Genomic DNA, 123,613 nt, shown 5'->3' with positions numbered 1-123,613 from the left:
GATTTAGGAGAAAAATAATAGCTCATAGAGTATAAGAGCTGAAATAATATATTTGACAAGTACAAGGACTAAAAACACAGAGTTAAGCTATAATATCGCTGTATTCGACGTTAACAAGGAAACGAAAAGGGACGAGAAATTGAAACCTATGAAAAGACAGTTGATATATTATTTTGCATTGCGGTTTAAACAAGATTGACTAAAGTTTAATATTTTTATTTAAAATTATTAGTTTTATATATATATATATATTTTTTATTTTGATATATTCTTAAATATAAAACACTTTAAAATATAAATGTTACCGCACTAGAGACCATCATCCATTCATCAGTTCTCTTAAAGTACTTTGGTTTCTGCTAACTTTTTTGGGTCTCAAAAGTCTTTGAATATCGCTGCAACACGGAGAAAACACAGTAGCTAGAAACAAATACCGAAAAGGATGAGGGAAACTCCAAAATGTAAAAAAAACAAAAACAAAAGCAACCCTTCTTGTTAAATCTTGCTTTTTTTTTTCCTTGAAGGCAGAGAGAGAGAGAGAGAGAGAGAGAGAGAGAGAGAGAGAGAGAGAGAAGAGAGGGAGAATAGAGAGAGAAAGTAGTGAGAATGGGGATATTGCACGAGGATGTTGTTGTGATAAGTCAAGCGGAGAAGCCTGGAGAGCCGGCTGTGATTACTGTGAATTGTCCTGATAAAACTGGACTTGGTTGTGATTTGTGCAGGGTTATCTTGCTTTTTGGATTAAGCATTTGTAGAGAAGGTAAGTTTTTTATTTTTAATGTTTTTGAAATCATTACTTTTGAGTTACTTTAGTTGGGGACTGTGATTTGTAGGAAAAAGATTATTGACTGTTTTTTTTTTTTCTAGATTTTATTGGTAGGATTTATTTTACTGTCGGGATCTAATATTATCAATGAGAAAATAAATAACGATGGTTCTTATGTTTTTGTAAATTTGCTGTAGCTGAATGATCAATTTGGTGTTTTGATCGAATATCTGAAGGAGAACTAAATAAAAGGGAAATAATATATTTCTTGTTGGCACCCTGCCTTTATCTCTGCTTTGAAGGAGGTAGTTGGGATTTGCAGTTGAAAAAGTAGGTAGTTAATCTTACATTTTCTGTCATACTGAAACATAAATTGTGCATATTTAGGTTGCCGATGTTTTGTCTGATATCAAAGATAAGGTTCATGGTAAATTATACATGCATCTAACTGTTTTTTCCTTACTGTTTTTCCAATTTCATATCATTATTTGAGATAGTTAATGAAACATGAGATTGCTCCTGGAGTTTTATTGTTTGTACACTTTTTCCTTTATTTCTCCTAATCCGTAGTTGATTAGTTTTTTTTGAATTGATTTTGTATGGTGAAGATGCACAAACGGACGGGAAGTGGTGCTATTTAGTGTTTTGGGTGGTGGGGAAGCCTAACACAAGGTGGGATTTGTTGAAGAAGAGGTTATTGGAGGTGTGCCCGTCATATTTTTCAACCTCAGAATTTGACTACTACAAGCCTGAGAACCAACAGCCAAAGCCGCCGGATGTATTTCTGTTGAAGTTCTGGTGCGCTTATGACCGTGAAGGCCTTTTACATGGTAACCCAAAATTTCTTTCTAGAGAAATTGTGCCAACTTTAAAATCGGCTCTGCGTACATGGGAGTTTTGCTTTATGAGTATATTATTTCTAAAAATGTATGCCTGTTGAAATCTTTTGAGAACTTGGGAGAAGGAGTCTTGCTATATGAAGTATATTGTTTCTCTATATGTATGCCTGATTGACACCGGGAAGCATTGAGATTCATAACATAATTACTCTGTTCTGATAGATGACTTTGAAGTGGATGGAAAGGGAATGATTTAATGAATTCCTTCAGCCGGAATTTTTTTGCTATTGGAAATATAGGAAAGTAGTGATCTTTCTCTTAGTTTGCCTTAAAAAGGAAAAATGACCTCCTCGTTGCGCTGTACTGTAATTATGTTTGTTCCTTTTACCCCTATCTTCTATAAATGAGCATTCTTATCCATTATATGTGTTTTAATATAGGATCACAGCATGTAGAACATTCTCCTTTTACCAATCTTTGCTAACTAGGTGTGTTTTTTATTTTTTTTTCTATTTAGATGTAACTGAGGTTCTATGGGAGCTGGAGCTAACAATAAAAAGAGTGAAGGTGTCCACTGCTCCAGATGGGAGAGTGCTGGACCTCTTTTTCATCACAGATAATAGGTTGGTCATTCTCCGAAACTTTACTCAACTATGGTTATTCATTTCTGTTTCTCTGTATTCCATTTCTGCTTTTGAAAGTGTAATATTTGTAATTATATGTTCTTATGGTTGCTTTCCCCAAGGAAAAACAAGGCTAATTGCAATATGAAAACAACACTGCTATAACTTCTGAGTCCAGAAATTGTCTTTGGTAACTGCAAAAATGCTATCCACTCTGAATGTGCACTTATAAGTAATGGATTTGTGTGTTTGGAGAGAGAGAATCTGATGGTTCTCTTTCTTTTCACTTGCTAATCGATGGAATTTGACCATTTGTTATTAGGGAACTTCTTCACACAAAAATGAGACAGGAGGAAACAATTCATTATCTGAAGAATGTGTTAGGGAAGGCCTTGATTAGTTGTGAGATCGAATTAGCTGGGGCAGAAGTTACTGCATGTTCTCAATCATTTCTTCCTCCTGCAATCACAGAAGACATGTTTAGTTTGGAGCTTCCCAATAAACACCGGAGTGGCTTTCTTGCTCCCAATCCTGTCTCTGTTACAGTGGACAACACCTTCAGCCCTTCGCACACTCTCATTCAAATTCTCTGCAAGGATCACAAGGGTCTCAGTTACGATATAATGAGAACACTAAAGGATTATCATATCCAGGTAAGTAATTCGAAGTATGAACTATTTATATGTACTTGATGATTATAGCCTTTATTTAGACTAAAAAATCATCATGGCTTTGCTCATGGAACCTGGTGCAGAACTCTTAGAAAAAGGTTCTGGGTTTCATTGAGCAATGGAAGTTCCCTAATGCTTATCTTTCCTGGTGAGTCTCCCCTTGGTTACCAGTAATATTTATATGTGTAACATGAATTTATCTCAGATTTCTTATGGGCGTTTCTTTGCGAACCGAAAAGGAAACTGTGAGGTGGACTTGTTCTTAATGCAAGCAGATGGCAAGAAGATAGTTGACCCCAACAAACAGAATGCCTTGTGTTCTCGTCTGAGAATGGAGCTTCTGCGCCCTGTAAGACTTGCTGTGGTTAGTCGAGGTCCTGATACTGAGCTGCTTGTTGCAAACCCTGTTGAGCTGTCTGGCAGAGGCCGGCCTCTTGTCTTCCATGACATTACTCTGGCTCTCAAGACTCTAAACACCCGCATCTTCTCGGTACCATTCTTCTTCCTTTCTTTGAGTGCACACATGATTCTATCCAAGATTATCTCACAGTTTATGCAATCTTTTATTTTCTCAGGTAGAGATAGGGAGACACATGATTCACGATCGGGAATGGGAAGTCTACAGAATACTACTCGATGAAGGGGATGGTTTACCTGTGTCCCGGAACAAGATTGAGGAGGGTGTTAGAAAAGTATTGATGGGCTGGGAATAGATTGAGATGTTAACTTCAGTTAGGGCCCCTCACCGTCTCCGTACAGTTTATCCTTTCGAGTCTCTAGTGCAGCTAGGCGCTAACCGCATGCTAAATACAGATCAAGAAATTTCTCAGGAGTAATGACAAGTTCTTTTATCTCTGTTGAAATGTAAAAAAAAAACATGATGCAGGTGCATTATTTTTTCTTTTAAAAAGCTAATATCTTTTTCATGACTTCTTGTTTTTGGTCTTTGTTTTGATAAAGGCCATGCTATCATTGCCGCCATTACCCTACGGACATCACTAGCTCACCATAACCATTACTATCACAAGATTTATGACGAAAATGCTTAATGACATTACACTGCCATTTCTCAGGACACTGATCAATGGTTGATGTTAGGAATCTTGTTGATGACGCTAGTTGGTTGTTGACAAGAATGTGTCCCAGAATAATGATGCCAGCAAGGTTATTGTCTCACAATGCGCCGTAATATTACAGTGATCCGGTCACCAGAAATTACAGGCCGTGGATAAGATATTTTTATATTTTATAACAAATTATATATACAGGTTTTTTTTAATGTACTTCTATAATTTAAAAAATTTAAATTCAAATAAATTTTTTTATGAATGCATGTAATCCATACACAATTATATATATATATATATATATATATATATATATATATATATATATATATATATATATTGTTTTGGAAAATAAGATCATGAGTTAATTAATTGTTTGTGAAATGCAGTAATGATCCAGAATCGTTGGCATCCCATTAAATTGTTTTGAAAAGTGTCACATTTACTTGAAAATTATAAATCCATTTCGAAATATTTTACAGTTGATTCAGAAAAGAAAAACGCAAAACAAAGTGATATTCCAAAAGCACAGTAGAATTTGGAGTAAGCAATATTCTATATTCAGCGCAAATGAGGCCACTGATGCTGTGTTGTGTTATTAATTTTTGTTTGATTTTATTTGATGGGTTAACACGTGATTATTTATTAATACAATCTTTGATTGAGGTTAAGTTTTAAATTAAATTGGATAGAAATTAATTTGATATGATTTGATTAACCTGGAAAATTATCTTGTGGTTACATTAATTCTTTCCAACTCTAATGTGAGCTTTTCAAAATAAGGTTATTTGAAATTTTTAAAAAATAATATTGAAACAAAATTATTTTAAATTATCTTGTATCAACTTGCTCATCCATAATCGGGTTTTAAGTTGGAAAATTATTTCAAAACTTGGTTTGCCATTGAAGAATAAAGAATATTTTTTAAAAAATATGTTTTATTTAAAAATATATTAAAATAATATTTTATTTTATTTTTAAAATATATTTTTAACATTAACAAATCAAAATGATCAAAATATAAAAAAATAATTTAAATTTAAAATTTTCTGACTATCTTATTTGTCCACTGGAAAAATCATAATTAATTGATTTCTGATAGAAATAAAAATAAAAACGAACCTAATTAATAATAGTTTACTCTCTAAATAAACTTTTTTTTTGTTCTTATATATAAGTTGCTTCAATGTTTTTTCACGTGATATATTTAAATTGGATTTTTTTTAACTCTTTTTCTGTGAAGTAATATTTTTTACACGATATGATTAAATACAATTATTTTTATGAATTTAATGACTTGATAGAGTACCAGAATCAATTTAAGAAAAGATATTTACATTTTCTTGTTAATGGATAAACAAGAAAATAAAAATCTCAATATTTTTTAATATTAATCTAATCTAACTCGAGGAATCTAATTAAAATTTACTTTTAACCTTTAAATTTACTATAGTTACTTTAATTAAGATCCTACATGTAGTTACCTTGAAGTCCTTGCAAGTTTCACTTCATTCAATTGTCTTTGCAACTTAAAATTTATTCATAATTGGGATTTTTTTACTAGAAAAAGAATGCATCTTTTGGAAAACAGTAAAATATGGAGGCTAAATCGAAAGGATTAGTACTTCATTTCTCTTATCCTATGGAATAATTAAATTATTTTTACGAACTATAGGTCTAATTTACAATTAACTCTTGAGCTATTGATGGTCAGGTTGGGAAGGCCTAAAACTCTCGAGGCGGCCCAACTTTGTCGGTTGAGGGCTTGAGGCCCAGATACTGAAGAGGGTGGGCATGGGCGTCCATGCTTGTTTGTTTTAATTTTTTTAGCATTTCCTGTGGGCTGGGGCCATCTTCTTCCCTGTCAGTGTCTTTTACTTGCCCTCTTTTGAAAACCGGTCCATGTTCATAACCGGTTCATGTTTTTTAATGATTATTTTTTAAAATATTTTATATTTTAAAATATATTAAAATAATATTTTTATTTTAAAAAAATTATTTTTAACATCAGCACATTAAAATAATCTAAAAATATAAAAAAATATTAATTTAAAACAAAAAAAATTAAAAATTTTCAAATACGCTTTTAAAACGCAAAAAAAAAAAAGACCAATCTTAAATAAAATACAAGAATCATCATGTGATGATAATGAAAATTCGACTCGTGACTTAAAAAACTAACTCAAATTAAATGAAATATAATACATTGTTTTATAAGTAAATGTTTGATTAGTATTTAAAAAAAAAAACATGTCCAAATAAAAAAAACATAATTGGTTAATGAAACATGGATATAAAATAAATTTATTTTTATAATAAATTTATCTCTTTTTAAAACACAAGTACAAAATGGCATGTCCTCTCTAGTTTTATTGTTTCTATATTTTTTTTTTGCCTTGAAATCATAAGAAGATAATATATAATAGATTTTTGCTGGTATATAATTTAAAGTTTTCCCTTTTTTATATTTTTTGATTAACTTAGGTGTTCGAGTTAGGTTGCGTGTATCTTAACTAATCCCACAAACTCTAAAATTAATAACCATATAAATTTAAAGTGGTTATTATATTTGTAAATATAGGGTTAAAAATGTATACAACGGGTGGTATTGCAATCACAGGAAGTTGCTGGAAAGGCTGTGGGAAAAAATTATAAACAACTAAAAAAAGTTATTTTATGTCGCTTTTATGATATTAGTATGGCAGTGAGACTTTCAAACACGAACTCAAGAATTTTCTAACCAGCCAGTCACCACACTCAAGAATTCTCATTGGCTGAAAAGGAATTATGCTTCAAGCAGACGGAAAATTCCTCTTGTCCTTCCTTCCCTCGTGTTTTCCTTTGTCCGCTTTGAAGATTGCCGTTTGAATAAAAAGGAAAGAAAAGTCTTTCAACACTCGCATTTAAATCCTTTTTATTTTTAAACACAACGATTAAAATACTTCATGTAAGGCTTTATATATTCAAATCAAATGCATGTTTGATACTGATTAATATATATTACAGTGAGTGTTTATATATTTGTTAACTTTTATTTTTTTTTTATGTTTTATTTGAAAATAAATCAATTTAATTTTTTTATATTTTAATATGTTAGTATTAAAAATAAAAAAATATTATCTTAATATATTTTTAAACAAAAAATACTTTAAAAAAATATCATAAACTAAAATACCAAACACACTAATGTGAACAAAAACTATTTCAAAAAAATGGATTTGATTTTGAAACAAAGTATGATGACCCTTGCTTGTAAACAAAAAACACATCTACTTTTCCGTAGAGTTTATTATTTCATGAAAATAATAGTTTTTCTTGGTATTCTTTAATCACACAACAAGTATTCTAGTATTTTTATGTAATTATATTTCAATATTTTTATACATTTGATTTTATCACATATATTTCATTCTAATAATTTTTTTTATAGTTTTTTGGATAAAAAAATCACTTTCACAAGGAAAAAGTATATATATCACATGAGTTTAAGAAATAAAAAATTACTTTATATAAATAAGAATATTTTTAATAATATTTTTACTACGAAATAATTATTAATCATTTTATATCTTAAAAGTACAATTAAATAAGCTAATAAAATACTAGTTAATTTAAAATATATATAAGCATAACAAGGTAACCGATTATAAAAAGTAAGATGGCTTGAAGAAGGGCCTCACCTTGAGAGTTCCATTCAACGGAGCCCAGTCTCCAAACACAACACGAAACCAACTTCCTCTCTGCCAGAACATGTGGTCCGCAGCCACCACGTGTCCCCTCATTTCTCTTACACGAGCGGTCGTTAGTTGTTTGTCCTGTAGTGTCTTTCTACTTTTGTTTGTGGACTCCACTCTCTTCTCCAATCCAAGAGGAGATCCCTTCGAATCTTCCTCCATTACAAATCTCCCCCTCTCCATTCTGCTCCGCTTCAAAAAAAGCGAAAATCAGAAAACACAGAACAGAAAAACAAGAGACGACTCATAACAATAACAGAAACCTTGAAAGAAAATGAGATCAATGAATTCGCGTTTTTTACTCATTGATCTACAAAGCTCATGTTATTCAGCTCGGCAAATCCCACTATCAACAACACTCACTTACCTCTCAACAATCACTTCATCATTTCGTCAAACACGTGGTGTGCAGCGTCGAATTGCCTCCTCAAAGTCACCCACGCCGTCGGTTGTACGGGCTCCGGAGATACGGAGACCGGGGGATCGGTACAGGACAGGAAATGGGTCGGTGATAGATTTGGAGAATTCCGCTTCTACTTCGAGTTCAGTGAATAGTAATAGCGAGTTGGATTTGTTTCTTGAATTGTTGCCGTTGAGAATGAAGAGTGAGTTATCTGGGCACAGAGAGATTTGTGAGTTGATTGAAGTGGTAATGGATTTGGGAAGGAAGCCTATTGCCAGATTTCCATCTGGGGATTTTGTCATTTGTGAGCAGCCAGTGAGGCACGAGGATTTAAAGCATGCCATATCAAAGGTGATATTTAAGAAGGAATTTAATCGTTTGTTTTACAAGGTTTTGATTTGATTAAATTTATACGTAAGTTTATTTATTGGTGTCTTTATTAGTTTGTTTGTTTTACATGGAAGATTATCTAAGCAAATGATTTGTTTACTTTTTTTATCGTGACATTGCTTGATTTGCCAGACTTATTTTTTTATTTCTATCCTATGATTGCATTATTTGTGTGAATATATAATTAAACATTACCTGGTTGTGAGGTTTGACACCCTTTTAGCATTTTTATATATGAAGCTTCTCTGTTTGTATTATAGCTAATCAGTGACACTGTGCGCATGTGTATGCACTTTTTGTAGTGCAAATCCAAAACTGTATTTTTTAGTTAAGCTTGTGTAGAATGAAAGTGATCCAACAATGCCTTTCTGTCGAGGAATCTCAATAGTGACATTTGTGTGATTGGATATGCTGGTTATTGATTCATCTACATGAAATATGGTGTTAGCGTTAGGATGTTTGTTGGGAGGAGATTGTAGTAAAACTCTTGTCTGAAGTTAGTTGTTGTTTGTGATTAGGTTGGTGATTTTTCTGATGACAACCGTTCGGGTATTGATAGTTCTTTGCATCGTATAAGTGCCATTCGAAACCGTAAAATGCAAATTATTGGCCTTACTTGTCGGGTTGGTCGTGCTGTATGTGGAAGTGCTGAAATTATCCGTGACTTGGTTGAGGGGGGGAGTTCTATCTTGGTCATAGGTCGTCCAGGAGTGGGTAAAACAACCTTAATCAGGTATTGGTGTTTTCATGTTTGTAGAATTGAGATGCTGAGATGAATTTCATTTTGGAATATTATTTCATGGATGCTAGATTGGTACTATTGAACACATGCATGTGTATAGTTCTTGTATAACGCTTCCATTAAAAACCATGTAATATTGAGAATTCTTTATACTAGTTATGATAATTTATCACGTTTCACTTGTCATTTTTATTTTTGTTTCCTTTAACATTAAATGTTCTATCTATCATGAACTTGGATTCCCATATGTTATGCTAAAAAATCTGTAGTGGGAAAACTGGAAAAAAGAGAATAAATGGAGATAGTCTAGTCATTCAAGTTTATAGAAACTCTTAGGATAAATTTGAGAGATTGAGAATTCAAATATTTTGAGGTGATGAGAATTCAAATATTTTCATATAACCCTGTGTTAATGCCTGCTTTCTTTTGTTCTTTTTTCTGGCGTGCACAGAGAAATAGCCAGAATGTTGGCAGATGACCAGCGGAAACGTGTTGTAATTGTAGATACATCAAATGAAATTGGGGGTGATGGGGATGTTCCTCATGCAGGAATAGGTCGTGCAAGGAGGATGCAAGTTCCAAATGTTAATATGCAGCATAATGTGAGCATCAAAAAGCCTCATTGCTGTGATATTGCACAAATCACTAGAAGCTTCACTTATTTTATACCATCGCTTCATGAACTTCCATGCAGATTATGATTGAAGCAGTTGAAAATCATATGCCTGAGACCATCATAATTGATGAGATTGGAACAGAGCTTGAAGCCTTAGCTGCCAGCACTATTGCTCAACGTGGAGTTCAGCTGGTTGGAACAGCCCATGGAATGACCATAGACAACATAATAAAGAATCCTTCTTTGCAGATTCTTGTTGGAGGCATAGAGGCATGATTAGACCTTTTTTTATTTAATTATACAATCTCATGTTGATGTGCTTATACTTCTACCAAGATTGTGCTGTCTGTTGACTGTGCCATCAACATAATTTTTACTTGGTTCCACTTTGTATGGTGTCACATACATAGGGGATCCCTTTGCATAAAAGTTTCTGATTAATCCGATGTTCTTTCATTTGTGTGCAGAGTGTAACTCTTGGGGATGAGGAAGCAAGGAAAAGGAAAGTGCAGAAGACAATTCTTGAGAGGAAAGGGCCTCCAACATTTACATGTGCTGTTGAGATGATAACTAGAACAGAGTGTCGTGTTCATCACAGATTAGATGCAACGGTAGATGCTATATTGGCTGGTATGTCATATTTTAAATTGGGAAGCTCTTATTACACAATGTTGTACCCGCGCGTAACTTCTTTTCTGTAATAGGAAAATCTCCTCTGTTTGAAATCCGACACGTAGATACTGAGGGTGATGATTCTCTTAAGTTAATTCCAATACTTCAAGAGAACCTTATAGAAGAAAGTGATGATTCTCTCAAGTCCATTTCAATACTTCAAGAGAACTACGTAGAAGAAACTGAGGTGATAATTAGTGATAAAGAAAGATGTGATGAAGTAGAGTCTGATGAGGAAGATGAAGATTATCGTCCAAAACAATCCAAAACATGGAAATCTGGTGGAACTGAGCGCAAGAGGAATTCACCAGTAAGCGTGTACACTTGCAAGGTAAACTAGTCAAAGTTTCCTTCCTGAAGTTTCTTTAGCTTTGTGATTTTTTCGAAGTTGCTTCTAGGGAGTCAAAAAAATTCGGGGCAGGTAGTTTTAATCTTTTATCAGATTCCAAAAGAATATTTCCAAGAGTGACAAACTTCCTGGTAATATCAAAATTGAAAGATGGCATTGACAATCATTCTGTTGTATTTCGTTGTGCTTAGATTGTTGATTCTGATCTACTACAAGTGGCAAAAGTAATGGGGATAGAGAATGAGATAGATGTGACTGATGACATTGGAGCAGCAGATGCAATACTAGCATCCAGTTCAGAAATGAAGCAGAACCCATGGATCCGTGGTGTTGCTAAATACCACCATTTACCTGTATTTGTTATCAAGGTATTGCTCATCGTTTGTTCTCATTCAATTTTGAAGTAGTTATACTTGTCACAACATGATATCTTAACAACTTTCACTGTTTATGTTGGAACTTGGAACGAGCCCCCATTAACGATGATATATTTACTTGCACGCCAGCTTTACTTTAGGATCAGAAATGATCCATAGAAGGTTACGACTTGCGATTAAAATTTTACCCATTGAAAAAATATTGCAAGAATACTGTATTCTTCCTATATTAACGGATGGTGTATATTTAACGTTATCATGGTTTTGCAGTCAAATACCATGGCACAAATGGTGAAGGCACTTCGTATGATTCTTGGAATGGAATCTCTTGGCTCTTCATTACAACAGCCACTCAAAAGTTCTTTTGACATAGAAATTGAAGATGATGCACCGAAAAGGAAACCTACCTTGGAAGAGATTGATGCCTTAGAGGTGCAATTCCTTTGAGCATTTTGCTTTCTGTCTTCTCATTTTGTTTCGTAAAATCCAAGCATTCAGGTGTTGCATTCTTGTATGAACTCCTCTCCTGCTCTCTTACAGGAGGTTCGCCTGGCAATTGAGTATATTGTCATCCCTGGCGGAGAGCCAGTGGAGCTTCTTCCTAGACGCTCTGAAATAATTGCTCGGCAGCTAGAGCTCGTGGAAAGCTATCAGTTGACAGCAGAAAATTCAGGCACTGAAGTTAACCCTAGGTTGCAGATTCTTCCCATGAGGACAAACAAGAAAACAACATGTAGACCTCCAAAATCTAGTTCAACTTCACAGGCAGTGACAAGCTTGGAATCATTAACTGGAAGCGGTGGCACTAGTGTGACCAGGCTGCCCCTTCTTCCTGAATAATCTACACCACCTTCCTAATTCTTACAAATTTCATTGCAACCACTGGTTGATACATGTTCATTTCCTGTACAGTCGTGTAAATTATGTATCTCTTGAGATGCAATTATTTAACGTTGTTAATGTGTAATTCTATTATTCTCACTATTTCATCAAATGGAAAATCATAATCTCTCATTGCAATTCAGACCATGTGCCATGTTGTAATTACAAATCTATTTCACATACCCGAATCAGATGCATCTTATCTCAAGTTGACCTATGTTACAGAAATTTTCTTCGAGGAAAATTATGAACAAAAAATTTAACTGCCTGTTTCATATTAATAGTGTGTTTAGAAACGCTATATAAACCATATTTTTTTTAAATTTAATTTTTTTTTATTTAAAATAAATTTTTTTATATATATTTTCAGATTATTTTGATGTGTTAATATTAAAAATAATTTTAATTTTTTTAAAAAAAATTAATTTTAATATATTTTTAAATAAAAATTATTTTAAACATAAAAAATATAGAAAAGAAAAGGCTTATAAAAAATAATTCTCGTACTAACAAAAAAAACAAGTAGTTCAAGTGTAGGAACACATGAGGGTTTGAACAGACATCAACTTTGTTCCATTCACCATCATCTTTTTTTGTCAGATTCCTGTAAGAAAAAACCGTCAATCATGACATTATTTTTTTTTATAATAGAAAAAAAGGAGAAATATATTTAGATTAACTTATAACAATTTAGATGAAAATACATTTTCTAAACAATAATAATAAAGACAGAGTCCCACAAAAGTAATTTTATACGTTCTAGATAAATAAATTACATGATGAGATGAGATGTTAAGTTTAAATTTCAAATTCGAGAATCAATGGAAAAAATAAACTTATTGAATTTACTTTAGTGATGAATAATTTAAATTAGAACTAAAATAATTTATTATTTTAAATTCAAATTCCATGTACAAAACATGAAAAAGGAGAAATTATCGTGTTTATAAAGATAGTATGAATTTAAATAAAATCTGTTTTTTTTTTAATTTACATCTAATATGCTTTTATTATTATGTGGGCCATGAGTACAGGCCCGCCGTAAATTTAATATAAGCCCACGGTCCAGGGTCCATCTTTAGGAAGATACTTGATAAAGTCTCTCTCAGAAAAAAAATAAAATAAAATCATAGATTTTTTTTAGGGTTTCCACACGGGCTCGGTGAGGCACAAAAAAAGGTAACAAATTTCTTCTCTTTCCTTCTCTTATTTCTTATTTTCTTGTTTCTCTCTTTCGCCTGTTCAATTTCTTGCCAAAAGGGGGATCTTTTTGCGCAGTTTTTATATGATATAGAGAGAGAAATGGCCGGAAAGGAAGAGAACCGGATATTTGTCGGAGGTTTGTCATGGGACATCACTGAACGGCAGCTCGAGAATGCGTTTGATCGCTTTGGAAAAATCGTTGAGAGTCAGGTACGGTACTGTTTTTTCTTTTCTTAAGAGATTCTGTTTGGCTGGTGAGAAAACGAGGGGAAATAAATTGTGAAAATTTGAAATTTTATAGGTCATTTTAATTAAATAAATAAAAAACTTAAGAAAAATAAACTGTGTTTGCCTCTCTGTGTTTTTTTAATTATTTATTCAAGTTTCTGTTTCTGTTCTCGTTGATTCAGAGGATAATAATTATAATTTCTCTGAATTATCTTTATAGTTCTATCTTATTAATTCTTTCCCTTTGTTGTTCTTGGTTTGCTGATTTATGATCTTTTGAGATGCGGTGTGTTTAGAGATTTTTTTCCACCAGAGTGGTTGCTGAAGCACAGCGACGTTTGTTTGATGGATTAGATTAGTTTGGTCGGATCCTTATTTTAGTTTTGCAAGCAAGGATGTAGCAGTGGTTTCTGGATATGTGAAATTTTGAAGTTAATACACCTGGTTTTTTTAAAAAATGGCTATCGGGGTAAAGAGTTGTTTTTTGAGGAAGATATGTTGTTGGAAAAGGTGGGAATGAACATGATTGTGGTCTTTCTGGTTAAGTGATTGATTGGCTTTGACAGTTACAGTATATCTGGATTCATGGATGATGTACTGGGGAGTCTAGCTGAAATTTCATTTACTCAAAGAGCTTTATTTTATCAAGGATCACGTAAATTCTCTTTCAGTTGGTGTTTCCCATGCTAGTTGGACCAGAACATCAAAAAGGTTTTGGGAGAAGATTTTTCAAGCTGGACACTTGTCTATGCGGTTCTTTCTTGGATGTTTGTTAATGGGCTTTTATGTCATGCTTTCATTCTCTGAGATTCTCGATGGTTACCTAGTGCTGTTTGATTATCACTCTATGGTATAGCATTCGGGAAATTTCTGTTAGGACTTCTATGTCATCGTGTCTCTTTGCCGTTCTTGACTTGACTTTTCCTCCACTGATAATCAGAAATGCTGCATCCCTTATGTTTTGACCTCTTTGTTATGGTGCGCATGCACGAATTTTGACTTTGATATGTAATTTGGGTGGGATACATTCATGGTTTTCCCAAGTATAAAAACCTAGTTCTGATGCATCATCATTCTTGATGCTGCAACTCATGTGAAGCAGTTAAAGCTGTCTCTTTCTGCATGGAAATGGATCCTTTTACCATGCTAGTGCTGTTCGAGTTGAGGTTCCAGCTTTTCATCCTTGCATTTACTCCTCATCTTTGAACTGCATTCAGCTTCTTGCTTATTACCGATAACAAGATTGCTGTTGGTGGACTTATCCATTCAGTGTTCAGGATAATTTTACAGACCATGGATATGGCTCGTTAACATTGATTAAATCGCACACTGCATCCTGCATTCCAGCATATGTAGGTCACCCTGTTCGTGGGCTTTGTTTGTTTGTAAATCCCTTGCATTTACTTGTGTCTGTTGGAAGCCTCGGGAGTCCTAAATTGTATTTATTGCTTTGATGTATCGGAACTGCATTCTGCATGGAAGAGGACAGATTCAGTGCCTTCTTGGCAATACAGAATTGGGTGCCTTGTAGCTTGCCAGTGACTGTTTTGTTAATCTAAAATCTGCCTTTAACAGTTAGTAGCAGAGCTGTCTATTCTTGGAAACTGGAAATGCTTATATGTGGATCTTTTCAGACCTGCACATTGAATATATGTAGTTTTTAGCTGCTGGAGTTGTTTCCTCTCTCTCTGTCTCTCTCTCCTCGTTTTCACCGCGCTTTATCCGCTTTGTAACTCCAATGGAAGGAATGGACATAGGCCACCTGCTAGCACAAGCACTGAAAGTTTTCAACATTAAAGCACCTGACAGTAGTCCTAGTTCTCTGGTTTATAAGGTTTCACCAGAGTGGACTTGGACAAATCCACGACTGCATAATTGACTAGTTGAATCAAGTTTAACACGTCCTGCTGTTTGTCCATTCATTGCGTGGCAGATGCATTGACAAAAAAATGTTGTTTCTTGGTTGCATGGTTGAGTTGATTCTTTTGTCAGCTTGCCAACGGAATGATGAGCTACTGAAGAAGGATCCAGAATGATGGAAATGGTCATGTCCATTCTGTATTGGTGAAGGATTGATTAGTTTGAGATGTTTCATGGTGGATAATTTGGTTTTATGAGAGCCATTAGACTGATATGATGTTTAAATTATATTTTGGGATTTTTTTTTAGTGAGATTTGATGACCTAGGCTGGAAAACGATCGTATTCAGTAGAATGCTTGCAGGGATAACCATCTTTAGTGGGATGTTTGATGAAGATTGATCCATTCAAGTTTATGGAAGGTATGCGATGGTTATTATGGAACCCCTATCTTGGATTCTGTGGAACATAGTGGTCAGAGGTCTACTTGCTAGATATCAGTTACTGTTTTGAAGATTCTTCTGTTTTCCTTAAGAACTCTTTGCAAAATCAAACATTTGGGATCCTTTACTATTCCATATAACAAAGTGAAAGTAAGTTATCTACCTGACTATCAATCATCTTCTTCCTGATTATTTTTTCATGCAAATCAATCTTGTGCTGTTTGTTTTTTGATCCCACCTTTCCCTTTTTGTTGAGAGAAGATGATATCACATTTGATAGCACATTCTAAAACCAATCACTCAGTCATGTACTTTAACTTGTGTGCTTTTGCATCAGTACTGCAGGTCTGTTTACTGATGGTGCGCTGAAGTTATTTTTGTGTTCTGTAGTTTTAAGTTGGAGTGATATTTGTCACCCATTATTGTTACTCCCTGACCTGTTTTGTTGGCCCAAATTCACTTCCTTTTGTTGTCGCAAAATTTGTCCATAGTTGATAGTCGAATGTCAAGATTTAAGAATAAAAATGAGTACATATGAAGTGTATTCAATGCTGTTCCTTGATCATTGTTCTGAAAGGAAAATGGACCAACATAGCGAAATAAAGGGAGTAATGTATTGTGTTGGTACAGTCCAATCTAAAAGCTCCCTCGAGTCTGATAATTGTTTTAAGAGAAATAGTATCTCCTAAATAGCATGAGACAGCATATAGCATCTTCTTATTCTCTTCATGTAAAAATCGAATCGCATCAGCTGGTTTTCTCCAGCATGTTTCACCTGAATTGATTGATCTTTCATCATCTCCTGCTTCAAGTATGCACAGCTTCAGGTTTTCCTGACACTGCTAAAATGATAAAGTGAATTCACTGTATAGCGTTATATATACATTCTAGCCCTTCATGTTCAATATGCATCAGATAAAAAGTGTTGCTGCATCATCCTTTGCATAGTATGATTATTGCACTTCAGCTACTGCTGATTTTCTTACATTCATATAATTGCCTGCCGTATCATGTTTTCCTATTTGGTGTTTCTGCAGGTGATGTTGGAAAGAGATACAGGCCGTCCACGTGGATTTGGATTTATTACATTTGCGGATCGTCGAGCCATGGACGATGCTATCAGGGAGATGCATGGACGGGACTTTGGTGACCGTGTAATCTCAGTGAACAAGGCCCAGCCTAAAATAGGAGGAGATGATTCAGACCATGGCTACAGGGGAGGCTACTCAACTGGAAGCAGGGGAGGCTATGGGGGAGGAGACAGACCTGCTGGACAAGATGAGTGCTTCAAGTGTGGGCGTTCAGGGCATTGGGCTAGAGATTGCCCTTCAGCTGGTGGTCGAGGTGGTGGTGGAGGTTTAATCTCTTCGCGTTCTAGGTTTGGAGGGGCTGGAGACCGTGGGGATCGTTTTGGAGGAGATCGTGATCGATACATAGATGACCGCTATGATGGGGGACGCTATGGTGATAAGGATCGTTTTGACAGTAGAGACAACAAGTATGGGGGCCGTGATCGTTATGCTAGCGACAGGTACCTTAAGTTTTGAGATTTGAAAATGCTAGAATGGTATTGCATGCTTCGTGTCTTTATCCTTAGTATTGTAGTAATTGCTTGCTTTTATCATTCTGCCACCCCTAATATTTAATTTTGTCGTTTGCTTCTAAATATGCATGTTGGAATTCGATTGCGAGGCTTTACCCTTTTTGTATTCTAGGGACATCCATGGATGAATTCATTTATCCAGTACCTTATGTAGCATGATGAACTAGTTATGCCTTTTTCTTTTCATAAACAGTGTGGTTCTTAATTCGTAAACCATGCAGGTACCCACCAAATGGAGATCGATTTTCTGGGGATAGGTATGGTGGGTCAGATCGCTATGCACAAAATGGTTATGGCAAAGACAAAGGCTATGATAGGGATGTTGGTCCACGAGGGGGCAATGATAGGTATGGAAGTGGAGGGCCTCAACGCCATGATAGGAGCAGCTACAGAAACAGGCCAGGACCTTATGACCGCCCCAGCAGAGGTGGACACCCGTCATCTTTTGAGCGCTACTAATTGTTTGCTTGTGGTCAGTGTTATCAAACTTGTAGATCCATGCTGTATTTTACGTAATCAGTTTGAACAATCTGTGATGTAGGATGGATGGTCTGTCTTTAATTTTCAATCTGTCAAGTCTTGTGTAGGATGACGCAATTGTTAAAGGTACGGCCGGGTTAATAGTTTCATCCAGATATGATTTTTTGGCTGGCTTCCATTTTTAACTTAATCGAAACCGAATGAGTGCATATGCAAACTATATCATCCTTTTACAGCTGCTTTTTATCTGAAGGGACCAAGTTACCGTGATGCTTGTTTGTTTGGCTAATTACTGTTTGTTTTATAAAGTTTATACTATGTGTGTGTATTAACAATAATAATAATAATAATAATGGTAAAACTACCATTTGGGGTGGTGAGCTCGTCACTGAACTCTATCTTGCCACAACGAGTCGGGTTTACATCTGACTTTATTTGATTTCGATCGGTGGAAGCCTGATCTGATCAATGGATATGTGGTGATGCATTAGTGCTCTCGGTATTGTGGTAGTTAATGTTTTTTCTCAACTGATAAGAATAGATTGGCTAGCTAAATAACATTGGATTTCACGTGTAATTGTGTTTTAGATTTTAATTTTCTGTAACTAGAAGTGTATTTTTAAAATTGTAAAAGCTGTATAAAATCTCTCTACCTTACCATGAGCTAATGATCTGTTTGGCTGTTTAATCCTTCGGAGAATTGAACTAAATTTAACCGGGTTAATGAGTCAACTCAGGCTCTTAATCAACTTAGCCAATTTATTTTTTCTATTAATTTTTTTCTTTAACTTCAATCGGTCTGAGTCTCTGATCAATTGGGTCTGGTTGATATGGGTCTTACAATTATACATGTATGTGTTTTATGTCAATATCAAAATATATGTATATGTTATATTGTACTTAAAAAAAATCTAAATTTTTTATAAATATATCTATATAATATAAAAATATATTTGGAACTAGGTTTAATTAGGTTCCGATAATATTCATACTTTATTTATTATCAATTAAATAATATAAGTATTCACTTATTCGGTTTGAATCTGATCAAGTCGGTATCATCTTCTTATCTTTCTTAAATTGACATCCTTATTGGACAGGGTAATGATAGTTTTAAATTTTGTTGAGGGTATCATTTTCTTATCTTCCTTTTTTTTAATTCAATATTGTTTATTTCTGGATATAAAATTATAACTTTTACGTGTTAATATAAATAAAATAAAAAAATAAATATTTTAATATATTTTCAAATAAAATCAATTTTAAAAAATATTTTACACTATAATAATAAACTTACAATACAAGGAGAATATCCCACCATTCTATCAATCCAAGATATTCAAACTTGTCTTGTTAGAGGATGTTTGTTTACACGGCTGCGGTTGCATTTTAATTAAAATGTAGTTTGCAGCTGTTTGGTAAAAAAAATATTAATTTGCTGTGCATGGGTCCCACATAATTTTTGCGTTCGAAACACTGTTAATAAAAAGTAAGGAAATCCTGCTTTTCATGCACTGTGCAATATTAATTGCACTGTTTAGTGAACAATGCAATTCATATGTACAGTGTATATTTGTACACTGTTCAGTGAACAGTGCAAGAGAATTGCATTGTTCACATAAAAAATAATGAACAATTCATTTGCACTGTTCACATAGGTTTTTTTTAGTGTTAATTTTATTAACATTTAGAAAAAAACTAGTTTAAAGTGAATTTAATTTATTTTGCATTGTGATGTAAACAATATTTTTTTCCTAAAAAACCAGTATAGAATAAATTAAATTCACTCGCACTGTAATATTAATTTTATATCTGATAATATTTTATCTAATTTTATTACACGCTCAAAATTTATGAAAACTATAGTTTTTATCGGATGAATTTTGTACATAATGGAATTATAAATAGTTTAATGAAATAATAAAAAATATTTTATATAAAGTATTATTTATTTCATGATATAATAAGAGTAATTAATTCTACAATATTTAAATTTAAAACCATCAATATTAATATATATTTTTAAAAATTATTTTATAACCTTATTTTCAAAAGCATTTTTAACCAAACATATTAAACTATTTTTTCTTCAATTTCAATTTCAACCATAGTTTTAACCAAACACCTATTTTTTCAAACCAACCTCAACTAAAAGTACTTTTTATAAAATAATTTTTTTCAAACCACAACCACAATAGCTACCACAATATTAAATACACTCTCAATCAAAATGGATTTTTAATACTCGTTTTTTTTTTCTTATTATTTTTTTGTGCACAGATTGATCAAGAGCACAACAACTAATAGCAATAATAAAAAAAATTAAAATGGGCAAACGAATGAGTTATGCTTGCTGCATTTACAGGCCCAAAAGTTCTCTTAAAGGTGAGAAATCCACTTTCCTTGTGTTCCATCGAGTACCGAAACAAACGATTTTTTCCAGATGTGCAAGAAGGAGAGCTGGCAATTGACATAAATTGCAGTGCCGAGGTTAACTCGTGTCGTTCATTTTTTTATATATTTTAAAAATGTTTTTAATTTGTTTTTTAAAAAATAATATTTTTTTTAGTATTTTCATATTATTTTAATGTATTAATATCAAAAATAATTTTTTAAAAATAAAAATATTATTTTAATATATTTTTAAATAAAAAAATTTCAAAAAATAATCATAACTACACTCTAAAATATCTCCATAAAAAAAATACCCACGAAAGACTTAGAAATTCGTTCATCTATCTATCCATCAAGACTTAGAAATGATATCAAAATTTCTGTTATTATAGTTTTAAAATGCAGACAAACTTAATGTGTTGATTGGTTGCTTCAATTGATTTATTTTTTAAAAAAAATTAATTAATTAATTAATTTAATTGACCGGTTAAAAATTTAAGTTAACTTACAATTCAATTCTTCCAAGTGAAAAACATTAACAACTGATTTTTTTTATAAAATAACATTATTTTTTAAAAAATTAATCTATTAAATTTATAACTTGAACCAACCATGTATCAAATTTTAAGATTATAGATTTTATGATTGTTTAAACTATATATTAATTTTTTTATTTTTTAAATTAATTTTTAATTTTAGTATATCAAAATAATTTAAAATTATAAAAAAATTAATTAAAAAAATTCATAAACTTTTAAAATCACTCTTTCTACACAAAAACAAACTCTTGTGATGAAGCCCATCAGCCATGAAGAGACCTGTTTCAAATTTTAAGACATCGAGGCTTCTAGCTAAACGGTCACTCATTTTTATTCCTATTTTGCCCATGCAAAAAGGTTAAAAAAAAGAATACCATCCCTGAAAGCAAGGTCACTAGTGTAAATCAATAAATATTCCCTCCAACAATTATAACTGCCAGAGCTCAGTGACTCTCACACACCAAACGCGCTTGTACGTTGTACACAGAACCCAAACAGTCTCTGTTTTTCTTTCTTCTATGCAAATCTTTTTCTCTGTATTTGTTTTTCTTAAAACAAAAAAATAAAGACAAAACCTTGACTCCTTGACATTGTCACGGCAAAATGTCGTCGAATGGGAAGGGTAAGGCCGTCGCCTCCGGCGGAGGAGAACGGAAACGTGGCAGTGGTGGTGATGACGATAAGACTGGTGGTGGAAATAAGAAGAATCGCGCGGTTCTTCGGTTCTTCGAAGATGCAGCTGATTTTAGTGATCAAGATAGTGATCACGACAGCGATGATAGTGATCTTAATTTCGACATTGAAGGTTTTAAAAAAAAATTCTCATTTCGGATTATTTTTATGTTCGACTCTCCTGGGGTCTTGAGCTGGTAAAGCGGTGGTGTTTTTAAGGTTTTTGAATTTTGATTTGTAAAGTTTGACATTTTAGGGTTTTGACTGAAAATGAGACTGGCACTTGGTGGCTTAATGTGTTTTTTTTGGCGGTGCATGTTGAATTTTTGGTAATCTTTGTTTGAGTATTGATTTTTCAGGTAAGGTTTAGGGTTTTGAGTGGAAACGCGTGTTGTTGTTACGATTCTGAGATGGTGTAATGGGGTGTTTTACCTTTATTCTTTGTTACTGGTCTTGTTTTTGTGCTGCACGATGGTTCATTAGGGTTTGGTTTAGGGTCTTCTGTAATGTTTTTTTAGTCTAGGAATTTCTAAAGAAATTTTGGGGTATTTGTTATCCCTGTGAAGTGGTTTTTTTTTCAGTCAAGGTTTTTGCTTTGGGGCCTTTTGGTCTAATATGAAAATGATGTTGCTTTAAGGTTAAAATAGAGTGTTTATGTAAAATATGAAATGTATGGATGCTTTTTACCTGCTCACAGAAAATGGAAAGTGCCTGTGTTTTTTAAAAGTTACTTGTCTGTGCAAATTGGTCCGTGTAGTTGTTTTTGAGCTTGTTGTGCAGTAAAAATGTTCATTGAGGATACCGGAGTATTTACTTGTTGGAACTTAAACGGATTTGCTTGATTTTGCCACAGATCCACTGGAAAATTTAAAGAGATAGGATTTAGGAATCAATATTACAGAAAATTCAATGGAAAGATGGAAGCAGTTAGGATTTGTTTTGCATTGCGGAGGTTCATTTTGAGATTTGTGTGCACAAAATGAGTAGTTTCGATATATTGTCCGAGTTTTGAGTTAAATGGAACGCCTTTTGGGGGGTCATACTTGTACCATGTTCCTTTTCCATTTCCAATGATACAATATCATCCAGGTTACCTTGCTTCATTGCTTTGGATCAGGAAAGCATATTTCACTAACTTTAATCTTCTCCTAATTGTGGAGAACAGATTTTATGGACGAAGAATATGATGTAGAGTTGAAAGTCAAGAATGATCCACCAATATCCCAAAATGTTCCAATTGTTCCCAAAGAGGAGGATATGGATGAGCAAGAATTTGATAAGATGATGGAAGAGCGTTACAAGAACAATCCTAGATTTTGCTATGCTGAAGATGCTGATGAGGCTAAAAGATCCATGGAAAGAAATTTTCTCGAGCCTTCTGCAAAGGACCCAACTGTCTGGAAAGTCAAATGCATGGTAGGATGTTCATTATATAGGCAACTAGCTTGGTTCTTGCCGTTGTATTTTGAATTGCATTCCTTAACATTCTCCTGCCATTGCCTTTACATGTTTTATTTGACTGACTTCTTGGTTGTAGGTTGGACACGAGAGGCATTCATCTTTTTGCCTCATGCAGAAGTTTGTTGACTTGAAATCTCTGGGCACCAAACTTCAGATAATATCTGCATTTGCCATTGACCATGTAAAGGGTTTTCTTTATATTGAAGCTGACAAGCAAATTGATATTATTCAGGCAAGGCACATTTTTTTTCATCGAATAAGCAATGAGGAATTTATCCTTTTTAGATTGTTTTTGCCAGTAAACTAATATTGTTCTAATAATTCTGATCTTAGGCATGTAAAGGGCTTTGCAGCATATATTCTAGTAGAGTGGCACCAGTTCCTAAAAATGAAGTGTCTCATCTGATCTCCATCCGGAGAGGTTGTAATCAAGTTACCGAGGGCACATGGGCTCGTGTAAAGAATGGGAACTATAAGGGTGACCTGGCACAGGTGCAGTGCCAATGAGCTAGTTAGCTGATTCCTCGCTTTGTTCTGAAATTGAATCTGTCTTTACTCTGAATTAATTTTGTTTCTGTAGATTGTGGCTGTAAATGATGTGCGGAAAAAAGCAACAGTGAAGCTGATTCCAAGAATTGATTTTCAAGCGTTGGCACAAAAATTTGTAAGGAGACTTTTAAATAGCAGAGCTGATATCCTCTGCCTGTAATAATATAGTTTAGAATTTTGTTTGTTTTGTTTCAGGTCTTCAAGGTTAATGGTGGTTTCTTGCATTATGTTCCAATGGTAAAATAGACATAAATTGATTATATGGTAGTTTGAAAGTGATTCCCCTGCTTCTAATTTGCAAGGATACTATCGACAGTTAACCCATACACATATCTATATTTTCAAACCTGTGTTCTGTTCTGAAGACATTGTTTGCAGAATATAACATGCACATGGTGGCAAGTTTGATGCTATACTTGTGATTTATATGGAAAGCATTTTTTGATCGATTTGCCACCCAGGGAGGTGGACTTGCAAAGAAGAAAGCTGCCATACCAGCTTCAAGATTGATCAGCTCAAGTGAACTTGAGTAATTTCCATGTCCCAGATATCTTAGTTTATTTAACTTCTAATGTCATGACTTCTGACATGCAATTATATTTGACTTGTACAGGGAGTTCCGGCCTCTTATTCAATATAAGCGTGACACTCAAGGATGTTCATTTCTATTTAACTGGCAAGATGTTTGAGGTTCTTGATGGCTTGATGCTCAAGGATGGATATTTATATAAAAGAGTATCTATAGATTCTTTAAGCTGCTTGGGTTTTATACCTTCAGAAGAGGAGTTGTTGAAGTTCAAGCCTTCCGAGAATAATGAATCAGAGAATTTGCAATGGCTTGCGCAGATTTATGTTGGACAGAAGAAAAAACAGGTAATTGGAAATGAGAAAGGTGGTGATAAAGGAGAAAGCTCGTTATCATCTGGGCAGAAATTTGAACTGTACAATCTTGTGTGTTTTGGGTAAGTTCTACACCAATTAGTGTATTTTTGTGATCTGATTATATGTATTTATTTACAATGAATTTGTATTATTGGCTTGCAGCCGCAAAGATTTTGGTCTTCTTGTTGGTATGGAGAAAGATGATTCTTACAAGGTATGGAATCTAGTTTACTTGCCTTGCGGCATTGCTGTTGGCATTTAACTCTCTTTAATGTTCTATGTGAGGATTAGTATTCTTTATAATATAACTTGTCCATTTCTCCAGATTCTAAAACATGGACTGGAAAAACCTGACGTGGTGACTGTTGCATTCCGTGATCTAAAGAATGGGCTCACTGATATGAAGTTTACTGCTTTAGATCATCACAAGAAAACCATATCAGTTAATGATACTGTCGAGGTTTTGGAAGGTCCATTGAAGGTTTGGCACCAATTTCACATTTTTCTTCTGTTTTTTTTTCTTTCTTAAAAAAATGTTAATCTGAAGCGAGTATGCCATGCTAGGCTAGAGGCTATCATGCAGTTGCTCTTTGCAGGATAGACAAGGAATTGTTAAGCAAATCTACCGAGGCATCATATTTGTATATGATCAGAATGAAACAGAAGACGGTGGTTATTTCTGTTCAAAAGCTCAAATGTGTGAGAAAATCAAGCTTTCTTTTGATGCATGCTGTGGAAAGGTTGTACATTTTGAAAAGAGTAATCACATCATTTTGTCTACGCCATCCTCTTCCCTTGAATTGTTTCTGGTGCTTTGAATGATGTTCTCTTTGCTTTCATTTCAGGATGGAGAATCAGGCTCTTTAGATTTTGAAGATTTCCCATCTCCCAAATCCCCCTTATCGCCTAAAAGACCATGGCAAGCGAGAGAAAATAACCGTAACTATATGTATTACAACTGTGCTATTTATAGTTTTGTAATTCTATTTTCAGTTTTGACACCATTGCTAATTTTCTCTTACTGGCTTTGTTTATTTCTTTGCAGTCAACGAAGGGGACAAGGATGGATTGTTCTTCATTGGTCAAACCTTGAGAATTCGAGTAGGACCTTTGAAGGGGTATCTATGTCAGGTCTTGGCCATACGCTATTCTGATGTTACTGTGAAGCTTGGTTCTCAGCAGAAAGTTCTTACAGGTTTATAACAAAAAAGCTACTTTTGGTTCTGTTTGATTTTGAGTTTACCAACTTTCTAATGTTTTTTGGTTAATGTTCCTGAAATTAAAAGTGAGCATCTTTCTGAGGTTCGTGCAAAGAGCTCTGCCGTGTCTGTAAGGTGCATATTTTATAGCTAATCCCATTTGTCTCAGCTTGTTTCATAAGTATGATTTGGATAGCCTTTTGAAGTTGCTCTGAAGTGGTACTTTTATATCTATGATAGTGATGAGCCTGGATCCAGTTCTTTCAAACCGCTTGATCTAAGCGGAACTGAAGGTGGTTCTGGAGGTGGGAATTTGATTACTCTCGTAACATAAACAATTTCTGATGATATTTTTGTTAAAGTGTCATCAATTTATACGTAGCACGGTATTTATGTGGTGCACAATCTTAATAAGTTTGTTCTTTTAGTATCCTCACATTTATCTCTCTCTCTCTCTCTCTCTCTTTTTGACATGATATCTGAGATGAGTACTGTTGTTTTTAACTTTGTATGTTTTGAAGGTTGGACAGGTTGTGCTGGGGCATCGACAGGGGGTGATGGCTGGAACACTGGTGGCCTCTCCACTGAAAGGTTTTGCTTTTCTTTTTAATATTGAAGTTCTGTTCATGCACTTGCTGGTGATGTATACTTTAAAGTATTAATTGGTTCTGCCATCATAATTCTTAGTGGGCTTAATCTATAAATGAGATATGACTGTTGAATTTAGTGCTAGTTATGCTGCTTATAATTGTCATAGTTGCAATTAATTATTTCAGGTTTGCATGTAGTTTGTAGTCTTTAGTTGGCTTTTGTTTTGTTCTTGCTTGATGCCTGGTTGCAGAAGTTTGCTCTGCATTGTCATTCAATAGATCATGGCATGGTGTTCAGTGAAGTAATGCCAAGATGCACTTGTTTTTGGTAAGAAAACGGAGTTCATCTCGAAAGAAGTTCCTGGTTACCATGCTATGTAGCACCTGATAAAGGAGTGCTCGCTGAAGGGGGTCATTAAAACACTGTCATGTGCTGAGCTTGTGCTGGGATTTAAGTTCGCTCTACAATGTGCATGTACTGTAATGTAGATGGAAAACTGTTATTCTGTTGAAATTTGTGAAAAAGAGATTCTGTATGCTTGGGTGATGGGAATGGGAAAATCAGTGGTGAATCCAGCTGTTTTGATTATGGGCTGGTCAGTTTGCGAGTATGAGTAGTACGCTTGTTATTGCTATGCAAAATGGAAATATGAAGCTAAGCCTATGACTCTGAGGACAGGATTGGAAGATCTGAATTGTGTTAATTTATGGAATTCATGTTTGAACTAAATTTATTGAATTAAATTATCAAACAAAGCAATGGTTCAGGACCACATGCTGCTCAATTTGGAAAGCAATCGATATCTCTCTGACTTTCACATTTCCGTACATGAACTTATTTATGTGGTGTTCTTTTTTCTACTTGTTACTTTTCTTGTTTATTTGTACTTTTTTCTATAATCTGATGTTGTAAGCATATGCTTGCAGGACTTCTTGGCCTAGCTTGGGCCTCACAGTTAGCGAACTCTCTCTCTACCTCCACCCCAAACAACAGCTTACTTATTTCCCAATAATTTCTGGTGTGAAGTATATAATGAAGTTATAAACTCCTGAGCTTTCTGTTTACTGCAGGATCAACCCAAAACCAGTCCTTTAAATCCATCAAGTTCTGCAGATAATGAACTAAGCAAAGGTACGGAATTATTCCTCATGTTGGCGGTCAAGCCATGCCATTTTAGTGTTTCATAAGCACCAACTACTTTTGCAATAAACATATACACAAAGCAATATATTTTTGTGATGAATGTATCACCAGTGCCAAAGTGGCTAATCTGCATGTTTTGGAATGTGTAGATGGTGCTTGGGGAAGTCAAGCGACCGGAAATCAGACTTCATCTTGGGGTGCAGCTGCAGGTGATTCTTGGAACAAAGCTGCTTCTAACATTGGTTCTACCAGTGGTGCATCTGTCGGATGGGGTAAAGCAACTTTACCCAATGAAGATCTGGCAGGCTCTTCAAGAGGTACTGGAGACAACTGGGGTCAAGGAAACCTCAGAGCTGAAAATTCTTTGATCGATTCTGCAGTAGCTTGGGACAGGAAAGACCGTTACTGGAAACCAAACCAGCAGTTGGGGTGATGCAGCTACAGGGAAGAATCAAATGGATTCTTGGGGAAAATGTAATGATGCGATTGGAGCAGGATCCTGGGAGAAGAAAAGAAGGTCTGGAACTGGAGAAGACTGCTGGAGTAACAAGAGAGATGGAAACCAGGAATCTAGCTGGGGTAATAAAAGCGGTTGGAACTCTGGATCAAGTGATGCAGGAAGAAATTCCGACTCTGCTTGGGGCAAGAAGAGCATTTTGGAACTCTGAATCCAGTAATGCTGATGGAAATCAAGATTCTGGTTGGGCCACCAAAAGCAACTGGAACTCTGGGTCGAAAGATGCAAACCAAGGTTCTAGTTGGGCCAAGAAAAGTAATTGGAAGTCTGGATCTAGTGATGTAAACCAAGAATCTGGTTGGGGCAAGAAAAGCAGTTGGAGCTCTGGATATGGTGATGGTAACCAGGATTCATCTGTAGCCTGTGATGGTGAAGGCCAAACAGAGACTTATGGTAATAGGGCAGGTGTTGGGGGCTGGAGAAGGTGGCGTTGGTGGCAGGGTTGATCCAGACAGGGGGGGCTTTAGAGGTAGAGGCGATAGAGGAGGCTTTGGAGGTAGAAATGGTTCGGACAGAGGAGGTTATGGAGGTAGAGGCAAATCTGACGGGGGTGGATTTGGAGGTAGAGGTGGTTCAGACCGAGGGGGCTCTAGAGGTAGAGGGGACAGAGGCGGCTTTGGTGGTAGAGGCAGAGGAAGGAGAGATCAAAATGGTGGTTGGAGTGACAACGATTCTGCTGAAGATAGTACCTTTGACTGGAAGAATGGGGCAAACAATAGCAGTGGAGGATGGAAAAATAATGGTGGTGGAAGCAGTTGGAACCAAGGAGGTGACAATAAGGGCCAGCATAATAGCTGGAATTCTGGTGGTGGTGGAACAAGCAATCGAGCTGGTGGTTGGAGCAGCCAAGATTCAGACTGGAACCAGTCAAGAATGGCCAAAGATAGTTGTAGTAATGACCTTGCTGGTGGTTGGAACAAGGGAACTGGTGCAAATATTGATGCTGCCTGGGGTCAAGGAAACAGCTGGAAGTCATCAAATTCTTCTGGTGGGGACTGGAATTCTAACAAAGAAATTAAAGTTTCTGATGATCTAGGAAGTGGCTGGAACAAAGGATCTGGTTCTTGTGTTCCAGGTGATGGCTGGGGGAACAAAGGAGCTGGTTCAGGAGATGCAGGGACAACTGGAGGTGATGCGAAGCCCTGGAATCAATCTAGTGCTTCTGGCGGAGGCCAATCATCTGGCTGGAGTCAATCAATGGAGGTAAAGGAAGGAACTAATGCTGGTGGAGAACCAACCGGTCCATGGGGTAAAGCATCGACAAATTCTTGGAAACAATCAAGCAAGGACATAAAAGGTTCTGATGATCAAGGGAGTGGCTGGGGGAACAAAGGAGCAGGTTTGGAAAGTGCAGGGGCAACTGGAGGTGATGCCAAGACCTGGAATCTATCCAGTGCTTCTGTTGGAGGTCAATCATCTAGTTGGAGTCAATCAACAGGAGGCAAAAGGAGCTAATGCAAGTGGGGAACAAACTGATCCATGGGGTAAAGCATCAGCAAGTTCTTGGGGAAACAAAGGGAATGATGGAAGTTCCAAAGGAGGGTGGTAATTGCTTTGCAAACTAGCAACGTTACTTATTTTTTGAAGTTTAACGGTTCTGTATATAGTAACTAATTGTGTTATTCACTACTAGGGAAGGATCCAACAGCAGTATCTCCTCTTGAAACTCTGCACCAGTGTCCAATAATTTATGTATGTTTCCTTGAGGCATTTTGAATTATGGTGCTCCCCAAAAGAAGCTGCTCTTGGAGCATTGATCATGGAGACGGTTTCTAGTTTATGACAGTATGTAAATAGTTATGTTATCCTGTACACGTGCATTATTCTATTTTTTATGCTTGCAATATCAATCTTGATTATGGTGAAATGAAAGATATGGGCCTCATGATGCTAATTCTAGTGCCAGAAAATGCCTTGTAGGTGAAATTGCATGGGTATCCATGTTTGCATGAAGCGTTCTGCTTTGTCCACTTCAACAGAAAGCAGTGGAATCAATTTTTTGAATGCTTATGTTGAACGGATGATAAAAGAGGTTGTGTGAAGGAAATAAATTAACATGCATGGCGAGCTTCATTCTTAAAGAAACTTGGTGAGCTTAATCTTCATTTATGGAGGAAATAAATTGCATTTGCCTGCTAATTTTCAACGTTGTAGCCCAATGTGGGCTTGTCACCTTTGGTAGCTTTCTCCTGCAAACGATAAACGTTGCTTGCTTGCTTGCTTTATGAACAACCCACGAGGGGTTGATGTTGAGATTTGGCAATTTTGAGCTTTCTCCTGAAAACGATAAACGTTGGGCGGCCCCTTGTGTGATGTGCTTTTCATTTCCCCACGGGCCGAAAAGCATTCGAGGGCCCTACTTTATCGGAGGATCTCGTTATCTTCCCTAGAAAACTGGTCACGGTGTCCGTAGACATGTTATGAAGTAAAGGACCTCGTGAATGATCTTTACTTGATTCGAACAGAAAAGCTTCAAACCAAAGATATTGATATGTAAATACCGTAAATTAAAGATGCCGTCTTAGCTCAGCTGGTAGAGCGCATGGCTTTTAACCATGTGGTCGTGGGTTCGATTCCCACAGACGGCGGTGATATGATTTTTTCTTTTTAATTCAAATTCCGTATTTCTATCACAGTAAAGTCTCTCTCTCTCTCTCTCTAACATAGAGTTCTTAAAGTAATATAAAATCTGCTAGGACGGTTTGGCAAGTTTCTCCGACAAGACAGCCCCTGTTAACTACATTATTAACTCATGGAAATGACAGACCGATGGCAAATAAAAAGACTACAAAAGAAAAGGGAAGCAAAAATATTCTGAAATTGAAACATTAGATCCGAAACGCCACCTCAGCCACCGATATCCTATCTAGTATCTATCCCTGCCAAAAATTTATTTCAGTCACTTCTTTAGTTAGGCGAGAATGGACTCATCCACATGTATCGTTTGTATTCTTCATATTGACCCAACATGACGGGGCTCGTATTAGTGAAAATTTGATGTTGCATCTATACAATTGTAGCAATCAGCAGGGCCTGCAATGGAATCCAACTAGTTGTGATGACATTTTCCCCTTTAAATCTTTAATATTGATGATGAATTTTTCTCTCCTTCAATTTAGACTTCTATAATGATAATAATGGGAAAGATTCCAAGGCAACATGGTTGGTGATGGTGCACAGAATTAAAATAATTAGAAGGGACAAAAAGATTAAGCTGGTAGATGCGGGTGGTGGAGCACCGCTCCCGAATATCATTCCGAAGTAATCGCCATCACCACCGCTGGACCCGGACCCCTGGACGCCGGTGTTGGTTGTGGAGCTAGTCCCACCTCCGCTGAATCCCGGAGTAGAAATGCCCCCACTGTCATCTCTGTGCAAATGATTGAAAACCAACTAGTGAATATATTATTTTGAAGATCAAATGATGACATGATTCAATAGAAAATGATGCTTATTAACGAATCTAACAGTAGGAGCGTTTAAAAAAATGGTTGGCCCTAATGCTTAATGGCCAAAAGGGTTGGTGTAGGGGCGGTCGTATATGTGGAGACTGTTTGGGCCATGGAAGGCCTACATGGGACAACCACAACAGAAGCGACTGCCCATGACAATAGAAAAACAACAGCAGATAATTATTATGGAGTAGACAAATTAGAACTGGAGTGGAGTCTCACGTGAGATTAAGGGGTTGTGGGGCTTAAGCTAGAGCTTCTCTTGACATGTTTGAATTGCAGCTACATTTTCCAGCAACAAAGGGAAAGGAACACAACTCATAAAGAGGATAGCCTATGCATGTTACAAAAAAAGTAATGGAGAACCAGAGAAAGTAAGGAGGAAATTTAGAGAAGCTTAACAAGCAAAAGTCAAGTATCAGGAAAACGCACAGCAACTAGGTCATAAGGAAAGCTCCTTTTCCAATACTGATGATGCACACCTACATGTCCATGTCCAGTTAATACCCCACCAATTAATAAGTGGGAACCACAGTGTGTTGAAAGCCATGGACTTGGCCCCATACATATTTGCTGGAAAGCAGATCAAGAGAATATAACTGCGTCACCTTCCCATACAAAAAACACTGAAACACACCACCACACTAGCATATGTCCTTTACCCTATGTGGGTCTACTAAAATTATCTCTAGAGGAAAAAGCCAGACTTTGCAACTAAGCTCATTTTTCTTCACGCCTCCTGATTTAGACACCTCTGTTTGACAGAGACATATAAACCTACACGGTACATGGCAAACTTAAAACTACCACATTGCAGTGACAAAGGGAAGAATTTCTATCAACAGTTTCATTTTCTGGACAATTAAGAGTTCCCGGAGACAAATTGCAATCGGAGTTAATTCAAGTACATGTTTAATTAAAAATCCCTACCAGAAGCCCCTTTACGTGAGCCCACGCCCAAAGGGCTACAGGCTCCAGTAATGCAAGCATGGGTTCTCTCTTTCAAGAAGAGTTCATAATAATGCTCGAGGGCTAAGAACAGCGACACGGCAGCGGATCACATGCAACAAATCTTGTGCCCGATTCACACATTCGGCTAAGATCCACAAATGCTTAGCAAAGATGTAGTGGAACCAAGTTTTAAGGCCTAAACCCTAAAGCGAGCAAGTCCAAGAGGGTCCACCAACACGAGATACAATGAGATCCAACGGTAACAAAATGAAAAGCACGGAACTTAAATAAAAGAAGACCCTATTTGCCATGCAGTAGCAGTACTGGAAAGGCACAGGAGAGAGTGGAGACCGACAAATGAACTGTAAGGCTGTTTTTGGTGGTACTAGCTAGATTCCCAATGCAAACGCATGATCACGTGCACCGGTGTAAAAAAGGTATTTTATATAGGCAACGATTCTCGCTAATTCGCTATCAAGAGGCGTTTGTTTTTGCGCATAGAGGTTCGCATGAAATAAATAAATAAGTTTTTTTTTTTTTAGTATTTTGATGTGATATTGCCAAAAAAAAACACAATAAATCATTTTGATATATTAAAAAAACCATACTACCAAAAAAACTCCTATCAAATTTTTTGGTTGGATCCAAAAGCCATCTTTGCAGCTAAGCTAACAATAAAAACACAGAAAGCTTTCCCTCAACAAAGATTAGGCATAGATTGCCAAAAAATCAGACTACGAAATGTCTACTTTTATTCACTCCACTCAGAATAAGACTGATCAAACCGAAAGATTTTCACTGAAAAACTTTCAGCGATTGAGTTTCTGGAATAGTGACACTACAGGGAATTATTTCAACACCTAATAAAATGCAATTAATTCGGGGAAGGGTCATTAAGAGTAACAGGTAATTCTTTAAAAAAAAAAAAAAAGAGTAACAGGTAATTCAGTTGATATCAGTAATAAAAAAAATCCTAGACAGACAAAAGGCGCTCTAAAAGTTGAAAAAGAGAGCACAAAGTGGGGTCAAGTTAGTAAGGTTTACCTAGGGTCACCGAAGACACCAGCATTCAAGGTGAGTTGTTGAATTAAACCAGCAGACTTGGGTTCCACACTGGAGGCTTTACTATACTGTGCACTCAGACCGGCTCCTGAGGGCACAAAGAACGCTCCGTTTACCATTATGTCCCCATCTGTTCTCCAATTCCAATCTGCCCAGTCTCCCTCGTTTGTGTCCACCCTCTTTGTTACCTGTAAAGATTTCATGAGGTCACCGTCAGAGATTGCGCTCCACGTTCCGAAAATGAGAGTGGGAGCATGCAGGGGATTTTGTACTGCATTTTAATGGCTGGCAGGCACCAAAGAGATCACTCTCATGCTGACAGTGGTTTCGATTTATTTTTAATGGGGGTAACAGCTTGCTTTTCACGGATGTTGCCATCAACTTTACTTAATCGATCATTAATCAATCATATTCTACCTTCCTTAAATGATGAGAAATAATTCAGAGCAGACTAACCTCTTTGGCATTATCATCAGTTGGTGCGGTATATCGATTCCCTTGACTATTTATGGTAGGATTCGCACTACCACCAATAGCATACATCTCCCAGGCTGTAAAATCATTGTTCACCACATGTATATACCCTCTTCTACACCTTGGCATACGTTGGACAAGCCCTTGGCCAAAGTGATTAAAGGCTATGGTAACTTGCATACCTGTGTCCAATGCATACTTATCATCATGCCCCAATAGCATCACTTCATCATGGTGGGTAAAATGGTTGTTTGATATGGTAATCCCAGTGGACCCCATTATAGCATCAATCAAACCATCAGTGCAATAAGATAAAGAACAGTGATCGATCCAAATCTTCTGGGCCCCAAAAATGGAAATGCCATCACCGTCTGATCTCCCTCTCCATCCAACATGTGTTGGTGATGCTGCTATGTTAGTATTTCCAGAAGGCTTGCAGTGGTGAACGTGGATGTTGTGGATAATAATGTGTGATACGTATTGAAGTGTTATGCACCCATTTCCTGTAATGTGAACATTTGCGCCACGGCCATCAATAGTTTTGTAACTATTGAAAATAAGCTCATGTTTGAGCTTAATGACCATATTTGAAGAGAAGATGATCCACAGGGGTTGGTCTTGGATGACACCGTAACGTAATGTGCCTGGTTTTGGGTTGGCTGGATCATAGTCAGAGGAGTCAGTGACTACATAGATCTGACCACCTCTTCCACCTAACGAGCCTTGACCAAATCCAATGGCGCAGTCAGCTAAACGTTGGCGGTTGTTAGCCCAATTAGAGTTGCATTTCCAGCAATCATCGATGGGGTTTCCAGTTTGGCATTGGTCCTTCTCTTGAATGGACAAAAGGTGCCTTCTTGATAGAGATGCATTGACTCTCCTGCAAGATAAAATATTAAAAAAAATATCAATAGTGTGATAAAAGTATGGAAATAACATTTGGTTGGCTTGAAGAAAATGTAAAATGGGGGAAGATAGAATAAGCCATGTAGCTAAATGACTTGGGGTAAAAAGAAAGGTTAAAAAAACAGGGGAAACAGGGTATGCTCTGTTTCCCGGGAAAATGCAATGACAGCAAGAAAAATGACAGCTTTGTTTTGTTTTGGTGTTGTAGATCGGTAAAGAGTTGAAAATGAGAGGCACCCGTGAGACAGAAGCCTTCAATGAACAGAACCCAGACGGGGTTTTGTTTGACTGTCCCCTGTTTGGTTGCTGAGAAAATATGGCAAATCAAGAAAATGTGGTTTTATTTTCCATTTCCAGCTCAAAATCACTGCAAAAGAGAGATCCTCCTAGCAATGAGAACAACCCAGGTAAGAATTTGTTCAAAATCAGGAAAACAGAAACTACCATAAACACCAGAAGCAAAACCCAAGTTAGCATTTTTCTCTAGCTGATAGGCTGAAAGTTGGAAACTACAAAAAAACCATGATGCAAAACCATAAAATGAGCTAACACAAGATGTGTTTCTAGTGATTTGTAGCAGAAGGCTGTAAAGGCCTCACCGTTTTACATCTTCAGCTACTGCCTCGGGGTCTGGATGCTGGTGTGGAAGGGTGAGATTGAAGGCAGTAGTTTCAATAATGAATCGAGTGAAAGAAGTAAAGAGGCAAATTAAGAGAATGTAGATACTGGGAAGCTTCATCGAAGTAGCAATTAAAATGGCTTAGGTTATTAGGTCTTCGTTGTTTAACCTTGTGCTTCTCTGTAGAAGAAGATTCTTCAAAGAAGGGGTGGATGTGTGTTAAGAAGGGGTGGATGTGTGTTTCTTGAAGAAGAACCAAAAAAAACTTAGGAAGCTTTAAATTTTGGGGAAATGTGATGTGTTTGCAGTAGCTTATATAATGAAACAAGATTATAATAATATGACATGGCATAAAAAAAACTGTCACTTCCTCGGCAGGGCTCTCCGGTTTGTCTTTTCAATTATGCCAACAACGAAGAAAGGAAGAACAGAGAGGAGGGGCGTGGTGGCTGTGACGGAGACAGACATGGAGGATGGTTATAGGGAGGAGGAGAAAATGTTACTCTCCCTTTCTCTTTAGTTCTCTAGTGTAGAGCTCTCAGTCACTCACATTCCTCCCTTGCTTGCTAATTACTTTTGGGGGGGGGGGGGGACGAAAAGAAAATTCATTGCAAGAGGTTAATTTTTTTAGTGTGGGAGAGCTTATCCAGAAAAAATGCTGAGATTTCTTTCTTTTCCTTGTTCTGGTTTGATTTTTTTCTTTTTCTTTTTAGATTCTTGCAGGAACGGCTGCAAGTAATTTATGTTCTGTTATCTACTAGTAAAGCCTACTTCTCAGGTGGAGACAGAACCCCCTTCTCTGCTGGCTTGGCTAGACTAGTAAAAGGGAGATTAGATTAAATTATGCGATCAAGGTTGCAGCTTTTCAGTAATTTCTCTGTGCAAGTTGAAAACTTAAAACTAAGAGCCTTTACTTTTTTATCAACTATCTAGGGTTCTCATTTCCCCAGGAAGCGGAAAAGGTCAAATTACTCCAAAATCTTTAGGATGGTCCCAGTTATTTGCAAGATGATTTGAACTGTCTGGGCCTTGCAGAGATAGCATGTGGGCTCAAGTGTCATCCTATCAAGGAATAGGTTACAGATGCGGAGGGCAATTTTTGCAACGGGAGAAGAGTGGGTATTTATTCTAGCACGGATATAAAAAAAAATAAAAAATAACATAGTAAAAAATATATTTAAAAAATAATATATTTTTGACTTAATTCCTATTAGAGAAGATGGTTTTATTGGTTATAGTGAATGATGTAGCTGTTGTAAACTCTTGTTAGCGGTTATTAACTATAGTTAATAATAATATTGGGCGTTTACAATTATTAATTAATTGATATTGTTAATAGCAGTGGTGTCAATTAGCATAATTTACTCCATAATTTTATATAAAATAAAATTTAAACCGTCACAGTTAAAAGCTAAACAAAATCACAAAATTTACACCACCACAACTAAAAACCAAACAAAATCATAAATTATCAAACCTCAAACCTCAAACATGTAATTAAATAAAAGCTATTATAACATTATTTTTATTTGTTAATTATAATTCCCAGTTAATGTGTGTATTTTTTAAACATTGTTTTTATCCATATATGTTTTTAAAGTTGTTAATAGATGATTTAAAATTTTAAATAATTTGTTCACTTGTTCATTTGTTAATTAACGATGTTAAATAATGAAAATATACAAAAATAACATTACAAACATATTAGTAATAAAGATAATTGTTGACTAGAAAATAACATAATATAATAATACATTTGGATTTATCTATGTCTTTTACAGCGACAAGTGGATGTATTAACTTCATCAATAGTATGACTTACACCTACATGTATAGTCTTCTCCTTCAAGACAACATCATGTAGGTTTAATATCTCTTTTAAAAAGTCAAAAATTGTATGACATATCTCGAATCAATAATATGCATAATAACAAGTAGGTTTATCGTCATCATCAATATTATAAAGACTAACGTAACAATTATCAAACCTAATATGACACAAATAAAAGTCATTAATCAATAAAAAAATACAATATTATTTGTCAAAACCTATAAAAAAATAACAAATACTTATAACATTTTAAATTATATATCCATATGGCTCATACTCTATAAGAGTGGCAGCTGCACGTCATGCAAGTGCAATTATACCCCCAGCTCAACTAACTTGTGTTTCTTTTCAAAACAATACATACATTGAATTACTATTTTTTTCTATGATTTTATATATCTATATTAAAAAATTAAAAATATTTTTTTAATTATAAAAACATTTTTTAAAACAACAAAACAGCTAAACATGCAAATGTCCCGACACTGTATTATGTGATAGCCCTCGAGCACGTTATTAATAACGGCAACAAATTTGCTGATGATAGCGCGGTCAGATATTTCGGCTGGCAAGCTTGATTACTTGGACAAACTCCTAAGATGGAGACACTTCGCCCAATTCAACAATACCCTTCTTATCTTGCTCGAAACACCGAGCGATGATAAATTCCATCACATCCCCAGTGTTTTCGGTGGTAATTTAAAAAATAGGTTTTAAAAGGTATTTTTAATTATAGTTTTGAGAAATTTATAAATAATTTAAATTATTATAAGATGAATTTTTACATATCAAATAAATAAAAAAATATTTTTTTAACTAAAAAACATAAATTTTAAAGCACATTATATGTAAGCCCCGGTGCAAAAGACAACAACCATACTGGGCATTTGGTGGTTCCCCACTGAAATACTATCTGTCTATAATTTAAATTTTTTTATTTAAAATTATTTTTTATATATTTTTATTCATAAACTAAAAATATCATGGAAGACAATCTTTTATCAGTAATCGAATAAAAAGCAGATGCTATCATTATAACAAGCTTCTTAAAATTCAAGGTGATCATGGCTAAACCTTTCAATCATTTCTCGTGATCTGCTCATCCTCCTAGTGATATATAAAATTGTTTAGGAATGTAGTGTAAATTGTATTTTTAAAAAATTTAATTAATTTTTGTTAAAATTTAATATAATTTATATATTTTAAATTGTTTTGATATGCTGCTGTCAAAAATAATTTTTTAAAAATAAAAAATTATTAACATATATTATATATTTCAGTATAAAAAAATTATTTAAAAAATAAACATTATCACACTGTTAAATATTCTCTTATTCAACCAGTCACCAGACCAGGGACGGTTGAGCTTCTTCCATCCTTCGAAACTCCATGGCACCTTTTTTCACGTCATTTTAATTATCAACCTCGGCCAAGGAGCATCAGAAACTTCGGTGGCTTTTCACTCCGAGGTTAACAAAAGTGTGGAGATTAAGGATTAGTTAACTAACACAACTCATGTCTTCACTTTTACAGACAGTGCTTTCAATTTTTCACCTCTTTCCCTGTCATGTTGCGGTCTTCCATTTATTTCGGTGCCCTGCACTGTGGAACCAAACGCAGTGATAATATTGATGGCATTCGACCACTGATTTTACGCTGAAAATTTCTTCGTGAGGTTAAAGCTAGCTGCTCTAGTAACGATAATTATGCTCCTTGCCATTAGCCATCGAGCAAGGGAAGCTAGTTAAGGAGTGTAATGATAAGCATTAAGCACAAGGGTTGTTTTCTCTGCCTTTACACGTCATACATGTTTGAAATTCTATGAATTTAGAAATTTTAATTGAATCTCACGTTAAAATCATATAATTTTAGATGCCGGTAATTTAATTTTAAATATAATTCAATATCTAAAATTAATATAAAAATAAATCAAAATTTAATTATTTGTTTACCACGCCAGATACAGGATGTTAATATTAAAACTGTTTACCTCTGTTTTTTGTCAGAGACATGTAAGTAATTAAAAAGAAGACGGTGAGGGTAATATAAAAATTATATATATTTTTTTAAAATATAAATTCAATTTATTTATTAATTAAATACTATGATTGAATTCAAAAACATGATTGATATTGATGTGATATCAGCAGAAGATTCTTCACAAGATCACCGTTGAGTTTATGATATCTATCAATTGAAAGACACGCTCACACAAAGTTTTTTCTCCCGGGAAAATAGTAAAAATAAAATACACGGACCAGAGTAAATTTTTAAAGAAATATATGGATTAAAATATATTTTTAATAGTACATTTTTTAATTTTTCACTGATTATTTTTTCCCTCAAGACATGGATGATAATCAGCAATTGACAGCCCTCGTGACTAGATAAGACTAGAATAACCTACTTTCTTTTCTAATAAATCACAAAAGAAACCAAACGATGACGAATTTCAATACGTTTCTCATTGGTAGGCTTATAGCGTGTTTGACAGTATAGTTGCGGATGTTTTTTAAATAATTTTTTGTGTCAAAATAGATGTCAATGATATTTTTTTATTTTTAAAAAATTATTTTTGATACCAGCACATTAAAACGATCCAAAACATATAAATTATATTAAATTTTAACAAAAAAAAATTAAATTTTTTAGCAACGCAGCCACAACCACGTTCCCAAACATAGCCTTAGAAGAGGGGAAGAAAACGTATACAGAGCAAAACGGCTGCTTTTCAATTTTCCTGGGTGGAATAAGAAGAAGTAAGCTTTACAATTTATCTTTAGGATGCCTGTAACTTCTTTTTTTAAAAAAAAAAATAAATTTGGATCAATTTACTTACATTTTAATTAATTTTATAAGTTTTAAAATTAATAATTATATATATATTTATTAACCTCTAAAAAACTCAGATTTATAATTATTAAAAAACAAACTCAAAATCTAATACAAGTACGGAGATATAAAGCTAGCTGTGCTATGGATAAAAAGAAGAGAAGACTACAAGAAGGGATCCATTGACCTTTTGGGATGTGCAAAACCAACTTTCACTTGCAAGGTATAAATGCTTTACGTGAGGTTGGCTATGGCTAGAGATGTCCTCACAACTTTTTATATGCCAAAAATAAGTGCTTTAATTTTTTATCTTTTCTGCCAAGTTTATGTTTTAGGATTTGTTTCAGCTCCAGGTATAAAATACATAGCATTCACGTACGGGTTTATTTGGGACTCAGTTAAATTTAAAACCTTAATTAGTTCCAATTAAAAAAAATATGACTGATATGGTATGTCTCGATCAAAAATTCATATTAATTTGTGATTTAATTGACCTTGTCAAAACTTAATTTTTTATTTAATAATTTTTTATTTATTCAAACAACATCATTTTGATTATTAAAAAAAAAACAGTCAAACAAGTTGACACTCCTGTCACATAACTTAAATCTTGTTTTTTTTATATACTTTTATGATTGCAATATACTAGTTTCTTGTGTTGTTATTTGGGATGTGAATTGAAAAAAGATGAACTACGGGAGCAGTATGTAAGCTAGGTGATTTATTTAAAATCTGATTTTGATGCACAAAAATAGTATTATGGTTGAAAAAGAAAAACATTTATCTTTTAAAAGAATCAATCTTATGAGTAAAGTTCTCTTTTCTTCGCCTAGTATTCACGGCCTGCGTTAGGCATGGCCGCTACCTTTGTAGCTCCACAGGCCTCACATGGCGGAACATTTTTTTCTAAACAATTTTCCAACCCAAAACAGTTCTTGTTCAAGTTCTGTAAGCTGAAACACAAAAGGTTCAAATTCACTTTAATTTAGTCCCTACAAAATTAGTGAAAAGTAGGCATAGCCGCAGCCACTACCTCTCTTTTCACGGAAAACAAGTCAAATCTCGACATCAAACCCAGCAGGAAAAATTGAATTGAAACTACAATCATCATGTTGCCATCCTTTCTCTACCCGTGAGCTTTCACTTCAACCTTCTGAATTAGATTCACGCCGCGATTCATATCTTTCACTGGTCTTGTTTTTAACTCCATCTTCTCTTGTGATTCTTTTCCCTCCTCTGTCGTCTGTCGTTTCATGAATTCCATTTTCAAAGAGATGGACGAAGGAGGGAGATCAGAGTTATTATCGATTTGTATGTGTGGATTTCTTGAAGAGTATATTGCAAGTTGCTCTCATGATCCTCTCATCTAGATCCTTTAAATTATTTTTTTGTTGTCGTTACTTTCTACTTCATAATTGAAGAATTAGAGTATATGTTTATCTCAGACAGACAAAGGAGTGTGGATATCCACGTGTATTTTGTCTCCACAGCAAGAAAAGCTGCAACGCATTGCCTCGAGGTGGAGAAGTAGACAAGAAAAACGCCAGCCGAAGTTTATATTCCAAGAATAAATGCTCGTTTTTTAAAAGGGCAACTGACGGAAGAGATAATATACTTTGCATTTGTCAAAAAGTTAAAAACAGAAAAAAAAAAACGAGAATAAAATAAATTTATTTTTTAAATAATTTTGAATCCAACTTTTATAATTTTAAAATATGAAGTATAACTCATGTCTTCGTCTCTGCTATTTAAAAACAGTAACTGAATATCATCTATAAGTTTCATAAGTTTCATGACAATACCATGCAATATAGATCATAGATAAAAATAAATAATTGAGGTGTACAGTAAACCCATTAATTATCAAATAATGACAAATATAATGTGATAATATCTGATAATGTTCTAGTGTCAATACATATGGTAATCGTTCCCTGTAACACGATATTTAAATTAGTGTTTTAAGAATGAATAAATCTCGAATCATTTATCACTTTTTTGGAAAAATATAAGAACTCAAGGGCAAACGCGAAACTTCAAATATTATATACTTTAATGATGATGTAAAAGGCAAAGCAAAATAGAAGGCAATTTAGGGGGTATGAACTAGGAAAAGGCCCTCCCTAGTTCTGTAGCCCTAGCTTTTGATTTCCGGAAAGATTGTGATAATCATCCAATTTAGATTAGGAATTAGGGTATAGGGTAATTCGACGCCGTACGAATCCAGGTCAGTAAAATGCTTTCCAGTTCAGAAAACAAAGTTGGCCCATTTAACACAGAAAGGAAGGCGGTCATGATATGACAGCCCAGTCCAAGAATTGCTTGACCAACATTGTCCAGTGTCCGCTACAGGTGCGTTTCTTGATTTGTTTTTATATTTTTAAAATTAATATTTTATTTTTATATTTTTAAATTATTCTGATACGTTGATATCAAAAATAATTTTTTAAAAATAAAAAATATTATTTTGATGTATTTCTATATGAAAAACACTTTGAAAAACAATCACAACCACATTTCTAAACATGTCTGTTTAGTTTTGAGAGGTTGCGGTGTAAGGTTGGTTCGGATTTGTTTAATATGAAACATAGGATGCATCATAAATATAAACATTATTTATTTTTGTATTTAAAATATATTTTGATATATTTTAAAAAAATATTTATTAAAAAAAAATATCTAATTAGATATTTTTTAATGATTTTAATATATCAATGTAAAAAAAATTATTTTAATATATTTTTAAATAAAAAATACTATATACCACATTACCAAACTTATATACCCAGCAATCACTAATTCAATTTTAATGCACCTAATTGAGTTTGGTTTTCTCATAATAACTAAAAGAAAGAGTGAATTATTTTTCAGTTCTAAGTGACAATAATCTCTTGATATTACAAAGAGATCACATGCTGAATTTCTGGCAAATTAGGTGCATTAAATTTGTTTACACATCATTTTAAAAGAAACAAAGTTAACCACAAACAATAATATTTGTGAGCGTTAGGTATTCGTAGACTAATCTATACACATCAAAATTAAACCCACCTTCTTATTTAATCAACATTCCAAACAATTTTCACCATCAAAATATATATCTTTTTATTTGATTATAAAAAGAACATTTAAGTCAGTTATATATTGATTAAAACTAAGTTTTTAAAATAATAAATATTTCACATGGATCTACAGTATTCAAATAAATAAATCCCAACACCAAAATAGTAGAAAACTTGAAAACTATATATATATATATATATATATATATATATATATATATATATATATAATCCCGAAAACCTAAATCTTGCTGAGAAATTATTGGATCCGTTTGGCACAAATAATAAAACGCCACGTGGCCTACTCAACGCATTCGATTTCACTCAATTAAACGACAGCCAGTCACCTTTACCCCTGGGGCGTGGATGCAGGTTCAGACAGCGAATTCAAAAATAAAACTGGCTCCCTCCCAAATTGCCAAATACATATTTCCATTTCTACCCTTCATTTTCCCTGCTCTCCAGTCTCCTCCATTTTGACCATTTCCCTCTCTCACGAAAAATCGATTTTCTTGGAGAGAGAAACACAGAATTAGGGTTTATAGAGAGAGAAAAATAGAGATAAATTCTAGGGTTTTAGCTTATGGAGGGTGTTCCGGTTCTTGACACAGAAAACATTAATGTTGCAGGTACTCTTTCCTTTCTCTCTGTAATCTTGTTTCATTTTTTTGTGTGTAAAATTTCGCAAAATCTCTAATTTTTTTTATACTATTGATGAATCTTTATGCGATATTTATTCGATAAAATCGATTTGTTGTGTTTAATTCAGGGCTTTTATTGATGTTTGAATTGCGAATGGTTAGAAAAACTTAAAAGGAATTGTGCATCTCTGTTTGATCTCTGAGAAAATTAGTAATGATTCAAATCAGAGTTGGTATTGCTGTGTATAATAGCTTAAATTGCGTGATCGATGAAATTGGGAATGTGTCAGGTGACAAAATAAAGGGAGAGAAACTGGAAAAGGGGTCTTTGGTTGGAATTGCGCAAAGGAAAACGCTTGTTGACATTAACAATTTTCCTGCGCAAAGGAAAATGCTTGCTGATATTAGCAACATGTCACAGCGAAACCAATATGGGAAATCACAATCTGTTTTAGTTAGTAAAGAGCATGTTGAGAAGCTCCAACGGGTATGTTTTGAGTGTTTCAATATCTAGATGTACATGTATTGATGTGTTTTCTTGAGTATTGATTAGAATTTAGCTTATTGGTTTTTTTTTCCTGTTGAATATTGTTGTCACAGGATATCATGGCATTGACAAAGCTTGTTGCAGATAGGAAGTATCCTTTTTGTTTTGATTTTGTTTGTCTTTCTTTCCCCTAATTTTTGTTGTCTCTTGTTGGTGATTTCTTGTTCCATTTTTTCTTAACTTTGGTCAACAGTAAAATCATCGAGTTGAGTGCAATTGAGTTGCAGAAACTGAGAGTCAATTATCAGCAACTACAGCAACAGAATCTGCAACTTGCCCAAACAAACAGCCAGATGTTAGCAGTAATGTCATGCACTAATCAATTTCTTAATCACATTTAAATTGCATCAAATTTTGAGTCCTTGTGAGGCTAAATTATTCCCTTAAAATGCAGGAACTAAATGCAGGTAAAGATAAGGTATTTTTTTATGTATGCAAGCCATTGGATTGTCATGCTCAATTTGCTGTGTTGCAACGTTTATGTGGTAACTATTTGGTTCATCTCTATTCAGCTTAAGGCATATCAACATGAGTTGGGATGCAAGAATGGCCTGCTTAATGCCAAAAAATTGGAGCTGAAGGTATGTTTAACTGCTGTTCCTTTTGCCTCACTGTTGAATACGTTCATCAAGTTGCTGTCACCTGTCAGTAATATTGGCGACGGACTTCTAAAACCCTCTCTGTTTTAGGAGAAAACAAAGAAAGTTAGAAGCCAGAATATGAGAAATGAGGTATTTGAGCAAGTGACCTCAATGGAATTTATGGGAAGTTGGTGTATCCTGCATAATATTTCATCCTGTTTTGTCATTTCTTGTAGGTTGAAACCATCAAAGGTGACAAGGCGGCGCAATTCTCTCAACCAGAGGACAATAAACCTTGCAACACAAAAAGGAAACGCCAATCAAAAGTTCAATGTAACTAGTATGCTATACATGTATTCAAAATTTTAGAAAGTCTTTTATAAAGCCAACTTTTTCTATATTGGTTCCGTGCAGCTTTGGATTCCAGTGCTGTTAAATCAGGTCAAACTGAAGAGAATGTTGAGAAGAAGAGGTTTGTATTGCAATTACTCTATCGCTGCTTGAAATTTGACATGCTGAGTGATCTAGCATTTCTCTAGAGTTCTGAGTTTGCATGGTATTTCTCTTGACAGTGTTTGTTTGAGAAGGCAATCTGCTATGTTTAAATCTGGAGAAGAACCCACTGAAAAGAACATTGTTACAAAGAGGTTTGTTCTGACATGATCCAGAATCCTGTATGGTTTTATTTCACAAATGTCGCAACGAGTTATTTTAGTTTTTCTCTAAAGTTTTAAGTTTGCTTAGTATTTCTCTTGACAGCGTTTGTTTAAGAAGGCAATCTGCTAGGCTTAAGTCTGGAGAAGAACCCAATGAAAAGGATATTGATACAAAGAGGTTTGTTCTGGCATGGTCCAGAATCCTGTAAAGCTTTAGATCACAAATATATTTACGAGTGATTTTAGTTTTTCTCCAAAGTTTTTAGTTTGCTTAGTATTTCTCCTGACAGTGTTTGTTTGAGAAGGCAATCTGCTAGGTTTAAGTCCGGAGAAGAACCCACTGAAAAGGATACTGATACAAAGAGGTTAGTCCTGACATGGTCCGGAATCCTGTATAGTTTTAGTTTGCAAATGTCTTTTGATTTGAGCATTCTAGAAATAATTTAAGAGAAATGAAGGATTTGTACACGCTTTTATGCTTGTTTCAGCAGGATATGTACAGGAAGGCAATCCACTAGGGTTAAATCTGAGGATCAAATACAAGAACCAGCTGAAAATTTGTTTCAGACAGATGATGCTAAATTTCATATTCCTCCATTACATGACGATCCAGTGCATGAAAGTTGTCCTACATCATCAGTTCCATCTGTTAAAATTGAATCTGAAACAGGGAACAGTGTCCCTAGATTTGAAACTCAAGAACTGCAAAGGACATCCTTTCGGCCCACACGTCGAGCAGCCGAGAAAGTTCAGACCTACAAGGAAATTCCACTTAATGTTAAGATGCGAAGAAGTGAGTGAGTTGAAGTTCTACCTTTCATTTTGTTGCGGAGCATGGCAGAGGAGAGGATATGTATGCAAATTTTCTACGTTCTGCTCTTTTTTGGCCCCCTGGATGTTGTGTCTGGAGGAAATCTATTTCACATGCCGACCCTGTAAATGTTCAAGCTACTGTATTTTCTTTTATTATGGTTCGAGGTCAGTTGATGATTAGGAAGTGCACAAAATCAGTCTACGTTTAGTTCATCAAGTATTTGAGGTGGACCTTAACATAAGTAACACATTTATGTGCAATTTTACATTTCTTTCCCTTTCCAGGAAAAAGAGACCATATCAAACTTCCTTCTAAATGACTCTGCTGCATCTGTCATGTATCATTTTATCTTGTTCATATCTTTTAAATCACAGAGTCGAAAGAACATCATTGCCAACAGCTACCCATGTCTAACATTTGTGTCGCTGTGATCCTGATTTTAATCTTATAAAGCAGAATGTTGATGTTGAATACTTAAATGCTGTATTTACTAGAAATAGAAATTGCTGGTGCTAATGTCGGTGTAGCAGTACGTGCTGGTTAATGAAAGTACGACCTGGCCCCAGCATCTCGGTTCCCATTCTCTCCCATAAATTTTGCTTCCTTGTCTATGATATTGCAGACATTAAAACTCGTTTCGTAGTCTTCTTCTTTTTTTTTGATTTACGTGGGGTGTCCGGGCCAGTTTACGCGCACCACGACTATTTCTCACGACCCGCTGGACATCCTGCAAGCCCAGGAGCATGTAAGGCACCGCGGGGGTGACAGGCGTACACATAGAGGATCGAACCCGGGACGGGGGCGGAACAAGTCACACGAATTGACCACAGCAGCTAAATCCTCAAGTGCGGGTACACACGAATACTCGAACCCAGAACCCACAGGCAGGGCAAAGCCTGCCAAGGCCACTGAGCTGCAAGCCTCGTGTGTGTTTCGTAGTCTTCTTATTTGTTAGGGTATAGGCTTATTTTGCAAAGCTGTGAAGCATTTTTTGTAATTAGAATAATTAGTTATACAATGGCATTCATGACATGTTAGTAGTTTATTTCTTCCTTGATGTACATGGATTCGTATGACCCATAAATCCATGTCATTCAATCATTACTGGAGTACAAACTGGCACCATTTGACACTTGCTGAGGCCAGGAATTCAAACGGCTCGGAAATGGTGATATGGGTGTCGAGGAGGAAAAGTAAATTGGAGAAACAAGAGTAAGGATAGGATGGGTCTGTTTTTGCGGTTGAGGGTGAGAGGTTCGTAAACGTTTTTTAGAAAAACAATAAAAAATAGTTTTTTTGATTGAATTTTGTATATAATTATACTGTATTCAACTACAAAAACAAATATACTCTGATTAGAATAACAATTAGTCAATAAGATGGGTTTAGTGTATTGAAGAGACTGTTTGGCGCAAGGATTGAATCATCATTCATTTTGTTATTTTTTGAATTTTTTTACTTTAAATTATTTTTTGTGTGTTTTTGGGTAGTTTTAATACGTTGTAAAAAAAAACAAATTTTAAAAAATAAAAAATATATTATTTCAATATATTTTTAAATAAAAATTATTTTAAAAAATAACCTTTACAACTTTGCCAAACACCACCAAATTAATTTATTTAAATTGATGAACAACCTAGATTTTCTTTTGATCATATCTGATCTTGGAACTTGGATGAAGGATTCTAAATTTCTAACCATTGATTAGCAAAAATTGAGTTTGCTTTATTGCTGTGCTATGCTGGACTGTTGGAAGACAATTTCTAGTAATTTTTTTTCCCCATCCTTACTAATTATCCAATTACTATAGTACTTCGGTGGAGCAAAACATATATAGGTTAAAAATAAGAAATCTGAGCAAAGAAAGGGACCCAAAAAAAGGAAAATCGTGACGTCTGGGTCCGGCAACTATCACACCGTCTCACATGCAAAGAGAAAAAAAAGTAAGGTGACAAAAAGGAGCTGATTTAAACGTCATTTTCCACATCTCCAAACCGCGTTTGTGCACGAAGAGGGAAAAGGAAATAAATAATTAGATTCAAAAAGGTTACTATTATAGATTTTTTATATATATATAGATGGAGGGAACTTTAAATTCATTTCTTTTTCTTGATTTTAGAATTATTTACTAGATATATACGTGTCAAAGATCTTGTGTTTTCTATTGTTGTCCCTGGAGATTAATTTTTCAATGAAATTGTACACTAATACTTCATGAAAAATTACGCATGCCCTAGGAAAAAATAGGAAAGGTTTAACGTTAAATTTGGTCATAATTAATTATTGTTTAAATACAATTTATATATATAGGAACGGCGACCTTAATGTGTTCATATCATACACATGGAACTTCTGAAACCTCCGGTCAATGATGGATATATATATATAATGCCCTTTTACATATCATGATACACACAAACCACAGTGGACTTTACCGCCTCTCTCCTTCCATACAATTCTTTAGGTAACATGCAATTAGTTGTTCTAGTACTTCTACCACGCAAGACCCGATGAACCCTAAAATGACAGTTGACCAATTCTCATCATTTCAAATATGTTGAAGCTGTAGATGGTTTTCTTGCACCGCGCGCTTGAGACCCCACACCACAAACCTAAAGGACAGATACAGTATGCTGAAAATGAAGTTGCATGCATGATGCATGTATACATGTGAGTGAAATGCAACATAACGTGTAGGTGCGACAACAAAGCAAGGCATGGATTAATTAGATTTTTGCTCCTAAATTGTTCGTTCTTTTAGATTGGTCAGATTGGAAGCCGCTTATTCCTTTTCCCTTTCAAGGATAACTTTACTGTCCAAGACGACACGCATGAAAGAATTCGAGACCCTACCGTTAGCTCCTTTGCCACAACAATTTTTTCGGTTCAGATTCTTTTGCTGACTGTAATATTTGTGCGTGCGTGCGTGCGTGCGTGTGTGTGTGAGAGAGAGAGAGAGAGAGAGAGAGAGAGATGCATGCAGACATGATTTCAAGCGGGATAAGAAAGAAATAATGGTTTAGACGTTAAGTTCGGATATGATTCCAAGTGGGATAAGAGAGAAAGGATGGTTTAGACGTTAAGCTGTAGTCTCTGGCAAGGCAAATTGTGAAGGGTCGTGTCAAAATATGAACTGGATCAAAATGCTTGCTTATATAGTTAGTTTCCAACTTTCCATGCTCCAGTACTGTAGTTTGATTAGGCTAAAAAATGTGGTTGCATTGATTTATCTTGATCGTTGCTGATGGGAATGAAATCATTCCCACGATCTTTTTGCCGAGCTCTTTTGATAGACCCTATGATCTAAAGTAAAGTAGAGTTGAGCGAACATTGTTAGAAAAGTATATATTTACATATACTAATTATTGAGGAGGGGAATTCACTTTTCCCTCCTCACACAGTTTTCTTCAAAACAGGGTTTTTTTTTTTAATTTATTTTTTAATAAAAGTTTATTTATTCTAGTTTTATGTAAATTACGAGTTTAACTAGTTAACTTGAGTTTTTTTATTTATATTTAATCAATTTAAAATTAAACTTTATAATTTTTTTGGTTTGTATTTTATGAGATTATCTTTATCTTATTACTTGGATCATAAATTCGATAGATTAATCCGGATATTTTTTGTGGCTTTTATTTGATTGATTTTTTTTAGTTATGTCCCTCAACATAAGATTTGTTGGGAATTGAGCTTCATTATTTGTTTTAATTTTTTTTATGGAGTTATCACAGTCATATGAACTAGATTGTAAGTTTGATATGTTAACCTGAGTTGACTCAAGTTGTTTGATTTTTTATATTTTTTTAATTGATTGTTTTTCAATTTCATCATTCAACATTGAATTGATTAAAAATTGAGTTTTATAATTTGTTTGAATTTGATTTTTATAGGGTTATTCCTATCCTATGATTCAGGTAGTGAATTTAATAGATTAATCTGAATTGACTAGGTCAATATAATATGTTTCTGTCTCAATATTAAAAAAAAATGTTATATTAAATTTTTTTTAATCAAATTATATTTTTAACAATAATTCAAATTATCTTTAAATTTATCAAATTAACTAAGTCACCTCAAGTTAAACCCAAGACAATTGAATTTTTTTTCTACTAAAAAAACACGTTAAGAAGACTTTAATAACTCCTGTAAGAGTCAAAAAGAGAAATATAAGCGGGTATACACTTTCAAAGAAAAAAAGTTTAAGATCAGATAGCTTTAATCATTCGTCATGGTGGACTTCCCCTTCTAGATATCACAAAATCTGATTTGAAGATATACCTTGTACATCTCAAGTCTCAGAATAAACTCAATCAGTACCAAATCAATTCGGTGGCAGAGAATTTTTTCATTCGAGGTAAAATGAGGAGAATGATGCTGGCCCTTTTAGCTTAATTAAGAATTACAAAGAGGCTAAAGGGGAGGACATATTTTTCTTAATTGGTTGTAAAATAGTCTGCAAATTGTTTATTGCTCTCATGAACTGTATTTTGATGATTGTTCTATTTAAGGGGACAGATCAAGCACTTATTTCAGCAACATCTTAAATTTTACTTTCACTTCCACACGTGAGTTCACTGTGCTTACCCTCTGCAGCTCTTTTGTAGTAAAAAAGAGGGGCTATATCAGCCACTTTTACTGCTGTTTACATTCCCTCCTCAAGTAGCAGCAGCGGTCCTTTGTGTATATAAAATCTGATGGCACAGAGATTTTACCTGCCTTTTCTTGAGGCAATTTCCATGGTTTTGGCCTTTAGTGTGTATTTTGTCCAACCGCATGTCCCATGATAGAAAATAAAGCAAAAGAGAGAATAAAAGGAAAGTAAACAGAACTCAACTATCTTGTTTACCTAGTAAAATATTCAGGTCCTATAAGAAGTTGCCTTCTCTCCCATTCTCTACTTCTCTCAAGACATACATCCCTTCAACTGATATAGACAATAAATAAAGAAAAATGGAAGATCACTGCAGTCTTCTTAACTGGTCATGCTTCTACCAGGATGAGGTAAGGCTATCAGCATGTATTCTTGTCTATTTCTTGTTACTGACCTTGTTCAATTCTGTTTCTTGTACTTGTTTTCAGACTAATGTAGGTGTTTTTAACTTCTTTTTTACTGACTGCAGGGGATTGAAGACATAAGGCATCATCTCCTGTATACTACAGAACTTGAAACAGCAATTGTATCGGCAAAGGAGGAGATAGCAAGAAGAGAAATTGAGATATTCCACCTCAAAAATCTTTTGAGCAGGACAGTTAAGGAAAGAAATGACGCCCAGATACAATGCCGGAAACTAGTTTTGGACAAATTATCCTTCGAGCAACAACTGCTGCAAAATCAGCAGCAGCAGCAGGAAATGCAGCAATTGAAGCAAGAATCTGCTTCACTCGCTATAACTTACAGCAGTGAAGATGAATCCAAGGCTACTGATTCCAACAATCACATCAGCTCTCCTGATTCTAGCAAAGTCATTGTTCCCTCGCAGTTTAGTGACCCAATTCCTCAGCAACCATCGCAATCATCACTTCCAGATGTGATACTTAAGTTAGCAGCAGACAAAGCACTTCCAGAGAAAGGGAAACTCTTGCAGGCAGTGAAGGAAGCCGGTCCGCTCCTCCAGACCCTTCTCCTGGCTGGACCACTCCCTCAATGGCAGCACCCACCTCCCCAATTAGACTCCATCGAGATCCCACCAGTAACCATTTGTTCCCCAACATCTCGGCTAATACACGAAGACTCTTTCAACAGTTTCACTTCTTGTTTGAGCAAGAAGAGGGATCGAGACTTCGGCGAACGTCCTGATTCTTCTTCACCTGCCACCAAGTATCAGAAAGTTGTCCTCCATTAACCAAAACCTTAGTTCTTACACATAGTTCTCTAGTACTGTGGTGCATCCATCCTTTTCATTACTGTTAATCATGACAAGGAAAGCAACTGGAAACGGATGGCCTAGCTATTATGCATCAGTTTGGAATTTGTAAACTACTTTTGTCTTAGATATTAATGATTCTAACTTCTATGGAAAGTCAGATGGAGACTAGAGTACTACTGTATAATGTGAAAATGGGTACTGAATTCTCCATGTTAGCTGGAAAATTTTGTATCAATATATTGCTTTTCTTTCACACAAATTTTGCAGCAATCTTTGCTCCATGTAGCCAAATTTTGAGTGGTGCTCATGCTATTTCCTCATGCTTTTGCTTTTCGGGTTAAATGTTACAAGTAAAGAAATGATGTTAAGTATGACAATGACTAGTAATCATATAAATAATTTTTTCCCCTTAGATTTTTTCCCTTTCCATGAAGCACACCAACCATTCATGGTGAGTACTGTCCGCCATTATAAGTGCATCTAATTAGACCCACTATCATGCATGACCAACTCTTTGAGCTGGACCAGTTAAAGAGCAACAACGATATCAACAAGACCCATCATCATCATAAACTTTACATTAGCTAAGAAATTATTTACCTAACTAAGCTAAAGTTCCCGAGGAGACTTTTTTCTCTGGCATCAAAGGCGGGGAACAAACTAGAAATTAACGTTTCTTCGTCGGAGCAAAGCAATATTCCCAACCATATTATAAGGTTTCTAGCAGATGGTGTCTCTTGACTCAACACCGTATCCTTGAATTCACACAACCATTTTCTTCTCGACATGTATGCCTCGTACCAACCTCCCATTGGCGAGACGAAAGCCTGGTCAGTTAATGTTAAAACTGGGCATGAATTCTTCAAAGCTGCTACAGCCTGCTTTCACATGCAAAGAGAGGTCATGGTCACAGGTCATTGTTTTGCTTTAGACCACTAATGCATCGAGCCAATGAAAAATCTAGGAACCAAATAGATTTCATGGATGTTAATTTTCTGTGACCCTTTATCACCATCATGATGGATTGCACATGCATGGAATTGTATGTTTCTCAAATCTGGTCCCACGCGTTTTGCTAGATCAACTTAAGTTGTAAATTACTGGATAAGACTAGACAAATCCATGGTCTTTACAGCTAATTGAAAGGAATATACACCTGGTCTCTTAACAACTAGACCAAAGCTAGTCTTGAACCATACTTTGGATTTCTGACATTACCGTAACATACAAGCATCCAGGCTAGCTACCAGACATTCCTTTCACCAGGAAAATAAAATTAAAATTAAAAATTTACCAGACATTCTAGATTTATCATCTCGGGCTTGTCATGTAAACTCTCTCAGCAAATTGCCTTGGGCTCTGGCCTGGTTTCTCTAGATCTTTTGTCCAGCAACGCAGGGCATGCAGTCGATTGTACCGCAGCAGAAATATACGGTTTGGTATTTTGTTAATCAACTGCATTGACAAACAGCACTGATAGTATATTTGAGATTGTATTGTAACATGTTTTTTAAAATAATTTTTATTTAAAAATAAATTAAAATATTTTTTTTATTGATACGGGAACATAAAATCTATAAAAACACTAAAAAAAATATTGATTTAATATTTTTATAAACCAAGGTATTTTTTTTAAAAAAACGGTGCTCAATTTGTCCCAGGGCACATGATATTATGCCACGAAGCCGCATGCACTTCCTTTAAATGATGAACCAATGTATATGACACAATTTCTCCTGAAAACGTGCACGATAGGCAATTCATCTTTTGGTCATTTCCCCGTGTATATTCTTGTCGTGAAAAACGAATTAATGTGCCCTGTTATTTATTTTTGGAATCATGTGTGTGAGAGCTGAACCGTGCTAGAAGGGCTTGCTTATTTTTTGAGTCATGTAGACGAACCCATGTGTTTTGTTTTTGAATAATGTTACTTTTATCGAAAAAATGTTTTTTCTCACTGGCAACGACTCGACCAGAGGACTTCCCTCCTAAAGTGACGTCCTTTCGATGCTAAAAAAGAAGACATTTTTTTCCTGTTTTTTCTCATTTTTTTTTTCTTTTAAGAAGTAATTCTATCCAATTTATGGGATTCATTCACAAGAGCATTTAATATATGAAATTCCATAAAAAATAATTTCGGTAAAATTACATCTATTCTTTAAATCTTTAATTTTTTTCTTGTTATTTATCATTTTTAATTAAAAAAAACTAACCCTATCCAGTTTATTGGATTTTTTCACCAGACCATTTAATACGTGGGATTAGATAAAACATAATTCTGGTTAAATTACTACTATTCTTCAATTTTTCTGCCTCAATCACATAGATTATACGATGGAGCCGTGCTAGGAGGGCTTGAAATGAAACTAGACACTAGCAATCAAAGAACTTGGCCCAAATCAAGAAAACAAACTTATTTTATTTGATTTGGTTCATGAGTTTGGATCCTCTGGCCCATTAATAAACATAAGGAAATGTCGATAATACCACTCCACTCAAAACTTGTAAAGACAACATTGGGTGGGTGCTGTGATCAACTGTGAAGTGGCAATCCCATTGGGCTTTCCTTGAACGAGAGGCTGGGTGATTGTATGGGCCGTAAACTGCCTAGAAAAGTATTTTTTGGGTTTTCTCAAGTCCAGCAAATGTTCGCAATATTTGGGTCTCGGCCCAGTTTCCTATATTTTGCCCGGGATGTAAATATCTGACTTGATTTTCTGTTTATAAAAAAAATCTACGTCGGTAAAATAAATATCCCGCCTCCCACGAGGAGAGAGAAAATCACCTGATGGTATAAACATTCCGTCTCGCATAAGGAGAAGAAGAGCCAATCAATGATGGCGCTTACTTCGCTCTCCTCTTCCCTTCTCTCGTCATTATCATCACTGACCGGTCCGCCTCCTTCAAATTCCAGCGTTTATTTTTCTTCTCCACTTCCTTCTCCACGACGCCGTCTCAATCCAAAACCAAACCACCACCACCGCAACCGCCATCTCTCTATTCCTCTCCTCTCAAGAACCTCGCCTACACGCTCCATTCACTGCTCCTCTTCCTTTTCTTCCATGCCTCTAGAAGTTTCAACATCCCCTTCCCAGGTTCTCCTCTTTAATCAATGAGTTAATTCGTTTCTTGTGACTTTAAATCATGATTATGATTAAAAAGGTTGATTCAGTTACAGGACAGTTTGCTATATTCAAGAGCATTTTGGATAACTCAATCTATAATCGCGTGGAATGCGGATGTTGTTAGAGACGGTTCTTGTTATTTATACGCTAGCCAAACCGCTGCATTATCCGTTACTGATGGTGAAGTTGAAGGTCATGACTTTAAAATCAAGCTCGAGGAAGACAGCGGCGGCATTCCACAAAATGTAAGGCTTATTTAATTTATTTTTATTTCGATGATGATGATTTATTTTTGGACATTTTTTAGGTGATTGCGAAATTTCCTCATATTAGAGATTACAAAGCTTTCAGAGTTCCTTCAACTGTGGATGCCAAATCTCTTGTCAAATGCCAGCTAGCCGTCGCAACATTTGGCTGTGAGTTTTTTGTTCATTGCTTGTTTTTTCTAAGATATTTTGTTGGTTGGCCTAAACCTAAAGATTACTGTGAATATGCACATAGACTTAATGATCAAACATGCGGTTAGAAGTTAATCACGTGACATTGCAGTCTGTTGTTTTATTTGGTTATATTATGTAGCGGCATGGGTATTGAGTTGTTTGTTCTAAAGGCATTTAGAGATTGTTTTGTAAGTATATTAACGATGTAATGCTTCATGGTTAGGTAGTTATTTTCATGATACTGTGTTCTCTTCATTTTTGGCAGCTGATGGGAAATGCAGCTATGCTACTGGTTTGCAGTTACCTGGTGTTCTAGATGAATTGTTTGCATATGATGGTCCCCTTGGTGCGCATTATTCAGAAGATGCTGTGTCCCTCTACCTGTGGGCTCCAACTGCTCAAGTATATGACATTTCGCAACAGATTCTTTATGGTCGGTTTGTTTTTTGTCAAGCGGTCTTCTTCTACACTATAAGTCATGTTTTTTTTTTTCCTGCTTCAAAATAGGCAGTGTGTGCCTGTGTTTACAAGAATGCGAACAGCAGGGATCCCGTGGAAGTTGTTCAGTTGAAGGAGGTTAATGGAGTTTGGAGTGTTGAAGGATCAAAAGACTGGGAAGGTTGTTATTATGTGTATGAAGTGTCTGTCTACCATCCTAGCACCTTACACGTTGAAAAATGCTATGCAAATGATCCATATGCTAGAGGGTATGCTGGCTGTCTCAATTTGCCAACAATTCTCTGAAATAGTGAAGTTGTTTGCAAACTCTGATTGTAGTAGCATTGCTAATCATAATATAGTATTGCCAATCATCATATTATGTTTGCATTTGTATTTTGTGTATACAGATGTGAAATTCCTCTGATTTTATGCTGTTTTTTTGTTGGAACAGGCTCTCACCAGATAGCCAGAGGACATTATTTGTGAATCTTGATTCAGAAACTTTAAAACCTGAAGGATGGGAGAAATTAGCTGATGAAAAACCCATTATACTTTCTTTTTCAGACATAAGTATCTATGAATTGCATGTAAGGGATTTCAGGTAAAAAAACTAACTCCCTTGAATCCTGGCTCTATAATCTGGCTCATCTTCAATGTTAGATTTCTGGAAAGAAAAAAAAAATCCAGTTTCAGGCTTATGTGCTAGTAAAAAGGCCGAAGTTTAATTGCTCTGATGACATGCTGAAGTTTGTAGGTTCTTATTCATTCTAAAATCCTATGTGCCTATTGTAGTGCCAATGATCATACTGTGCATCCTGACTTTCAGGGTGGTTATCTGGCCTTCACGCTGGAGGTAGTTCTGCTCTTTTGATGCCTTATATTAGAATCTACTGCTCAAAACTCAAAAGTGTGTTGGATTGTTTTGCATGTATTAGAAGTAACTGATATGATAGTGGCTTAACACCGGTAAGCACATTCTTCTTGAAGGATTCAGCAGGTGTACTTCATCTAAAGAAATTATCAAATGCTGGTATCACTCATGTACATTTGCTGCCTACCTTTCAATTTGCTGGTGTTGACGATGTCAAGGAGAACTGGAAGTGTGTGGGCAAGTATTTTATCTTAGCTCATATTCTAGTGATTGTGTGCCTTCACATGTAATGCAGTTTATGGATTGCCACAACCTTAGTTCAGCAAAATGGTTTAAATTTTTTAATGTACCTAAATTGCTTAAACTCATTTTTGAAATTAGATATGCTGTCATGTGTTGGCTATCATTAATTTGTATGACATTTAGGCTTCAACAGATAGCACAGTGCTGGAAAAATTACCGCCGGATTCAACTGAGCAACAAGCTCAGATCACATTAATCCAAGATGATGATGGGTATAACTGGGGGTATGCTCCTAAATCCTGACTTGGACAAATATCACCGAGTTTATTATGTCTTCATGTTAAAACAGTTTTATCGTTTTCTTTTCCTTGTGGAGGTACAATCCTGTTCTATGGGGGGTCCCTAAAGGAAGTTATGCTAGCAACCCAAGTGGTTCATGCCGCACAATTGAGTTCAGAAAGATGGTTCAGGTCTGGCTTTCTTATTCTGTTGCTAATGCCTTTTGTCCTTGTCTTCCTAATGTCAGGGCAGCCATTTTGTTTTTTAACTATCTGTGGCATGGACCACTGGTATACTGCTTTGATGGTGTGGGTAGTCAACTTAGTTAATGCTTAACCATTTTCTTGTAATTGAATCCTTTTGATTTGCAGGCACTTAACCATATCGGCCTTCGTGTTGTGTTGGATGTTGTCTACAATCATTTGCATGGAAATGGTCCCTTTGATGAGAATTCTGTTCTTGACAAGGTTTTTATAGTTATTATTCTTTTAATATCCAGTTGAACTATGCTTTTCTAATAGTACTTGCGGTTGTAGGATTAATTTACTGAGAAAATTACTAACAAGGCCGATATGTTTGGTTATCGTGGAAGGTTAGCCTTGGCTTCTGTCATAACTCTTAAGTTTTCCATGTAGATTGTTCCAGGTTATTATCTGAGAAGAAACACTGATGGGTTTATCGAGCATAGTACATGTGTGAATAACACTGCTAGTGAGCATTATATGGTTGAGCGGATGATCATTGATGATATGTTGAACTGGGCTGGTAATTATAAGGTAGTTATTTGCTCTGCGATGCCATTTTGTTTTTACACTCCCTGACCTGGCTTCTCTTCCTCTTATATGTTGAAATATACTTTCCCTCTGGTTTTACAATAAGTGATAGTGATTTTCCGAGTTCATAAATTGAATTGTTGCTGGCTTAAGGTAGAGCTTATGAAAGTCATTTTTCCACCTGTTGGAATTTCAATATATGTTTTTTATATGTTGACGACAGTTCATTGTATGCCATTTTGTCAGGTTGATGGGTTCCGCTTTGACCTTATGGGTCATATAATGAAAAGCACAATGGTACGTGACTCTTGAATCCGTGTCTTCCCTTTTTACATATATCAATTTACATTAATTATTTGCATGGGAGAATTCTTGTCCTATTAATGCCCTGGTTTCCTCTAACATGTTTAGGAGTAATATCAAGTTGCTAAGTAACATGTTTTCTGTTAGCCTGCCACATAAGTCATTATCAAGAGAAAATGATTTGCTCTGTTGCTGGACCAAGGAGCATAACTAATTATATAGCGTTGTGTCTTTTTGACGCATGGATTCTTTGACATGCTAAACAATTCTAGGAGCTGAAACTTGTATTGGATTTGAGAGGGGTGAGCATTTTTGGTTAGGTTCGGTTTTGAACCAAAAAATAACCAAACCAAATTTATTTTTTTAATTTTTTAAAAAATTGAAACAGGTTCAAACCGACCAGTTTCGGTCCGGTCCGATTTGTTTATATTGTTGAAAAACCAAAAAAAAAAACAAAATAACACAGATCTAATCTTGCGCAAGAAATAATCTTTCCCTTCATTAGATTCAATCTTTGACCTTTAAGACAAGCACAAAAAAAAATGTTATTGCCTCTGATGCTTTCATGAAGATAGAAGACATGCTCTTGTTTTACCCCTGCTTCTGGTGGGTCTGCCCTTGCTACTCTCTTATAGTAATTAGCAGTTATCCCAAGCAAATTGTAAATACTACACTATTGTGGGCAGATCAATGACTACTGGACTCGATGGCCTCCTCGACATTTGACAGAAAAATTATATGCTAATTGCACTTGCAAGATACTTGTTACTAAGGTTATGAAAGAAGATAACTAAATCAACAATAGAATATAACTCGAGATAAATGAATAGCCAACAAAGAGCAGCGCTCAATTACTGGAACTAAACAGCACCCCTACCTTACTTATCAAGAAGGAGAACTGGGACCAATTTTTCAAAGAGAATGAAAGACAGATTAGGAGTAAGAAAGTTGAAGAGAGAGTCTTGATGGTTTGGGGCACGGCGGCTAGGTCTGATTAGGGTGGGAAGAAAAGAAAGTTTAATATTTATACCCTTGTCTTTTTTAACTCGGTTTAGTTCAGTTTGAACTGATCCGGTTTGGTTTGGTTCATTCTGTTTTAGCCTTCTAAAACCGAACCTGAGCCGAACTGATTTTTTTTTAAAATTTTTTCTAATTGGTTCAATCGGTTTTTTTTCACAGTTTGGTTTTCTCGGTTATTTTTTTTTTGGTTTTTTTGCTCACCCCTAGGATTTGATGCTCAAGCAGTTCTTTATTGGATCATGCCAACAAAAATCAAGAGCCATGCCCGCTCAACCTTTGTTATTTGTGTGTAGGTGAAAGCAAAAGATGCAGTCAACAGGCTGACAAAGGAAAGAGATGGAATTGATGGTTCAAGTGTCTATATGTAAGTTTGGAGCATGAAGTGAATTTTTTTCTTTCTGCCATAAACTTTATGAGTTGTACTGTTAGTGCACCATAATTCCTTTGTTTTCTTCTTCTCTCTTGAATGAGGGTCTTGGAAATTGTTTGCTGCTTCCGATGCACATTCCAATGGCATAAATTGCTGATTGCTTCTTCCGTTTATATAGATACGGAGAAGGTTGGGACTTTGGTGAAGTTGCTAACAATGGGCGTGGGATAAATGCTTCACAGTTCAATGTTTGTGGGACTGGAATTGGAAGGTACTATCTGTTATTTTAGATTTTTCAGTATATTGCTCCTTCTGTGCCAAAAAGAAAATTTTCAGACACATGGATATTATACAGGCATTTCCCTTTTGTCAGCATTGCATGGTTGATCTTGTAACAACTGAAAGAATTCTACCAACTTCAACTGCTTCTTGGGACTCATTTTAATTTATTAGAAACCCCTTGTTGTTAGGAAAAAAAGTTTACAATTCTTTTATGTGGAGTTGAAGCCTTGGAACTGGCTTTACCCAGAATCAATTCCTAAAGTTATCTTTTGATTTTTGTAATTTGCACAGGAAAAACACCCATCTTCTCACTTTAGTGATTTAAGTTTGATTAGTTTTCAGAAGCACTTTGGCTTCATGAAATATTGGGAAATCCAATTTCAGTTTTAATGATCGAATTCGGGATGCAATGCTTGGGGGATCTCCATTTGGCCATCCTCTCCAGCAAGGATTTGTGACTGGGCTACTGTTGCAGGTATTCATTATTAACGGAAAGGCAATGAACTTTCATGGATAAGTGACTTGCTGACAATTCTGAAGAAATATTTTTGGGCAGCAAAGAAAAAATTATTTTATAGCTAAAATTTTAATATCTTTTACACAAGGGTTTTCCTAAATTAATATTTTCTTGGTTCGTGTAGAAGTTTCTTCCCCTATTCTATTGTTCATTATCTCTGAAATATTTACTATGCATCTGGAAACATTTTGTTGCGTGTCTGCTGGTTGAATCTTCATGCCACTTTTGGCCTATTAACAACAGCCTTTTTTTCTAGTCAAGGGTTTGATTTTCCAGGTTGCACAAAGGTCTGATATTGACTAATTACAAGAAGGACAACAAAACCAACCCTCAATCCCAAACTAACTGTGGTCAGCTAAATGGATCTTATTACGCCATTCTGCACGATCATATACCAGATCTGCCTCAATATGGAGAGAATTTAAACCCTTCTGATGTTGACTATTCTTAGAAAAGCTGTTGCTTTCTTTTGCAATTTCTGGAGAACATATGGATTCAGTTTCAAAAGTTTGTAAAAGGAGCTCATTATAAATATATTTATACTGAACTCATCTGCCATCACTAGGTGGTCTTTGTTTTTCCTTAAAAGTCATTTTGTTAAGCAAACTATTTTGCAGCATTTTGTCAAGTAGTTTGTCTGTATTACATCTTGCTTTGGCAGCATCTTTGAAATGCTTAATTGGACAATTATGCTTTTAGTTTGAGGGTGTAATACTGTATGATCTTTCAATTCCTGTATATTTGTGGTTACAGCAGCTTTCCTGAATAGTAATTGATTCTTCTGTAGCCTAATGGTCATGATCATGGTGGAAAAGACGTTGAAGAACTCATGCTTTCTGCAGCAAAAGATCACATCCAGGTTAGTTATCTTAATGCTGCCCCATATTTGATGATGGTGTTGAATAGATGAACTTTTAAGTTCAGATGAGTTTGTGCAGCGTGGTGTCCATGACTTCTGTAATGTTCTTACAAGCATGGAAAATTTCAAATGAACTTATATTTAAAACACCCAGTGCTTTACTTGGACTGAAAATGCTATGGATCTATTGGCTGCACGCCATATAAAAGCTTAAGTATAAAGGTTCAGTTATGTGCTTTTTTTGCTCGGCATTGGAAATACGTGACTGATTTATATAGGAAATGTTTCTAGGCTAGAAATCGAAGCAAATATAAATAATTTTTTTTCCACATTTTCTATCCACGTAAGCCTTTTAAAATGCTGATCACAGAATGGCCCATTTCATGGAAAGATTAGATTTGTTGGGAAGATGAGGACCAGGAAGCCTCTTTGGGCCTGTGTACATTTATCTTTCTGTCACCCTCAGTATTAAACCTTTTGTTTACTCATTTTTTGATAACCAATAAGTCATTTGGGTCATTTAATTATCCCAAGTCATGATTTTATCCTTAATTACTTGATTTCATGTTGTCCAGGTTGGGATGGCTGCAAATTTGAGGGATTATGTACTGACCAATAGTGATGGGAAAGAGGTATACATCACCCTGTAGTGCAGAGATCTGATTTACTGTCGAATATTTTGTACTGTACATCTAGACTTATTGGTTCAACCGCATGGTTAATATGAATAATTAAGCTATCCTCAATTGGCTTCTCCAAATGTTGAAAGTACATATAATATTTAATCCACACAGTAAGATACACATTCTCTCAAGCCTACAATAGATCAGGCATGCCATATATTTATGGTAAAAAAAATTTAATGTCTCTTTTGGGTAATTCCTTGCCTATAAATATTTGGAGATTGGCTAACCTTAAAATTTTTGTTATATTGCTTTTCTCAGGTAAAAGGGATGGAAGTTTTAACTTATGGTGGGGCACCTGTTGCATACGCTCTACACCCTGCAGAAACAGTAAGGACCTTAGCATCTGTGATTATGTTTATTATGGCTTTAAAGGAACTTTTCATCTTGTTCTGAGATGATGCAATAGGAACACACATGAAACATCACTCAAGACACATTTTATGGTTTGCTATAATGCTTTTACTAAATAAATTCCCTACGTATGCTCTCTGGCAAGCATTATTTCCCTTCACTGGCCAGACATGTATCATTTAATACTTGTTTGCAATTATCTAGACTCTGAATCATGCATTAGCACTTCCCTTTGTCAGAGTGTTTGTTTTGCTGCTGAACTCAATAATTTTTTCAATTTTAATTATCATCACTGTTACTAAACATTGTTATCGACTTTTTTGGTTGTTTTTCAGATCAATTATGTTTCTGCTCATGACAATGAAACCCTATTTGATGTTGTGAGCATGAAGGTACGATCAATATGCTTTTAGAGTGTTTGATTTTAGCCATTTCTCACAGACCCAATGTTGTTTTACAATAGTAGTATATATGACACTGTTCTAACTCATCTCCTTACTGTAGACTCCAATGGAAATTTCTGTGGATGAGAGATGCAGATTAAATCATTTGGCAAGTAGTGTAATAGCATTGTCACAGGTAGAGTTCATGTCATTTGTTGTTCAGCGATGTATTTTCATGATTCAAACTAATGATTTTTTTTTTAAAATTTTCATCATGAGTATAATAAATGTCCTTTTTAAATTGTGCTTCTTGAGGATAATGCTAGATAGCTTGTCATCTTCAATGAATGAGGCTCTTTAGTTAGTGCATTAATAATATCTTCAACATGTTAACATGTTTGAAAATGGTGGAAGGTTTTACATAATGAATTGTTAACGTAGCTGGTTAGAATTTGGGTTCCTTTCAACACTTGTATCCTGTTTAGGACATGTTTGTAATCAAGCTGATAACTTAAACTGTACAACCAAATCATGTAACCTGTTTTACAGGACTCCCAAACTTTCCTTCCCAATAATCGTTTATTAGTCAGTTGTCATAAATACTAGAGTTTTTTGTTTTTCCCCATTCTACTCTTCTGTTCCTGAAGAAAATAGAAAAAGGAAGCTAGCGAGCACATCATGCAAACTATATATACTTGACCATTTTAATTTACTATAATTTAATTTTGTCTTGTACTTTGTTTGCTAGGGTTTTGAGGCATAAGAAAGCCATACAACATTATCATGATTAAAGGTCAATTTGCTCTGTACTTGTTATCTTATGATGACTTGACAGTGTTTCCTGCTTGTTTAAGGGAATACCGTTTCTCCCCACTCTACTCTTCTGTTCGTGAAGAAAATAGAAAAACAGAAGCTAGTGAGAAAATCATGCAAACTACATTTACTTGACCATTTTAATTCTCTAAAATTTAATTATGTCTTGTACTTTGTTTGCTAGGGTTTCAAGTCATAAGAAAGCCATGCAACATTATCATGTTTCATGTTCAATTTGCTTGGTACTTGTTATCTTATGGTGACTTGACAGTGTTTTCTGTTTTTGAAGGGAATTCCATTTTTCCACTCTGGTGATGAGATGCTACGCTCAAAATCGCTTGATCGTGACTCTTACAACTCTGGTGATTGGTTCAACAGGTCTTCTGTTATTCTTGTTTTCAAGTTGCTATCTCAATTAATTAAATCTGACTTCAATATTTATCTTCTAATTAATTATAAATTTGTCATTACGATAATATTGCATGTTTTTAACCTTGTGCTAGTAGATTCTATTCATATTTTCTTGTTATGTGGTGATGCCTGTCATGTTCCTTAGTTTACTTGTAACTAATTTCAGGCTAGATTTCACTTACAATTCCAATAACTGGGGTGTCGGTCTTCCTCCAAAGCAGAAAAATGAAAAGCACTGGCCACTGTAAGCAAGAATTTAGTGTTGATCATTATCATGCGATTTGAAGTACCTGGTTGTGTTGATTAATTTCTTTGCTCTACAAAATACTGTTATAATATATATAACTGGTTTTCATGGTACTTGGTATCTTGGAGGAGGAAAAAAAGAACTGCTTTTCATGGTTTGTCCTCTAGAGCATCTAACACAACGTTTCTCTTGAAATTCTGGATGTCTCTTTTCCTCAGAATAAGACCAAGACTGGCTGATCCATCCTTCAAGCCTCAGAAGAATCATATCCTTGCCGCTATCAATAATTTTTTAGATGTGTTGCAAATCCGATATTCGTCTCCACTTTTTCGTTTGACGACAGCTAATGCTATTCAGGTAAAAGGATTTTCAGTTATAACTTGCTGATTTGGGATGGTTTTGAGATTAAACATGTTTAATGGCTTTAATATGAACACTGCCTATGTAACAAAAAGGTCCTTTCTGCTACTGGTCTCTTCTTGCCCTTTATTGAAACCTTAGTTTTAATCCTCCTATACCTTGGAGGAACCTCATGTGACAGAACTTGATAGTTGACTATTCAATTACCTAAAGTGTAAACAGGTTCGGCTTGACCTAGGTTGGCCTTATGCATACCATCTTTTGATTGTATGGACTATGAGAAGGACTATGATCGTGTGATCTCGACTCTTGACCTATGTTGACATGGCAATAAAGCGTGGCAGTAGTTTGCTACATAAGGGTGTTAACTGTCTTATGTTTTTTGTTTAGTTTTTAATTAAGACACAGTAAATTACCTAATCAAGTTAAAAAAGCTATTTTAATTTTCAGAATTTAAAATAACTAAATAGTGGGAGCCACCTTTCAATATGTGGCTCATTTTCCATTATCCATGTCATTGAATCGAGAGTTGGGGCCACTCTACCTTTTCCCTTATGGGAAACACTTTTTCCAAGCCAAAATGAACTTCAATTTCCATGCATATGGTCTCCACTAGATTTATTCTCTCTAATTTTCTTGGAAAGTTACATGGAGAAAAGTGTACGTTTTGGGCTCTAAATAGTTGATGTTCTCCATTTCCATCTTAATTTTCAGAGTAGCTGTGATCAAATAACTATGGCCTGCATGATCTTGAAAACTTTGTGAACTAGAACTAGATTGATGTCATTCCTTGATTATTCAACAATTCAGTGCATTCTTTAAAAAAATCACTCATATTTGATTGTTATTTTTCATGATATTTTCTTCTTTCTTTTCTTACATTTTCAGTGCTTAATTATAACTTTGGTTTGTTCTCAAAATAAAAGCAATTTCTAAAATTGCAGTGGCGTCTTCACCTAAACTCTCACAATGCTCTCTTCCGGGTTTCTCCCTTGTCCTGTCTTTTTATATGCATCAGATTAGTAGAGTGAGCATATCATTATTATGACACTAATTGGCATCCAGGAACGGGTACGATTCCACAACACCGGCCCTTCATGGGTCCCTGGTGTTATAGTGATGAGTTTTGAAGATGGCCATAGAGGTGTTCCAGGATTAACTCAACTGGATCCCATGTGGGTGAATATATATCACTGCTTCTACTATGATTCTGAATTGTGTAATTACTGATAGTATTATGGCCTGTTCTACAGCTACTCTTTCATTGTGGTGATCTTCAATGCCAGTCCATCTGAGGTATCTTTTGCCAGTCCTGTATTGCAGGCAAGAACTTTTCAGCTGCATCCTATACAGGTAGTTATTTCTTGGTTAAGCTTGGCTTCCGAAATTCTTTTGGGACAGAACACTGCTGACCTAGTTTTCAGTGGAACTCTCGAAATAATACCTCTAATAGAGCATTAAGTTTCCTTCTCTCTCTCTCTCTCTCTCTCTCTCGGTGGACTAGCTGGGATAAGTTTAGGGTAGCTGTTTTTGAGGTTATAGAAAATACTGCGTTTAACTTGCACAAACAGTGACAAATATGAGAGCGATGGTGCCCATAAGCTTTTTGTTCCATGCTATTTTTCTCTTTCATTTGGAAGTTAATTTCTGTTGGAAAATGTTTGTTTTCTATTGAACGTTTTTTTCCTTTATGGGAATTTCGATGCAGGCCATGTCAGCTGATGGAGTTGTGAAGAACTCATCATATGAAACATCCACAGGGTGCTTCACTGTGCCCCCAAGGACAACATCAGTTTTTGTGGAGTATCGGTAAATTGACACCATCCACCACCATACACGGTGGTGAATATGCATCTTTTATTTCATATTTCGTAAGGTTAGCATAATATTCAGCAATTGATCCTGCTGAAATCCCACACCAGAAATAGACATGTACGAATTGAAAACTTGTTGGTACGAAATGAAATATAAATTTAACTGGGTTGAACCATTGAATTTCATTAGAAAAGCTCCTTTTCTTGTCTCAGTCTGCTCTTAATTGATCATTGGGGTGGCTCCATTTTTTCCTCGGGAAGAGTCCTAGGCTGTTGACATCGTTAGACGGTTTTTCGTTAGTGATCAAACATGCTTTACTTTTAACAGAATTAGATGGAGATTTCTGTCCTCATTTATTCTAGTCTGTTTATGGTTCGGTGAACGAGAGTTAGTTAAGAAGTTGCTTCATAAGACAAGTGGGTGCAAGAGGAGCCTAACTATCAAGAGGTGTGAACCAAGCTTGGTAGAGTAGTTTTTATTTTTCAAAATGTTTTCTTGAAAAGAATATATTAATATTTTTTTAATGTCAACACATTAAAACAATTAAAAAAAACTTTCAAAATTTTCAAAAACGTGGAAGGCCCTATCAAATTGTCAATTGGAAGCAAAACAAATATTTTATTTTTTATATAACCCACGTCTGTTTCAAGGAGGAGTACCTCACACTGACAGCCTAGAGAAATAGAGCCAACGCATGATAACACATGATCTGATAACCATGGCTAATTCCATGTTGAAATAATCAGCCTGCCACCCTGTAGATGTTGGTATTTTTCATCACCAAATTCATGCGGTGGTTGATATATATATATATATATATATATATATATTTTTTTTTTGTTTTTTAAAAATTATTTTTAATATCACCTTATTAAAATGATTTAAAATTATAAAAAATAATTTTTGAAAATATTGTTTAAAATGCAAATTCAAACTGCAACTAAATAATAAGAGATTATTTGGGTTGCTATTAAGAGCGTGTTTGGCAGTGTGGTTGCGGGTGCTTTTTAAATAACTTTTCGTGCCAAAATGCATGCCAACGATGTTTTTTTATTTTTTAAAAATCATTTTTGATATCAGCACATCAAAACGATCTAAAAAGTACAAACCATATTAAATTTTAGCAAAAAAAAAAAACAAAAAATTTTCAAATTTTTTGGGAACGCGGCCGCAGCCGCGTTCCCAAACGATGCCTAAGGGAAGAAAGGGGAGAAAGTAGATGTGATTTGCAATATTATAGCAGTCCAATCAGTTATATCTCGCCTCTTTCTAGTGATTTTACTCACAAGTCAACTGAGCTGAGTTGAGCATTAGAGTAGATCTACTTGCAGGCGTGTAGATGTATAGTGTTAAAGAAAAGACTTGGTCTATTGACTTCTTTAACTCCTTGATCCTACGTCGTTGCAAGCAAAGGACACCAATAAAGTTCCAAGAAATATGTTGTTAGAATTGCAGCCGCAGTCCTCACTTAACAGAATGAGTTCAAGATATTTTTTATTTAAAATGAATTGAAGTAATGTTTTCTAATTTTTTTCAAATTTATTTTTAATATTAATATATTAAAATGATTTAAAAACATAAAAAAAATAATATCCAACTAATAAATCAGTATAAAAAACACCAAGCTCCCGTGAGAGAGTGATGTCCAACTAACTCCGAATTATGTTAACAGTGAGATAACATTCCCGATCTCACTAACGATCGTGTAATTCATACAAGGTCTTGGGGATTGTCTTGCACGAGTAATTATATCACTCAATTAGTTTGAAGTTAGTGTTAAGTAGCAGGTTTCGTTAGGGTGGTCAAGAGTTTACAGCTCTTTAGGTGAGGTGAGGGCCTGTACTGTGAATTTGTGATGCTTAACTAGACTACTGTAGTAGCAGTAGCAGTAGTACCACTCCATTAGGAGAGAGAGATGCTATCTTTTTCTGTAATTAGGCATAGCAAACCATTCTAGCCTGTTCTTGCTTCCCCATAGATTAAGTGGGCATTCATTAGATCTACCTTATGATGTGTAGAGTTGTCCAACTCGATCATATTCGTGGCCTCTTCTACTCCACACCATTTTTTATATAAAATAACGATAATAATCTTAGTGGCTTTATTTTTCTTTAGCTAGATATATCACAGTGATTTTAATTTTACTCGATTGTGGTAATTTTATTTGGTGATGATCGATAATCGGTTACTAATGTTACCTGCATTTACTCTGGATATTAAAAGCTTGGTTAGAAACGCGGCTGGCCGCGCGCGTATCGTTAAAAACTTTGATTTTTTTTATATTTTTAGATAATATTAAAAATAATTATTTTTTAAAAATATTTTTAAATAAAAAAATAATTAAAAAAACAACTACTAACCATTACAAACACCCAGTAAACCCACCTCACAGGAGGAGCCGTTGCAACAGTTGACTAGGAAAGTGGGTCGGCTATTCGTTGTATTAATATTTTCCTCACGTATTAATTAATTCCTTTTAATGAGAATAAACTATTTGGGAGTTTTTCGGTTGCTTTAGTGTCAACATAACATATTCCATTGAGTGGCTCAGAAGCTACTATATACCTGCTCTATCTCTTTCATGGATGACTTGTGAAGTACAGATAGTATAGTGCATAGCTAGTATAATAATATAAGAGAATAAACTATATATTATAAAGTCGTTTATACACTCAGTACTGGCATACTTGTTAGCTAGCAATCTCTTCCAAGTTAGCTCTTCGCACACTTTTTGCAGAAGCACAACATGAAAACAAAAAGAAAGTGCGAGCTAGATCATGTGTGGCGTAGAAGATCATGAGGATAAGAGAGGAACCCATGATTAAGAAAATCCTTTGCTTGCCTAAATCATGGTTTCCGAGGGTGGTTTTGGATCCTTACGTGCCTCGCACAACCAATCAATAATGGCTCTTCACGTCAAGAACTTGCCGACCCATTATGCATTGACTCGCTACCTACTTGCTCAAGAATATTATTAATGAAGTGAAAAAAATTCAGTGATCACTACCACTATGCATGAACCATGTATGTCATGGTCAATTGTGTGCGAGATATTGTAGATACTCACCATCTCCTTTGCAGAAAATTTTGTGATCTTAGGAATTAAAAAATGGCCCATTTAGATTTTTGAGATTTCTCAGAAGAAGATTCCACTTAATTTCGCCACGAGGTTGAATCACGCTTTTATCTTCTTTTTTAGAAAACTTCAGAGTGCTTCGTAAATAATTACTTAATAGTAGAGAAATATAAAAAATTAAAGAATTAGAGAAATAATTAAGAGGGAGAGTATATATATATATTAGCCAAGATAAAAATAATATTATTTTCACTTTCATGTATCTCAATGTCATTTTTTCTCTCATTATTTATCCCTTTTTTCTTCAAAATAAATTCATGAAGTTTTGGTAATTTCTCCTCAAATACTCTAAAATCCCCCCTCATCCCTCTATTCAAGTGAAAATCCAAAATACGTTCACCTTTTTGTTTTTTTGGTTAAAACAAAATTATAGGATGGAAATCAAATACATGGCCCGTAATTCCCATTATCAAAAACTATGATTCAATATTAGCAACACTAATTATCAGGTATAAGTATTTGTAGTTCGCACCCAAAATAATTAATAATAAATTAACATGCATTTATGATTAAACGAGTTTTTTTTATCATTAATCAATGAAATTAAGGCACAATCTTCGTTTCTACAACGGTTTCTTTATTCCAAGGCATATATATATATATATATATATATATATATATATATATATATATATATATATATATATTACTAATTAACTCAAAAGATAATTAACTTCTTTGTTTGTAATAAAAAATGTCTAAGTTCATACATATGCAAGCTTTACTTCACTTCGAAACCAGTGTACGTAGCTCTATGTTATCGAATGAAGTGAACTCAATGATTAGATTGTGAAAAAATAAGACAACTTGAGAGAAGGAGGTTTGTCATTGGATAATGGCCCGTACATTGATGGATGCTTCGAATTAAAAGGGAATTACATGAACAAGACATGAGACAGAACTAATTGTGTGATTAGAGAATGGAAGGGCCAGCAGCACATGAATTGAATGATTAGAAACAAATTATGTGTTTAATAATGCATCAGATCATGTAGCCACTCACTAAGATACTTAATCCAAGTTTTTAATCCCCTGTATTGTATTGGGTAATAAATCTATTTCATGAATTTCAATAGAATCGCAAGAACAGAGAGAGAGGGGGGGGGGGGGGATGGAAATCCTCTTCTTTGCTAAGAATATTGTATGGGTTCAAATGCCTTTTTTGTTTTGTTTTTTCACAGAGATCTTCAACACTGGAAATTTCTAAAAGCACTAAAATTGATCTCTTGGTAAAATAATGGCGTTAATTTTGAGGGAAACACCCTGCCCGCCCACCAATGGAATAGTGGAATAATGGAGCAGGAGTAGCTAGGTGCTTACTATGTAAGTAAGCAGTGATGGGAAAGAAAAGGCTCAAGAAAGGTTGGTCATGCAGACATGGAAATTATGAGGAAATAGACAAGAAAGAGGAGCTCCGCAGATTCCGTGGGTTCCAGGCTTGCACTCCAATCATCTCTGAGAGAGAATCTTTGAGGCAAAGTAATGGACTTTGCGTTGCTTTCTTTGCATTGCTTTCTCTCCCTTCTCCTCTCTCTCTCTATTTATATATATACTCCTTTTTCAATCCATATATAGCATATTATACACAAAATCCGATTGCCTGTTATATATACGCAGCAAGTTTATTTCTTCAAAAAGACGTGTGAAAAAACGAAGGCGGAGTTTGGAAGTTCGGTCAAAAAAATTATATGTTTAAAAATTGATTTTTTTATTTAAAATTAATTTTTAAAATATTTTTATGTCATACATTAATATTAAAAATAAATTTTTAAAAAATATTATTTTAATACATTAAAAAAAAACACTTTAAAACAATATTATCTCTTCACACTTCCAAATATATATGCAGCAAGCATAGCACCTGCCACTCGCCCCTTTCTTCATAACATTAGACCCCAGGAACATGTCTCTCATGTACTATTGTGTGCCTCTAGAAGTAATTAACTATATGTATAAACAAACAATATTTTATTTGTTGGAAAATAATTAATTACAATAAAATGAATAAATATATACTTAAATTTGATCATAAATTTTGTACGAATTCTTTAATTATTGATTTGTTTTTAAAATATTATTAATGGATAAATAGTACCCCCACACACATAATTACTTGAACCGGCATCTCAATGAAACTTTAATAAATAAATTTCTTACTTAGTTTTATTATAGATGTTTTGTTTAAGAAGTAACTTGTATTTTATAGTCGAAAACTGACTTGAAAATACCTTGATTATTAAAATAAATAAAAAACGAATAATTATCTGGACCAACATTTATGCAACAAATTAATTAATTAAGCAAACTGAAACAGGGTCTTGTTGACAATTTCTTTCTTGAAAAAATAAATTGTGTTCAAAATTTATATGAATAAATAGTGGGTTTAATACTTTGACAGTAAAGATTAGCACCGAGTCCGCACATACAGATCGGTCTGGTGATGGTATAAACTAAGAATAGTGTGTGTGTGTTCATTACAACTCACTATATACGCATGAGTGGAGGTGCGATTTAGCGGCCAAAGAAGGGGTGGATGAGAGCAGTATTAGCTAATAATACTGTGCTGCCAAGCAATTAAGGGTAATTAATCAGGGTTTTATTTTATTTTTCTTTGGTGTGTTGAAGTGAGTTGGCAAAGTGTGAGAAAGAGAGTTTGAAACGGACTTGACGTCAACGAACACCCTGTCCTTACCAACTGTTTTACTGCCTGTTTGTCTCTAATTTTACCATCTTTTCTGTTCCATCTCTTTGTTTCTGGCTCTTGTCTCCTTGTGTTATCCCTCTCCCCCACTCTTTTGGTCTTATTTTTGCAACTCTTACCCTATTTATAACTCGTTGCTATATAGCTTGCAGACTCAGCAAGGATAATTGGGCTCTATATCTCTGCCTCAGACTAATTCTCACTTGACTGTTCCATTGCGTGTCCTTTTTTACTCCAAAAACTGTCACCTAAAACAAACTCTTTCTCTCTTGCATTGATTCTTTATATACCCTTAACTCTTCTAAACATTAATATCCCATCAATCCTCTTCTCTCTCTCTTTCTCTGATAAGGTGTTGGAGAAAGATGGAAGCTTCAGAGGAAGTCGCAGCCAATGTTGTGAAGGGGAAGAGAACAAAGAGGTTGAGGGTTCAATCACCAATCCCTTATGGTTTGACTGCTAATTCATCAAGCGGAGATGGTGGTACCAGCTGGTCACCAACAAGTTCCATTAATGAATTTCAAGATAGCACTGAAGAAGAAGAGGACATGGCTAATTGCCTTATCCTTCTTGCCAAAGGTCATTCAAGAGATTTCCCAACACAACAACAACATCGTCATCAAGACTACGATTCAAGAGGAGGAGGGGCTGACACCACCAAATTCAATAGTAGAAAGTTCCTAGAAACTGCTAATTCGACAGGTTCTGGCAAGGTCGGTTACTATGTTTATGAGTGCAAGACTTGTAACCGGACATTTCCATCTTTTCAAGCATTAGGTGGACATAGGGCTAGTCATAAGAAGCCTAAGGCAACCCACAATGATGAAAGGAAGAAAAATCTTTCACCATCTTCCGACGAGGAAGATGGACATTACAAGAATGTTTCATCTCTTTGTCTTCAACTTAGTGATAACAACGCTAACAGAGGTACGTTTAGCAATCACAATAAAGGCAAGATTCATGAGTGCTCAGTTTGTGGTGCGGAGTTTACATCTGGACAGGCCTTGGGTGGTCATATGAGGCGGCACCGAGGTCCTCTTCTGTCTAATACCACAACCTTGTCATTAACACCATTGGCTATAGAATCTGAGGAGCCCAAGAAAGCAAGAAACGCACTTTCTTTGGATTTGGATCTCAATCTTCCAGCCCCGGACGATGAGAAATTTGCCTTTGCTTCCAAGCAACAACAACACCAACAGCAGCAGCAGCAGCAGCAACAAAACACACCTCTTGTCTTCTCCAGCCCGGCTTTGGTGGATTGTCATTACTGAAGAAGGTTATACTTCTCTTTTTCCTGACTTCTTCTGAAGTTTTCTTTTCTTCTTCTATTTGATCAGACATGGCCATTAATTTGATATTGATTTACCAGATAATTTGTTTCTAATTTTTTTTTCTTTGTAAACTTAAAAGGATCATAATTAATATAACATTCTTTTAATTCTTTTAACTATCTAGCATGATCAAATATTGTTATGTAGTGGACTTGAATTGTGTGTAAAAGCTAGCAATTTCTGTTCTCAAAAAGACTCTAAGCTAATTCATGAAAAGTGCATGATACGTAGGCATCTTTTCCTTTCTCTTCATCATTGGTTTTTGTTCCTTTTTCGGCAGAGGGAATGTGTTTTTCATGAGAGAGTGTTTGGCCTGTGTTTCTCACCCCCACCAAAGCCAAAAAGTCTGCTGCTTTGGTTAATTTTCTTCATTGTTTCACATGCAAAAATGCCTCTCTGCTAACTTCTCTTTCTTTCTCATGTTCTGATTACAAAAAATAGAATAAAAACGAAGCATCATAATTAACATGAGAAGAGAGTCAGTAAGGAACTGCACTTCCCATATGAACATTCCACCTCTTGCCCTTTTCCTCTATTAAAATAACAATTTCCTCATAGAAAATGCTCTCCCTAGCTACTTGGCTATTTTTTGTTCTTTTCTTTTCTTGGTCCACACCTTCTTGTTAGTTACTAGCCTACTCGATCCACCTAATCAGTCAGTATATGCCACCATTAATTATGAACTGCTTCAAGAACTCAAGTTTAAGATGCTGAAATGGGATTCTAAACCCTTGCATTCTTCTACATTTCAACTTTATGTGCTCTCTCACTACATGGGTGTAAATATATGTATTAGCACTGCATTTACAATAATAATTAGTTGTTTGAAGCTAATAAGCACATGAATTTCATGGATTTTGTTGCCTAAAAGGCTAGCCGGTTTTGGTTGGTGTAGGTACCAAATTACATCTATTAAAAACAGGCCGATCTACCCATTTAAAAACTTATGGCATAAGCATGCATGTATTAAGCACAAAGTTGGCGATGATTTCCATTAAGGGTTAATGAAGACGATGATCCTTGTACCAAAACCTTGTCCATGTATGGCATTTTTTTAAGCATCATTAGCTCTTCTTATGTAAGAGTGGCTGTCCAGAGAGTTGAGTAGCTGTCGGTCTACCTCAGAGAGAGATGTGTGTGATTAATTGTGAGGTTGCCAATGGTGTCTAGTTGTGTAGTTAATTTGTGCTACTTTGGGAGTTGGGTCAATTCTCTGAGGAACTAGTGGTACGTGTGGCCAATTTTCTTGGTGACGGTAGAAATAAGCTTTTCAAATTGTTTTTTTTAATACATTTTATTTTTTATATTAAAACAATTCAAAAATAAAAAATAAATTTTTTTTTCAAAAATACAACTTAACCACACTTTAATGCACATCAAGAGAAATTATTCCAAAAGATATAGATCCTATGGTGAACTAGCTAGGTTTGTTCCTTTTTTTTTTTTTTCCTGTAGAGTATTTTTTAGAGTGTGGTTATAATTATTTTTTAAAATATTTTTTATTCAAAAATATATTAAAATAATATTTTTTGTTATTTTTAAAAATTTATTTTTGATATTAGAGCTTAAAAGGGATTCAAAAACACTAAAAATATATTAAATTTAAACAAAAAAAATTAAAATTTTTAGAAATACAGGTTTGGCCACGTTCCCAAACGATCCCTTAGTTTTTTAAACTCCAAAATATATCTCAGTCTTATTATTTGTTAAATTTTATGTACGGAGAGATAATATGTACAAGAGTAAACTCTTAAAATTATTATTTTTAAATAGAATCAATTTACATTAAAGTTGGTTAGAGAATATCCTATATTATTAAAAAGAAATCAAGAGAAAGTCATAAAGGAATTTCTCATAAATGTATTAATCAAAGTATGAATAACTTGTTTAAATCTTGATTAAGAAAATTAGAATATGTTTCGTGTTATTGTTTGGTACGCTGTAACTGCGAAGTCGTATCAATAAAGTAATAATATATGGTAATTGATTGTTGTGTTTTGCTTTCAAAACAATATATTCATACTTTGATTAAATATTACATTTAAATCAATTATTGAAAGTAATCTTGCTTTTTAAAAAACATAATAACACCAAACATGTGCTAATGCACAATATCAACTACAGTCGATACTCTTATGTTCACATTCTAACCAGATATTGACGCTACAAATTAATAGGCTATAAAATATGTTTTTTCTATTTTATTTTATCTGACACCCAAAAAGTCTCTAAAGAAAATGCCAACTACAGCTGAAATCAGCGCGAAAGGGAAAAGGAAAAGGAAAGGCCAAAAACAGAATCATGGCCCATGCAGGTTTCGAACCTGCGACCTTCGCGTTATTAGCACGACGCTCTAACCAACTGAGCTAATAGGCCACTTTATGTTGGCGAGCTGTGGTTAAAATCATATATTTAAAGATAGGTAACTTCATATCAGGTGACTTTTAGGATAACCGTAAGAATTAAGTCAAATGTGGTGAATTAATAATTTAGATCGCCGTAAAAAAGACAGTTTGGAAACAAAATTAAGAATTATTGTAACAAAAAAACAGCGGATTTGCATTATAACCAAAAAAAAAAAACAATGAATTTGAATAAAAAGGCAATTGTGCCTATGTTAGTCCTTGAATAGTGGTATAATATATATATATATATATCTCCCCTCTGGATTTGGTGAATCTTAAATGGAAAGGCTTATCCTTACATTATTCCTTTCATTTCTCTTAATTTTTTGTGCATCTCGTCTGCCTCACCTTCTTTCACTTGAACGATAATACCCCTCCTTCCCCTACATTCACATATCAAGAACCTGGCCATTTTTTCTTTTTTATATAATAAAAATAATATTTAATTTTGGGAGACGAATGAAAGACCTGATTAATATTTAATACTCCCTCAGTTTTTCAAGAAATGTGTTTACCGCTGTCATATACAAGTAAAAAAGAAAAGAAAGAGCTATGCAAGGCTGTCCAGGGATATTTCACGCAGAATAATGAATTCTCCTACTAAAGTGCCTGCCTCATTTGGCGATAGTGAGAGGGAGACAGGTTAGTCAATTACAAAGAGGTATCTCTTGTACACTTATCAACTAATTAGTCCCCCAACTATCTACTAATTCTCAATGTATTCTCCAAACAATAATAGGAAACTGAAATTCAGTTCCTGAAGTCTCATATATTTCTTAATTCGACCCCCTTTTTTGAAATCAGCACTGTTTTCAACGGAAATGTCAAATTCCTTTGGGACCCCATTTGACTTGATAAAGGAGTGTTTGATGCTTTAGGGATTAGACCAAGATATTAGACAAAACTATAAATTAAAATATTTAAAATATTTTTATTACTAATCTTTTTTATGTATATCTGACAAGTGGGGGGTATTTGACAATTTTTATTTCATACTTGGAATCTTTTATTAAATGGAGTTAATTTTCATTATATAAATCATAATAGATAAAAATATTTTATTTTAAGTAGGTTATGTAAACAAGTAATATGAGGGGAAAAAAAACAAGAAAATAGAAAAAGGAAATACAGCAACAAGAAGAAAGTAAATATACGGGAGTAAGCAAGAACCACATGGAAGGAGTTTATCAGGGGGTGGTCTCTCCTCGGCAGGATTGGGGTCGGCGTCATAGACTCCAGGCCCATATGTCAGCATTAATGGAGTATCCCTTTGCGAGTACGACACTTGTTGATTGTGTAGCAAGGTAAATCGTGAGCTGTTGGTACCGTGGGGATAAATGTTTGTTACAGTGTCACATTCAAGGTTCCTTGAGAATTAGGACTAGCAGCCCCTGTAGTAGTGATAGTCTGGATTCACGTATAAAAAACATGCAAATTCTACGAATTTACTTGATGGGCCTGGCTTGATTGCTGGAGAATTGAATCGAATGGGCCAGGTCCACTTGGAAGAGGCCCAGTAGCCATTGCGCTGGAGTTGAGATAAGGCATCACTCCCATGCCCCCAAGATTGCTAAATGCAGCCGCATCAACCATTGTTGGCGTTGCCACGATGCCATTTGGTCACGCTGTAACAAGAACCGAGTAGGATTGGCCACCATGCACATCAAAGGGAGTCCACCATGATTTGTATGATCCTTCCCTTTCAACCACCACCTCCTCCTCCTCCTCCTCATGATTTTTATCCTTGAAATTGGAACTCCATTGTTTCCTTACGTCGAATATTTTAAATTAATATATCTTTTTCTGCAAAATTTTATTGTGTCCCAATTAATTTATAGTAATTAAGCCAAATGGACCTCCTTAACCTTCTATTTCATTACCTTGAGCTATCCTGAAGGATCCAAATTTTTTTGCAGAAGGGTTCAAACATGGGCCTTTGTCGTTCATTAACATCCAGTGAGGGACTGTGGGTGACATTATTAATTATACATAAGATTAATGATATTTATTCTAAATTATTCCTCACATATTTTTGTGTGTGAATATTATCAATATTGATGTTATTCGAGACAGATATGTCGGGATATATAAAATTACTCTAGCTAAAAGAATTCCAACAAAACGGTGTAGTACCTAATTTATGTGATGGGGTAAATTACCTTATGCATGGCTTTGTGAATTCCAATCACCAATGAGAAGGTCGAATTCATCTTCTGGTTTAGGGAGAGGTACACTAAGAGCTTTACGATTGTTTAACTCTGATGGGACTGGATCCTCCACCAGCTTTCTGGTAATTGATGGATAGGAAAGTAAGAAAAAGTTTCAATTTGGTCCCTGATTTGGAACACGTAAGTTCAATTTGAACCAGGCACAATTGGAGAGTTTGTGCCGTCCACTGCATCTTACCATGAGCTCAGTCTTTGTTGCATCCCATTCCTGCACCATCAAAATCAAAAGAAAGCCTTGATAAACATTGCCAATACCATGTAAATAAAATTGGCACATGAATGATATGGGGTACAGGTAACTTCTCATTGGTGAGGATGTATGAAATATATGATAAATGTGCAGTGTGGTGGAGTGTTGGAGAATTTTCTAGGGATGGATCATGTGATATAGACCCGAGTCACTACCCAATTGCTTTGATTTGAATTTTCTAGAAGCCAAAATAAATGTGACATGTGATGTACTAATATCCCGAATATTTATGTAATAGGATATTTAATTTATGAATAATAATTAATTAAGATATTCAAGTGATTGGTTTTCTTTTGCTTAGGTCAAGAAGCACCGAATCAAAGGTAAAAATTTAAGCACTGCAGAAATAGTCTCCATCGAGGGATTTGAAGACTTTCTGATAATAAAATCAATAATTTTATAGAAAAAATAATAAATGATTTAAAAGAACCTTAAACTCTATGAATAAGTAATGCATGTTCTTGTTTTTTATGATGATTAATGCTTTGAAATATATGCAAACTATTAAGAAATAGAAAATGTTATAAAACTTTACCTTGGTGGTTCAAGGGAGTATTTATATCTCCTAAACCTTGTCGTTTATATAAAAAAAAATTATTGAAAAGTCTCTTGTTTTCGGTAGCATTAATAAGAGACAAATATCTCTTACATATCATTAATAAAAAGATAAGTGTGATATGCTCCTTAAGAGACCTTTTATACATCTATAAGTGTAAGGAGATCATTAACTTTGACATGAATAATTCATGTAATTATTCTAGATGTAGAATTTCTTAGTACTTGATACTCAAGACTCAAGACCTGAGATGTAACAAAAAAAAGACTTGATAGTTTATTCAACCCATAACACTTTTAGTTTAGATGATTGTTTGGGATCTAACATATTGTATTGGATTCGATTAATTGTTGAACTTAAGTATTTTAGGTCTGACATTTTGCTAGGTTCATGTTTTATTGGGTTCAGTTGATGGCTAAACCCAAGTTTATTGAATCTAGCATCCCGTTAGGGCCAAGTTTTCTTGAGTTCAGCATACAACTGAATCCAAGTATGTTGGGTCTAGTGTCTCACTAAACCTATGTTTCCTTGGGTTCAGCAGGTAGCTGAACCCAAATATGTTGGGCCTGGCAAGGTTGAGCGGGTGGCTGAACTCAGGTATGTTGGGCCTGGCAAGGTTGAGTGGGCAGCTGAACCCAGATATGTTGGGCCTGGCGCTTCGCGCAGACCCATGATTTCTTAGGTTCAGCAAATGATTGAACTCAAGTTTATTAGATTTGGCATCCCGCTAGGCCTAAGTTTCCTTGGGTTCGACAAACAGCTAAACTCAAGTATGTTGGATTTGACCCATGTGTTTCTTTTGATTCAGCTAACGACTGAACCTAAGTTTATTACGTCTGTCATATTATTAGACCCAAGTTACATCGAGTTCGGCTAATTGTCGAACCACAGTGTTTTAAGTCTGATATAATGCCAAATCAATGTCATGTTGGATTCAACTGATTGTAGAATTCAAACGTGGTAGGCCTGACATTTCAGTAAGCTTGTATGGTTTTGGGGTTCAACCATCAACTGAATCTAAATATATTGAGTCTGATATATTGTCAAACCTAATTTATATTATATTTGGTTGCTTACTAAAACCAATTATTTAGATCTGACTTATTTTGAGACCCATCTTATTCCAGACTGTTTTAATTCTAAAATATATATACCTAAAACAACTATCTTATCACATTATTTTAAAAAAAGATAAGTTCCAGTTATGAAACATCACCGATTATTCTGCGGATGCTGCATGTTGATATTTGTGTCAATTGAAACATACCATACTAGAAAATTTTCCTCACTTTTGGCTACCTTGACAACGTGCATGAAAATAGCCACCAAAAAAGTTGACCCAGAATTTTTTTTTTTTTAGTTTAATGTGGGTGTCCGGGTCAGTTTTTGCGCACCTCGACTAATCCCATGGGGCCTGAAGTTAACAACCATATAAGCCTTCAGTGGTCATCATATGAGCAACCACAGGGCTCGAACCTGAGACCACAGGGGGAGCAAACCTCTTAATTCCAAGCTCTTACCATTGGATCACCATCTAGATGGTTAAGTTGACCTAGAATTTGATTGCTCAATACGTTGTTGTTTTTTTTTTTTTTTCCCACTGGAGGTTCGTTATAGGAAGAGAAATAATAATTCGGATGAGGCAAATGTCAACGTATTTATATGCATCAGTGGAGACAAACTTTGGAGTAAAACCATGCAGGCCTTGATTTTTTCAGCACAATATTGCTTCCTCTTGTAAGTTATCGAAGCAAATACTAATGTCTTATATGTGAAAAATTGAATTAAGTTACATTGGTTATTGTTTTGGAAATGAAAGAGATAAAAACAATGAAATAAAAAAGATGTGTCTCTTATATTTTTTATTTTAAAATTACAAAAAAAATTATTCAAAAACCATTTCAAACACATATTTATTTTATGGTTTTGTCCCTATTTTTTCTATTAAATATATTTTTATCTCTTCTATATTTATTTATTTTATATTTGTAAATTAACCAAATCCAAATGTAACCTAATAATTTTATTGTTTGAATTGGTGCATCCAACCATAAACGGGCAGGTGGTTATCTTTAATATGTAAAATAGCTTTTAAAAAAGAGTAGGAGTCTAGTCAACATTGTTAAATAGATCAAAATAAATTATTAGTACCAATATGAATAGTAAAGGAACTCTTAATATCTTTATATGCGTGTACATATATATATATATATATATATATATATATATATATATATATATATATATATATATATATATATATATATATATTTTAGCTATAGTAATTTTTTTTAAAACTTTTTTAACTTTCCATTAAGTCATTTTAATGAATTGAGAGGGTGTTTGTTTTTATATTTGAAATTATGTTTAGATGCATTTTAAAAATATATGTATTTTGAAAAAATATTAAATTAATGTTTTTTAATGTTTTTAAATCATTTTAATTTTATGTTTTTAAAATGAAAAATAATTTAAAAAATCACGTGCATCATAGACAAAATCATTAGACACTTTATATACCTGACACAGTTTAGAGAGAGCGAATACCTTTACCTGCTGAACTATCCGACTAGCTAGCAGTCTGGCAAGTTTTTTCCTTTGAGAATCCCAGCTGGAAAGATTCAGCAGAATTTTGAGATTTTTAAATTTCAAATCAGCAATCATTTCCACATTCTTATACTTCAAGTTTTCTCATGTGTAACTTGAGGTGCAAACAGCTGTGGGATGTTAAGAGGGCTGGTCAACCAATCATTCACCAAAATACTCAGCTTCCAAATATTCTGGACTGCTAAAGATTTAAATTATTTCAAGCTCTTTTTCTTTCAGCTAGTGCGAAAGCTGAATTGCTCATAGTTTGGTATGGCCGACAGGACATTCTGCTGGGTGTTATTATTCTGCTCAAAGTGCTTGACACTGAAATGATTGTGGTGTTCCCTCCACTGAGAAAACTTCAGTACTTTTAAAAGAATCAATGAAAACCACTTTCCTTGAAATATACTATACAAGTGCTGCCAATTTTAACAACGTTCTTATTTTCTGCCCTCAACTGTGTGTAAGCATCTACTTTTCTCTGCGTGATGCACCACCGGTTTGGAAACAGCATTCACAAGCAAAAGATGTTACAGCACTCAACTTCCCAAAATTTTAGAGGTTACAGCGGAAGCAGTAAAGATGACCATAAGAATAGATCTCTAAGAAGAGCATGAAATCGTTGACAGAGAGTGAAGGAGATCTGGCCACCCAATTGCCCTTGGCACAGATTTTGCGTCGTAATTTTTCAGGCGGTTTAATTAGGAGCAGCAACCGCCACCACGAGGTGCCTGGTATACTTGTTTCTCTTTCAGAATCTGTTGTCTCACTACTACTGAACCATTTTCCAATAAACTAGGAACTTCCGATATCTGTAAAGCAGTAGAAATGTTCAGAATTTGCACTAGATATTAAACAATGAGAACTACTTTTAGCTCTCAATTCTTTCAATAGATTTACTACCATTAACTTTTAGAACATATTGCAGATTCAGAGCACAGTAAAGAAAAAAGATAAAAGGGCATTTTCTTCGATAGCAATGTACCTTTAATGTGAGTTCTTTGAAACATTGCAGAACATTTTCCCTGGTCTTAGCACTACATTCAAGAAATGAACATTTATGCTCCTGTGCAAGAGCCATCCCTTCTTCTCTACTTACAACTCTTTCACTATCCTGAAAGCATTGCATCATTAAGACAATGTGCCCATTAAAAGCACAAAACTTGAAGACAGAAGGTCTCTAACATGACATGGAGGAATATAATCGACGGGCTCTTAATATTTAATGCGCATGTATGCATGTGCCAAAGTAGGAAAAGATAGGAAGTATTTCAGCTTACCCTATCAACTTTATTTCCAACAAGTATTTTGATACACTTCTGATTAGTGTAGAGCTCCACTTCCTCTGCCCATATATCTGACAAATTTTCGAAGGTTTCCCGTCGCGTCACATCATAAACTAAAACGAAATCAAAGCACAAACTAATCAGGATTTTATACATATGTTTATCGCAAGGGAAAAGGCAAACTGATCTTAACTAATTTAGGTTGTTTCACTTAACCAATAATTATCAAAACTCAGGTAAATGAGGAGAGTTCAACTCAAGGCTTAACAAAATAGGATAACTTTAACTATATAAAATATGTAGTGATGCTTAGACAATTGCCATACCAAGGATTATTCCATGCGCCCCCCTATAGTAAGAGCTTGTTAATGTTCCAAACCTCTCCTGCCCAGCTGCAATACAACAGAACTCATTATTCACACACCGCTTATTCTATACCTCTGCAGGAAAGAAACACCTGCTGAATCCAATTTGACGCTTTATAAAGGGAATAGAGTTTAATTCAAATAAATAGTTGGCACTTGGCAGCTTTGATCTTATCGGAACCATGTCAAACTTTTCTTCAGGTCTGCAAGGAGTGTGGATTGGTACAGTTGATTAGGACAACATCATGCACTGGATTTATGCTATCCAGAAATCTATCTAAAGGGGAAAGGGTTTGTTTGATCTCTTCATGTTAAGTGGCCGTTCGGATCCCGTGAAAGCAAATGTTTCCCCAAGTTCAATCGGGGATGGAGGTTTGGAACGCAGAATTCAGAGCATGAGAGCCATTTTCCTCTAATTACCTGTGTCCCAGATTGTTAACTTCAATCTTTTCCCACCAAGAGTGAGCACCTTGATTTTAAAATCCACACCTGCACATTTTTGAAGCCTTCCCCTTTAAAACACTATACATTTCAGAGCTAGTCAAAATTATTGAAGAATAAAGACACGAGCAAGGCTAGTGATTTAATCCACTTGTATACAATCTGAATTCCTGATCAGATTCTAGATAGAAGCACAAGTATGGCTCTCACAATAAATTCCAGTCACAAAATTTACATGAACAAAACAATCTCACCAAATTCGCCACTGAAAATCTATTGTCAAATCTCCTTACACGCAATTAAAAGATGGCCAGAAGTTGCAGCCAATACCTATCTGCAAATTTGCCGCTAAAAAAAGAAAGAAAGGAGAACATTAAATGACAGTACCGATTGTAGGAGAAAGGTCTCGAACAGAGTTGGAGATGAAACTTAAGAGAAGACTACTCTTGCCAACTCCAGAATCCCCAATCAACAGAATCTTAAATGAATAATCATAACTGTTATTCCATCCTTTAGAAAAAGAGCCCGCCATTTTTTCTTTAATTCTTTGCAACCTAAACTAGATACAGGTAGTTTCTAAAAGAAAACAAGAAAGAACTGTACGAAGAGGTTAGAGATTTGAAGAGCAAGAAAGCATAAAACGAAATGGGAAATTTCCTGAGGTAGAAGGAGACATGAAAGGTGGGGTTGGCAGGTAGTGATTTCTTTTGGTTGATGATGATTTATTATAAAGTAAGATTAAGAGTTTAATCTTCGAGACAAATGTCTTCTTTGTTTGAATTTGAACTTCTTTGATTTTGATAGCTGCACGCGCCATTGCAGGCCTCTTGGACTTACAAATATTATGTATTAGGGATTTTGGCCACTAATTAATCTGTATCCTTGTAATTAACTCTGTTCATTGCTTTTAACTCCTCTTTTTCATTAATTTAATTGATGACGATTAAGTAAAAAGAAAAAGAAAAATTCTCCTATCTATTTTTTGCAGTAGTCGATTCTGACTACTTATGTCGACGTAGTACGTCCAAGGTTTTTTTTTTTTACCATGCACAAGGTTTGGCTTGAGACCATTTCTACATACAGATATATTAATTAGTAATTAAGATAATTCAATAAATTTTTTTGAATTAACACACCGGTTCATTATTGCAAAATCAATTGTATTTTATTTTGGAATTAAATTAGTTCCAGTTTTCTTTTTAATTTTAAACGAATTGATGATTTAGCGGTTAAAACAATACTACTATATCCCTGTAAAGGTGAGAATATAAGTTCGATTCTCATAAAGTGCACTTGTTGGAAAGGACAACTACAAACCTCAAAAGAGACTAGTCTCACCCTTTAAAAGGATGTGAGGATATCCGGGTAAAAAAAAATATATCTTGTCCTCACCAATAAGCACAAAACTTGCCATGAAGAAATTCTTACTTATTGATTTATTATACTAAAATAGTTTTATTTGATTTGTGTTCTATCCAAAAGATTTTTAAGAATTAAAAATATAATCAAATTATTTTAAAATGATTTATTTTAAACAAAGTAATTTGAATATGTTTCGGGTCATATTTGATAATATTAATGCATTATTTATTCCTTGTTAGGTAACATAAATATCCAACAAAATTATTGCTCAGTTGTATCAGGTTAATATCTATAATTTTCATATTAAATTATAATCACTATAGGTTGAACCTTTCTTCTTCACTAAGCCAACCTCTTTTTCACGTAACAAAATAATTAATAAAATGAGAATAGCAAATAGCTATTGGTGGAAAAAGCATAAATATAAATATAAATGTTATATTACTTATATAAATTATAATCACTTGACCATGGAAAAAAAAATGCCACCGACCCTTCCACCAATCAGATCACACACAACGCCACACGCTAATCTGTGGTTTTCTGCTGCTTCTATATTTATTAGCCATTCTCTAGAATTCAGTGTCTGAAATAGGAAAAAAATAAAAATAAAAATAAAACCCACGATAGCATTCGGCATTGCTTAATAGCTATGAAGTGAGGAACACACAATAAAGCCCATGTTCTTGAAATGGCTCAAGAGTTGGTGATGGCCCAAGTTTGCTTTAGCTCTAGTCCTCATTCAAATTCAAAAGGACAACGGTTTGTTTGGTACTTTGACCAAGAAACTGCCAAAATTCACCACACCCACGTAAATATCTTGGCATGCACAGTTACAAGTTACAGTGTCAACTGTCTAGCAGGCAAAAGTTACCCTCTTCAATCATCGGAGCTCGAGCCAGACCAGAAGACATAGCGCTAAAAATCAAACCAAAGTTACTACTTCTATATTAAAATCTTGGACAGAACGCCCTGCCCGTGAGGCCACATCAGTCTTGAAAAAGCGCTTTATTAGTTGAGCCCAGCCGATTTTGCTGCCTCAAAAGCTGAAGCACAGTAGACCACCGGGCATGACCATGAACCCATCTGGTCAAACCTTCAACTCCACGTCGTTAGTTGATGATGGAGGAGCCTGTGCAAGCAAGGGTTAGCTAAGTCATCCTCTGGGTTGATCCTCGATAATACTGTGTATGAGAACTTAGTTAGGTCCCACGAGCCATTACTTGCCTTAGTGGGCAAGTATCTAATCAAGACGTAATTTTTACCCTTGTTAGGGCATTTGTTGTGTCAGAATAGGATGCCCTGTCCAATTAAATTTTTTTCTGTCTATTTTTACTTTTCAAGTAGTAATAAAAAAGGGGTAATTTCTTGGCTGCTTATTCGTTTCATCTTGTGTGTTTTTTTAATCTTAAGTTTTGCCCTCTTCTTCCTCTTTCTTACACCACACTCCAGAGGTTTCCAGCTATATATTCATGGGCAGGTTTCCAAGATACTTGCCGAGCTGGTGATGGCTATTTTTACTGTTTTAAGATAGAGGATTTTACAAGTTATTAAATCATTAGGGTTGTTGGAGTTCATTTGTTTTTGGTAATGATAAATGAAATTCCATAACAGTATAGTGAAATTGGAAACAATGGCAATACTCCCATCACCTCCGAAGCCCCGAGATCCTAACATCACCTCTTGGTGGCAAGATTCAGCCCATGAAAATTTAATCGTGCTGTGTATATTTTTAGTCTTGGCCGATGAATTTAGATTTTGTGTGAAAATCTTGTTGGTAGCCACATTGTTGAAGAAGTTATTAATCTCCCATGAATAATTATATATCTGTCATGAGTAACCATGAAAATATTTTTCATGCTAAGAGAATAATGATAATAATTAGTATATTTTTATATTCGATTGACTTTTTATATAGTTATAATAACTCGGTATGATGTCAGATAACTTTAATTGTTTTAAATTTAATATATTTATTGTTATTTTCACGGTCTAAGTAACATTGTTTGGTTATAATAACTTGATACTATATATATATATATAAAAACTATTAATTTTAAATTCTATGTTTATATAATATAAATACATGGAGATTTTCCAGGACTCGATGCATGCATTGTAAATTAAGAGTTCCTCAAAACAACAACACAACAACGTCATTTTATTTTGAAATTAATTTATTTAGAAGCATTTTTTAAATTTAGATAATTTTTATATAGTTGCATCAACTAGGTGTGATGTTGTCAAATATTCTTATTTATTTCAAAATTGATTTGCTTACGTATATTATTACTGATTAAATATTTTTCATATCATTATAACAACTCGTAAGATAACCTTATTTATTTTAAAACCATATAATTACAATTATTTTTGCAACTTTAAATAATATTTACCAGCCATGACAACTCGATAGGATGCCAAGTAACCTTATTTAGCCATAAACCAAGATTCACTTTATTTACCTACCATATATTTATCCACCCCTGATGTTGCCCCTGATCCAAGCCATATACGTGACCCTCAACAAACAAACATCCCCCAATTGAACCAACCAGAATGTATTCCATTGCAATTGCCATCAAATTGCTAGACAGTTCTTTTTCCTCCTCCTAAGTTCTAACATAACATATGTTACATATGTCTTGTCTACATATTCAACAGTAAACATTAAACCCCTCAAAAAATCAAAGGTCAGAAATTATTGCCCACAAAAAGAACCTAAATTGCTTGCAATCGAAGGCACTACCCTTAACTAGCCAGTTTCTTCCCCATCAATCAAGAAACCTTATCTCCACTCCCAAAAAAACCCTAGCCTCCTTTTCCACCCTTTCCCCTTTCCCAAACAACCATAGCCCATCATGGGTCCTGAAACTTCCTCGCAAGAACAGCAATTACGACTAGCACTGACAACCCCAGCACCACCAGCTTCAGCACCGGCAAAAACGACACCAGTCAGTACTAAAACGACAGCGTTAGCTCCTGGGTTTCGATTCCACCCAACAGATGAAGAACTCGTTATCTATTACTTGAAACGGAAGGTTTCCAATAAACCTTTCCGTTTCAATGCTATTTCCGAGGTCGATATTTACAAAAACGAACCTTGGGACCTTGCAGGTAATTACTTCTTCTTCTTCTTCTTTTTCATGTCTAATTGTTTTCTTGTTTATTTTTGTGATTTTTTGCTGTTTCTTCTGTTTTAAGGCATTATAATTGATTTTTATTTTTATTTTTTTGCCCCATTTTTTAGATTTCGTACTACAGGTAGTTTTTATAGGAATACATATTTACTAGGCTGTTGCTGTTTTTAGTCTGTAATAACCATGGCTGGCTATTATCTCTAATGGATTGCTGGTGAATTGGGGCTTTTTTAAATTGATTTTCTTTTTGGATGATACAGTTCTTTGTTGGGCTGTAAGTGGTTTGTTCTTGTTTTATTTTACGTTTGTTAGATTGGGTTCATTGCTTGGTATTAATCTATTCGCATGGTGTTCTTTCTGGGTTTCAATTATGCTGGTCTGTAGATAAGTCAAGGTTGAAAAGCAGAGACCAAGAATGGTACTTTTTCAGTCCACTGGACAAGAAATATGGGAATGGAGCAAGAATGAATAGGGCGACAGGCAAAGGATACTGGAAAGCTACTGGAAAGGACCGGGAGATTCGGCGAGAGTGTCAACTCCTTGCAATGAAGAAAACTCTTGTGTTTCATAGTGGGCGTGCACCAGGTGGGCTGCGCACCAACTGGGTTATGCACGAGTACCGGCTTATTGATGAAGAATTGGAAAGAACCGGAGCTATGCAGGTCAGGCTGTAATAGAATTGTTGTTCGTGGTCTTAGCAATGTGGATTTCTATATGGTTGCCTTGATAATTTAGGAAACGAAAAGGAAAATAGGTATTTTGGTTTGACAATAAAAGGAGCTCAACCAAAAGTAATTGTGGAGTGGTTGAGGAAGTGGAAGATTTTCCATTGTTATGCTGTTCTGATTTTGTTTGTTTTGTTTTCTGTGAAGATCGACTCATATGTCCTCTGTAGAGTGTTCCACAAGAACAATATAGGACCACCAACTGGGAACCGCTATGCCCCTTTCATCGAGGAGGAGTGGGATGATCGTGGAGCAGCTCTCATTCCAGGAGAAGATGCTGCTGATGAGGTGGTGGTTACTTATGATACTGGTGGTGAAATGCACCGTACCGAGCAGGTCTGTGCTTTTTCTTCCATGTTGAAGCATTACAACTTTTAGAGATGCTTACCGCTGTTGTAGTATGATGCTGGAGTATTGATAACTGTTAGGGGTGCTTAGTTTTGTTGTAGTATGATGTTGGAGTCTCGCTTAGTTTCCTTAACACTGGAGTATTACTTTTGGATATTAAAAAGAGCTATTGGTTATAATAAACTGCGACCTTGCTAATGTTTGAATTAAAGGTCTGAAAGCACTGCAGAACCTCGTTCTTTTTTAGAATACGTGGTTTTAGTCTGACACTTATAGAGTGGAAAGGTAATGGATTCTCTTTTAGTTCCAAGAATGGGAGTGGGAGTTTGACATTGGAAATGCAGTTAAAAGTTGTTAATGAATTTGAGATCAGAACTGTTTTTCATGATTGTTTGTCTATTGGAAGAAGGGTTGGCAGATTGATGCTTTATGACAAAGAGGTACATATCAAACAGATGTTGTTTGGAAGATTAACTGGAAACAAGCATTGAGGGTTGCTTGAAGAAGTTGATTTTTATGGAATGAAGAATGTGCATGATCATGATTGCTCATTACTTCAACTATATAAGAGAGCAGGTCCTTGGGGAGGCTGTAAAAAAACTAACTTGGTCAATGTGACTGCTACATAGATCAGCGACTCACATTATTGACCAGAGTTTCATCTTGCAATGGGTTGTGTTGATGAAATCATGGTTTTGATGCTGTAGCTTTTGTATTAATTTAGCTGCAATATCAAGACTAGCCATGAATGTGGAGTTGCATGACAAAAATTGCATATATGATTTTTGTTTGGTGATGTGGTGCTGGTGCTTTTTGCAAAGTGTGTTTGGGTTGAAAAACATCAATTTTTGATGGTTTTTATAGGGTACTTTTCAATGGTTTTGACATCTTCATATCAAAACCATACACAAGCCACCTAAAAAGCATCAATTTGATGCCTTTTCTGTCCACATGCACTTTGAAAAACACTTTCAAATGCAACTGCTTCACCAAACAGTAAAATATTTTCAAATTGCTAAAGAACGAGGAACAGTGCCAATTAAAGCATTTTCTTTCCTTGAAAGCTAGCCCAAACTATTCCTTACAGTCACCTAAACTATCAAATATAAAACATTTAATGGACTAGATAATAGTGCATCAATTAGATGGATTGATCAAGTGGTAAGAATACAAATGCATATTTTGCTGTCATAATTAAACTTAACATGGAGAAAACAAGGATAAAGAGTAGCGTTCTTCAGTGGGATCAAGTGTAAACAAAAGGGCATTTGCTGTCAGATTGCTGAAATGGGTTTGTGCATGCATGGATCATGATCTTGCAACTCTACTCAAATCTCTTGACATTTCCTTGAAAAGTTTTCAAGCAAACTGATCAAGCTTTACTTTGTATCCTGTCTGGTTATTCTTTTAGTTGACCTCCTTGATATGTCATTTGGAGACCAGAACCAGGTGTCAGGTTTTGTATCAAGTTCTAGCGAACCAATTTGAGCTTGAAAATTTGCTGCATGCCCTACCTTGGTGTTGAGGTTTTGGATTGCAAATAATGAACTGAAAAGTGATTCTACTTGTAGAAATTTAATCGTTTAAGCTTCAAGTGTGTTGGGATGCCTTGTAAAATAGGGATGGCCAATTCAGAATTTCAGTCACCTATTGTAGACATGCTTGTTACTGTAATGATGTAAAAGTACACATCTATAGTAGTCAGCATGGAATTTCTTGAAATTTAATTTTGTATTTCAAGCAGCAACATTTTGCTATAAGTAGTGTTACTTGTTTGTTGCAGGATAGTCATTCCATCAATAAAAGTCCTCTTGGTATTACCGAAGTTCCGGGGGACTCTCAAAATGCCTTACCTGTGTGTAAGACTGAAAGTGTGGAGGATTGTCCTCCACTGTGTGTGCTAAATACAGAAGCACCCTTCCCTCTTCTCCAGTATAAAAGAAGAAAGCACAATAACGAGACTGGGTCTAACCGTTCAAATGGTTCGGAGAACTCAACAAGGACAAGTCAGGATCCTTGCTCATCCACAACAACAACAGCAGCAACAACATCAGCAACAACATCAGCAGAAATGATGATGGCGACAACTTCAGCAACAAGAACGGCAATATCTGCTTTGCTAGAATTTTCTCTGATGGAACCTCTGGAACCCAAAGAAAATCCTCGTGTTCCCCCACCTGCACTAGATGCTGCTAGTCTTGATTCATCAATGTCTCCTAGCTGCAGGAAGTTTATCAATGATTTGCAGAGTGAGATCCACAAGATTTCTGTTGAGAGAGAGACATTGAAGCTTGAAATGATGAGTGCTCACGCCATGATTAACATTCTCCAGTCTCGAGTTGACTTTCTCAACAAGGAAAATGAGGATTTGAAAAGGAGTGTCCACGCCAAGTGAAATCCAGTCAATCCTGAATCAGTTTCCCAAACAAGGGAAACTAGTCTGTGACCGGTGCCAGTGTAATCACACTGTTTGTATGTAATAAGAATCAAAGACACTGCCGCGGCCGCCTCCTCTTCCCTTCTAGTCGGATAAATTGCAATATGTAAAATTAGGATTTTATTGTCGTCTTTCAGTTTAGTCTTTCGTTGTAAGAGAAGTAAGCTGGTGGATTTTGTTTCTTTGTACTTCTGCAGTGGATAAAATGAATTGCATTGTTCGTAGTTGAATATCCTGTCCCATGTCAATTGATCCGAATTCTGAAATTTATGCTGTCCTCAAGAACTCAGTCCTGTCAGGAGGATCAGTTGCCTGCCTGCCAGCCGTTAGTTGCTCATTTCTTTTTTCTACAGGCTAGTTAAAATCAATTTCTAAAATAGAGAATCAGTAAGTGTATTGCAATCTCCCACGCAAAGGGGTCGGATTAGGATTGCTTCATCTAATTTGAGATGGAGCCTTCTTCTCTCTTTAATCTCCATTGATTTGCATATATTGCTATTAGATCTTCTCCAGTGTTTTCAGCAATGCAAATATGCAATGGTAAGTCGCTTATCAGTCTTTTCTGCTGGTTGGTGGAGCTTCTACCTAGAGATTGAAGGGTGCAGCTTAGACAGACATGCCCGGCTGTTTACACGCAGTGAGGGAAACACTGGTCCTGGTTTTCATACCAGCATGGGTTGGTCTTTTGTTTTTCTGGCCTTTGGCCCTCTTAATTACCTAAAAAATTATAAATTAGTCCTATTTAATCAGAGACAATTTAATTTAATCTTGATATTTAAAAGCCCCTTCAAAAACATGTAAAATAAAAAAAAAACGATTATTCTTTACAATGAGATACATTTATTTGTAATATGACTCTATTATATCAAAATGTCTCCAGTGTAAGACACGAAGACAATGCAAATTCTGTTTTTAAAATACAAAATTCATTTTAAAATTGTTTTATAAACATATTTATATTATATTTCTATATTTTTAATAAATATATTTTTGTTCTCATTATATTTATTTTATTCATTTGTTTTATTTCAATAATAAAATAAAACAAGCTGGAAAATGAACTCAACTATCATTTTACCGAAAACAACGGGAAAAAACTCAAATGAAGTCTACGAGAACGACGTCGTCATTGCGCGAAAAGGGTCAAAACTCTGAAGACGCGAATAAACAGCGCATCACTTCACTTTTCAACTGAAACGGCATCGTATTACAGAGAAAGGGCATAAGAAAAATATCTGCGCGGGTCTAAAACCACACAACCCTTCATTTTCTCTCCCTCGCAGACGCCAGTGTTTCCGCCACTGCAAAAACATCAAACAGTAAGCATAAATTTCTTTAATTTCTTATATATATATTCAACCATTTATCATCATAATTTTATTTTCTTTCCTTCGATCTGTTTGGCTATCAAGAAAATGAAGGCAAACAGGAGCAATTTTTTTTCTTTTTTTCATTTCGCTTCAATTTGCTCTCTAGTTAGCGGCTCTGCTTTGTATTGGCAGTGAAATGACTCTAGGTTTATTTTTGTGGTGATTTTGATTTAAATTAAAAGAAAAACGCGTGTTGTTATGGGAGTTTAATTTTGTAACCATTAGGGTTTATGGGCCCTGTTTGGTATCTAAGATAGTTTGGGAAAATTAAAGTTACGAGAAAGTTATTCATATTGGTATTTAGAGGTCATGAAATTTGTTGTGCTCCTCAGTGTTTCTTTCTTAAGAAACTGATGTTTGTGTTTTTCTTACATCAGCTCTTGTTTATCTCTGTGTCCGACTTCGTAATCTTCATGGCGAGCAGTAAGTTTCCTAATTTCCTTGCCGGTTGTTTGTTTCAGTTGTATGATTACTGAATCGTGCGAGTTTCTTTTCTTCTCTTTTGTTAATTTCAAGTTTAATGTAGATGGTGAGTGTTCTATTTATCTGAAGCTTAATGGGTGAATTTGTGCAGGACTTCAGTTTGAGAATAACTGTGAAGTTGGTGTGTTTTCCAAGTTGACCAATGCGTACTGCTTAGTTGCAATCGGTGGATCAGAAAGCTTCTACAGGTGTTCTGAATGTTGAGCTAACAAGTTATCTGATCTGTTTACAAGAGTCGTGTCTGGTATTATTGATTTACATGGATTCTCTAACTGCATGGGTCCCTTGCAGCACTTTTGAGGCAGAGTTAGCTGACGTCATTCCTGTCGTTAAGACCTCAATTGCTGGCACTAGGATAATTGGACGGCTATGTGCTGGTGAGAATTCTGAACTTTTTCCTTTTCCTAGAATCAGGTATCCATTGCTTCTTCCTACTTTAGTGAATGCAAGTGTACTCTTTTGGCAGGAAACAAAAATGGGCTTCTTGTGCCTCACACCACTACTGATCAAGGTGAGTTTGATGAGATACTGGAAGCAGGAAGAAAATATTATAGCTGCTTTTATAGTTTAGCTGTTCCAGCTAGATTATAGCATTGGATTATAATACCATGTTTAATGAATTAGCTTTTTAATATCACTCGTGCAATTATAGCATTGGATGATCACACAGAGAGAGAGAGAGAGAGAGACTGCAATGCAACTCTCTTTGGCATCTTACCATTTAAAATTTCCAATTGTGCATTTTTAACAGTTGGACCTGTAAGCATCTCATGAAAACAAGAAAATATGCTTTCAATCATGTTTAATAATGTTTGTTCTTTTAATCACCTACTTGATTTCTGACTTTGGACTCGGTTATCTGTTGGAGATCTTATGCTCTAATTGTTTATGTTTTTAATTGAAGAACTCCAGCATTTGAGAAACAGCCTACCTGATCAAGTCGTTGTTCAGAGGATCGACGAGAAACTATCTGCTTTGGGTAATTGCATAGCATGCAATGATCATGTTGCCCTTGCACACACTGATCTGGACAGGGTAAAGTTCTATATCCCTGAATGATTTGTTTCATGACCTTACACTAGCCTCTTGTTATAATCACTGGGGACTAATGGAGAGTTCTGAAAATGATAATAGATTTTAGAGTTCATTTAGTTTCTTGGCATGTGCTTAAGTTAGGAATGGGCTCTTACTTAGCTGGAGACCTGAAGTTAAGCTTAAAACCTGTCTGAATGGATTCGTGTATTAACTAGTCAGTAGTAGATAGGCTGTTAGGCTCAGAAAGTGACTCAGAGGTATAACATTACCTCTTATTCATACACGTTGTGGAACTTTTCTTTAATATGCTTTAAAGAAAGATTTTGTTGGAAGTTAAGAGTATTCAAAGCCTCTTGAAGAACATTTTTTGACTGTTGTTGTAGTACTCTCTTTATCTGAACATGTTAAATAGTTGGTGGTGGGGTCATCATGTTCTATGACAACTTTACAAGGATGGTTGATTGAGATGTAAGAAATGAATATCAGAATGGTTCACAAATCACAAAAACAACCTCTAATTACAAGCATCACTTTATATTATTTTTTTGAGTGCCCGCATTTTCTGCCATGTTCAAATTTCACCAGGAAACTGAGGAGATAATTGCTGATGTTCTCGGGGTTGAAGTGTTTAGGCAGACAATTGCTGGCAACATTCTTGTGGGGAGCTACTGTGCCTTCTCCAACAGAGGTGGTTTGGTAAGAGACACTCGCTTCTTCTTGAAGGATTGAACAAACGTTTTAAGTTATTCATTCACAGAACTTGCACTAAAATCTTGTGTTTGGACAGGTCCATCCGCATACATCCATTGAAGACTTGGATGAGCTCTCCACCCTTCTTCAGGTCCCCTTAGTTGCAGGTACTGTAAACCGTGGTAGCGAAGTGATTGCTGCTGGAATAACAGTAAACGACTGGACAGCCTTCTGTGGGTCAGACACCACAGCTACCGAACTATCTGTAATTGAAAGCGTCTTCAAGTTGAGGGAAGCTCGACCTAGTGCCATTGTTGATGAGATGAGGAAATCATTAATTGACAGTTATGTTTGAATTGACGTTACCTCTTCTCCCACCTGTCAACGGGCTCCTTATCCTCCTGTAATGGAAACATTAATATTTTAACCTTCTTAAGTCGGATTTTGTTTTCCAATTAAGAATACATGCTTTTGAAATGGGGTTTTAAGTTCCCTGTATTTTACCGGCTCTCAATGTCTCTACAATTGATTCTCGTTTTGTTCCTCATTGTCCCTGCTAAATTATATTGTTCCCTCTCATCTGTGTTGTTTCATGTAGCTACAAATTTCACATGAATTAGAGAGAGAAAAATATGTTATTTAATGGTAGCTTTTCATGGACTTACTTTTTTTTAAATAAAATTCTTTGATGTTATTCTAATCATTTTTTATTATTAAAAATTTAATCAGGGTAATTGAATTTTAAATTTTATAAGTTAATTTTTTTTCCAATTTAATATAAAACTTAGTGTAAATAAGTTTTCGAATCATAAATTTTCAAGTTAATTGATCTCTTAACACAACCTTTTTTACTAGATTGAAACGTAATTTTTGCATCTTATTTGCGAATTAGTCCACGGAAGGCAATTGCGAAATAATAATAAAAAAAGTTTAATGCTTTAACTCAGCATGAATTTAAGTCAAGTCAGAATAAGTAGATAAATAAATAGAAGAATACAGAAACACGAATTATTAATAAACTCACACCAACCATAAGGACAAAGCCGTCATTTCACCTTGACCTTTTCAGTCCTCTGTTCTTCCCCTTACGGTTGCGATTGCGTCAGTGTCCCTCACAAACCCCATTCGCGTGTGCAGTCTCAATTTCTCCACGCGTCAATTTATTTCCGCGCCACGTAAACAATACCTTTACTTAGACCCCACTTTCTAGCCTGTCAGACACCGCCACATTCTCATCAGGTGATACTTTAGATTGTCCTCTTCATGTCGCTTTAGCTTTGCCTTGCCGAATTTTCCTCGAAAAATCAGCTCGCTTAAAAAGGTAAATAAAATAAAATAAAAGACTCACTTCTCGACCCCAAAATAATGGCTTCTTCTTCAATCTCTCCTCGTCAACAATCGGATTCCTATTGAAACAAATAAACCCTAACCCAACAAATCTCAGTCATTTCTTCAAAATCCTCTACTTAAAACTCTGTAAACTTTACTTTAACCCTAATACGAACTATCGTTTCGATTTCGAATTTGATGGGCAGTAGTGACTCGGCGACTTCACTTGCTCCCGGGTTTCGATTCCACCCGACGGATGAGGAGCTTGTCCGTTACTATCTTAAACGGAAGGTCACTAAGAAACCGTTCCGTTTGGACGCCATCTCCGTCACCGATGTTTATAAATCTGAGCCGTGGGATCTTCCAGGTCTTAAATTTCACAACTTTCTCTCTCTTTAGATCCACGTGTCTAGCTCTTTATTTAATAGAATTGTTTGATTCGTGACGTAACTTTTAAGTAATCGATTTTTTTTTTGGTTTAATCATAGATAAGGTAGTGATTTAACTTGATTAGGTTTTGATTGTGAATTGAAATATAACTTGCTTGACTGTGAGCTATATATGGTAAAGTGATTTAATTTAGTTAAAAGTTGTGAATTTGACGATTATTCAGTCTTTACTTTAATGGGGATTTTGGTTTGTGGGTTTTGTAGTTAAGTCAAAATTGAAGAGCAGGGATTTAGAATGGTATTTCTTTAGTATGCTGGATAAGAAGTATGGGAATGGGGCCAAGACGAACCGGGCCACTGAGAAAGGGTACTGGAAAACGACTGGGAAAGACAGGCCTATTCATTGGAACTCACGAGTTGTGGGGATGAAGAAGACCCTTGTGTATCATCAGGGTCGAGCCCCACGTGGTGAGCGCTCTAATTGGGTAATGCATGAGTATCGGCTTGCTGATGAGGAGCTGGAGAAAGCGGGAATTGCTCAAGTGAGATCGATATCTCAAAAAAGATTCAAGCTCTTTTTTTTTAAATGTAATTTGTTGGGATTTTTTTTTTTGTGTTGATTGTCTTGTGTTTTTGTATTTTGGGTGGGGAAGGATGCATTTGTGCTTTGTAGGATTTTCCAAAAGAGCGGGACAGGGCCGAAGAATGGGGAGCAGTATGGGGCACCGTTTATTGAGGAGGAATGGGAGGATGATGAGGTGCCTCTCTTGCCAAGTGAAGAGATGGTGCCAGCTGGAGAAGCACCAGTTGGTGATGGCTCATACCTGGAACTGAATGAGCTTGACCAGGTTTGTACTTGTATGGTTACTAGTGGTAAATTATTTTGAATCGTTTAATTGTAAATTGAATGGTTGAGTATAAAAATGTAATTTTAATAAAATCTATTAGATCTACATGATGAATTGAGGTGCACACATGAAAGCATTTACATGCAAAGAAGTTAGCAAAAGTAGTTCACAAGAATAGAATGCCATTTAGTTGATTGTTTTAAGTGTTAGTACTAGATCTTGCGTATTCTTTGCATTGCCAATGCAAAGCTGTCCTTTTTTAAACTCCCAAGTATATGTTCAAATTTCAAATTTATATAATACATATTATGTTGGGGTAATAAGGATTCTTGATACAAGTTCTTAATCTAGAAGCGCTTGACCTGCACATTTATTTGATAATTATGTCCTTGATGTGACTGCATTAAAACTTTAACTTGCTTCATTAGTCCTAGTATTCAATACTTTAACATGTTGCATTTTGTTTTTTGCCATCTGATAATTGTCAAGGTTTTTGCGTTGAGGTTTGAAGTTCTTTGCAACCTCCTGAGAAAATGGGATCACTTTCTGTTTTTCCTTGTATTTTGCTTGTGATTAAGTACATACTCAATACAGTTACTTTTGCCATCTGATAATTTTCAAGGTGTTTGCTTTGAGGTTCTTCAGATGTTATGCCTTATTCCTCCAAAGGGCTAGCTTCCTAATAAGACTTGCCATGGTTAGGCTGTTATTTTGGACCACTAAGCTATGTCACTGTATGATATTTTTTATTTCTTGATTGTGTTTATTGCACCAGGCTTGTAATACACTCTCTGGGGTCTACATGTTCTCAGATGGATTGCCTTATTCCTACCAGACTTGCTGCTTATTAAGCATTTACGTGCCGTGGCTGTTAATTTGTATCACTAAGCTTTCATTGTATGCTGCGCTCTTTCTATTTATTGACTTTTGCATATGGTAATATTGGTTTATTGTAAAAGGGATCGAAACGTATTTGGTAAACTTAGTCAAATGTCTTATGTAGTGTATCTGCTGCTTTGGTCTTGTGTCTTTGCCATGGTGATTATTTATAAATTTTCTGGGGGAGTGTTGTCAATGTATGTTTCTTCATCATTACTTGTGATCCATGCTCCTCTGCCCAGCCTTCCTGTTTGTTTGCATTTCATGATTAATGGTCTCACAACCAATTAAAATTTTCATTATTTTTGTCTTTTTTCCGCCAGAATTTTGACAGTGGAATTACATCTGAAAAGACTGCTCTTCCACTAAACTTCTATTATGGGGAAACAAGCAACCATGTGGAACAGCCCAGTAACTTCAGTGACAATGATATAAAGCCTGTGATAAGAGGGGCGGAGAATAGAAATGGTCCAGCTCCACCAGCTGACCAAAACTTGGATTTACCTGGACAATATGAGCTGGATGCAGACAAAAAAGAACACAATGCGGAGCCTATCAATATTGTGAATGCTCTCAATGCAAATTATTTGTTTGATGAATCATACTTGGATGCACTTGGTGATCTTCCACAGAGTGAAGGATTTTTCCTGGAAGCTAATGATCTTTCAAAGCCTGTGGAGCCAGAGACTGGTGGAGATTCCTCAGGTTTTGACATGGTGGATGAGTACCTCAATTTCTTTGATGCTGTTGATGAGAACTTGTCTTTTGATCCTTCTGATATCTTCGGAGGTGAGACTGCTGTTTCTGACCAACAACTTCCACCCCAAGAGGTAAGAATATAATTAAATACTTCATTGCTTTAATTCACTGATTGAGCTGCCCACAGCAATTAATTTGTAACTGTGTAACAGGATGTCAAGGGACAAACTGAAGAACTGTCCACGGCAAGCCAAAACCTATTAGAAACACATGGCACTATTGATCCATCTTCATCAAAGCAAAAGCCAGAGGCCATGAAATTTGATTCTGGTAAATTTACATTTCAATTTGTTTCATCAGTACTCTTTGTGCTTCCCTTTCCTGTATTCATTTAGAGATGTAAGTTTTGCAAGATAGAAATAATTCAGCTGGTCGCATTTTTGCCCACTGGTTTTTACATTTGCTTCTGTTTGTCTGGGCTCATTCTTATGTGTCTTGTTTAGGTGCAGATTTCAAATATCCATTTATCAAGCAGGCTAGTCACAGGTTGGGGAACATTCCTGCACCTCCTGCCCTTGCTTCTGAGTTCCCTTCCAAGGACACTGCTCTTCACCTACATCCAGCATCTTCCAGCTCAATTAACGTTACTGCTGGTATGATAAGAATAGAAAACATGAGCTTAGGTGGCAATGAGATGGAATGGTCATTTGGCAAGAACGGGAATGTCAATATCATCCTTTCTTTTGGTTTGCCACAACTAGGTGGTCCTGCCAGTCTGGTGCCGATGAATAGCTTATTCCCAGGCAAAACAGAGTCGGTGGTGTCGCGAGGTTGGCTGTACTTGATGTTCTTTTGGGTCCTAATTCTCTCTGTGAGTTATAAAATCGGGACCTGTATCTGTGCCAAGTAAACCCACGGTCAATGAAGTTGGCTTAGAGATGCCCAGAATAGGGTTGATTGTTAGTTAATTCCTTATAGATCTATTAGGACAGCCTGACATCAAGATAAATCATTACTTTATGATTGTTATTTATGTTAAACTGCCAAAAATGAGAATCGGTGTGCTTAACTTGCATCATTTCATTGTGATCATACCAAATCGTTCATCATGCCTAACCTTCAAGGTATTTTTGGGGGGTCAGACATCGCACGAGGAGTAATCCTACCACACTTATAAGTTTCTATGTTTGTTCTAAGCTTCAATTACACTGCATTAGCCGTTGCTTAAGCTGATTTACTGTCAAGTGATGTATTCTAAAACAAAAGGATGGCCTACTGAATTTGTCAGAACAGGTTGATTGTTCTCCTACCTCTATGTCGATGATAACTAGCTGTAGTTCTCCTTGAAGTTACATCGGCCTTTTCGATTTGGGAATTGTCTTTTTTGGTCGGCGAATGTAATGTGGCCAGAAACCCTTGCATGATGGATTTAGATATTTGTAAATTTAACCTTCGAAGTCCTTAATTCTTCAATATAACCATGGATAAATATCAGGATAAGTGGTGCCCATTTTCTACACGTAACCTCTTCTTGAAGGTTCCGGTGATCTGCTCAGTCTCCAACTAGAAAGATTTGGAAGTTGTGAGAAAGTAGGCAGTAGCATGCACAAGCACACAATGCATGTGACAAGCAGTTTGGAAGAACACGGAATCGAAGTATCTTTACAAATCCAGGATGGTCTTAATGTTGCTATCGGAAGTTTGAAGCACTTGTTCTCTGACATGCAAGACATTCAGAAATAGAGAGGCAAAGTGCTTGTGTACCTTGTGCACTTGAAACTTCCGGTGACAATATATTCACTTAAGGTAAAGGGTAGAAAGAAATGGCAATGGCCATCTGAGCTAGATGGCTACAAGACCCAGCAATAGCAATGATTTGTAAACTGAAGGTTATCAAATGGACTTCTACTACCAGCTAAGGTTTTTTGGACCATTTTGAATAACGATTAACGATGTGTCTAATTACGTTTCCCCTGGTAAATCTCGGAAAGCAACACCCTGAAAAGAGCAGAGCCGTTAGTAATTGATGCGGCAGAATCAGCACAAGGAAGCAATGATGGGGTAATACATATACCTCTCCTGTGAGGTGGGCTACACATCTCTTCTCAGGTAGCAATTCAGCTTCAGTCCGCTAAATGACAGCTTTGCATAAGAAAAATGGTCTGTGTCTAGATTCTAGGTGACCACGAATGGGTCTGAATATACATTTCTAGAAACAATCAAATCATAGGAAACCATCTTCTTGTCTTCAGAAGTTGATGTCTATAATAGAATCAATAAAATCACAGCAACCATTCTTTCAAATGTTTGTGATGTCTTCACTGGATCCTCAATTTATATTATGAATGTGTACCTTAGCAATTCTCTTGAGAAGGCAGTCATCATATTTTATGTCCTTGACAAGCTCATAATCACCATCTCCCTGGAAAATGCGAGCAACTTTTCAGGCGTGGTCGTTAACATACTATATGAAGGAATAGGAAGTACTAAAGAGAACTTACTTTTGATCTACAAGGCGTGCTAAAAACTTTATCCTGTGCTATACCATAAGGATTCCCATTGGTATAAAGTATAACCTGCATTTTCCGTAAACTGTGAGAACAGAGATGCAACTGAAGCAACTTCAAGCAAATGAAAGATTCCATTGGAATATTGCATTAAGATCTTTGATCACTAAATAAGCGTGGAACCTTTTTGACAGGTGGGAAAAATGAGGAATGAATTTCATTGTAAGAAAATCGCCTATAAACCTATTAGCATGGCATCTGGAATTCTTTTCCTAGCGTTTTCTCGTGTAAAAGTTTGAATCTTAAACTTATCTCGTTTTCATTGACATTAATGACAATCTGTAACTGTACACTGCTTCAGACATAGCAGCCTGGTCCTTAACTTGCATAAAAAAGCAATAGCGTAAAAGTAAATACATATACTCTACGTCAAACCAACATGAACTTACCCCAGAAGAAAACCAATCACCCTCAGGGGTGGGATTTACTAGAGACTATGGCATCAGCAATCGACACGGCAGTTGATGAAGCTGAAGACCTTCCCCATTTCTCAATCAGCACCCCCCTCTCTGCAAACCAAAGTACAAGTTACTACTCGACAGGGTTTGATAATTACCATGCTGATTCATTGTACATTGCAGTTAATGTTATCATGTTTATAGTTATAAAAGTCTCAGGATACTTTTACAAATCTTACCTTCTGGACCTTTTCAGTGAGAACTCTTCCTGTAACCACTTGTGGTCCTTAATAACCTCCCTGACAGGTAAGCCATTGATTCTGGTATTTAGAAAGTCCGGAACCTGTAGAAAAATCTCATAACTGTTCATTTCGGAACAGTCCAGAGAAGTTTAATGTATAGAAACTCCTTCCAATAAATAAAGACACTAAAGTAACCTGAGTAGTTGATTGATTCCCCCATACGGTAATGGTTGACACTAAAGGGAACTGCATAAGCTAGACCAATAGCATCAACATGTCTACTTGGTGTTGTTACAAGGGTTGCCGACTACTATCACCTTGACATCATGAGATGCAACAGCTTTGAGAGCTTTTCCCTATCATGTTTAAAACAAAGACGGTAAACACCGATAATAAACAGCAACAGAGACAAAATGAGATTTCAAGATGTGAATACGAAGAAGGTACCTGCTCATCCAAAATCTGCCCGTTGATATCTAATAAGCCAGCGCGTTCCAACCCAGGCCCTCTAGGCTTTGCTCCAATCAGAAGAGCCCATTCTGCATCTTGGAACACCTCGTAAGGATCTATTCCGATACTGACTTCCTTCAATAAAGGATACAAGAAATCCTCAGGTTCCATGGCAACGCCTGTTTGCATAAAGACAACACTTTGAATAGCATGGAGAAATCTGAGTTGCCATTTTTAAACATTAGAAGTTATATAGCCACATACTACATAAAATGTATTCCATATCCGTCCAATTATGCCTTTCCAGGATTGCTCCATAACTATGCCTGTTGCTTTTATGTGCAATGGTTTGAGGAAATTTTCATCCCTTTTCTTTATGATTAATTTAATTATGTATCTTGAGCTCCATGCATAAAACACCATCAAGAATTTGGTACATGCGCTCGATTACCTACTGCTCGCCAGATAGTAAAACATTCTTATCTTGATCCTCTAAATTTCTTACGAGGATATGAACTCAAGACAATACCTTCCAGAGCTTGGAATGATCTTTCAGATCCCAGTAGTTTCCATGCAACGGGCTGATCAGGCCCAAAAACCTCACCAGATGCAAGCTGGGATAGAAGAACAAGTTGGTGATCTAATCAGATACAAGAATAACAGTTAACATTAATTGAGAACATGTTGCTTTCCACTACAAAAATAATTCCAAAAGTTCGAAAGCAAATGAACGCTACTGTGGCATTAAACAAAATTAAGGTGAGTTATCTGGGCATGATTTGGAGATTTTATGGAAAGAAATTATTCATTCACATTTCTATTAGCATTTGAAAAACTTTTATCAGGCCATAAGAGAAAACAAGAGACACTGCCACCACAAATGATGGACGCATTCACTTGTAAATCTTAAATCCGATATCTAACGAAACAGGATGAACATCCAATCCAAGTATATCTTTCATCAAACCTAAAACGCCTTCCAATCAGTTCCCATTAATCTCGAGTTCTTGAACATTGTTATGTGTGTGATAGTCCCCTTTCAAATGCAGACCTTCTAACTTCATGAAACAACTTTCTAAAACTGCATGCAGTAGTCACTAGCAAGTTTTGAGTATCTATATACCCAGAGAGGAAAAAATCGGTATTATATGATCCTCGGAGAAAAAAGGCAAAAGAATTATGAATGCTTGCGTTAGAGAGTAAGTGATTAGATATCGTCCCGGCACTGCCTGAAAACGCTATATTAATTAATTTCTACCATGTTTTTTGTCTCCTCTTCCTGTATATATCAATCCATTCAACATGAGAAAAATAAATCCAGCAGTAAAGACAACAAAAGAAGGATAGATTATCTCTATGCCCACATGAAAAGACAATAAATTGAAAGCCAACCTATCCACATGTATTTTATGATTGCCTATAAAAATTCCAGTGAACTAACTTTAGTTGTTATACTAAATTCAGTTTGAAATCTGATCAAACAATCTCCAAAAATAATTCTAAAAGTCATCAAGGAAAACTATCCAAATTTTATTACAAAAAAAGAAAAATTAAGAGAAAAGGAAAAATAAAGAAGAAAACCATCATCATAGCTTACAATCACAGAAACATTAATGAACTTGTAATAAGAGTTAATATAAGAACTAGTTGCACCAACTAGACAACTTATTTAACATACTAATCTCTATAATCCATATGATTAAACATGATCAAGATATACAGACATAATTACATTAAACATAAGCATATGCACAAATATTATAAAGGGTAGAAGCATTTACAGCTTCGAGATCGTATGTTTGGCAGAAAACACCGAAGCGTTCAGACTTGTTCTTGGCTTCTTCGGTCTGAACTGCAACCGGGGCTGGAAGTCTGGAACTTGACTGATAAAAAACGAAGCAAAAGGCAATATCAACTAATTATGAGTGCATCAAGGAAGCAGAGAGAGAGAGAGAGAGAGAGAGAGAGAGAGTATTAATTACTTGACAGAGCAAGTGATTTGAAGTTTTGGGCACGAGGGATTGGTCTAAACGAGCGACGAAAGTGAAAAGAGGGACTGGTTGATGAATGTGAGAGCTGTGAGGAGTGTAAACGACTGCTTGTCTTTGTATATTTAGCAGTAGCAGGGGATGTGGTTTGCTCTGCCACAGCCATGGTAGCAGAGAAGAAAAAAGTTATGGAAAAAAAAAACAAAGAGAGTGAAGGGTTCGGAGAGAGAGGAATTGAAGAAGAAATCAAGAAAAAGGTAGGCAAAGAAAGAGAGGGGAGAGAGGTGACGAGTATTTGAGGTGAAGAGTGAGTAGTCAAAGGCCATGCATATGGCACTTGGCTATAACATGTAATCCATGAAATCTACTTCTTGATAATAATCATGGGCTTTGGTAGGGTTATCCTCCATTTGGTGTGTCTGCTGCTTACTTGGATTCTGCCATTTGAGAACCTTCAAACTCGCCAACATATAGCTTGGCGTCAATTATATTCTCATTTTCATCAAAGCATATATTGGTGAGTCATTTTTTTGTTTATAGATACCATCTTTATTTGGGATATTGAATTGGTGAAAGATATGTCATAATTTTGTTCGCATTTCATAAATGCCATGAGTTGCATGAGATGTGTTTTAGAGGTGTATACCTTAATGACAACAGAAATTGGACCGAAAAGAGATAAGAATACAAGCTAATTTTTTTTTCAATAATAGTAAGAATACAAACTAGCACACAAGCTTTCTAAAGCCAAATGATATACAATAATAGCCCAGCTCACAATCTCCCAGCTCTTAATGAAAACAGAGCTGTATATCATTTTGCGACTAACAAGTGATAAAGAAAAAAAATCCCCGCAATGATCATCGTGCGTGATCCCAGCCAAGTTGCAACTGATGAGAACCCAATTTAATTTCTCAGTTTTTAGCAACCTAAACGAACACATTCAAATAAAAATGTAAGAATGAATCCCAGAATTAAAAAATACCCTACAAAGTACAAAGGTAATCACTTGAACAAAACGAAGAAAAATGCAAAATTTTGTTGAGACAGTGGATGTATTTTGAAAATCATATCTTAGAATCCAGTTGCATACCTAAAGGAGTTGGCTGAGAGATGGTATCAGATATGAATACACGATATTCGCACCATTCTGTGAAAGATGTCCAGCGTCGCAAAAGATTGACAATGCAGGATTTTCGCATTTTTTCTGAGCAATTGGGCCACACATGTGACCATCCAAGCAGCATGCCTTGAACAAATTATCAGATCCCACAGTTTCTACAACATGAAAAAGAAATTATCACGATTCTGTGCATTCAAAGTCTGGATATATTGAGGTGAAATATTAGTTCTTCCATGTTTTTCGCAAGTCCAAAGGCATGGAAAAGATGTAGATCAAAACAACATTGAAACATCTCTGATTCGACACTCTATAGTTTCATGTCTTTTCAATAAACTGAAAAAATAAATGAACTTCATGATATCACTCAGTAAACATATTTACTCGTTTAAATTTGTGAAAGCCCCCCCTGTTTAATGGTCAACAAAAGCCAAGCCGGCTCGATGGTTCTCTTGTTTTTTAGTGTATACGCAGCGCAAGTCACTTTGTTGACTCTAAGCCGTACTAAAGGAATCTTCTTACTTTTGAGTTTTTCTATTTTCTCTTTATTACTTTGTTGGACCAAATTCCACTCAAAATGCACTGGTCCAGTTTCTTGGATTAGGTCAATTCACAGACCCAAAATTAAGGCGATTTCATACTAATACAAAACCAGAAGTTTACAAAATGAATTTCATTCCTGAAAAAAATTCTTCATTTTTTCTTGCATTTCACAAATGCATTTACCCATGAGTTGGGTGAGATGTAAGAGTTTATTGCCTGCGCTTTTGTTAGGAAGTAAAAAAATAATATCTAAACTATAAAAACTTTTGAATATTATTATTAAATTTGGTATAATAGTTTCAACCCAACTTTTGAATTAGTTTATATTTTAAATTAAATTGTTTAAAAATTATTTCATTATGTCGACTAAATAAATTTTAAAAAATCAAATAAAAAAAGTTAAATTCATCCTAATCAGTCCGTTAAATTTTACTATTCGAGTTATAAACTCTATTGAATCAAATTATTTTTATTTTATTTTATTATATAATAAAAAATATAAAAATTGATTCATAACCAACTTAATAATAAATAATAAAATTTAATAAAATATCAATATTAAAGCATCACATTAAAAAGAAGAAGAAGAAACTCAAAAAATCACTAAAAAAAATCATGGGCTCAAGCTAGAGACATGCTAGTGTGCTTGAGCTGTGTTTTTTATTTATTTATTTTTGATAAGGAGATAGGTTTTTCATCTTTTTTTAAAAAAAAAAGATATTATTTTTTTAAAAAAATAAAGATAAATGGCAAGTCTTCTATCGCATAAAAAATATATTGTTGTGCTTAACATTCGAACCCATGACGTTCTCCACTCATCACCACCATGCGTCAACCAATTCGGCCACTCCACAAAATTAGTAAGGTGTGATTAAAAATATATATTAATCTAGTTTTATATAAACCGACCCAAGTTTGACCCCAAGTTTTCTAGTTGTATTTAAAATGAAATAGTGACAACAAAAATTGAACCAAAAGGAGACAAGAACACAAACTGGCACACAAGCTTTCTTAAGCCGAATGATATACAGTAATAGCCCAACTCACATTCTACCACTTCCCAGTTCTTCATGAAACAGAGCTTTTATATCAATTTAATAAAAGTAACAAATGACCGAGAAAAAAATTCCCCATGATGAACATTGTGCGTGATCCCATCCAAGTAGAGCACATGATGATGCCATATTGTTTATGAGAACCCAAGTTGATTTCTCGATTTTTAGCAACCTAAAACAACACATTCAAATAAAAATGTAAGAATGATTCCCAAAATAATATCCTGCAGAAGTAATCACCGAAACAAAACGAAGAAAAATGCAAATTTCTTTAATATATTTGAAATTAAAGCGTATCTTAGAATCTAGTTGCATACCTAAAGGAGTTTGTTGAGAGATGGCACTAGATATGAATAAACAATATTCGCACCATTCTGTGAAAGATGTCCAGCATCCCAGAAGATTGACAATGCAGGTTGGTCGCATGTTTTCTGAGCAATTGGGCCACACATGTGAGCATCGAAGCAGCATGCCTTGAACCGATTCTCAGATCCCACAGTTTCTACAACATGAAAAAGAAACTATCATGATTTTGTGCATTAAATGTTTATATATATATAGAGGTAAAACATTAGCTCTTCCATGTTTTTCATAGGTCTAAAGGCATGGAAAGGATGCAGATCAAAACAACATTGAACATCTCTGGTTCGATCAACACTATATTTTCATGTCTTTTCAATATACTTGGAAGCGCCGAAGAACGCATCTTAATTACGTAGAATAATAATGACAAATCACCTTTGTTTTCGTCAAACAATGCTGACTCGATGGCACTATAAAGATCCAAATACACAAATTTGGCTCCATTGCTCTCCTTGTTCAGAATTTGCAGTGACTCTTTCAATAACTTGTTGTGCGTACTCGATGCTTTGTTCCAAGTTTTGTCACACCTTCGAAGCGTTTCACTATACAAGCCTGGAAAGCATCCCCTTGGAGGTGTCCCAAATATAGCTATCTTTTTCACTCCTAAAGCACGAATTTCTCTTAGGTTCTTTGTAAGCAGATCAACAATCGCTTTAGTTTGATCGAACACATCCTGTTACGTAAACAGAAAAATATGCAGCATATTTGAGAAAGGGAAAAAAAAGAAGAAAGTAAACGAGTCGAGGCACTTACGTTCATGGTGCCTTTTTGGCTTCTAGATTTGTATATATAATCATTGCCAGTGTAAGACACCAGAGCAATAGAATTTCCAAGATCAGCTTTGGTGTAGCCTTCTCGGGCAATTTGTTCCTTAAAATTACGCACTTGAAGTGTCATTGAGTAGTTATTAAATGACACGTCGAGAACACCGCTCCCTCCACGCGCAAAGTTCATTCCATCCTGTAGTTCTGATTTTGATGCTTTGTCCCTCTGTGCATAAATCACGGGAGCTCGTATATGGAGAAACGACGCTGCATGTATTAAAAAGTCCAAAAGTAACAAATAGATGGGTAAACATGGAGATCGTTAAAGAATTAGTAAATGTTAAGTGATTGGTTTTTAAAGTGTATACTATAAAACAATCTAAAATCGTTAAAAAAATAATTTTAATTTTTTTAAAAACACTGCTTGAAACCAATTACGAACAATTTCTAAATCCGGTCTAAATTTAATCAGCTTAACACCAAGAAATTTAAAATAAAACGGTATAATTTTGGATAAAAATAATATATTCTGGTTGATATATAGGATAACGTAGTAATTCGTACTTTTTTTAAATCAAACCAATATATGCAAGTGAAAATTAGACAATTAAGTACCTATATAATCCGTCAACATAAGACCATCAGAGGACTTGATACCCATGTTTCCAGTGTCTACGAACGAGTCTCCGATGACAAAAAGCTTTGTTTTTTTGTTCTCTTCATGTCCTGCAATTCGTAGGGTTAATTTCTATGTTCAATAAAGAGTAGCAGAAATACATAAGAAAATTTTGAAAGAAGAAGAAAAACAACTTCAAATATAAATGGTGTGATTAACCTGTGGAAATAGCAACGAGGGAAAATAGAAGCAGAAGAGCAAAAAGTTTCCCCTTCATTTCCATTGAAAAAGAAATAGAGAGAAATCTGTAAATGTGGGTGAAGTTTTGAGAAAGACACGGTCGGGTTTTATAGGCATGGCTTTATGGTTATGCACAGCTCATTGACAGGGTTTCATGTTAGTTGTGAGGTTTCTGGAGACAATCCAGTTAATGTTTCTTGATAGTGTTAGTTTTACCTTCCTATTTTTGGTGTGTTACATGTTAGCATCCAATGTCCCAACAGCTCATGAGTAATTACAGCGTGTTCCACTCAAAATTATGAGTTAATGTATTGGCAAATTAAGTATAAACTGCCAACTAACCATGATAAGTTTGTCTTCTTCTTCTTCTTCTTCTTTTTTCTTTCTGTCTTGTTAGTTTTGATCAACATTCTGTTCGAAAGAAGAAAAAAATGAGAGAAAGGAGAAGAAAGGAAGGAAGGTTGGTCCAACCTTTTTGGGCAGGCAAGTCATATGATTAAGGTGAAACTATGTTGATTTGGTTTATTAGGTAGTTTTTGTTAGAGTGGTACGAGTGCAGGGAGGAACTGGTGTCTTTTTTTTTTTTTTTAAGTGAATCTCAGGATATTATTAATTACTACTAAACACTATAAAATTTTCCATGGATGTAGCATAACTTAAGGAGAAGCTCTTGCTAAGTTTTTGATGTTTCTACAAAACTCCATATCAACTAATAATGGAATTGAAGCCCAGCTTCGAGAAGTATGCAGAGATGACATAGCCTGCTCGCATGGGTTCACGATGTCAGACAAGGTTGAAGAGCCAAAGCCCAAGTCTCTTTATGAGCTTTTCAATAATCTATTGAGGTGCAGAAACCAGGGGTTCATGTGTCCAAACCCCCACTTGGGAAAATAAGAGGACAAGAATGAATTTTTCAAGACCTGGTCAATAGCCATGGGGTTTTGTGATATTGATCAGTGAGTGTTTTCATCGAAGCTAGCTTGTATACTAGGCGGCGGCAATATATGAACCTTTATGGGTAAAACAAAGTTTCATGGTATATGCTAAAGATAGATTATTCCACGTCTCTTTTATCAGCAACGTAAACTCGAATGTTCGAGTTTCAAGATACCATGATACCTGATTGTATCTTCCTTGACAGCTAATACGCCAATCGTCAATGTATTTACCAATATTGATTATCTGAGTTCAGACGCGGTGACATGCATTAGTCCCAATTAGCAATTGCTTATATAGACATCATGCAGCAGATGTTTCAGTCCAGGACATTTTCAATAGCTTTTCAAATTTCATCAAGATGCCTGCTGAAGAATTGTGGACTAGTATCATCACCGAGAAGGAAGCTGACGATGCTCAATCCAAGAGTGGTTTCGATCCAAAAACCGGAATTTATCACTCGTTACATCAACTTGGAGAAAATCTCCAAATCCCCACTAGACACGACCTAGACACGACCAGTTATGTGCTATCCCAGTTCCCCCATCCTGATCATGCTGAGACTAAAGTTGCACTTGTTGATTTGGCCACCAACCAGCAAGTCACCTATGCTCAGCTTCATCGATCTATCCATGCCCTTGCATCAGGCTTGTACAATGGTCTTGGAGTCCGAAAAGGTGATGTGGTGTTTCTTCTGTCACCAAACTCAATCTTGTACCCGACAATATGTCTAGCTGTATTTTCCATTGGTGCAATCCTTAGTCCTGCCAACCCAGCTAACACAAAATCAGAAATTTTGAAACAAATACGGGACTCGGGTGCTAAACTTGTCATTTCAGCATCAGAGGAGTTGCATAAGTTGGTTGAAAATGGAGTGCCTACACTAGTTACTACTCGAGAGTCAAATGACGATTCACTATCTGTCAAAGAACTAATTGAATGTAGTGGTCCGCTTGAGTTGCCACAGGTCAGGATAACTCAATCAGACACTGCATCTATACTATACTCTTCAGGTACTACTGGCACAAGCAAAGGTGTGATATTAACACATTCAAACTTCTTAGCCATCATGACCCTCCTGAAATGGTCAGTCTATGCAAGTTCATCGCAAAATGACATATTCTTGTGCTTCGTCCCAATATTTCACATCTACGGCCTTGCGTTTTTCGGGTTAGGATTATTCTGTGCCGGAATTACTACTGTGTTAATGCAAAGATTTGATTTTCAAGCAATGCTTGATGCTGTTCAAGCTTACAAAATTAATAACATACCTGCAGTGCCTCCAGTGATACTTGGGCTAGTGAAACATGCTAACAAAGTCAAGTGTGACTTGTCATCTTTAAGAAGGGTGGGATCTGGGGCTGCCCCGTTGAGTAAGGAACTGTCTGACGAGTTTAGGCAAAGGTTTCCATGGGTAGAGCTAAGGCAAGGATATGGGCTGACCGAAAGCTGTGGTGCAACAACCTTTTTCATCTCTGATGAGCAGGCTAAGGCACATCCAGCTTCTTGTGGAATGCTCGTGCCAACTTTCAGTGCTAAGATTGTAGATACTGAAACGGGATCAGCTTTGCCACCTGGTAGAAAAGGAGAGCTGTGGTTGAAGAGTCCTACTATAATGAAAGGGTACTTGGGAAATGAGGCCGCTACTGCTGCAACATTTGATCCTGATGGTTGGCTGAAAACTGGTGATATGGGTTATTTTGATGAAGATGGATTTCTTCATATTGTTGATCGGATTAAGGAGCTGATCAAGCACAATGGGTATCAGGTATTTCAGAATACTCTTTCACCAGTTCTGCTCATCATGTTTTTGCGAAAAGCTTAGCTCTTCGAATGATCCAGAACCAAGCTCCTTTCTTTGTCAAGTTTGGGGGTTCTTTTAACCAAAACTGTCTAGTGCTAAATGCAGGTGGCTCCGGCGGAATTGGAAGCTATTCTTCTGGGTCATCCCCAAGTACTTGACGCAGCAGTTATACCGTAAGTTGTCTTTCAGTGTCTCTCTCTTTCCCTCTTTGATCTATCAGTATATATTAACACATATTTTGCAGTGTTGAAGATGAAGAAGCTGGACAGATACCAATGGCATATGTGGTGAGAACAGCTGGTTCTGAACTCACAGAAGAACAAGTCATTCAATTTGTTGCTAATCAGGTTGATCTAATAGCTTCTCCCTCTTACTTCAAGCAGACTCTTAAGATTTATTTCTTCTGATCCTGTTATATGAAAATCTTAGGTAGCCCCATACAAGAAAGTACGAAGAGTGGGTTTCATCAGCGCCATTCCAAAGTCTGCTGCGGGCAAAATCTTGAGGAAGGAGCTTGTTTCCCACAGCCAACAAGTTATCTCAAAATTGTAACTTTCCTCCGTTTTTAACTTGATACCAGGCCAGGAAATGGTGGAGCTGTAGAACTCTCAGGCAGAAAGGACTTGAAAGAGAGAGCATAAACACCTCAGATAAAGATCAATGGAAGAAAATAGTCATTCAAACTTGATTTTTTTTTTCCGGTTCTGTACTGTGAGCTTTGGATAATTGCATATCTATGTATGATAACGTAGAACAGAGTGATGATACCTGATGATGAAATAAAATGCTTTCGAAACCTAGGGTCTCTTACCGTCATCATCTTTTGCTGTTAAAGTAGAACTCGTAATGTAAAGATCATAGCCATTTCCCACCCTGAGGAGGAAAATTGGAAAGGCTACTTGTGATCCTCAATAACTACGTCAGATCTAGAAGAAAAATGGATGCTGCGGGTAAAATTTTACGGATGTTTTATGGGTATGTATATTTTTGCATTTCAAAAACATTTTTAAAAAAATTTAATTTTTTTCTTACTTCAAATAATTTATTTTTGTTTTCAGATCTTGTATTAATGTCAAAAATAAAATAAAAATATTATTTTGATATATTTTTTTTTTAAAAAAAAAAAAAACACTTTGAATGCTCTACCATAATCATCCTGCAGAGAAAAGTCATGCAGTATTACATGGAACTGCTTGCCACCGGAAAGGGAAATCAATTCCCTTCCAAAGAATTATATGATATTGTTCTCCATAAAATAAATAAGTTCATAAAATAAAAAATATTTGTTTATTATATGATATCCAATGAAATTTATAATGTACTAGGAGAGAATAATTCAATTGCACTGAAACAAATAAAATAAGTGTCATGTGTGGGATGGGGAAAAAATCAAACAATTTACCCGTTTCACAGAAAACAACGGTGCGACTGCAGAGACTATTGTACCCGTTTCTAACTTAAACCTCCCAAAAAAACTAACAGTGGCCGAGGATTAGCACGCATTGGCCAAATACACACAGGCTATTTGTATTAGCTTGAGACAGCTATGGCTGCTAAAATTTTGGCACAATTTTGAGGCTTTGGCCTTGAACAGTTCGATGATTTGCTAGTTTAGCCGGCTATCCAGCGCCAGACACCTCCGGAACCTTGTCTTTGAGCTGCGCTACGCTCTATCTCCTGCTCCAGTGCAGATTTCTGTCTTCGAAGTAGTTGTACTTCATTCTCTATGGACTGCAATGATTCCAGTATCTTCTGTAACTCAGCAATTTGAGCCTGGAAAATACAATTAACCAAAGTAGACCAGATTTAGGAAAAGGGAATCAAGGTCCACGCAATAAACCGATCAGATCACCAAGAGATGACATAAAAAGGTTAGCAGAGGGAGAGAAAAAGGGATAGCAGGAACAAGATGAGAGAGAGGGGAGCACCTCAAGTTTAAAGCATCTTGATCTCTCAGCAGCTAGTTGACCTTGAACAGAATGGAGTTCCTTCAAAAAAAGAAAAGAAACAGAAAGAAAGAAAGAGAAACCAAAGAGAAAATGTTATTAAAACTATATATTACCACTTAATGAAAGAATGTGTTCCCTAGTACTAGAAAATAATCATCAAGAACATACCTTGGACAGCTCTGCATGAGTACCATTAACTTCATCAACCTTTTCTGTAAGCCTAGAATTTTCTGCTCTGACTTCGGTGAGGGACAATTCCAGCTCCTTTTTCTCTTCTTTAAGTGCATCAATTTCAAATGCTAAATCTAGTTCAGAAGGATTGTTTCCAACTCCATTAGAGTTCAGATTTAAGCTGGAGAAATCTAACTTTTCAGATTTGGCTAAAGCGTATGCAGCAGTAACAGAAGCTGCAGCTGCTGCTGCTGCTGGTGACTGAAAAATCTTTGGACGTGATGCATCACTTGGTTCAAGTCTCATAACAAAAACCTAGAAAATACAGGTCAATCGAGGAAATCAGGTTATAGTGAGAAAGATGGTGCATATAGGCACCATAACCAGCGCAAATGTTACTGTAGCACATACCTCGTTATTGTATTTCCCATTATAGCCACCAAAGGCAACCAAATGCCTCTCTCCGTTGATTAATGCTGAGCAAACACTAAGTCCCTGCTTTTGAAATTATATTTAGAAATTTTGCAAGCATAGAAGTAACTACTACGTCAATTCAACCACAACTAAGCTAGATCAACACATTAAAATTGACTGAGCTATCTTGGACACATAATTAGCATACAAGTTTCCCCAACAACTATGAATTTTCTACACGACTTAAAATTACCATCAAAATCAACTGTACAAGCATGGAATCCATAAATGGATCATTCTGGAGTCTAAAACCTACAATCAGTGAATTGATGTCTGAAACTGGGGGTTTCTTCATCTTCTTCAAATTGATGATTAGCTTATAGCCATATAATTTAAATGAGATCCAGAATGATACACCCCGTGTCTTTAAACTGATTTGATTGTTTTCAGTCCTTTTCAAATTATTAATCTTTGACCTATGAAATTGCTATCCATTATCCAGCTTTCCTGAAAAATGAAGATGTACTAACAATGTTTTGCTTCTGGTCCAAAAATTTTCCTAAATAAAACAGATGGCTAAAATTAAAAACTTGAGAAAGGCACAAGGTACTGACCTCACTAGCAAGTGGATCTCTTTCCTTTACACTTGTCAATGCTGACCAAGCTAGCTTTGACATATTTAACACAAGGGTTTCTGGGCAACCTGTACATCATCACCAATTGGAGGTACCAATTTTAGAGAATAGTGGTGAGCACATCCAATGGTAGGAATACAATTAAACAAAGAAACATTACAGCATACCATTTTTGTTATCTCCACCACCAACAATATACCAGTTCTCACCAATGGTTACACCAGCATGACCAGCCCTAGGAGTGACCAAATCACCTTGAACTTCAGGCTGGGACCACTCCATCTACGATAAGAGAAGACCTTGTCATTGTTAAAAGGAGTCGTTGTTAAAAGGAGACAGATGTCTGCATCTATGGAATCTAGGGAATGCAAAATCTGTATATATTCCAAATATTGATATACCAGAGCAGTAACTGCTGCTCAGTCAACATAATTTTCTTACTACATAAAATTCCCATGCAATAAAATAAAAAAATAAGCATGTCTTGGTTAGTCTAGAAGCGGCCACTGGAATATTATCACTGAATATGCAAGCCAATGTCAACACCCATAGCATGCTTCTTTTGTTTACAAGTGTCTCATGGACTAATAATTTCATCAAGAAATATTATCATTTATAGAATACACTGGCATGCTATGTATCTTATTCTGATGCCTTAGCAATCCACTTCTTGACACATATTAAACATATGCATTGAGTTTCTAGTAATTCATTTCTCAATAAATAAATTAAACATGGTAACATTTACCTCGCATTATACACATCAATTCAATCAAGCCCACATCCAACACCTACCTCTCATCCCAAAAGATAAATAAACAGCAACACTTACAGTTTGTAAGTCGAGTACATGAAGATCATTGAAGAAGATTGAATGAGAACAGCCACCAAAGATTAGAAGGTAGCGTTCCCTGTTTATTGCAGCTGTGTGATCAAATCTGGGAGCTGGAGGTGTCTGCCTATCAAGACACAAGAAAATGATGCAGAAGACTTCTGAAAAGTTGCAAGCAGCTGGATCTAAAAGTTGAACAGACACTTACCTCGCCACTACCACATCCCAAGTCAATGTTTCCAAGTCAAGGGCATACACATCATTCAGCAATCTCCTGTTCCTATCTTCTCCGCCAAAAATTATCAGTCTAGAACCAACCAGTGTAACAGAATGCCCCCCACGGGCTACCTGAAATACACTCAAGAAATTACCAACCAAATTTCCATAAACAAAAGTGCATTTTGCCTCCTTGTAGAGTACATAACAACTTCAAAACATATCATAGAGGAAAACATGAACTCGATGAACAAGCCCAGGACAGATATATATACAAAAAACAAGCCATTAATAAAGTCAGATACCGGAGCATTTCCTGAAGTCTCAATAAAACCACAGGCATGTGTTTCCAGATCAATGAACCTCACTGCAAGAAATCAATGACAGAGGAAAAGATTCTTCTCAATATACATCTGCGAGCATCGCCAACTAATTTAGAAAAACATCTAAGCCCATCTCTTGAAAAATATTGTAAAGAAACAAACCTATCATACTATCGGAAGTTGTCTTCGAATGCCCCCCAAGGAGAAGAAGTTTGTTCCCCCACTTAACCTGACACAAAGATCAATAAACTGTCTGAATGCACAACACAAATCATGTCAAAACACTGCATTAATGCATACAAAGTCTTACCATACTATGATCTGAAGTGGCCGGAAGAACTTCCTGTGCGCCATTCTCTTCACTTTTTCCACCATCCGCCTCACTTTTAAGTTTCAAACTAGACCACACCAAACCTCTAAAATCAAAAACCTGCAAAAACATCCAATCCAAGATCAAGTAAACACACAACCCACGTCGATACACAACAAGCCCACAACCGGCAATATCGTATACCTGAACATCAGGTAGATACCGACCAGTACGACTCCCGCCCGCAATATACAATTTCTCGTCAGCAACTCCTGCAGCATGCTAAAAATTGACAACAACACGTCACATTGCCAATAAGAAAATTATACATTCATTAATCGAAACAACTATAATAACAATAATTGATTACTAGGTTTTTGTAATTGTAACAAACATCACCTTGTACCGAGCTGAAGGTCGTGTGCCGGATACAGGGATTGGGACCCACTGTTCATAAGGCAATTGCGAAAACCAATTGGCCACGTCCATTTCCTTCTTAAACTCCTCTGTTCCCATTGAAAACTGTTCAAGGTTACTGAAATTCATCACTTGTGAAACCTTAAACATTTAAATCCATCAGCTTAATTAATTGACTATTTAACGTTAACAAGACAGACATCTTATCAGATTGAGATACAAGGCAACAGATCCAGGATAATGAAGGGAAATGTACCTGAATTGGATTGAAATTGACGAGGAAATCAGGGGCGTTGGTGGATCAGGTTGAGAAATATTGTGGATCTGATCAGAGATTGGGCGGTGTTGATTCTTCGAGTGATCAAATGAAGAATCGAACAGACAAGCGGAGAGATCGCTTGCTGTGATTGGGAGAGTGTGTGAAAATAGCAGACTATAAAAATCTGAAAGTTGTCTCTGGTGGGTTTTTATAGTCTACTGCAGTACTTGCTGTCCGTATGTGTAAGGAAAATAAGAAAGAAGAATCAAATTTATCCCCACGCTATAATTTAAATATACATTAAGCCCTTAATAAATTATTTATTTCACTTAGGTCCTTTTCATTTTCAAGTGACTATTCGGTTATTCGAGATAGGGACGAAATGGAACATTGTTTTACATGAACAGGTTATTTGAACGAATTCATAATTCATTAACAAATATGAACAAATAATTTAATTCAAAAAAAAATAAGAATTTATACTCTTAAATCATTCGTATCAAGAATTTTAAAAACCTTTTTTTTAATTGTGGATAGAATTATTAACTTAAATATAAACAATATATTAAAATAATAAGTTAGAAATACAGAATTAAAGTAAATGGGATTATAACCCGGAACCTCAATTCGAACTTTTATTACTCAATAAATAAATTTGATAAAGTTTGTCTTTCTAAAAGTTTCACATTTTTTTATTTAAAAAAAACAACCTAAACAACCTATAAAACTTTAAAATAAAGGTAAAGAAATAAAAATCCCAGAAAAAAATAAAAATAAATAAATTATCAATCTCAAAATTTAATTTTTTAAAGTAAACAAAATTAAATTTGTCAACACAAAACCTTAATTTATTTTTGTTATTATTAAATAAATAACTAATATGCAATATGTTTTTCTAGGAGTTTGTAACTCGTTAAATAAATTTAAAAATCAACATCAACAAACTAAGACATGAAATAAAGGGAAAACAATAAAGGTGCTAAACAAAATAGAAAAAAATTAAAATTAATAATATTAATATTAATATTTGATTTCCTAAATCAAACAAGAAAAAAAATAAAAACATCATAAATGAAAATATATTCTTAAACCAATAATAATAACTAAGAAATTTATCACCTCCCTATAAATCCACATGCATCAACTATACAGCTCACAACCAATAATTATGTAGTTAAAAGATTAAAGTTAACTAATAACAAAAAAAAATGGAATTGAAGTCATCACCGCAATGATAAAAAAAAATTCTTTAGGATCTGACCTCTGAGCTAGCCAAGGACAATCTATAAGTTATTTTAGAAGAATGAATCTAACAGAAAATCGTTGAAATTAAAGTTATCAACCAAATCCAGTAATTTAATAATATGAAATTTAACCTGAATTTTTTTAAAATAATTAAGACGGATCCCGGTTAAATTAAAAAAAATGACTCAATAAGTTGATTTATAATTCAATTGACTTGATGAATTTTAAGTGAAACCTGACCAAATTAATTTTAAAAAAATATTTTTAAAAGCCTATTTAAAAATCAAAACATATTGTTATGAAATTGACTCGTTGAAACCATAATTTAAATCTTGAACCGGGTTAAACCTAACCCTTTTCATTTTTTGTATTTTCAGAGCAGGGTTTTGATTTTGAACTCGAAACATTTGTTCCCTGCCATTTTTCGAAAGCTTTGCATCCCAAGTCTAGTTGGGCTAAAAACTTTACGGAGAAAGGGATGGATAGACCAAAGTTGTTAATACGAGGATCCTGACTGCACTGTGAACAGGGGGGGAGGGGTTTTGTTAGCAATGAATGCGGGCTTACAAGATTATCTAAACTAGAAAAATAAGCAATTAGTCTTATAGATACACTTTGTTTTAGCATTCCAGGCCTAAATCATTGCGGGTAAACTCTGTGCCTCCAGAAAATGGCTGTGCAAAATCACGTGAAATATGCAGCATGGACTGAAACAAAGAATAATTTAGAAACTGAAGATGGAGTTGAATTAGTGGGGGAGAGCAGGCGGAAAAGAAAGAGGGACGATTGGTGGAAATGATAAATAGAATATGCAGGGGAGGGGGCTCACAATAGTTTGTCAATCACAGATTAAGAGAACGCAACTCTATCCTGTCTACTGGAAAAGATAGACTCTTAGCGGCTGAATCTGTCAGGCATGGACAATCAGTATCATGGCTATTATTTCTAGCTTTAACGATTATGAGATTGCCCAGATCTACAGTGTTCTCTTGTTATGTTCGTTTTGTAGCACTCTAGTTGAAGTTGAAAGAAAATATAATACTTAGTGATCATCAGCTGAATCTCCAACCAGAGAAAAATCAGATAAAACTAAAGCGATCTTCACGAAATGATACCGAATAATTGGATGGTACTAGAACAAGTCGGAATCATTAGGATCCCAGTGGAGAAAGCGAGTCGCCTTCAAATTTACCAGACATAACGAAGAAATCTCGGAGGAAGAAGTCGAAAGATGCCTCTGTTGAGGGGTCAACTTCAAGATCAAGATCTAAAGCCCCAGCTCCAGAGGGGGTGGGGGATTCATAAATGATTACCAAATATAGTAACAGTAACGAGCAATGTCAAACCAGAGGTTCGAGTGCTTCACGAGATCGATTATGAAGAGAGTGGATTTAGTGGAATTTCTTGATCATATTTTAATATTAATATTCTTGTTCTTACAATGGGTAGCTGCTAGAATCTTTAGTTGAAACCAAACCAAACAGAGTTCATTTCCATTTTGTCTTGATCGACCGACCCTTATATGGTACATAAATCACTTGTGAGAACTGAATTTTTTTCCTTAACTAGACAGCTTCATCTTGTTTTTGTGATAAATATGATGATCACATGACTAGTTTTTCTTCTCTCTTTTATTCTTCCCATGTCTGTTCATAATTTATAAGTGGTTCTGACCTATGATAATGGTGAAATGATCATTAATTGATCACAGAAACATGTCCTGATATCCTGGGGCCAAGCAATCCTGCTCTACTAGAGGTGTGATATCATAGCAGCATGTATTACAGGAATCACCGGGTATGCTTCAGTGGAGGAGCACTTGCGCCACATTGCAGGAATGGAAACCTTTAAACGCACTTTATTAGTTGTTACTAGAATTGTTGCATCTAATTACTCGGGTGGGTTACAGTAGTAACTAGATAAATAAATGGATTTTATTTCAATCATATTAAAAAAAAAACCACCAATAGTATACGGAATATATATATATATATATATATATATATATATAAAAGCTCATGATAACATGAGAAAAAAAAAACTTTATCTAATAGCAGAAATATAATGTTGTTTAATTATTAGCCAATTAAATATAAAAAAATAACATATGATACAAAAAAAAAAATTGGTGCGAACCAATCTAAGCCAACATGATAAACATGTAATTTAGATATTTAGAGGAAAGTTAGTCTAGTTAACCTGACAAACTCACATTTTAGGTCATGAAATTAAGATAATTTGATAAAAAAAAATTTAAAGAAAACCACAAAGCTATTTAAAAAAAAAACAATATCAAACAACAATATCAAAAAAGAAAATAAAAAAAAGATGTCAATCCCAATTAAGTTTTCAAACATGTGATCAGGGTTATCAAATCGGAAACGTTATACATGAAAAAAGCATGAACCTCGATCCTTAGAAAATAAAACGTTGAAGGGTGATTTGAAAAGAAAAATAGATAAAAAAAAAAACAATAGTAATTACAGAATGAGGGTTAAAATTAAAAGGCAACAAAAAATTTTTTACAAAATAAATTAATATCACAATATTGGTCATTTACTCAGTTATGTTTAACAAATTAATTTATTAAAATTAATTTATAATGGAAATCAATACACATATAAAATTTATTTTATAAAATTTTAAAAAAAATTATCCCAGGCTCCATATATTAAAAAAAATCTAAAAAAATAAATGTTTTTTCTTAAATTTTAAAAATAAATCTAATCTAATTAATTATAAATGAATCACACTAACTTCCTTAAAAATAAGAGAGACCCAATATAATTGCAAAATAAGCCAAAATAAATTACAAAAAGGTATACTAATCAAAATATAAATGCAAAAATTATTTTAAAAAATACATACATACATACATACATACATAAAAAAAATAATAAAAAAAAAAGACGATGTGCGTCCATAAAGCCACGCCAGGCGCGCGTAATCCACCACGAAAGATCCCGGGCTCTTATTTAATTTTTAAGTTAACTGGGGCGGGCAACATGGGTTCTCTACACGCCTTTGCTTTATATGGTTTCTGAATGTAATGTCTTCTAGATAGCTGCTAGAGATTAAATTAATAATTATCGAACAAATATGATATGTTTATGTTAATCTTGCACATCCAACATCATATGTGTCTTGTTGGAAATCATATCCTTACTTACCACAATATTATGCCCTTCTTCTAGAGGATTGTGACATTAATTACTAGCCGAGGAACCTGAATAAACCCAAAGCATTTGTTTTTAAATTAGGATCACCTTAATAATTGTCAATTTAGAGGCCAATCCAAACTATATTTAAGATTGGAATTCACTGGTTCGATCTAAAAGATTAACCTATAACCCTATCAAAGTTGAACTATTTAAAAGATAAAATAAAATTGTTCTAATTTTTTAAAAACAAATCTTAAAATTACGCAAATATTTTGGATTAATCCAGAAGAATCCATAATCACCCACCCGGATGCTAAATGTAGTCGTGGCATGAGTGATTGAGATAACTTTCACTACAATTGTGCTGGATAAATGAAGAGAGTATTCAGATCACTTTCAGTATTGGAGTTTGTGAAATATAATTGACTGGCTAATCAAGAACATGCACGTACGTAGTGGATGCCATTAACGATGGTCAGTCTTGTTATTATGATGCCTTCCACTTTTTCCAGCTCGGCCGGCCATCCTTCAGAGTCCAAACTTCAACCACCCAAATCTTACCAAACAAATCCCAATCTGTCATTACAGAAACATATGACACCACCTTAACGTTTGTCGATGACTATCATTATCGTAATAAATAACAAATCACACCGAATCACGTTGTGTACGGCACAATATAAGTGGCTAGAAGAAGTGACTCGTTCACACTTGAAGTCAGCAATTGCAGAAGCCCATTTCTATTCTGGTCAATGATATGATGGCTAGGCTGCTGTAATTGAATGCGAGCATGCT

The 123,613-nt window shown here is 35.3% G+C and overlaps 16 protein-coding genes, 2 long non-coding RNA genes and 2 other non-coding genes across 33 annotated transcripts; 13 read left to right on the top strand and 7 right to left on the bottom strand.

Moving 5' to 3' along the window:
* Window positions 1-324: 324 nt before the first annotated feature.
* Window positions 325-3,828, top strand: LOC133696507 (ACT domain-containing protein ACR10-like). The gene is made up of 6 exons (XM_062118708.1): window positions 325-760; window positions 1,375-1,596; window positions 2,123-2,228; window positions 2,551-2,881; window positions 3,105-3,389; window positions 3,475-3,828. Exons 1-6 carry the CDS (start codon window positions 607-609, stop codon window positions 3,610-3,612), a joined length of 1,236 nt encoding a protein of 411 aa, XP_061974692.1. The 5' UTR covers window positions 325-606; the 3' UTR covers window positions 3,613-3,828.
* Window positions 3,829-7,827: 3,999 nt separating this feature from the next.
* On the top strand, window positions 7,828-12,273 carry LOC133697855 (protein SEEDLING PLASTID DEVELOPMENT 1). The gene is made up of 9 exons (XM_062120666.1): window positions 7,828-8,454; window positions 9,012-9,226; window positions 9,687-9,837; window positions 9,930-10,121; window positions 10,319-10,481; window positions 10,556-10,854; window positions 11,064-11,240; window positions 11,520-11,681; window positions 11,790-12,273. Exons 1-9 carry the CDS (start codon window positions 7,975-7,977, stop codon window positions 12,087-12,089), a joined length of 2,139 nt encoding a protein of 712 aa, XP_061976650.1. The 5' UTR covers window positions 7,828-7,974; the 3' UTR covers window positions 12,090-12,273.
* Window positions 12,274-13,225: 952 nt separating this feature from the next.
* On the top strand, window positions 13,226-18,217 carry LOC133696544 (glycine-rich RNA-binding protein RZ1C-like). 2 transcript variants are annotated; one of them, XM_062118760.1, is made up of 4 exons: window positions 13,226-13,310; window positions 13,410-13,544; window positions 16,902-17,399; window positions 17,693-18,217. In XM_062118760.1, the coding sequence occupies exons 2-4, from the start codon at window positions 13,434-13,436 to the stop codon at window positions 17,924-17,926; spliced, it is 843 nt and encodes a 280-aa protein (XP_061974744.1). In that variant the 5' UTR covers window positions 13,226-13,310; window positions 13,410-13,433; the 3' UTR covers window positions 17,927-18,217. The 2 variants fall into 2 exon arrangements, with proteins under 2 accessions (XP_061974744.1, XP_061974745.1); XM_062118761.1 differs by lacking the exons at window positions 13,226-13,310; window positions 13,410-13,544 and adding an exon at window positions 13,859-16,014.
* A 3,117-nt stretch (window positions 18,218-21,334) lies between these two features.
* On the top strand, window positions 21,335-29,706 carry LOC133697713 (protein RNA-directed DNA methylation 3). The gene is given in 23 exon segments (XM_062120459.1): window positions 21,335-21,685; window positions 22,718-22,968; window positions 23,090-23,245; window positions 23,347-23,505; window positions 23,594-23,677; window positions 24,024-24,091; window positions 24,176-24,233; window positions 24,235-24,524; window positions 24,607-24,658; window positions 24,770-24,925; window positions 25,041-25,253; window positions 25,290-25,404; window positions 25,490-25,639; window positions 25,724-25,773; window positions 25,813-25,948; window positions 26,165-26,234; window positions 27,161-27,188; window positions 27,305-27,365; window positions 27,527-27,767; window positions 27,769-28,027; window positions 28,029-28,316; window positions 28,318-29,331; window positions 29,333-29,706. Coding segments are annotated over 23 exon segments (4,212 nt in total). The 5' UTR covers window positions 21,335-21,483; the 3' UTR covers window positions 29,444-29,706.
* Window positions 29,707-30,409: 703 nt separating this feature from the next.
* On the top strand, window positions 30,410-30,482 carry TRNAK-UUU (transfer RNA lysine (anticodon UUU)). Its single transcript has one exon. It is a non-coding gene; the product is annotated as a tRNA-Lys (tRNA).
* Window positions 30,483-30,947: 465 nt separating this feature from the next.
* LOC133697712 (probable pectate lyase 13) lies at window positions 30,948-36,195 on the bottom strand. Of its 3 annotated transcripts, XM_062120457.1 has the most exons (5): window positions 35,339-36,194; window positions 33,816-34,713; window positions 33,342-33,547; window positions 31,569-31,628; window positions 31,038-31,264 (listed from the first exon to the last, which is right to left on the bottom strand). In XM_062120457.1, the coding sequence occupies exons 1-4, from the start codon at window positions 35,476-35,478 to the stop codon at window positions 31,592-31,594; spliced, it is 1,281 nt and encodes a 426-aa protein (XP_061976441.1). In that variant the 5' UTR covers window positions 35,479-36,194; the 3' UTR covers window positions 31,038-31,264; window positions 31,569-31,591. The 3 variants fall into 3 exon arrangements, with proteins under 3 accessions (XP_061976439.1, XP_061976441.1, XP_061976440.1); XM_062120455.1 differs by lacking the exon at window positions 31,569-31,628 and having other exon boundaries at window positions 30,948-31,264; window positions 35,339-36,188; XM_062120456.1 differs by lacking the exons at window positions 31,038-31,264; window positions 31,569-31,628 and adding an exon at window positions 31,785-31,919 and having other exon boundaries at window positions 35,339-36,195.
* Window positions 36,196-43,454: 7,259 nt separating this feature from the next.
* LOC133696680 (SHUGOSHIN 2) lies at window positions 43,455-46,638 on the top strand. 5 transcript variants are annotated; one of them, XM_062118931.1, is made up of 13 exons: window positions 43,455-43,712; window positions 44,015-44,211; window positions 44,325-44,362; window positions 44,465-44,573; window positions 44,666-44,689; window positions 44,784-44,852; window positions 44,961-45,002; window positions 45,089-45,185; window positions 45,267-45,324; window positions 45,425-45,499; window positions 45,612-45,686; window positions 45,814-45,873; window positions 46,000-46,638. In XM_062118931.1, exons 1-13 carry the CDS (start codon window positions 43,667-43,669, stop codon window positions 46,307-46,309), a joined length of 1,200 nt encoding a protein of 399 aa, XP_061974915.1. In that variant the 5' UTR covers window positions 43,455-43,666; the 3' UTR covers window positions 46,310-46,638. The 5 variants fall into 5 exon arrangements, with proteins under 5 accessions (XP_061974915.1, XP_061974914.1, XP_061974913.1 ...); XM_062118930.1 differs by having other exon boundaries at window positions 45,997-46,638; XM_062118929.1 differs by having other exon boundaries at window positions 45,799-45,873.
* A 4,524-nt stretch (window positions 46,639-51,162) lies between these two features.
* On the top strand, window positions 51,163-52,448 carry LOC133696821 (uncharacterized). The gene is made up of 2 exons (XM_062119099.1): window positions 51,163-51,323; window positions 51,443-52,448. Exons 1-2 carry the CDS (start codon window positions 51,273-51,275, stop codon window positions 52,163-52,165), a joined length of 774 nt encoding a protein of 257 aa, XP_061975083.1. The 5' UTR covers window positions 51,163-51,272; the 3' UTR covers window positions 52,166-52,448.
* Window positions 52,449-54,950: 2,502 nt separating this feature from the next.
* Window positions 54,951-66,953, top strand: LOC133697413 (pullulanase 1, chloroplastic). Of its 4 annotated transcripts, none has more exons than XM_062119933.1 (27): window positions 54,952-55,284; window positions 55,368-55,559; window positions 55,622-55,730; window positions 56,020-56,156; window positions 56,262-56,461; window positions 56,647-56,796; window positions 56,988-57,048; window positions 57,183-57,303; window positions 57,503-57,593; window positions 57,686-57,779; window positions 57,960-58,055; window positions 58,224-58,364; window positions 58,608-58,658; window positions 59,978-60,048; window positions 60,233-60,325; window positions 60,721-60,811; window positions 61,641-61,712; window positions 62,288-62,344; window positions 62,657-62,725; window positions 63,085-63,141; window positions 63,254-63,328; window positions 64,235-64,323; window positions 64,523-64,600; window positions 64,822-64,960; window positions 66,029-66,138; window positions 66,217-66,316; window positions 66,672-66,953. In XM_062119933.1, exons 1-27 carry the CDS (start codon window positions 55,024-55,026, stop codon window positions 66,774-66,776), a joined length of 2,910 nt encoding a protein of 969 aa, XP_061975917.1. In that variant the 5' UTR covers window positions 54,952-55,023; the 3' UTR covers window positions 66,777-66,953. The 4 variants fall into 4 exon arrangements, 3 of the variants coding, with proteins under 3 accessions (XP_061975918.1, XP_061975917.1, XP_061975916.1); XM_062119932.1 differs by having other exon boundaries at window positions 55,362-55,559; XR_009842869.1 differs by lacking the exon at window positions 66,029-66,138 and having other exon boundaries at window positions 54,951-55,284; window positions 55,362-55,559.
* Window positions 66,954-72,695: 5,742 nt separating this feature from the next.
* LOC133696900 (zinc finger protein ZAT5-like) lies at window positions 72,696-74,062 on the top strand. The gene has a single exon (XM_062119195.1). It carries the CDS (start codon window positions 72,981-72,983, stop codon window positions 73,884-73,886), a length of 906 nt encoding a protein of 301 aa, XP_061975179.1. The 5' UTR covers window positions 72,696-72,980; the 3' UTR covers window positions 73,887-74,062.
* Window positions 74,063-76,248: 2,186 nt separating this feature from the next.
* Window positions 76,249-76,322, bottom strand: TRNAI-AAU (transfer RNA isoleucine (anticodon AAU)). The gene has a single exon. It is a non-coding gene; the product is annotated as a tRNA-Ile (tRNA).
* Window positions 76,323-82,304: 5,982 nt separating this feature from the next.
* LOC133696893 (ras-related protein RABC2a-like) lies at window positions 82,305-84,793 on the bottom strand. The gene is made up of 6 exons (XM_062119186.1): window positions 84,454-84,793; window positions 84,046-84,114; window positions 83,587-83,652; window positions 83,255-83,373; window positions 82,960-83,088; window positions 82,305-82,786 (listed from the first exon to the last, which is right to left on the bottom strand). The coding sequence occupies exons 1-6, from the start codon at window positions 84,596-84,598 to the stop codon at window positions 82,676-82,678; spliced, it is 639 nt and encodes a 212-aa protein (XP_061975170.1). The 5' UTR covers window positions 84,599-84,793; the 3' UTR covers window positions 82,305-82,675.
* A 3,190-nt stretch (window positions 84,794-87,983) lies between these two features.
* Window positions 87,984-92,308, top strand: LOC133697444 (NAC domain containing protein 50-like). The gene is made up of 4 exons (XM_062119993.1): window positions 87,984-88,545; window positions 88,953-89,230; window positions 89,441-89,629; window positions 91,425-92,308. Exons 1-4 carry the CDS (start codon window positions 88,290-88,292, stop codon window positions 92,034-92,036), a joined length of 1,335 nt encoding a protein of 444 aa, XP_061975977.1. The 5' UTR covers window positions 87,984-88,289; the 3' UTR covers window positions 92,037-92,308.
* A 954-nt stretch (window positions 92,309-93,262) lies between these two features.
* On the top strand, window positions 93,263-96,154 carry LOC133698045 (eukaryotic translation initiation factor 6-2). Its single transcript, XM_062120925.1, has 8 exons — window positions 93,263-93,397; window positions 93,826-93,871; window positions 94,023-94,119; window positions 94,223-94,308; window positions 94,398-94,442; window positions 94,836-94,966; window positions 95,552-95,662; window positions 95,754-96,154. Exons 2-8 carry the CDS (start codon window positions 93,862-93,864, stop codon window positions 96,009-96,011), a joined length of 738 nt encoding a protein of 245 aa, XP_061976909.1. The 5' UTR covers window positions 93,263-93,397; window positions 93,826-93,861; the 3' UTR covers window positions 96,012-96,154.
* Window positions 96,155-96,929: 775 nt separating this feature from the next.
* On the top strand, window positions 96,930-100,878 carry LOC133697142 (NAC domain-containing protein 78-like). Of its 2 annotated transcripts, none has more exons than XM_062119528.1 (6): window positions 96,930-97,352; window positions 97,639-97,916; window positions 98,028-98,222; window positions 99,425-99,931; window positions 100,013-100,130; window positions 100,310-100,878. In XM_062119528.1, exons 1-6 carry the CDS (start codon window positions 97,184-97,186, stop codon window positions 100,708-100,710), a joined length of 1,668 nt encoding a protein of 555 aa, XP_061975512.1. In that variant the 5' UTR covers window positions 96,930-97,183; the 3' UTR covers window positions 100,711-100,878. The 2 variants fall into 2 exon arrangements, with proteins under 2 accessions (XP_061975512.1, XP_061975511.1); XM_062119527.1 differs by having other exon boundaries at window positions 96,932-97,352; window positions 100,304-100,878.
* Window positions 100,879-102,301: 1,423 nt separating this feature from the next.
* On the bottom strand, window positions 102,302-103,629 carry LOC133697145 (uncharacterized). 2 transcript variants are annotated; one of them, XR_009842831.1, is made up of 5 exons: window positions 103,455-103,629; window positions 103,290-103,363; window positions 103,005-103,108; window positions 102,757-102,876; window positions 102,302-102,376 (listed from the first exon to the last, which is right to left on the bottom strand). It is a non-coding gene; the product is annotated as an uncharacterized LOC133697145 (long non-coding RNA). The 2 variants fall into 2 exon arrangements; XR_009842830.1 differs by having other exon boundaries at window positions 103,005-103,363.
* A 115-nt stretch (window positions 103,630-103,744) lies between these two features.
* LOC133697144 (uncharacterized) lies at window positions 103,745-106,678 on the bottom strand. The gene is made up of 4 exons (XR_009842829.1): window positions 106,539-106,678; window positions 105,440-106,374; window positions 105,239-105,340; window positions 103,745-104,071 (listed from the first exon to the last, which is right to left on the bottom strand). It is a non-coding gene; the product is annotated as an uncharacterized LOC133697144 (long non-coding RNA).
* Window positions 106,679-108,067: 1,389 nt separating this feature from the next.
* LOC133696035 (GDSL esterase/lipase At5g03610-like) lies at window positions 108,068-110,208 on the bottom strand. Its single transcript, XM_062118049.1, has 6 exons — window positions 110,126-110,208; window positions 109,906-110,016; window positions 109,280-109,557; window positions 108,902-109,199; window positions 108,481-108,665; window positions 108,068-108,335 (listed from the first exon to the last, which is right to left on the bottom strand). The coding sequence occupies exons 1-5, from the start codon at window positions 110,187-110,189 to the stop codon at window positions 108,481-108,483; spliced, it is 936 nt and encodes a 311-aa protein (XP_061974033.1). The 5' UTR covers window positions 110,190-110,208; the 3' UTR covers window positions 108,068-108,335.
* Window positions 110,209-111,443: 1,235 nt separating this feature from the next.
* On the top strand, window positions 111,444-113,520 carry LOC133696474 (probable CoA ligase CCL5). Its single transcript, XM_062118665.1, has 4 exons — window positions 111,444-112,850; window positions 112,992-113,059; window positions 113,131-113,233; window positions 113,316-113,520. Exons 1-4 carry the CDS (start codon window positions 111,444-111,446, stop codon window positions 113,436-113,438), a joined length of 1,701 nt encoding a protein of 566 aa, XP_061974649.1. The 3' UTR covers window positions 113,439-113,520.
* Window positions 113,521-114,159: 639 nt separating this feature from the next.
* Window positions 114,160-118,614, bottom strand: LOC133697875 (acyl-CoA-binding domain-containing protein 4). Of its 2 annotated transcripts, none has more exons than XM_062120687.1 (14): window positions 118,410-118,614; window positions 118,136-118,294; window positions 117,941-118,018; window positions 117,737-117,856; window positions 117,589-117,655; window positions 117,409-117,470; window positions 117,096-117,235; window positions 116,888-117,014; window positions 116,223-116,337; window positions 116,035-116,123; window positions 115,418-115,501; window positions 115,004-115,321; window positions 114,815-114,874; window positions 114,160-114,659 (listed from the first exon to the last, which is right to left on the bottom strand). In XM_062120687.1, the coding sequence occupies exons 2-14, from the start codon at window positions 118,280-118,282 to the stop codon at window positions 114,498-114,500; spliced, it is 1,569 nt and encodes a 522-aa protein (XP_061976671.1). In that variant the 5' UTR covers window positions 118,283-118,294; window positions 118,410-118,614; the 3' UTR covers window positions 114,160-114,497. The 2 variants fall into 2 exon arrangements, with proteins under 2 accessions (XP_061976671.1, XP_061976672.1); XM_062120688.1 differs by having other exon boundaries at window positions 118,136-118,258.
* Between the last annotated feature and the right edge of the window lie 4,999 nt (window positions 118,615-123,613).

This window comes from Populus nigra, chromosome 6 (assembly GCF_951802175.1).
Source record: "Populus nigra chromosome 6, ddPopNigr1.1, whole genome shotgun sequence".
NCBI lineage: Eukaryota > Viridiplantae > Streptophyta > Magnoliopsida > Malpighiales > Salicaceae > Populus > Populus nigra.
This window is presented reverse-complemented; position numbering and strand designations above follow the sequence as displayed.

What these genes read in the sequence shown, in the direction of transcription:
- LOC133696680 (XM_062118928.1), top strand. Translation starts at nt 43,667, where the DNA reads ATGGAGGGTGTTCCGGTTCTTGACACAGAAAACATTAATGTTGCAG. An exon ending in AAGAACATTGTTACAAAGAG is followed by an intron (nt 45,500 to 45,611) that starts GTTTGTTCTGAC and finishes TTCTCTTGACAG; the next exon opens with CGTTTGTTTAAGAAGGCAAT. An exon ending in AAGGATATTGATACAAAGAG is followed by an intron (nt 45,687 to 45,798) that starts GTTTGTTCTGGC and finishes TTCTCCTGACAG; the next exon opens with TGTTTGTTTGAGAAGGCAAT.
- LOC133697142 (XM_062119527.1), top strand. Translation starts at nt 97,184, where the DNA reads ATGGGCAGTAGTGACTCGGCGACTTCACTTGCTCCCGGGTTTCGATTC. An exon ending in AACAACTTCCACCCCAAGAG is followed by an intron (nt 99,932 to 100,012) that starts GTAAGAATATAA and finishes ACTGTGTAACAG; the next exon opens with GATGTCAAGGGACAAACTGA. An exon ending in GGCCATGAAATTTGATTCTG is followed by an intron (nt 100,131 to 100,303) that starts GTAAATTTACAT and finishes TGTCTTGTTTAG; the next exon opens with GTGCAGATTTCAAATATCCA.
- LOC133696507 (XM_062118708.1), top strand. Translation starts at nt 607, where the DNA reads ATGGGGATATTGCACGAGGATGTTGTTGTGATAAGTCAAGCGGAGAAG. An exon ending in CCGTGAAGGCCTTTTACATG is followed by an intron (nt 1,597 to 2,122) that starts GTAACCCAAAAT and finishes TTTTCTATTTAG; the next exon opens with ATGTAACTGAGGTTCTATGG. An exon ending in TTTTTCATCACAGATAATAG is followed by an intron (nt 2,229 to 2,550) that starts GTTGGTCATTCT and finishes ATTTGTTATTAG; the next exon opens with GGAACTTCTTCACACAAAAA.
- LOC133698045 (XM_062120925.1), top strand. An exon ending in AATTGGACGGCTATGTGCTG is followed by an intron (nt 94,309 to 94,397) that starts GTGAGAATTCTG and finishes CTCTTTTGGCAG; the next exon opens with GAAACAAAAATGGGCTTCTT. An exon ending in TCACACCACTACTGATCAAG is followed by an intron (nt 94,443 to 94,835) that starts GTGAGTTTGATG and finishes TTTTAATTGAAG; the next exon opens with AACTCCAGCATTTGAGAAAC.
- LOC133697875 (XM_062120687.1), bottom strand. Translation starts at nt 118,282, where the DNA reads ATGAATTTCAGTAACCTTGAACAGTTTTCAATGGGAACAGAGGAGTTT. An exon ending in ATGTACTCGACTTACAAACT is followed by an intron (nt 116,338 to 116,887) that starts GTAAGTGTTGCT and finishes CTCTTATCGTAG; the next exon opens with ATGGAGTGGTCCCAGCCTGA. An exon ending in GAGATCCACTTGCTAGTGAG is followed by an intron (nt 115,502 to 116,034) that starts GTCAGTACCTTG and finishes TTTCAAAAGCAG; the next exon opens with GGACTTAGTGTTTGCTCAGC.
- LOC133696893 (XM_062119186.1), bottom strand. Translation starts at nt 84,598, where the DNA reads ATGGCGGGCTCTTTTTCTAAAGGATGGAATAACAGTTATGATTATTCA. An exon ending in AGACCTTTCTCCTACAATCG is followed by an intron (nt 84,115 to 84,453) that starts GTACTGTCATTT and finishes AAAAATGTGCAG; the next exon opens with GTGTGGATTTTAAAATCAAG. An exon ending in TTGGAAATAAAGTTGATAGG is followed by an intron (nt 83,089 to 83,254) that starts GTAAGCTGAAAT and finishes CAATGCTTTCAG; the next exon opens with GATAGTGAAAGAGTTGTAAG.
- LOC133697855 (XM_062120666.1), top strand. Translation starts at nt 7,975, where the DNA reads ATGAGATCAATGAATTCGCGTTTTTTACTCATTGATCTACAAAGCTCA. An exon ending in ATGTTAATATGCAGCATAAT is followed by an intron (nt 9,838 to 9,929) that starts GTGAGCATCAAA and finishes ACTTCCATGCAG; the next exon opens with ATTATGATTGAAGCAGTTGA. An exon ending in AAGAGATTGATGCCTTAGAG is followed by an intron (nt 11,682 to 11,789) that starts GTGCAATTCCTT and finishes GCTCTCTTACAG; the next exon opens with GAGGTTCGCCTGGCAATTGA.
- LOC133697712 (XM_062120455.1), bottom strand. Translation starts at nt 35,478, where the DNA reads ATGAAGCTTCCCAGTATCTACATTCTCTTAATTTGCCTCTTTACTTCT. An exon ending in GTAGCTGAAGATGTAAAACG is followed by an intron (nt 34,714 to 35,338) that starts GTGAGGCCTTTA and finishes TTTATCTTGCAG; the next exon opens with GAGAGTCAATGCATCTCTAT. An exon ending in CTGATGATAATGCCAAAGAG is followed by an intron (nt 33,548 to 33,815) that starts GTTAGTCTGCTC and finishes AAATCTTTACAG; the next exon opens with GTAACAAAGAGGGTGGACAC.
- LOC133697444 (XM_062119993.1), top strand. Translation starts at nt 88,290, where the DNA reads ATGGGTCCTGAAACTTCCTCGCAAGAACAGCAATTACGACTAGCACTG. An exon ending in CGAACCTTGGGACCTTGCAG is followed by an intron (nt 88,546 to 88,952) that starts GTAATTACTTCT and finishes GCTGGTCTGTAG; the next exon opens with ATAAGTCAAGGTTGAAAAGC. An exon ending in AAAGAACCGGAGCTATGCAG is followed by an intron (nt 89,231 to 89,440) that starts GTCAGGCTGTAA and finishes TTTTCTGTGAAG; the next exon opens with ATCGACTCATATGTCCTCTG.
- LOC133696474 (XM_062118665.1), top strand. Translation starts at nt 111,444, where the DNA reads ATGCCTGCTGAAGAATTGTGGACTAGTATCATCACCGAGAAGGAAGCT. An exon ending in CTTGACGCAGCAGTTATACC is followed by an intron (nt 113,060 to 113,130) that starts GTAAGTTGTCTT and finishes CATATTTTGCAG; the next exon opens with TGTTGAAGATGAAGAAGCTG. An exon ending in TTCAATTTGTTGCTAATCAG is followed by an intron (nt 113,234 to 113,315) that starts GTTGATCTAATA and finishes TGAAAATCTTAG; the next exon opens with GTAGCCCCATACAAGAAAGT.
- LOC133697413 (XM_062119932.1), top strand. Translation starts at nt 55,024, where the DNA reads ATGATGGCGCTTACTTCGCTCTCCTCTTCCCTTCTCTCGTCATTATCA. An exon ending in GGAGAACTGGAAGTGTGTGG is followed by an intron (nt 57,304 to 57,502) that starts GCAAGTATTTTA and finishes AGGCTTCAACAG; the next exon opens with ATAGCACAGTGCTGGAAAAA. An exon ending in TGACTGGGCTACTGTTGCAG is followed by an intron (nt 60,812 to 61,640) that starts GTATTCATTATT and finishes ATTCTTCTGTAG; the next exon opens with CCTAATGGTCATGATCATGG.
- LOC133696544 (XM_062118760.1), top strand. Translation starts at nt 13,434, where the DNA reads ATGGCCGGAAAGGAAGAGAACCGGATATTTGTCGGAGGTTTGTCATGG. An exon ending in GAAAAATCGTTGAGAGTCAG is followed by an intron (nt 13,545 to 16,901) that starts GTACGGTACTGT and finishes GTGTTTCTGCAG; the next exon opens with GTGATGTTGGAAAGAGATAC. An exon ending in GTTATGCTAGCGACAGGTAC is followed by an intron (nt 17,400 to 17,692) that starts CTTAAGTTTTGA and finishes CCATGCAGGTAC; the next exon opens with CCACCAAATGGAGATCGATT.
- LOC133696900 (XM_062119195.1), top strand. Translation starts at nt 72,981, where the DNA reads ATGGAAGCTTCAGAGGAAGTCGCAGCCAATGTTGTGAAGGGGAAGAGA.
- LOC133696821 (XM_062119099.1), top strand. Translation starts at nt 51,273, where the DNA reads ATGGAAGATCACTGCAGTCTTCTTAACTGGTCATGCTTCTACCAGGAT. An exon ending in CATGCTTCTACCAGGATGAG is followed by an intron (nt 51,324 to 51,442) that starts GTAAGGCTATCA and finishes TACTGACTGCAG; the next exon opens with GGGATTGAAGACATAAGGCA.
- LOC133696035 (XM_062118049.1), bottom strand. Translation starts at nt 110,189, where the DNA reads ATGGAAATGAAGGGGAAACTTTTTGCTCTTCTGCTTCTATTTTCCCTC. An exon ending in CCTCGTTGCTATTTCCACAG is followed by an intron (nt 110,017 to 110,125) that starts GTTAATCACACC and finishes TACGAATTGCAG; the next exon opens with GACATGAAGAGAACAAAAAA. An exon ending in GCCAAAAAGGCACCATGAAC is followed by an intron (nt 109,200 to 109,279) that starts GTAAGTGCCTCG and finishes TTTACGTAACAG; the next exon opens with GATGTGTTCGATCAAACTAA.